Here is a 144,179-nt window from a genome sequence, read left to right as displayed (position 1 = left end):
GTTTGGAGTTCTTCCTTGTTCTCTACGTACTTATGTAGGAGGCGTGATGATGTCACACGAAACTCCGCCCCACGGCCATCTCCAACTCAACTCCATTACATTATATGGAGAAAAATAGCTTCCAGTTATGACCCTTACGCGTAGAATTTCGAAATGAAACCTGCCCAACTTTTGTAAGTAAGCTGTAAGGAATAAGCCTGCCAAATTTCAGCCTTCTACCTACACGGGAAGTTGGAGAATTAGTGATGAGTGAGTGAGTGAGTGAGGTCTTTGCCTTTTATTAGTATAGATTATACTTTTTCTGAAAACAAGTGTGTTTCAGTTATCTTCATATAAATCCAAGAGTTGGGTGCTTTGCTGAATTAATTACTGCCATTACCAAAAGCAAAAGTAATAATTAATGAACTGATTAAGATTAATCAATTGATTTCTCTCACTCACAGTATTCCTACAAGTATAATGGCATGTTATCATTTGTGGTATATTGAAATATTAATCAATCTTTCATGTTGTCATGCAATTATGCCTCCTGGGTAAAGTTCTTAACCAATGAATGTAAGGACCTAGACACTTGAGATTATGTTTTTGAACCATTTTGGTATATTTTTCTTTTTTCAAACTTCTTTTGAACGCTGAACGTATTTTGTTTTTTGTCATTTTCAGATTAAATATTATCCAAATGCACTTGCAGATACTGCAAAAACCCTGCAGTGATGGGAATGTATCACATTACTTTTTTCCCAGGAATGCCACCGTTATGCAAAACTAATTCAAATATAACTCACATGAAACTCATTACAGAGAGTTCAAAATAAAGTTAACATAAAATTTGTCAGAGGTCTCTATCCTGAGTTTATTGGGTTTATTCACAGTTTATTGGGTGAGTCAAATTTCTTTTTATATGTCTATCTTAAATACATTTTACAAATTGTGAAAAATATATACTATATTTATAAACAGAGGAGTAATCTAACCAATATAATAGACATACTGTATGTTCTAATATTTTTGATAATTTAATCTAGGTGAGGACAGGTATAGATTTTATACAGAACTTTATATAGTTTATGTATAAGGCTGATGATTTTTCTACCCCATAATAAGAGTCATTTTCAAGCCAGTTGTACTGAGGTTAATTTAAATCAGAAAAATCACTATCTGATGTAGCAAATTGTTACATTTTTCCTACATTAATAAAATAATGTAAATGTATACTGCTTCAATGCCAAATCTTATAATATACTGAAAAGACTATACAAGTATTCCTATTATTATTTTTCTCTCCCTTTCCTACAAACATAAGAAAAAGCAAAATAAAAAAAAATCTAAGATCTTAAATTATTCTGGGAACAAAGATGATTTATTCAAGAAAGTTTGCCATTGTTTGAAAAAGCACTTAGTTGATATATTCCAATTTTATATTAAATAATAATAATCTCCCAACAAAGGTGGCACGGTGGCGCAGTGGTAGCGCTGCTGCCTTGCAGTTGGGAGACCCGGGTTCGCTTCCCGGGTCCTCCCTGCGTGGAGTTTGCATGTTCTCCCTGTGTCTGCGTGGGTTTCCTCCGGGCACTCCAGTTTCATCCCACAATCCAAAGACATGCAGGTTAGGTGGATTGGTGATTCTAAATTGTCCCTAGTTTGTGTGTGCCCTGCGCAGGGTTGGCACCCTGCCCAGGATTGGTTCCTGCCTTTTGCCCTGTGTTGGCTGGGGTTGGCTCCAGAAGACCCCTGTGACCCTGTATTCAGATTCAGCGGGTTAGTAAATGGATGGATGGTTGGATCTCCCAACAATAATAAAAGAGAATGTTATAGAGCTATTTCCATATCAGGAAAACTATGTAATAAACTAGCGATAAAATAAAAGCAATTCTATTGTATTTTGTGATTGAGCTTTCTATACAGAATTCTGAAGATTCTTAATGGGATATTAAAAGTGCAGATAGCTGTACTAAGTAGTTTTATGATGAGGCAGTGCCAACACTTATAATTAACTGCGGTTTTAGTTTCTGGGTATATTTTACATTATTGGGTATATTTTTCTCTAAACCAATCCAATTGTTGGCATCCAGAGTGTTGGCTTTAAACTGTTTCAGGGTACATCTGAGTCTACAGTTGGAGTGAAGACTCACTGTAGGCAATAGTCTAGGATCATATCACAGAACACAAGACACAATAATAGGTTTAGAAAGAGAGTGATTTGTGAGAGTTGGTGGGGGGTGGGGAGGCAGTGGGGGAGCCATTGCACCACAAACACAAAGATTCAGACAAACGATAGTTGTTTTTTTTGTTTGCCTAACCTTCATTATTCTTGATTTTCTCCCATTTTACACCTCCTTTGAATGTGTATATGCATGTTATGTATTTTATTCCTTCAACCAACATATAATTTATTATCATTGACTAATTGGTATTGTTCACAACCTGACAGATGTGCTCTCCTCTTAATATATTCTGCATTGTTTTAAAAGTAAACTATAATGTCTATAGATACTGTGGATTTTACCTGGCTGTAAAGGAGTTGCTACAAGGCAAAGGAGGCACTGGCCTTGTACTCATTAAAACACAGAAAGAGAGACACTAACACCCTGAGGAGAGGAGAACGTGTAAGTGATAGAAGGATGCTAACTACTAGGACCTGCAACAGACAACATTTAAAAAAAAGGACATTAGAGAGCAGATATTCGACAGAACACAATGTCAGCCTGTCCTTCTGATAGGACTACAGGATCAATGAATCAATCATTTTTCTTTATCGTATACACAGGGTTACATTATAAAATAAGCATAGAAAAGGGGGTTGCACTGTATAAAAAAATTCTTACTTTGAGGCTCTTTCTTGATGCCAAAACACATAACAAAGGTATGGACAGTCAGTCAGTCAGTCATTCTCCAATCCATTATATCTGAACACAGGGTCACGGGGGTCTGACGGAGCCAATCCCAGCCATTACAGGGTGCAAGACAGAAACCAGTCTCGAGCAGGTTGCCATCCAACCACAGGGCACACACACCCACACACCAAGCATACACTAGGGACAATTTAGAATCGCCAATGCACACCTAACCTAAGCACTTTGACTTACATTATTTGTATGAAAATGTGCTCTATAAAAAAATGTTGTTGTTGTTGTTGTAACCTGCATGTCTTTGGACTGTGGAAGGAAACCAGAGCACCCGGAGGTAACCAATGCAGACACGGGGAGAACATGCAAACTCCACGCAGGAAGGACCTGGAAAGCAAACCCCTGTGCCGTCCCGGTATAGACAGTAATATTGTAAAGTACAACCTAGTTATTATTACACACATTACATTATTCTAGAAGACGTGTGCAATGAGTTAAATAGTAGTAGCAAAAAAACACTTGTAATGAATCCAAAGATTGGACTAGGAGACCTACAGTAGGTGATGTCATCTTTTAAAGTGTTGTGTCATCACATATAATGACAAGACAATCGCATAATTAGCAAGAGGTGCCATTTCTACAAACAAAATGGCTACTCCCTTACTGGGAACAGACAAAATGGTAACAATGATAATGACAACAAAACCATAAGATGGCACTGCAATGATAAAAAATAATCACATTCAAAAAATAAAACAGTGGAAGTAAATTGATTCTACAGTTTGGCTCCTATATTATTGCTAATGGAACATATACCTCTGAAATGTATGTCCTGGGGGGATATGAAAGGAGACAAGGTCGTCACAGTTCACTCCACCTTTCCATGAAAAGTGGGCTAAGAATGCTGCCTGCTTCAGAGCCTGGTGGAGGGAGTGGATCTGCAGTAAACGGGAAACCAGGCCAAGAAAGTAAGAAAACAAGAAAGAGCCTAATAAGGAACCAAGAAGGAGGAAGGACAGCTGTCCTCCTTGTGTCTTAAATTGACTAAAATGTAAAATGTAAAGAAGCAAAGTATGACTTAAAAATGTACATACAAATGTAGCTTTAAATTATTGACAGGTATGATGTGGCTAAAATTTTTGTTTTTGTTTTTTTTACTGTTTAAGTTTCTGATATGGAGAAAGACATTTTAGTGATACTTCTGCTAACAGGTAAGTTGTTAATAAGAAGTAAATTTTCATTCATGAAATATACATGTTTTCATGATAAGTTCTGTTTGTTTCTGAGCAATTGTTGGTTTTACAGCAGCTATATAATCCAGGTGTCAAGTATGCGTTTAAAAGGCTTTCTACCACAGACTTTATTTTCTCTGTTGCTGATCTACAATGGGGGTTGTGATGCTGATGGAACTAGTTTTATCTGGTGCTGGGTTTGACAACATGTGTGTTTAGCTCTTTTGACCAGCTCAGTCACTACAACTGTACTTTCTGTGCATGTCCATTCTCTGCCTTCTGACTTGCTTTTACCCATAATATTTAATATTTAATATTGGATACTCTGTGTGTGTGTGTCCTGTCCTTTAGTGTCTATGATCCAGATATGTCTTAGCAGGGTGCAGATGAGATTTAAAAGACACACACCTCAAAGTCCAGTAATGTAGTCTCTTGATCTATGTCTTTTTAATTGTGTGACATCCACATTTTGCAGCGGCTTGGGTTTTACAAAACGGAATATTCCCTTTTTTTCCATTTCACCAATGACATGCAGGTTAGGTTATTTTGTACTATGGTCCAAAGTGCAAGCAACAGCAAATTAAAACAAGTGGTGCTCAGAAAATAAGAGGGGATATCTGTCAAGTTTATGCATGGATAAGTGCTATGATATATTATTATAATGTTATGATAATTATGTGAGTAAAATCTGATTAGATTAAAAAAAACACATACAAATGCTCCTTGTATATGAAAAAACTGAATAACTAAGTAAGTCAAAAAGTGAGACTAGCGTTTCAGCAGGCAGCATTAGAAACAAGGTATATTCATGTTCACAAAATTGTGTTACAGTTTGTAGAAACACTGCATAGTCTGGCTTCTCTAAAAGACATGCTCATTGACTTTAAATTATCTGGAATAGGTCAGCATGGTTATGTATTTGCAGTAGAATTCAATCCAAGGCTTGTTTATGTCTTCATCTGACTCCTTCCTCCCACACAAAATAGTGGAATGCTACAGACACATAAATCTACATTTTCTGTATGTTAATTTATCTTCATTGTTTAAACTGGAACTGAAATTGTAACGTACACAATGCCCTGGTGTTCTTGCACACAACTTTATAAAAAGGACTAATTTTATAGTTTTACTTTTATTAAACTAAAATGGCACAATCTAAACTAAATTCAGATTTGAAAGTTGTTCTGTCCTGTTTTCACCTACGCCCCAATAACTATATACACTGCTAAAAAAAATAAGGGAACACTTAATCTTCACAGTCCATCACCAAGTCAGTTAAGCTTCAGATATATCAGTCTTTCCAGTTAGGAAGCATAATGATTGTGAATCAACTTCACCTGCTCTGGGGCAAATGAAAGTGACAACAGGTTCACTGGATAGGCAACTGCAAGATGATCCTCAAAAAAAGAATGGTTTTGCTGGTGGTGACCACAGACAATTGCTCTCTCCTTATTCCTTCTCTAGTTTTGCATTTTACTAGTGTCCTTGTCCTCACATATAAATGGTGCGGACACCTGTTTCCACACTCACTTGTATAAAAACTAAACTTGGCGTAAAGCCTTGCACATTTCCACAGCAGCCCCGCAAATTGCATACATACTGTTCTGCTTGGTTTTGCAAACTGGTGGCACCCACTGTCAAAGCAGTGCTACTGTTTCTATGTTGTCTTCTTTTATTCAGATTTGCATCAGTTCAATTCAATTCAATTCAATAGAAGAAAGCGTATATTTACCAATGATGACAACTGGCTTCTAAGTCAAATTAAATTTCCAAGAGCTATCCCGAAGCTGTGCGCTGTTAGACTACTAGGATGTGTACTTGATATCATTTTTATTATGAAATTCATTAAATATGTATATTCCATTTTATAGATAAATTGTTAACTTTATTTAAATAATGTATACTTTTAATAATTAAGTGGGATCACAGCAGCGCAGTGGTAGCAATAAGCTAGTGCCATGTCCAAGGATTTTGTACCTCCCTTGCGCTGTATGCTTGCTGAGACTGGTATGACCCTGGATGGATAGATGGATGAAATAATTAAATGTGTATTAAGAAGATTTGTCAATGTTCCTTAAAAGTTTTGAAGAATTGGTATTCTGACCTTACAGCTGGTTTTACATTTACTACAGAGCTTATGCTGAGGTGATAGGTTATGTAGAGAAAGGAACTGGGGGCTGGTACATTTGACACACATAGTATTGCTGCAGTAAATTATTTCATCCAGGATCTTGCATCTTGTGGGAGGCCAGCTCATCGCTACCTCTGCACCACTGTGTCCTCATGTTTAACACAAGCTTTAATACATTTCATCATGAAAATTATATCATGTATGTATATATATGTAGTATACATCTTAGTATTCTAAAATGTTCAGAGAGCCGCAATATAATGTATGTAATGTATGATGATCACTGCCTGCACACTGCTGTCAAAAAGTATGTTTTTCTTTGCCTCCACTTCACTAAGTAGGACCTCCACTTCTCATTCGGTGAAATCCTTCTTTTTTATATGTGCTTTTACCATTGTCTTTTAACAGAACATGGAACAGAAGGGGCTATTTATATTGATTTTCATATTCAAATATGCAAAATTCTGGGAGGAGTCAGTGTGGGGCTGTAGACGCGTACACATGTGTTGAATTTTACATTCATTTGGATTTATGAAGGGGAAGTGTGTGGAACTTGGCATACGCACAGTTTTATGCGTTTGGATTATTTCATGCATACGCACACTTCTGTTTTTATCTGTGCACCATGTTTTAGTGTGAATTCTACACACACTGTTATACATGAGGCTCCTGGTCACTTTCTTCATCACATTGATGCCATTGATTGGCCTACACATCTATTGGTATCTCCTCCATGCTCTTGAGACCCCCTTGCAACACACATATGGCTGTGCCATCCTGGAGAAACAACCTGAATCAGCTGCAGATACTACATCATGCTACCAGTAGTTACAAGGACACTAGAAAAAAACAAAACTAGAGGAGAATCATTCAGGAAAGATAAGGAGGGAGCAATTGTCTGTTTCAGCCACCTGCAAAACCATTCCCTTTTGGGAGTGTGTTGCTGTTGTCTCTCCACTGCAGCTGTTGTAACTTATTGGACCAAAGCAGGTGAAATTGATAATTCATAATAACTTTTGCTTTTTAACTGGACAGATTGATATCCCTAAAGTTGAATCGACTTGGTGGAGATTGTGATGATTAAGTGTTGTCTTAATCTTTTTTGAGAAGTATATAAATGAGTTAAGAAATCCGTATCTATATATCTCAAAATAAAAATAATGCTCTTTTCCAGCCTGCGCTCTTAAACCGTCATAAAGCTTTCACTCAGAAGCGATGCAGTTTTTTTCTATAAAATAGTATTCTTGCTTCATTTTGAATTTGTAATTACCTTTTCTATACATTCAACTGTCTTTGTGTGAGCCACCTGTTAATGCTGCCACCTCACTGATTTTGCATGTACCAGCTTTATTCCATCCATCCATTTTCCAACCTGCTGAATCCAAACACAGGGTCACGGGAGTCATCTGGAGCCAATTCCAGCTATCACAGGGCGCTGGGCAGGAACCAATCCCAGGCAGGTTGCCAACCCACCGTAGGACACACACACACACACAGACCCCCACCAAGCACACACTAGGGACAATTTAGAATCGCCAATACACTTAACCTGCATGTCTTTGGACTGTGGGAGGAAACCAGAGCACCCAGAGGAAACCCATGCAGACATGGAGAGAACATCCAAACTCCACACAGGAAGGACCCGGGAAGCTAACCCGGGCAATAACAACATAACAGACAGATAGATAGATAGATAGATAGATAGATAGATCTTTATTTGTCCTGAGGGGGAAATTTTGCTTTTTACGGAAGCTCTTCAAATAAATAAATAAATACATTTATTTCATACTGCTTAAATAAGTAGGTAAGTAAGTAAGTAAATAAATAAATATACACATTAACTTTGATCTGAATACACACCAGAATGACTATAAAGCAAAAAAATGTAAAAAGTAAACAAAGAAAACTTCTGACTTGGCTGTCATAGTCACAGTTAGGCATTATGCAAGCGTTTTGCTCTTTCATCTATTTACTTCAAAATCAGTACAGGGAAAACAAAAGGAAAATATAAATAAAGAAAACAAATTTGTCAAAATGGAACAAGTTTATAAAATGGAACAATGGAGATCTGTCATATATATACAGTGGTGCTCAAAAGTTTGCAGACCCTTTAGAATTTTCTATATTTCTGCATAAATATGATCTAAAACATCATCAGATTTTCACTCGAGTCCTAAAAGCAGATAAAGAGAAACCAGTTAAACAAATGACACAAACATATTATACTTGGTCATTTATTTATTAAGGAAAATGATCAAATGTTACATATTTGTGTGTGGCAAAAGTATGTGAACCTCTAGGATTAGCAGTTAGTTTAAAGGTAAAATTAGAGTCAGGTGTTTTCAATCAATGGGATGACAATCAGGTGTGAGTGGGCACCCTGTGTTATCTAAAAAAAAGGGATCTATCAAAGTCTGCTCTTCACAACACATGTTTGTGGAAGTGTATCATGGTACGAACAAAGGAGATTTCTGGCGTCTGGCACAATATACAATATACACAATGTGTATATATATATATATATATATATATATATATAGTGATTGAAATAATTGCTTTAGACAAAAATAAAGGTTTGGGGATCGTCCCCATATTTTGTCGGCGAGACAATAAGCAAAAAAAAGATGTTGATTCAAAGTCTTGAATTACAGTGAATACATAATTTAGACAAAATGGCATTTATATGTAAAAGAAAAAACATGTGACAGGAAATGGTTGGCAGTCTGGAAGCTTTACAGGAAGTGACGTCATCAGAGTTGGCCGGAAGTGACGTCATCAGGGATGGCCGGAAGTGACGTCATCGCGGCCATCTTGAAAACACGAAAGTTGATTTATAATTTCCCGTCTTGGTTTCTGTTGGCAAAAAGAGTTCAGGTAAGCACCACGTGACAACCCCTTATCTTGCGATGTTTCAATCACCTTTAGGCTCTCTGACTGCCTCCTAATCGCACATGTGTGACATGACCTCAGCCCAGACCCCTCAGGTCGGGCGACCTGCACCGCGAGGTTAGTGGACACGAGAGAGAGCATCTGCGTTGGCTTGCAAGGAACCCCTACGATAAATGACACTAAAACGATAAGGTTGTAACTCCACAAACCACCTAGTGATGCGTGGGTTTGACTCACGATGAAGGGACATCCACTGCAAAGTGGCATGATCCGTCACCAGAGTAAACTCACGTCCCAACAGATAGTATCTCAGAAAGATTGAAACCACCTTAAGCAGCTGTTAGATAGACCAACATATTGACTAAGGCGGTTACTAAGAGTCCTGTGTTCTATCCTATCACACGCTGTGCTCAAGTCTAAAAGAACAAAAGTGGTAAGTTTTAGCTGATTAATTATTCTGCAAAGTTCAGGTAAACTTACTGTAGTATTGGAGTTAATTCACCTTATTTGGCATGTTAATACCACCTCAGAGTTCTTGCTTGTACATTTTTAGTATAGAATATAATATATGATGTTGCTGAATAGGAGGAAATTGTTTGGGACAATTTTGAATCAAGTATAATTAATGAAGCAGAGGAATACAGACTAAGACCTTCTCATACAATAAACAAAAATCAATAAACCACATAAATAAATAATCAACATTACAGATTTTTTGATTCTGGAAAACTATCATGGTGGCTGATAATGGTCATATTACAATAGTTAGAATATGGAATGAGGGCATATATGCAGTGTTCTCGTCAGCTTGTGAATATGAACCCATATTGTGTGTGACTAATGAGAATATCTTGCCATGAAAGAGCGAACCATTGAATACATTTTTTGATATGCCAAGTAATAAAAAGTCATACAATATACACGAAAACATGAGGACATAAAAAATAAGGTTAATCGAAAGGGAAAATATTCATAGCAGTAAACACAAAGAATCATAGTAATGAGAGCCTTTATTTCCGAATCTTACATTCTTTTATTAAAACCTTTAATTTTTTTGAAAAGTGACAGCATTTCTTTTATAGCAAAGTTAAGATAAAAACCTAATCGCTCATAATATGGTAAACAGAACATCATTAATTGAGGAACATGCAACAACAAAAATAATATGAAAACATAAAAATTAATTTCAACTAAAAAAATCAAGAAAATTGACAGAAGCATTCCAAAACAATTATAAAAAGCCACAGATTATAATAGTACAACAGATTTTGGTGGCGATCTGGGTAATGTGATTCACCGCAAACTACTCATGAACCAGTGACAGAAGCCGTGACCCACTAGCAGTGTAAAAGAGTTGAGTAACGCTGCCTTTAATGGATCAAGGGTCAAAGATTGTTTTGTGTTACTCCGTACTGGCATTTAAAGCCGGCCTATTGGTGACCAAGTTCATTATAGTCAATGAAAACTAAAATCAAAACTGAAACTATTATTAAAAAAACATTTTTGTAAACTGAAATAAAATAATTAATAAAACCAAAATGAAAAACTAAACAAAACTATTAAAGTAGCTTGAAAGACTAACTGAAATAAATAATAATTTACCAAAAATAATTTTATGAATGCTTGGCCCACTCAGTGTGCATGCTCCTGTCAGGCCAGATTATTTAGAAATACAAAGTGAACTACAACGGTCAAATCTGCAAACAACACATAACTGTGTATTGAACTGGAAGTAGTGTCAATCAATCAATCAATCAACATTTATTTATATAGCACATATTCATACAAAAAATGTAGCTCAAAGTGCTTTACAAAATGAATAGAAAAATAGAAGACACAATAAAAAATAAACATGTCAACATTAATTAACATAGAATAAGTAAGGTCAGATGGCCAGGGTGGACAGTAAAAACAAAAAAAACTCCAAAAGCTGGAGAAAAAAATAAAATCTGTAGGGGTTCCAGACCACGAGACCGCCCAGTCCCCTCTGGTCAATCTACCTAACATAAGTCAAACAGTCCTCTTTGTATTTAGGGTTTTCATGGAAGGACCTGATGATGATGGTCACGTAGACTTCTGGCTTTCAGTCCATCAATGTTGGTGCATCATGATGCTTTGAGTAGGTGGTGGTGGCGCAGGCTGCCACCACAAAGAAACCGAAAAAAGAAACAGAAGAGAGAGTAGGGGTCAGTACGGATTTTAGAGCCACTATGAATAGTTATTGTGATGAATTGAACATACAGAGTATCAGTATTAAGTTAAAGTGAAGTTATAAAAAGGCCATGTTAAAGTAATGTGTTTTCAGCAGTGTTTTAAAGTGCTCTACTGTATTTGCCTGGCGAATTCCTATTGGTAGGCTATTCCAGATTTTAGGTGCATAACAGCAGAAGGCCGCCTCACCACTTCTTTTAAGTTTAGCTTTTGGAATTATAAGGAGACACTCATTTGAAGATCTAAGGTTACGATTTGGAATATAACGTGTCAGGCATTCCGATATATAAGATGGAACGCGATTATTTAAGGCTTTATAAACCATAAGCAGTATTTTAAAGTCAATCCTGAATGACACAGGCAACCAGTGTAGTGACATCAAAACTGGAGAAATGTGTTTGGATTTTCTTTTCCCAGTTAGGATTCTAGCAGCTGCATTCTGCACTTGTTGCAAGTGATTTATGTCTTTTTTAGGTAGTCCTGAGAGGAGTGCGTTACAGTAATCTAGTCGACTGAAAACAAAAGCGTGAATTAATTTCTCAGCATCTTTCAATGATATAAGAGGTCTAACTTTTGCTATGTTTCTTAAGTGAAAAAATGCTGTCCTAGTGGTCTGATGAATATGCGATTTAAAATTCAGATTACAGTCAACGGTTACCCCTAAGTTTTTTACTTCCGTTTTAACCTCTAATCCCAGTGCATCAAGTTTATTTCTGATAACCTCATTGAATCCATTATTGCCAATTACTACGATTTCAGTTTTCTCTTTATTTAGTTTGAGAAAATTACTATTCATCCATTGAGAAATACCAATAAGACATTGTGTTAGTGTATCAAAAGAGTCAGAGTCATCAGGTGCTATTGATAAGTACAGCTGTGTGTCATCAGCATAGCTGTGGTAACTCACGCAGTAACCTGAGATAATCTGACCTAACGGAAGCATGTAGATTGAGAAAAGCAGCGGACCCAGGATAGAGCCTTGTGGAACACCATATCGGATATCATGTGTCTTTGAGATGTGATTACCACAACTCACAAAGAATTTTCTCCCTGCCAGGTAGGATTCAAACCAATTTAAGACACTGCCAGAGATGCCCACCCATTGACTAAGGCGATTTCTAAGAATATTGTGATCAATGGTGTCAAATGCAGCACTCAGATCTAAGAGGATGAGAACAGATAAATGGCCTCTGTCTGCATTTACTCGCAAGCCATTTACTACTTTAACGAGTGCAGTTTCTGTGCTGTGATTTGTTCTAAAACCTGACTGAAATTTATCAAGATGTGTCACTATTTATGCATATTTCATGTTTTGTTGTTTTTTTTTTATTTTTCATACTTTTATTTATACTTATGGTAATATTTATAACAGTGTATTGTTCACCATTTAATTGTGCCTCTTTTTCTTGTGGGCGGGGCCTCGGGAGGTGGAGTCACACTGATATTATTCTGAGCTCTCTCTGGCTATTTAAGGCAAGAGTTTAGAACAGGAAATCAGTGTTTTTGTGTTAGGAATATTGGTAAAATTTGTCATATTTGTTGGATTAACTAGTTTTTGTGACTTTCTTATTTCTGTTTAAGAATGACTTCTGGATTTTGACTTGTTTGCCTTTGGATAGCTTTTAGGCAACTCCTTTGAACAATTTTTTTTCCTTGTACTTTTATATTTTTTTCTAATAAAGATTTTTTGTTTGCCTTTCTGTTGTTAAGCCAAGGTTTACAGTCATTCTTCCTTTTTGTGGGGCTTTTTTTTATATTTTTGGGATGTTACCAATTGCACTGGCCTTTTAAAGAATTGCCTTTTTAATGGTTCTTTCAAAAAAAAGTAGGTGTTTTTTTTATAAATTTGAAGGTGTTGAATTGAAATTTGAGAGCAAAATTTCCCTATCCCGTAGAGTTTTTTAAGATGAAGGTTTCAGATATAATCATTTTACATAAAATGTATTATTAAATTTACACAATGGAATGACCAAAAGAAGTCTACTTAGACTCGCTCCATTTTCCACTATGACACCTCTACATTTGAAAGGTGTCCTAGTGGAACTTTGCTCCATCTTCAAACCATTTAAAAATCAGCTTTCTCTTTACTAGACAATAAAAGGCGTCCTTCTAAATATAAAGTTTTGCCTATTTTTATGGAAAAAGAAGAGGGAAAGAAATAGTGATTGAGAGCTAAAAATTACCTCAACCAATGTTAAGAACAAGGAAAGACAGATAGATAGATAGATAGATAGATAGATAGATAATTAATCCCCAAGGGGAAATTCACATAATCCAGCAGCAGTATACTGATACAAAAAACAATATTAAATTAAAGAGTAATAAAAATGCAGGTAAAAACCAGACAATAACTTTGAATAATTTTATCATTTACCCCCCTGGGTGGAATTGAAGAGTTGCATAGTGTGGGAGAGAAGCGATCTTCTCAGTCTGTCAGTGGAGCAGGACAATAACAGCAGTCTGTCACTGAAGCTGCTCCTCTGCCTGGAGATGACACTGTTCAGTGGATGCAGTGGATTCTCCATGATTGACAGGAGCCTGTTCAGCGCCCGTCACTCTGCCACGGATGTTAAACTGTCCAGCTTCATTCCTACAATACAGCATGCCTTCCTCACAAGTTTGTCCAGGTATGAGCCGTCCTTCTTCTTTATGCTGCCTCCCCAGCACACCACCACATAGAAGAGGGCACTCGCCACAACCGTCTGATAGAACATCTGCAGCATCTTATTGCAGATGTTGAAGGACGCCAGCCTTCTAAGGAAGTATAGTCGGGTCTGACCTTTCTTACACAGATCATCAGTATTGGTAGTCCAGTCCAATTCATTATCCAGCTGCACTCCCAGGTATTTATAGGTCTGTTGCCTCTGCACACAGTCTCCTCTGATGATCACGGGGTCCATGAGGGGCCTGGGTCTCCTAAAATCCAACACCAGTTCCTTGATTTTGCTGGTGTTCAGGTGTAAGTGGTTTGAGTCGCACCATTTAACAAAGTCCTTGATTATTTTCCTATACTCCTCCTCCTGTTCACTCCTGTGCAGCCCACGATAGCAGTGTCATCAGCGAACTTTTACATGTGGGAGGACTCCGAGTTGTATTGGAAGTCTGATGTATATAGGCTGAACAGGGCTGGAGAAAGAACATTCCCCTGTGGCGCTCCTGTGTTGCTGACCAGTTCCCAAGATGCACATACTGAGGTCTGTCTGTAAGATAGTCCACGATCCATGCCACCAGGTATGAATCTACTCCCATCTCTGTCAGCTCGTCCCTAAGGAGCAGAGGTTGGATGGTGTTGAAGGCACTAGAGAAGTCCAAAAACATAATTCTTACTGCACCACTGCCTCTGTCCAAGTGGGAGAGGGATCGGTGTAGCATATAGATGATGGTATCCTCCGCTGCCACCTTCTCCTGGTATGCGAACTGCAGAGGGTCGAGGTTCGCTGCGGACCTGTGGCCTCAGGTGGTGTAGCAGTAGCCTCTCCATGGTCTTCATCACATGTGACGTCAGAGCGACGGGCCAGAAGTCATTCAACTCACTAGGACGTGATACCTTTGCGACTGGGGTGATACAAGATGTTTTCCAAAGCCTCGGGACTCTCCCCTGTTCCAGGCTCAGGTTGAAGATGCGCTGTAGAGGACTCCCCAGCTCCGGCACACAGGCCTTCAGCAGTCGTGGCGATACTCCATCTGGACCCACTGCTTTGCTGGCACGAAGTCTCTTCAGCTCTCTGCCCACCTGAACTGCTGTAATTGTGGGTGGGGATGTCTCTCCTATGCTGGTATCAGCAGAAGGATAGTTGGAGTATGCAGTACTCCGAGGTGAGCGTGGGTTAGGGTGGTCAAACCTGTTAAAGAAGTTGTTCATCTGGTTTGCTCTCTCCAGGTCTCTCTCGATGGTGGCACCCCGCTTCGAGATACAGCCAGTGATGATCTTCATTCCATTCCAAACTTCCTTCATGCTGTTATTCTGCAGCTTCTGCTCAAGCTTTCTCCTGTACTGCTCCTTCGCTGCCCTGAGCTGGACTCGGAGTTCCTTCTGCATGTGCTTCAGCTCATGCTGATCACCGCCTTTAAAAGCCCTTTTCTTCTGGTTAAAAACGCCCTTGATGTTACTTGTAATCCATGGCTTGTTGTTAGCATAGCAGCGTACTGTTCTTACTGGAACTACAATGTCCATACAGACGTTGATGTAGTCAGTAGTGCAGTAAACAACCCCATCAATTTTCTCACTATGTGATCCCTGCAGGATATCCCAGTCCATAGTTCCAAAACAGTCTCTCAGAGCCGGCTCTGCCTCAGGGGACCACTTCCTGAATGAGCGTGTGGTTGTAGGTAGCTCCCTCACTCTTGGTTTGTAGTGAGGCTGAAGCAGAACCAGGCTATGATCTGCTTTCGCAAGCGCAGGCAGCAGGGTGGCGCTGTATGCTTCTTTCACATTTGCATACCGTAGGTCAGTAGTCCTATTTCCTCGGGTGTTACAATCCACATACTGGGAGAAGGCAGGTAATATTTTGTCCAGTGTTACATGGTTAAAGTCTTCAGCGATTAGCACAAACGCCTCAGGGTGCTGCGTTTGTAATTTAGCAACTGCGGAATGGATGACGTCACTCACTATCTCCACGTTCACTCGAGGAGGCATGTAAACAATAACAACAATGACGTGTCCAAACTCTCTGAGCAAGCAATAGGGACGCAAACTTATGGCCAACAATTCGATGTCCCTGCAGCAAGTGGAGATTTTAACGTTTACATGTCCAGAGTTACACTATTTTGTATTGACATAGAATGCAAGACCTCCTTTCTGCTTCCCACACCGGTGTGGGCATTTGTTCTCAGATGCCATTTTCCAGTCAAAAGTATAAATCAAATAATATTCTGAGCATGGAAAATACATATGCCATAAAACAAACACAACTTAATCTAATATCTTTTGAAAACGGTTTCTTATAGGGAAACTCAAATTGCAGAAATGGATCTAACACACCTCATTGTATAAAGTGCACTGATTTTGTTTTTATTTATTTGGGAGGATTTTGGTGTTATTTTGTCAGCTTGACTTTGTTTAAGAATTCAATTAGTAGTTTTGAGCTAGTTGGAGTTAGGGTGAGTATTTTAGGAGGTCTCAGACCCAGTCTTGTTATGTTTGAGATTAATCATGGCACTAACAAACATGACTCTGGACGTGAAACAGTAATCATAGTCGTGACATGGAGTAAGAGGATCAGAAAACAAAAGTTAACATAACCATATAACATTGTTTTATACGTTTATTGTTGCCTATTTCAGGGTTTTCAAGTCTACATTTTCAATCACTGGTGTTATTTTAACATGTTGACCTGAAATTAAAAAGTTGGTTTTTCCTTAATATTTTACTTTTATTTATAGACGCCATTTTGAAGGTCACATGACCTTGATCGTTATGAAGATGACATAACAGAAGTTACAATATAAATATGGAAGTGATTGCACTATGTATTATGCCTACATAGTAACAGTTTCGGGGCACCTCTGTTACGATTCTGTACCGATTTCTCGGGTGATTGACAAGCAGCCCTGTCTTCTAATTGGTTGTACTAATTTGTTCTGTAAGATTTAATTGGCTGAAACGAGAAGCATTACGATTTCTATTCCGAAAGACCTAAAAGCGGCAATGTCATGCTTCAAGTTTTATTTTAAAGTGGGCCCGCTGGTACTATTAATATGGTACTGTTGCTGTTTCTATTAGTACACAAAGATTATAGTGAAGTGAAATAAAACGGATGTAGTTTAATCTAATGAGAATTTATTTGTTTTGTACATATTAACGAAAGCATTGTTTTTTTTTCTTTTTAGCAAACTGGTTTCAGTAATATAAATATCTGTAAATAGTCTGGACAGAATTGCATTATAATTATGTTTGTTATTAATAAATAATAATAATGCTAACAGTGGAAAATTGCAGTGTAACAAGGTAGTTGTAATATTATTAAAGGCCTTAAAAAAGTCAGTATTAGTATTACTAACCATTATATTTATTTATTTTTATGTGTGTCCCTTTACTCTTTCAGAATTCAGAAATAACTGTTTCTGGTATCTCTTACCATGGCTGCCACTAGTGTTCCTATGTGAGTCTTTGTTTGTAGTAGCAATGTTCCTCTCAAAACAAAGGTTTCTTTCTTTAATTGACGTACTGGTTGACTGCGTTGTTTTAATAGACCCAACATCACCTGCAGTGTTGACATGTAAGTATTCATAGGTTAAATAACACAAAGGTTAATTCGAAAAAAACAAACTTTTTGGAATACAGCAATCCCTCCTCGATCGCGGGGGTTGCGTTCCAGAACCCCCTGCGATAGGTGAAAATCCGCGAAGTAGAAACCATATGTTTGTATGATTATTTTTATATATTTTAAGCCCTTAGAAACTCTCCCACACTGTTTATAAATATTCTCCGCACAGTTATACAGTAAACCCTTGTTTATCGCGGTTAATCCGCTCCAGACAGATAAATGAATTTCCACGAAGTAGGAGTCTTTATTTATAAATCTAATATTTTCACAGTTAGAGCATAGAAAACCTGTTTACGACCTTCTAAATACGTTTTTTAACATTATTAGAGCCCTCTAGACATGAAATAACACCCTTTAGTCTAAAGTTTAAACTGTGCTCCATGACAAGACAGAGATGACAGTTCTTTCTCACAATTAAAAGAATGCAAACATATCTTCCTCTTCAAAGTGCGCGTAAGGAGCGGAGAATGTCAGCGAGAAAGTAAACAATGAAAAATCAATAGGGCTGTTGCGCTTTTAAGTATGCAAGCACCGCGATAAAGCAGCGGCAATGAAGGGATCAATGCGAAGGTAGCCTGTCAGCATTTTTACAGGAGCGTCCGTATCTTCTAAGTAAACAGCCTCTGTGCAAAAATCCCCTCTGCTCACATCTCCTCCATCAAGTGCAGAGAACGTCAGAGAGAGAGAAAGAGAGCTTGAGATTAAAGCAAACAATCAAAAAATCAATAAATGTGCTTTTGGACGCACCTCGATAAAGCGGCATTTCTTAGAGGAGCGTCCGTATCCACTAGGCAAATAGCTTCTGTACAAACAGCACCTCTGCTCACAGCCCCTCCGTCAGGCGCAGAGAATGTCAGAGAGGTGAGATAGAGGCAGAGACAAGCAAACAATCGAGCACCGCGCAGGAGGCATATCTTATAGCATTGAGGAGTTTTAGTTAATATGTAATACGTGCTCTGATTGGGTAGCTTCTAAGCCATCCGCCAATAGCGTCCCTTGTATGAAATCAACTGGGCAAACAAACTGAGGAAGCATGTACCATAAATTAAAAGACCCATTGTCCAGAAATCCATGAATCAGCGAAAAATCCAATATACATTTACATATGCTTACATATAAAATCCGCGATAGAGCAAAACCGCGAAAGTCAAAGCGCGATACAGCAAGGGATCACTGTATTGGGCTTGGTGTCTATAGAATTTGTTAAAAAATAGCAGTTTATCATCCTGTTGTTACCTTGTTCTTTTTTTCCTTTTTTCTTTTTGCATGCTCAGTTACTCTTTATTTTATCTCTGTTGGAGGCAACGTCTCTTGGTGCAGACTATATGGAGGTTGTAACCTATTAGTTGTTCTCTGAAGGCCAATTTGTAATATTCTGAAATTTATTTTAATTTCAGTTTTTGGTAACCTAAACTTTAAATGTAGATGTCTGCCAGTTTCCTGCGGATCTGTTTCAGGTTGCTTGTTGCATTCCAGATGGTTAAATTTGAAGAAAAACAGAGGTGTTGTAAAACTTTGGAGTGGAACTGTAACTTTCTCTTGGTTTATCTAATTTATCCAGCTCGAACCCTGTGCCACAGTTGCGCCCACTGGCGAGCAATAAGAACGCCCTGGAGTCCTACGCCTGGCTCTTTCCTGACGTGAAGAAGGCCATCTGTCGCCGACAGGAGAGAGAGACGGGTCTGCCAGGACTCTGGACAAGGACAAGAAGCTCGTCGGCTTTGGCCAATGCGGACACCTGACGTTTGAGGCCCTTTACAATACAGAAGATCGGGAGGCCAAGAAATGAGAAAAAGACTTTTGGGTGGGGTCTGAGGGGAAGGGCACAGCAAGGTACTGGGACCCTGCTTCCATTTGTTCACCTGTTACCGTTCCCGCTGTTGTACCCCAACGCAGTTACATCAAATGACTTCATCGCCAGACCACCAAAGTTGGGACCAAGATGCATGCACTCCAGCTGTATGTGCGGCGGAGAGACGAGGTGAAGGCAGCAGCAACCTCATCCCTTCCCAAAACCACCACTGTTACCCCACCGCCTCTCTCTCTGCAGCAGCCTCCGTCGTTGAGATTCCCGATGATGTGCTGCTGTCGGCCAGCATGGAGTTGGAGGCTGGTAAGTGTCAGCCACCCCTGGAAACTGGTGGTGGCTCCTTTACTTTTTCTGTTTAACCTGTTATTTGTTTGAATTTGTTAACAACCTTCCCCAGCATCCACCTCCCGGTCTGCAACCAGTGGAGGGCCCGTGCCATCACAGCGCTCCCAACCGACGGCTGATCTGGGAAAGCAGCCTTTGCAAATGCTGTCCATAGCCAGGAGAGAGGTGAGTTAAAAGGATGTGTTTCTTTGAATTGCATTGCCGGGAAAGGAACAGGCCTTGTCTGATTCTTTTTGTTTCTTTTTCTTTTGCTCATGTTCTCTGTCTCTGTCTCTTTCACTCTCTCTCTCTCTCTCTCTCACACACACACACACAGCTACTTTTGCCCGAGGGCTGGAGGACTTCACTACCTAAGAAACAGCACGTGTGGTTAAGTCGGGTCCATTTCACCAGGGGCAAGGACGGAAAGCCTGTGCTGACTTCCAACCTTCGCCTTTGGTGGCATCCTCCCGGCCCCTGCAACGTGCACCTCCAGCCCCCGACATTGCCCGACACCTTTTTTCAGCTCCCGTTCTTCCTGTGGATGCCGTACCGCATGTGGGGCTACAAGCTGTCCTGCACAGTGTGCAGCTACAGGTTGTCGGGAGCCAGACTCTACAGGACTGTCCGGAGGGTCTTGAACACAGACGGATGGTACTTTATGGCCACAGAGTACCTGAAGTGCCGGCACTGTAGGAAGAAGGTGGCGGGCTGGTCGCAGGTTATCTTGGATCAGCTGTACCACACCCACCGGGATGAGTTTCCAGCTATCCTGACTTACAGGTCAGACAAGGAGTCCCTGATGGCTGGGTCAACTCTTCACAGGTAGACGGGCACACACGGGCAGTCCTAACGTCTCTGTTCTGTCTAACACAGGTTATCCTGTGACAAAAAGCTCATCTGGCAGATGCATGAGTGCACGCTGGGCAACGGGGCCAACCGGCTCCGCAGATATCTGCTCAAGGAGCACACTAGGTCCTGGATGTTGTGGTCCAACAAGTTCATGTTCACGGTCGCCAAGTTCATCACATTGGGTGCCGAGCCATCTGCGAACTCCGCCTCTGCCACCACGGATGACTCCGGTGCCCGGTGCAAAGTGGTTGCTGTCCATCTATGCCAGGGAGGTGGCTTCGAGGCTAGAAGAGACCAAGGCCCGGATCACCTCCATCTTTGGCTCAATGTTAAAGATGGACTCAACCAAGAAGGTGAGCGATATCACCATCCCCTCCATCCTTCCTTCCAGTTTACCGTCACTCTCCCTTTCATCATTCAGGTGACCAAGAAACTCACTGGTGTCACGGCAGGAACGGCAGCCTGGGTGACCAACGTGAGGAACAAGCAAGGCCAGATCTGGACATCATGGACTGCACCCCATGGCCACCGGGCTGATGCAGCGATACCATGATGCCAGTGTGTCCCCGCCTCTGGTCCTCTATGTTGATAGAGATTGCTGTTCCCACGGGGGACCATGCAAGATGTCCCTCTTATTCAACCAGTGGGATCAGCTAGTGGTGCGGCTCGATGTGTGGCACCTGATGCGATGCTTCACAGCGGGTGTCACCACAGAGACCCACCCACTATACAGCCTCTTCATGGCGTGTCTCTCATTTTGCATTTTTGAGTGGGACCAGGGAGATGTCACCTAGCTGCGACAGGCCAAGGCTGGTGAGGGGGGTAAGGGTCCCCAAGACTCTGGCTACGGATGCATCCCATTGAAGGAGCTGGCCTGACAGCTCGGCCTTTGCTTTGGAGCCCACCCCTGCCGTATGCCCATGGCCCATGGGCCCCAAGCAGTCTGCTGCAGAACAGTTTCAATACCTGGACCCACCTGACCTATCCGTTCAGGCGATGCAGCGACCTCAGGGCCCTGTGGATGTGGCATCGCCAATTGTTGGGCACCCCACCGTGCCACAAGTAGCACCCGCCACCCAGCCACTCCCCCTGCCGGCTGACACTGCCGCTCCTTCGCTTCCACCGCCACTGGCGGGACCTTCAGTACCCTGCACCACTGCCTGGCGGCGGAAGAAAAAGCAGGAGGCGGACAAGCTGGCACAACAACAAGGAATCCTCCCAAACTAAGGACAAAAGTAGAGGCCTATGTTTGCCAGCGCTGTGGCCATCCAAAAACAAAGGAGTTCGACCACAGCAGCTGGAGGAAAAGAGAAGGGAGAAGAAAAACTGTGCCGGGTGGGGTGACCATTAAAGAATTTTTTAAAATTTATTTATTCATTTATTTATTTATTTATTGTTTGTATACAGTTCCTTGGATTGTTGTTTGATTTTTATTTATTGTATGTATATAGTTATTTCATGTTATATTTATTGTATATAGTTATTTCATGTTTTTTCTTTGATTATTGTTTGATTTCTATTTATTATATGTATATATTTCATTTTATAAACCTTGTTGATTGAATCGTTGTGTCTGCCTTGCTTCTGTACCGCCACCGCTTTAAGGGCTCTCTGTTTACCTTCCCGCGACCACATGGCTAATCGGCTATGCGTACACCCCTTTCACCTTTTATAGACCCGGCTCTTCCGCCACGAAGATTGCTCACATTTTTTGCACCAAGTAGGTCCTAATGTTTGGATTTTGTGTTCCACTTATGACCCTTTTCTGATTCATGTCATCGATGTAATCCTTTGAATGGGTTTACTTGTTCTTATTTAGCTCTTACAGTATTCTGATCCTCACATTATTTGATCATGTTTTCTTTTTTATCAGTCATTTCCTTTTTTATTTTTGGGTTCTCTCAATAATTCCTGGCACTCTGTCGCAACAAACCAGAGCCAAAAAATAACACAAAATCATACTCGGAATAAAGAAAATAAATTTTTACCCAGAGATCATTTTTACCAACAATAATTTTGATACAGGTTTTAAGCTAAATCCATAAACTTGGACAACCTGGTGGTGTTTGACACTGACCTCTAATCTGGTAAAGTCACATGCTACAAACCTATGACTTACTTACCTAGCAAAGGCATATCAACTACAGTATCAATTAAGTCCCAAAATGTCAGTGATGATAAAAAAAAAGATGGTTCATACATAAATAGAACTGCAGTGAAACAAAAATAAATGAAGGCACTGGATTCCAGAATCTCAAGAAATACCAAAATAATATACACATTATTTTTAGAACTTCAGAAACCTGTTATATTACAGCCAGGGTTCACTCCCTGACTTGTATTTATTTCTTGCATTTCTGCTTTTTATAACTAAAAATCATAATTTTTCATTTTCTTTGTTACTAATGTTGGTTCAGTTTTTTATTAATTGTAGAAAATTTTTAAATGTGAGTTTGTTCATTGTGGTTTGTGGGCACTATCTCAAAAAGTGGGGAAACCCTAATGTCACCACTTCTGAGACCCCTTCTGGTTATTAAGGCCAGATTTTACTACATGCTCAGAACGTGTACACACACGCATTATGGCTGCTACGTGTTCCCAGTATTCATTTGATTCATCCTCTGAGCATGTCCTCAGAAATTTACATTAAGTGTAAGTGAGTTGCAGTACTAGCAAAAAGTCGGTGGGTACTGCGTTATCACATTGGAACGTGATGTCAGACTCTCTGTTTACGATCTACATGTGACAGAAAGCTGCTTTGAGGATCTCAACGGATCGATGTGCATGCTTCAGTGTTTGATGAATGGTTTGATGTGGTGAAGCAAAATGCCAACATACAAATACATTTGTTATATTCAAGCGTCACATATTCCACAGCGTAATGACACGATACATTTTAAAAGTCTCACATACCATGTGTCATTTTTTTGCACCTTCACAACAGCATCAGCATGACTTCTCACACTATACAACTCTAAGCAACTGACACGCAGGTAAACAGACTTGAGCTGAGAAAACTGTGTGGGTGGGGGGATGTGATAGTAGGCTGCTTGCTGTTTGCTGCTTATCCACACATTTACAGGACAAAAGAATCTGACGGAGAGGTGCGAAGCGTTTTAAGGTGGGATGGATCTACAAGTTTTTTTGTAGGCTCTGGTAATTCTATTGTTAAATAATGAATACTGTTAATAATTACACATGTGGGGGCAACACAGTGGCACATCAGTTGTGTTCCCTGTCTGGAGTTTGCATGTTTTCTGGTGGGTTTCCACAGTGTGCTCTGGTTTTCTTCCAAAGACATGAAGGTTAGGGGATTTGGTGACGCAAAAATGACGCTAGTGTATGTGAGTGCTTGTATTCACCTTGCGATGAGCTGATGACCTGTCCAGGGATTGTTTCTGTCTCGCGCCCGAAGCTTGCTGGAATGGGAGTATCCCTGGATTGATGGATTTAATTAATAAACATCCATCCTTTTCAGAGATATTATGGCAAGGTGTTCTCGGAATTTAATGGATGATTCAGGCAAACAACACAGTGAAGCCAAATGTTTTCTCACCATGATGATATCTTGCACTTTCACCTAGTGGAATCTTCCAGATTTACATAAAGTAAGTGCACAAGTATAAACAGTACAACACTTGCAAAGCAAAGCATTGTGTTGTATGAAGTATAAGCCCAGCCTAAGCATCTAGAAGAAAGGATCTCAGGAGTGGAGTCATTGTTGAAGTATTGTTTTTGGGTCGGATTTACTTATTTGTTTGATCTCTTATTTGTCAAGGATTTCCTTTTAGGCAACTCATTTTTGCCCCTTTTAAGTTTTTATTTTTGCTTTATTCTTTTTCGATTTTTTTAATAAATATGGTAATTCATAAAGATCATTTGACCCACACCATAAATATCAAAGATATTTTGGAACTTAAAGGCATTTTAAACTTTAAAAGCCTGTTTCCTCATTTTTGAACCTGGTTAATGCATAGCCTTGGGTAGCAGTATTGGGGGCTGACTGGGGTGGGGTGGGGTGGGGTTATATTTTGGCTGTCTTGGCTTGTTGTGAAGGAGTGTTAAATCAATGATATACTCACTTATGGCAGCCAAAGGCCCTGAGCCTTTAAGTCCTCTCATTCAGCATCTTACTAGCATTACAGACTGGATGAGTATTAATTTCCTCAAACCAAACAAAGAAGAAATTTTTAGTTATTGGCATCAATACAAAAGAGAAAATATTAGAAATATACTTGATCATTAGGCTTTGTGTTTCAAGCCAAAAATAAAGAATGTAGGAATTATTATGAGCTCCGGTTTTAAATTGGCCTTTTCATAATCCCTTCTTTGTACCATTTATAATAAATTATAGCAAGTACTGAAATATTGTATACTTAAAAATGTTGTACTAGTCACTAGCTATTTACTGTACATTTCTCTGTTTTCATTTTCTGGTTTTCTGCAGTGTCATATTGTGCTGCAGCCATTTCACCAAAACACTCTTCACCTGCCTTTGATGGTGAGAGGGATATGGATGGCTGGAGTTTATATATTCCTCTTCTTGGCAATCTGATTTTTACCATTACAACTAATGGGGACTAAAAACTGTGAGTGTAATAACAGTATTTAAAGTTAACATTAAGTTGTTCATTAATTTTACGTATTGCATTATATTTAGACTTCATTTAATGACATTATTAAAAGCAGTAAGGTGGTGGTGTGATTGCTTTCATCACTTTTCTTCCTTTGACCTTTAACTTCTTTAAGTGTTGTATTTTTACTTATTGCTTCTTCTTCAGCTTAATGGGTTCATTTGTCTGTTCTTATCAAAAGTTTTCTTAAATCTTTTCTTTGTGGATCTAAAAAAATATTAAGCTAAATGAAGTGGGTGCTGCCATATTTCCTGATGAGCTATTAAAATGATTAATATGTTAGAGATAAATTATAATGATTAGGTAGTTGATCAGTAAACTCTACGTAGGATTGTGTCGCAGAGGATTATCGGGATACAGCATCTAGTCCTGAAGTACAGCACACACTGCCTCAGCCATGTGCACAGCCTATTTGAACTGTAATCCACGTAATTATGATGGATAGATGGATGGAATAATTAAACAACTACAAAGATACTTCAGTGGTCCTTAAAGGTTTTGAAGAATCAGCGTTCTAGGCTTACAGATGGTTTGACATTTATTACAAAGCTTATTGTGTGGCGATTGGTTACGTGGAGAAAGAAAAGGAAGGATAGGAATTGGGGGTTAGTACGTTTGACAGACACAGTACTGTTGCAATAAATTATTTCATCGAGGGTCATGCACGTCCCAGCAAGCATTTTGCGGGAGGCAGGAACAATCTCTAGATGGGGCACAGCTCATCGGTACCACTGCGCTACCATGCCCCCATGTTTAATAAATGCTTTAATTCATTTAATCTTGAAAATGATATCAAGTATACACATCAGTATTTAAATTGTTCAGAAAGCTGTAATGTCATGAATATAATGTATTTTGTGTCCTGTCGGTGTAAGTTCATTTAAGAAGCACGTAGTGATTCACACACACAGAGCACATAGAAGAACACATACTATACGCAGCATTTAACATGCTACTTTAGTTACGATGGGATCTGATAAACTCTAGTAATTAAACATTAATTTTAAGGTTAAGTTTACGATGTTCACTCTAATGACAAAGAGATTAAAGTGAACATTTCAACCTTTTTTTGAGTGTCCCTATTATTTATTTTTTCTCTGTACTCTAATATACTTCGATATGACACACCGGCAGTGGGCTATGACTCGCCTTTTCACAGCAACTTATCTGACCATTTCTTTTATATTTCGGGCAGTGTGCAACTTTCTGAACTTGAATTTTCGAGTTTCTCCACCACTCTGTATCACTCGATCAACTTCCTTTTGTTGTTTATGCCACTGCTTAAGCCAACAAATAGTACTTTTTCATTGCCTTCACTTTGCATTCCTGAAAATTTTTTTCATGTGCTTCTACCATTGTCTTTTAACCAAATATTGAACGGAAGGTGAGGTATATGCAAACTTATGGGAGGAGTTGGGGTGGGATGGCAGGCATGTACATGTGATATAGCGGGTCTGCAGCTCAGAATAACAGGCCAGTTTTAAAATAAATAATAGCTGCACTCGTGGCTTAAAGAGAGGGCATAGTAGTGTGGCCAGAGTGGTTCTCAGACATGATGTTGTGGGAGGATGTTGTGCTTTCACCAGGAGGAGCCTGGATGGATAATGGATGTCTGCGTCTGTTGGCGTAAGGCTCTCCATTCTGCAAAGCCTATGAAGGATAAGCTAGAGAGGCATCACTTTGAAGAGGTAAGCACCTGGCAATAAAAGATTTTTAACGCTCTTGGCGATATTTTAACCTTGGTTTTATTGGATTATTTTAACCTCCACATTTTCACTGTTTTTTAATGGATTATTTATTTAATGACACTTTGATTGCGCTGCACTACTTATTTGAACACTTTTTGGTTTTGACTATTTTAAAATAAATGTACTTCTTTACTTTGCAACTTCCCCCTGGCTTTGTTTGGTGTCCTCATTGTCCAGCTCATCCAGTTACATTACCAACGGTGTTAGGTTCAAGGGCTCCCAAAAGGGCAGTGGGAGCATGGAGCAAGAACCCACATCGCCACAGTGCATTACTTTACACGCTGACCGGGATTTATGCAGTTGAAGTATGTCAAAGTTGGCTTACTCACAGTTTTGTGTATCTGATTTTTTTGTTCATACACACATTTCCAGTTTTGTCCTTACATCATGTTTTAGTGTTAGTTTTGCACTATTTGCCTCTCCTACTGCCATAAATGCTTCTGTGTGACTAGGGTGGATGAGTTATCTCATCGATATCAATAAAGACAAGTGGAATATTTTTTGAAAATATAAATAAATAAACAGTTTCCATACATTATGTTTAATTTAGGTGGCCCTGCAGCAATTTCAGTGGCCCCAGACAACCATCAAACTAACAGAGGTGCAAAGAAGTTTTACATTAACACTATTTTAAACTGGTTCAAAAAAGCATGATCTACTGCAGGTGCAAAGGGTGTATTTGTTGGATCACTAAGAAAGTAGGCTTGGCATCTGGGAGCCATTTAGCCAAAAATAATACTAATAACTAAATAGATGAATTATCTTAAATAACTTAATGTGAGAAGTTAACAATAGGGCATTGTGTTTACTAGACTCATTCCTTGTGCAACATGTGGATGGAATGTGGGACAAAAAACACTCCTCAGTCTCTCTGAACTGGACTTTATTCAGCAGTAGCGTTTATCATAACCCGGCATAGAAAACAGACCATTGTTAGAATGGTTTGTGTCACAGATATTGCGAAGGAGTGAGGATTCAGACTAGACGCAGTCTCAAGGTAACAGAAAAGATCACTAGTAAATTAGGTGTGCACCAGGGATCTTCATTAAGTCCATGCCTCTTGAGCTGGTTATACATATGTTAACTCATAGAATAAAAGACCAATCCCCCTAATGCAAGCTTTTTGCTGATGACATTGTGTTGTGTAGCACAAGAAAGGAAGAAGTGGGGATGAAGTTGGAAGCATTAAAGGCTTTGAAAGATGGAGGATTGAAGATAAATAGGAAGAAACCAGAAAATGTGAGATTTAACGATGATCAGGATTCAGAAGTTAGCCTGCAGGGAGAGCCATTAAAAATAGTGGATACATTTGAACATCTAGGATCAGTGGAATTCCAAGATAGAGAAGTAGATGCAGAGCTAACCCACAGTGTACAGTGTGGACAATGCAATTGGAAGAAGGTACCAGGAGGATTGTGTAATCAAAGCATTAAGGTGAAGGTTAAAAGTAATGTTTCTAAGACCAGCAATTATGAATGGAGCTGGAACATGGGCAGTAAAGGAAGTACAGAGGAATAATTTAGATGTGGCAGAAATGACGTTTAGATGGAGTATGAAGAGTCATAAAAGGTCAGAAAAAGAAATGAGATAATCAGAGGTATAAAAAAAGTGAGAGAGAAATCTAAGAAATTACAGGAGAGTAGGTTGAAGTGGTATGGACATGTGATGAGGAACATGAATATGTAGGCAACAGAGTGATGGTAATAGAAGTATAGCAGAAATGAAAGCGAGAGAGGCTGTGGGAGACGTGGATTAATAAAGTATAACATGATTTAAAGGAAAAGGGTTTGACTGGCGAAGAACAACAGCAACGATATGTATTTATATAGCACATTTTTATACAAATGATGTAGCTCAAAGTGCTTTACAGGATGGAGAAAGAGAAAAAAAGACAAAATATAAAAATAAAATTAGGCAATACTAATTAACATAGAATAAAAGTAACGTCTGATTGCCAGGGAGGACAGAAAAAACAAAAAAAACTCGAGATGGCTGGAGAAAAAAAAAACAAAATCTGCAGGGGTTCCAGGCCATGAGACGGCCCAGCCTCCTCTAGGCATTCTACCTAACATAAATGATCTCAATCAGTACTCATGGTTTTTAGGCTTCACATGGAGGTGCTGGCAGGCTGGCACATGGAATAATGCCACCTGAAGCAAAATGCATTTTTGCCTCCCATTAAAGCCAACATTTGCATCCCCACCCAACGGGGCCGGCTCTACGCTGGGGCAAGAGGGGGCAATACCCCCTTAAACAAACGTCCTGCCCCCTTAAATCAAACTTTTAGAAGTCGAGAAAGAAAATAATAGATTATATATATATATATATATATATATATATATATATATATATATATATATATAATTGGATTATGTGAATTTCTATCTATCTATCTATCTATCAAACTGAATATGGACAAGATTTACTACAGTAGCTGATAATCCACTGGAAAAGGCACAAATGAGATGATAGATTTCACCTTTTGTTCACTCTTTCCCTTTGTGCTTTGTTTGTGCTCAGCTCACACAACACTCGGCAGAGATCCCCCTCCCTCCCCCAGCTAAACATCCAATCACTGTTAGTATGCAAATGACCCGGTGTCAGGTTTCTCAGTAGGCAGGGCAGAGCGAAATGAGCTTGTCAACAGCGGGAGGTTTTGAGGAAGCAGCAAATCTCTGTCGTCAAAATCATAGGGACTCCTGTGATAATTAACGACTACTAAAAATAGATCTATATTTGTACTGTCAATGGCGGACTAGTCCGTCGTTCTTCTCACCGTTTCAGTCTGGTAGAGAAGTGTTTCTTTCTCGATCTCACAAGCACCACTGTGAGCCTGTCTGCTGCATAGAGCCGACTTGAGGACCTGTGTCTGTCTGTCAGACCCCGACACAAAGCCCCGCTCCAGCTTTCAACTTTGTACTCAACAGTTTCCTCGTTTCAATTACTGATGTAATTATAGCGATTTTAGTAAAGCTTATTCACTTTCCACCCCAGCTTCCAGCAGCTCACAAAGGGAAAATTAATGCTGTGAGATGCATCCTTTTTTCCAAGCTTTTAAAAAGTGTGGCGCTGCTGCTGCCTGTACCAATAACAGCAACAATGATGCTGCTGCTGGTACATCAGAGACAGCAGCTGGCATGTTTACTCCTGTGGCATCAACAGGCACTGCTTCTCCTGTACCTCTGCCAACAATTGCTCCCTCAAAGCAACCCGCTCAGCTACTCAGTGACTTAAATGGCAATACACCAACCCAGCCAATACTGGCTAATTACCCTAAATGTGTATTAGGTGGTACAACATTAAGATCATTCAATCCTGCCTGGTACCGCACACAACCATGGCTGGAGTACTCTGTTGTGTGGGACGCATGCTTCTGTTCCCCTGTTGGAAATATGACAGCACTGTTAATGAGAGGGATGTAGTTTTACTTTAACTGTTTTTTTTTAATTATTTATATTAATTTTATTGCAATCCATACAAAGCAATGAAGTTTTTACAAAAAGAAAAATTAAGTTAAGAACAGATCGATCCCCACCCCTGAGAGAGAGAGCAAGCCAAACAGCGTGAAATTTAAGGCTTGTAAACATACCTAAATTAATAAATTCTCTGTGCTTTATGAGCTTAGTTTAAAATATTACTGATTAGATCCTGCCATGTTTTGAAAAAAGTCTGTACGGATCCTCTAACTGAGTATTTGATTTTTTCCAATTTCAAATAGTATATTTCATCGGTTTCCCACTGACTTAAAAGAGGAAAGTTTGGGTTCTTCCAGTTTATCAGAATCAGTCTGCGTGCCAAAAGTGTAGTGAATGCAATCGCAATTTGTTTGTCTTTCTCCACTTTAAGCCCCTCTGGAAGAACCCCAAACACAGCTGTTAATGGGTTAGGAGGGATTGTGAGACCAAGGCTGTCTGAAAGGTAATTAAAAATTTTTGTCCAGAATAATGTTAATTTGGTGCAGGCCCAGAACATGTGACCCAGTGAGGCTGGGACTTGGTTGCAGCGTTTGCAGGTTGGATCCTGCCCTGGAAACATTTTGGAGAGTTTTAGTCGAGACAGATGTGCTCGATGTATAAGTTTAAGTTTTATAATTGTATGCTTGTGTGCTCGATGTATAAGTTTAAGTTTTATAATTGTATGCTTTGCACATATGGAGCTCGAGTGAATTCTCTGCATTGCTACTTTCCACTCCTTTTCTGATATATTAATTGAGAGATCTTTTTCCCAGTGTCCTCTTGGATCTTTGAAAGGGAGGGATTGTAAAATGATTTTATATATTGTAGAGATGGAGTCTAAGTCCTTGAGATTGAGCAATATTTTTCCAGCATGGATGAGGGTGCAAGATGAGGAAAATCTGGAAGGTTCTGTTTAACAAAGTTCCTGATTTGAAGATAGTGAAAGAAATGTGTAGCTGGAATGTTAAATTTGGAATGTAATTGTTCATAGGATGCAAAGACGTTGTCTATATAAAGATCTCTAAGCAAGTTAATTCCAAATTTTTCCAGATATTAAAAACTGCATATGTTTGTGAAGGTTGAAAGAGGTGGTTCTCTTGCAGAGGTGCCACAGATAGAAGCTTCTCCGTCTTAAAATGCTTTCTACATTGGTTCCAGATTCTAAGTGAGTGGAGCACAATTGGGTTATTAGTGTATTGCAAGATATACAAAGAAGTACTGCAGGATTTTACTTCTATTGCGGTCCAAGCCTGTGTATGTTCTTCTATTTGTGTCCAGGTTCTTATCGCCTGTATATTTGCTGCCCAGTAATAAAACTGGAAGTTAGGTAGAGCCATGCCGCCTTCTGCCTTTTGTCTTTGTAGGGTCGCTCTTTTGATGCGTGGATGTTTTGAATTCCAAATAAATGAGGTTATTGTTGAATCTAATTGCTTAAAGAATGATTTATTAATGTATATTGGATGTTTTGAAATAAAAAGGAGCTTAGGAAGAATATTCATCTTAACAGTGTTAATTCTTCCAGCTAGTGTGAGATGAAGGGTTGACCATCTATGCAAGTCTTGTTTAATTTTTTCCATGCAGACAGCGAAATTTTGTTGATAAAGAGCTTTATGTTTACTTGTGATGTTTACCCTAGGTATTTAAACTGTTCTGCAATGATAAAAGGTAGGGTATCTAATCTAATATTATATGCTTGAGAATTCACTGGAAAGAGTACACTTTTATTCAGATTAATTCTGAGACCAGAGATCTTTTGAAATTCTGTGAGTGCTGCTAAGACTGCAGGCACAGAATTTTCTGGGTCCGATATATACAGTACCATATCATCTGCATATAATGAGATTTTCTGTTCCAGTCCTTCTCTGCTAATCCCCTTTATCTGATCAGTATTTCGACAATGTATTGCCAGTGGTTCAATGGCAATCGCAAACAGCAGCGTGACAAGGGCATCCTTGTCTAGTGCCACGCTCTAGTTTAAAGTAGTCTGAGCAAATGTTATTGATGCAAACTGAAGCTTCTGGGTTAGTATACAGTAATTTAATCCATGCACAAATGTTCGGGCCAAACCCAAACTTCTTCAATGTAGTAAAAAGGTATTTCCATTCAATCATGTCAAATGGTTTTTCTGCATCCAATGATAATAATATTTCTGGGGTGTTTGATTTAGTTGGTGAGTATATTACATTAAACAGGCTCGAAGATTTGAAGATAAGTGTCGCCCCTAATAAATCCAGTTTGGTCTTGTGATATTACCGAGGGAGCACTTTCTCCATCCTTCTAGCTATGATTTTAGAGAGTATTTTAAGTCGTTATTCAGAAGTGAAATTGGTCTGTATGATGCACATTGTAATAAGTCCTTATTTTGTTTTGGAAAAACAGTGATTAGTGCTTGGCAAAGGTTTGAGGAAGAGATTGGTTATCTCTGGCTTCTGTAAATGTTGCTAATTGGAGGGGAGCTAGCTGAGCGGAGAATTTCTTGTAAAATGGGCCTGCTGCTTTCCCACCTTGAAATGACTTTATAGCATCTAGTAATTCTGATAACACCAGAGGTTTATCAAGTTCCTCCGCACTAAAAGTGTCTATTTGTGGTATCTGTAATGTATCCAGAAATGCATTAGATTGTGTATTGTCTTCTTTAAACTCAGTAGTATATAGGATTTATAGTAGTCTCTGAAAGTGTGCATTATATTTTTGTGTTCGATGATTTTATCTCCGTTCGTGTTAGTGATTACCGAGATTGTGTTACGCACTTCTTGCTTGTGAATTTGTTGAGCTTAAAGCTGATTAGCTTTCTCTCTATGTTCATAGTAATGATGTCTGGATTTTAGATTAGTTGTTCAGTTTCTTTAGTTGTCAAGAGGTTTAATTCTGAATGTAGAGCCTGCCTCTCCTATGTAGAGTCTCGCTTGGTAGTCTGGCATGTTCTTCATCTATTTTAGTAATTTCGCTTTTTATCTCTGCTACTTTCTTGGCTTCGGATTTATTTCTGTGGGAAAGATATGAGATAATCTGTCCTCTTAAGAAGGCCTTAAGAGTTTCCCAGAGTATTCCTGCAGAGATCTCGGGGGATGTATTTGTCTCTAGAAAGAATTTGATTTGTTTGGATATAAATTCCATACAATTCTCGTCAGCTAATAGAAGCGGGTTGAGGCGCTATTTGCGGGGTGAGTGTATGGGGCTTAGGGATTTTAGGTCCAAGATCATAGGTGCATGGTCAGAAATAACAGTAGCATCGTATTATAGCAATGATGTACTTGTGAGTAGAAAGAATATGTTCTTGAATTTGGGTTTAAAAACCTCCAGGGGTCTGATAAGTTGTGATCAATTATAAACTTTTAAATTATCTTTGCGGTGTTAGATGTGGAGGAAGTCCTATCTAAAAGTGGACTTAGAACACAATTTAAGTCCCCAGTCATTATAACTTTATGAGTGTTCAGATTGGGAATGGATGCAAAAAAATCTTGTATAAATTCCTTATCATCAACATTAGGTGCATAAACATTTATCAAGATCATTTTTCTCATTTGCCTTTACCTTTGCTTTCTCATTAGCATTCTCGCTTTTCTTTATATCTTGCATGAGCTCAGCGAGCATCACCTGCAGTTTAGACAATTCAATTGTGCTTTCTTGTACCGTAGATGAAGCAGCAGACTCTACTGTAGCCGGTGCTCCCGCTGCTCCTGGCTCGCGTGGAGTGATTGAAGCCGCGGACTTCAAGGCCTTTTCCAGTTTCAGGTGATCTTCTTCGATCGGCGAGCTATCGAGATCTGCACTCACGATCGTACCTTCGCTCCCATTTTCGCTCTCAGCCGGTGACGATGTAGCGGAACGTGGTCCCGAGGAGTCTGTACTTTCGCCCGTCTAATCCAGGTCTGTCTCTGAAAGGCCGTATCTTGAACTGGGGCTTGCTGATCGTAGCTTGGGTGTAGCTTTAGTTTTTGATTCTTTCGGACCCCCCTTCTTGTTGGCCATGTTTATATGTGTTTACATATACTGTAGCAGTCCCTCTCGGGTTGAATAAGTACAGGATATCTCGGGATAATAAGCAAATAATATGAAAAATAACACCGCTGCTAGCGTAGCTCCACTTCAGACGTCCATCTCTCGCATCGGACGAGACCAAAAACCCTTTAACTGGTTTTAACAACTGGAAAGCAGCACTTGATCGAGACAAGGGGCTACAGAGGCATGTTTCCAGCCACAACCATGTGCATGCTTCAACCATCTGGACTGAGCATAAAAGCAGAGAGGACACAGGGGGGACTATGGATTCAATGTTGGTTGGTAAAACACAACTTGAAAAAAAACATTACTATGTCAAGAGTATCTGTAGTGCTATAAGGTTTCTCTGTATAAATGAGTTGGGGGTCCGTGGGACTGCAGAAACCTTGAGACATGATGCAGCGGGTAATGTTGATGACATTGCTTTAGGTATTTTTTCTAAAACTGATTAAATATACCTTAGAGAATGATTAGAAGCTAGCAAGCATTGCTAAGGGTATCCCAAAAAATGCAAAATGCACATCTAAGGATATCCAAAATGAAATTATCCAAACACTGGCTGACATGGTGCTTGGAGAGGTCAGGAAAAAATATGAAAGTGCTGATTCTGCATGGCTTTGCCTCAGAAGTGATGGGACCAGAGATAGGTGCAATGTGGAAAATGTGTCTGTGATAATACGGTTTGTCAGAAATTCCATGCCAGTGGAGCATCTTATTGGGTTGCTTAACTTGTAACAACTTGATGCAGAGTACATCACCTCTGAGATCCTGTTACACCTTTGTGATGCTGGCTACAGTGCTGACAGTATACTTAACCAGTGTTATGATGGGGCTTCTGTGATGAGTGGGGTTAGAGGTGGGGTACAAGTTCTGCTCCAAAAGAGGCTTGACAGATATGTCCCATACATCCACTGCTACAACCACCAACTGCACTTAGTGGCTGTGCATGCCAAACAGAGTGAGCCTATCTAGTTCACTCTACAACTTTTTTCACCACCACTATGTGCTCAATAAACATGATGCACCTTGTCTAAAATGGCTGCTTGAGATCAGATGGACAAGCCACTATGAGGTGACAAGGTGCACTGTGGACAATCAAGAACAAATCCTTAGTATCCTATCTGAGATGGCAGAGGATGATGATGCTGCAGTTGACCTGTGCACCGAGGAATCAGGGCTGCTATGCCAAATTAAGAAGCATCACTTCTTTGAGATTGGAAAGTTCCCAGTACGGGTGCTTGGTGTCTTGAAACCAGCAAATGCTATTCTACAGTCTCAGTTATTTGATCTGTGCAGTGCTTCTGAGGTTGTTAGTGCAGCACTGGACTCCTTAAAAAACTTCTGTGAGGATGACTGTTGGGGAGTGTCATCTCCTGCTGAGGTTGAGTCACATCCAACAAAGAGAAGGAGAACTATGAGCAAACACCTGGATCAAAGTGTTGTGTTCTCAACTTTGGGCCATACGGACTCTGGTGACCCTACCATTTCCCCCCATCAGTCTCTGAAAAGATCCCTGCTCAACATCCTTGACAGGGCCATTTCAGAAATGGAAACTAGATTTTCACACAAGAAGATTGACCTGATGAGAGCCATATCTAGTCTTGCACCCAAATCTAGTGCATTTCTAGATCCCACCCTGTTGCACCCTCTGGCTGTGATGGCTGGCACTGTAGCAGATGTTGTAAGTCTGAAAAATGAAGTTCTTGTGGCAAAACAGATGCTGCTCAAAAAATGTTCAAAGGAAACAGACCTGTCCACTGTGTGTAAACTCCTGCAGGAGTACAAGGAAGCCTTTCCTGAGTTGCATAAATTGTATTTAACAGCCATGTTAATTGGTGTGTCTTCAGCATCATGTGAAAGTTCCTTCTCCACTTTGTCACGGGTCCTAACCCCCTATCGTCGCACCATGTTACATAAAAGAAAGAGGAATTTGGTGATCTTGGCCCATGAGAAGTCAATAACACATAACTTGGATATGGATGAATTTGGAAGAGTGTTTGCAAAGGGAGATAGGAGACTGTTGTTGTAGAGTGGATTAAGGAGAAAGGAGAGTGGAGCTGTTTAGTTCAAACAGGGAGTTCAGTTGCTTGCAAAACAAACAAGCTTAAAACAAGATAAAAAAAGAAGAAAAAAGATAAAATGTACTGTTCTAAATCTTTTGTGTTCTACAAATTAGTTTGAGAATTGTAGGAAAAGACATGGTGAATTTTTTTTTAAATTACTATACCAACCCTTTTTAGTTTTGCAAATATTGGCTATATTGAGAGGTCTTATTTTATTGTAACTTTATTTTGCAAATTTATTTGAGAATTAGGCCATCAAATTAAAAATAATTTTATGTTGTTGGTTGCAAATATCTGGAATGATATTTTATTCTTTATTTTATTTATTTTTTTATTCTATTTTTCAGTTTTATTTTTCAAGACTTGGTGAATTGATTTTTTTTAATAACTTGGCCTACCCTTTTTAGGTTTGTTAATATTGGCAATAGTGAGAAGTGTTATTGTTGGGTTTGAATATATACTGTATTGATATAGGGAATCCAATTAAGGTAAATGTCATGTTTTTAGTTGTTATAATCTGATGAGGAATATTTTGTTTTTTGTTGTTTTATTTTTCAGTTTTCCTCCTGAGGGATTGCCACCTTATCGTGGTCAAGGGGTTTGAGTGCCTCAGTGACCCTAAGAGCTACACCAGCAGAAGCTTAGCCTTGAGGTGGGACACCCAAGTTGGACAGGTTTTAGGGTAGAGGCCTGACAAAGTGCAATCCAATTACATGACTAAAACAGTTATCCAGAGCACCACACCCCTTTCCCGCCTCCGTCGTCACCATGTGCCCCCTTCACATTTCTGTCTGCCCCCTTAAATATGCCTGTCTAGAACCAGCCCAGCCACCCAACCACAACATATACACATACGCAGAGATTTATTCTTACTAGGCATGAGAAAATACTCTTAATTCACATACTGTATGCTTCACAGTAGTACCTGTATATATTCTCTGAACAACGGATAAAAAATAAAAAAAATGTTTTACTTTTGGAAAAAACATTGAAAGAAGATTAGCTTTAAAACAATTACACACAAAATATGTATTAAAAGCAATTCAAATGTTTAATATGAAACTCGTTATATGCTCCTGTCTGTTAACGTTTGCTTGTTTCTAACTCCATCCTGCAATCCAAAATGAACAGAGCACACTTCAGAGACTTTTCAAAGCATCAGTTAGGACTGAAACCTTAAACAAATTGCAGAAAGTAATACAATTTTACAAAATAGCATGCTCTAAATATATACAATGTGATATGAATGTGGACTGAACTATCATAAACATTGGGGCAAAAATTATAGGCTACAACATGTATATAATAATCCAGCAATGATCATAAAAATAGTAAACAATGTATAACGATGTACATATGATCATGGACTTATCTGAAACTTTACTTTCAAAATCAGTGTTTATGCCAGTCCTTGAAAAAATGTGTTTACCACTAGACAAGGAGAAACCTTACATTTTGTACAATAGATTGCTGTTTTGTGTGCTGCAGTTCACACATCTTCTCCTGCCGTCTATTGCAGTTGCCCTACTGAACTTCAGTGTATTTTTACTTATTATTTATGTTGTTGTTACTTTTGTCTTGCATTTCATGTCTGAAATAAACTAAGTACATACTGTACGTTGTAACAGATAGCCCGGCCACAGACAGACACAACACCAATGTCCACAACATACTTTATTTTACACTATTTACAACAGTGGTTCCAGCGACTCATACACGACTCCTCAGTACTTTGTCTCTCTACTGTCGGCTTCACTCCTCTCTCGCAAGCTCCGTCTTCCCCCTCCCGACTCCGGCTCCTCGAAGGGAGTGAAGCAACCCCTTTTATAACGCCCTGGATGTGCTCCTGGTGTGGCGGAAGTGCTACCCTTGCACCCGGAAGCACTCCAGGCATACACAGTTTCTGGAGCGGCAGCAAATCCTGGTGTGGCAGAAGTGCTGTCCTCCAGGGCTCAGGAACTATCCAGGTGCCCCCTTGGTTTGGCCATGGACCCCCACAGGGTTGATTTTCCCAGCTCTGTATCAGTGGTCCTTGGTGGAAATAAGGAGGGCTGCCCTCTTGTGCCCAAGGAAGATATTACCCCTTTCCCGGTCCTTCTCTGGGGCAAGGTCCCTGGTCATCTGCCACAACATACATTTTCATACCACTTTTTTCTAGTGCTGGGTTATAGGGGTGGCGACATTGCCTTTGGTGGGAGTCTAGAACTAGTCATAAAGACACATGCACCTAAACTAGTGTTTCTCATCTTTTTGGTTGCAGGTTGCATTTACGAGTGCATAAGACTTGTTCATGGTATAATCCTCCACACCCCTGCCACCACAACCACCACTAAATAGAGCAACAAAGCTGTGTGTGATTTTTCTATCCTGTTTCTAATTGTGCTTGCTTCCGGGTATGGTAGTTGAACCCATGACACTTTAACTGTAAAACTGTGTGCCACAGCGCTTCAAAGTTATACTAAAAGGAGTACAAGTCATGTATAGCATCAAGTCTTTCATCAAACACATTACTCTCAACAGAATCAAACCTGTGATCAGAATCTGACCATGTCTACTTTGTGTGTAATGATATGTAAAGAGGAGCTGTTACAGAAGTCAATTATTTGCTGTATTTTACGTACAGCAGTGACATGTAATAAGAATCTCCAATCATAGACAACTATGCATCATTAGAATGGTCTGAAAATTCAGCTATCCAGTGTTAATGATCCTTTCAGTGTATGTGTCCTGAAGTAGGTGAAATCTTTGCTAAAAGCAGATGCTTGTGCAAATAACAAAATTTTAATAAAGAAAGACAGTAGACAAAATGGAAACATGATTTATTTGAGAGAAGACACCCTTGTGTATGTAAAAATACAATTATTGCTATTGATTGACTTGTGAGTTTACTGCATGCATAAGTGGTTAAACACAACTGCAACTGTAGACATTACAGTACACACACTGCTAAAGACTGATTTATTTCAAAGTACCAGCATCCTTCAAAAAGGCTTACATTAAAACTTACGTTACAACTACGCAAATCCCATCCTCTTGCCACGCTACAAATTTCTCTATACTGTAGTTAGAACAACTGATGCTGTTCATTCATTGAATAATAATATTTTGTTATTTGCATATTGTAAAAATGATCAGACTCGACACACTTAAAAAGGTTTGGGGCACCCCACCCGTATAATATCCCTGGCTGCAATGGGTTAAGTTTTCCAGAGAAGTTACTGGGTTGGAGTCCAGACATGAACTGCCTGAGGTTTGGAAAGATGGCAATTTTAAGTAATTGACCCGGACATGACGTAGGGAAACTGGAAGTGACCTTCCTGTGACGTCATCTTAGGGGCCGGAACAAGAAGTGATGTCTCCGGAAGTGACATCTTTCAGGGCGCCGGAACCGAAAGTGACGTCTCCAGTGTTGAGTCAGATAGGTTTTCCCACGGCTGGTCTGCAGAGACAACAGGAGAAGGTTTAGTGTACCCCGGCCACCCCCTCGCCTGGCGTGAAATTACCTTCGCTTGGTCAATACAACATGCTTCTACTTGCACATGCATGACAATATATTAGCCACAATAAGGTAAAAAGGAATCATGTTTAAATTTTACAGATTATTATTATACTTCAGTTTCATGGAATTTTTAATGGTATTAGTCAGTTTGGTTCAAGGGCCTAACATATAATTTACATGTTTATGATTTATGGGTCAACAAAGTAAAAAAAAAACAATAAAATAAAATGTATATATATATATTGTGGAGCCGACCCGGACACAGACAGGCAGACATGTTGTTACTCACCACCACACGTTTATTATGTACAATTATTTACAATAATAATGGTCACTCAGACCCAATCCAAACCCCAACACACAGTCCTGGCCTCACAATGCCTTTCTTCAGGCCGCCTCCACACACCTCTCGTGCCTTGTCCTTCTTCCACCCGACTCTAGCTATCGACTGAAGGGAGGCGGCCCCTTAAATAGGAACCCGGATGGGCTCCAGCTGCTTCCCGGCACTCCTCCATAGACCCGCCCCAGTGTGGCAGAAGTGCCGGCTGCGCACCCGGAAGCCGTCCGGGTGTCCCCTGTCATCTTCCCCCCAGCACTTCCTGGTGTGGCGGAAGTGCTGGGCTCCAGGGATTTTCTGGCACCTGTGCGCCGCCTGGCGGTGGCCATGGGTCCCTACAGGGCTGGGCTGCCAAGCCCTTTACCCAAGGCCCCCAACATAACCAGGGAGGACGCCCCCTCGCGGTCTGGAGGAGGTACAAGCCCTCTTCCGGTCCTCCTGGGCGTCCCGGCCGGGCTCCAGCTTGTTGGTCCGAGCGGTACTTCCCGAAAGGGCAACACGTCCCCAGAGAGGGTCCAACTATGTCCCCAGGGTCCAACACGGCACCCTGGGACATCGTCCTTTGGCACCCCCTCCAACACCAACTCGCCCCTCTGGTCTGCGCCGCTCTCGCCTCCACCGTCCCCGCCAGCTGAGGCACGATCGGCCTCCCAGCGGGGAGTCCTCCCGTGTAGCTGCCCGTTCCAGGAGGGCAGGTTCCAAACGGTGTTGGTCCCAGAGCTCGTCTGGGGCTTTGCTCCTGTGGAAAGACAAAAGGGAGGGCCAGAAGCACTGTTGGGACACTCGCACCGAGCGTCCCACCAGTTTCCATACCGGCAGCACTCTCCCCCCCCACCGACAGCCCGTGACTTGCCTGTTTGGCTGTTTGTTAGCGGGACCGCTCTCACAGGCGGCTCGTCCAGCCGCCCAGGGGTTTCCCTCTGCCTCCGCAGAAGACAGCCCTTCACCAGACGCGATGCACCCAGCGCCGTGTCCCCTCCTATCGAAGGAACCGGCATTCACCCCTCGGTTCCTCCCTCTTCTCTTGGACGCCCTGACAGTCTGGGTCTGAGCATGGTGACAGCTCACATCCAGCCCCGTCTGCGTCCCTGCAGAGCGACAGGAGACTGCCGCGGGCTTAGAGCGCATGGCGCTAGGACCCAGGACACTCAACAGCCCCTGTCCTACCAGCAACTGCGTATTCGATCTCCTCGCTCCGCCGGCTGTTCTGCACCGCCGCATCCGCTGTTGGGGAATTGCCTACTTGATGCCGGCCCTCCTTAACAAAGTCACGGCCGTTTTCGGCGAATCCCCCCTCATGCTTTACGGGGACGGCAAAACCTACTTTCCCCGCGGTGTTCTGTCGGCCAAAGGCTCCAGCGTCGCGCCGATCCTCCGTCTCACACGGCGTCTCTCCCACCGCGACCGCCTTCCCCTTCAGCTGCTCCAGCCGAACGATGAGAGCACCCAGCATCTGTAATAAAGGTGACTCTGCGGGCCGAAGGCACTCCTCTGGCTCGCTCAGAGCTGCCGCCAGAACCAGGAAGACAGACGTCGGTGGGCTTACCTGTCCATCAGCCGCACGCGTCGTCTTCCTGCTGTGGAACACTCCCTCTGGTCCAATCGAGTCTCCTCGTGGCACAAGACTGGTGTTCCTTGGTCCTGCCTCTGTACCGTCATTGGCGGGCACACAAGACACACCGGCCAATCCCGTGCCTCTCAGCGGGCGGGACATCCGGCCCGCGGCCATCTTGTCTCCCCTTCTCAGGGTGCGGTGGCATGCCTCCTGGCAGCCTCGCAGCTGCTGCGATTCTTCGAGCTGCAGCGACTCCGATTTCGCAGCCTCCTCTGTTGCCGCCGTCGTGCTGCTCCTGCCACCGACGCGGATCCGGGTTGTCCCTCCCTGTGGAAAGCAAGGTATGTCTGACCCCGAAGGGCCGATTACTGTAGGGCAGGGCACTCACCTCCCGGTTTCCGTCACTCCGAGGCCCTTTGCCTCAGTGTGGCCTTCTCTGTCGCCACGCCGGCCTGGCCGTCTGTCCAGACAGCGCGACTCTCGGAGCCTCTGCACTCTGGCGACGCCCGTTCTTCTTCCTCCGCACCCGGGGATGGCCATTCTGCGGTCCGGCAGTGGTCTTTGGGGTTAACCGCTCCTGCCGGGTTGTGCATGGGCCGCACCAGAGGCGAGTGTGTGGGGTCCACTGCTGCGCCGGGCCATCCACAAAATATTTATTTGGGGGTCGCCGTCTTGCACCAGACGGATTGCCCCACGTTGGGCGCCATTATGGACTTGAACCTGGACACAGACAGACGGACATTGTTGGCTCCACCACACACTGTTTATTATCTACAATATTTACAATTTACGTGCACCACAAACCCCAGTGCCTCCAGCACTTTCCCCAATGTCCAGGCTTCACAGTCTCAATGCCTCTGTCCTGGCCGCCACCAGTCCTCTCTCCAGCTCTCTCTTCCACCCGACTTCCGCTTTGAATGAAGGGAGATGGCCCCTTTTATATACTCCCGGACGAGCTCCAGGTGGTTCCTGGCATTCCCCTCTTGATCATGCCCCAGCGTGGCGGAAGTGCCGGCTGTTCTCCTGGCAGCTCTCCGGGTGTCCGTCTAATTTTTCCCCCAGCACCTCCTGGTGTGGAGGAAGTGCTGAGGTCACAAGTCCCCAAGGCATTGGGGCGCCTCCTGGCGGTGACCACGGGCCCCTACAGGGTGGGGCTTCCATGCCCTGAACCCGTGGCCCCCAAATCAACCAGGAAGGCGGCCCCCATGTGATCCCAGATTGGCACACGCCCACTTCCGGTCCTTCAAGGCGTACCGGCCGGGTCATGGCCCCTGGCATCCTCGACTATATATATATATATATATATATATATATATATATATATATATATAAATATATATATATAGATATATATATATATATAGATATAGATATACAGTAGATATATATAGATATATATATATATATAGATACAGTAGATATACAGTAGATATATATATATATATATATATATATATATATATATATATATATATATATATTTATACATGAGGCCCCTGGAGACTTCGGCGAATTAGCTGATTACCTCTTCCTTGGAATTCTATAGTTGAGTCTGTACTGGGCCATGCAATCTGATGATTCCAATTTTCCCAGTATCTGAGAAAACTTTTCCATTGCAGGAGAGCAACTTGACAGTAGAGTAGTGGCACCAAATGCACATCAAGATGCCTAGAAGAGAAACAGAATAGGGGAGGGTTAGTGACAGTTTATAAATATTGTATTACTTATATTCCTGTACAAATGACTAACAAATAGAGATGCATTATAAACCTTAAGTAGTGAGTCTTCAGCCTGGATTTAAAAGCTCAGACTGGAGGGACATTTCTTATATTAGTAAGCAGATCATTCTACAGTTTGGGGGCCCTGTAAGTAAAAACTAAACCTCCCAAAGTTATTTTATTATTTTTTAGAATCTTAAGTAGATCTGCATGATGAGATATTAATGTGTCTCAGGATTATTAGTAGTAATAAGATCAGATAACTAAGCAAGGCATTGGCCGTTTAATACTTTATATGTTAAAAGGAAGAAATCAGCCATAAGCTTAACTGGGAGCCAGTACAACAACTTGTGAACCTGAGGTATGTGTTTCTATTTTGTAGTTCTTGTAATGGTTCTTGCAGCAGCATTTTGAATTAACTGAATGCTGTCTAGAGAATAATTACAATGGCCAGTAGTTCTGCAGTAGACAATCCTACCAGAAATTAATATTCATGATTCCATATGGGTTGGCTAGTGCCCTTTACATAATTAATGAGTGATGCTTTTCATGATTTATTTTGCAAATCAGTCCTAAGTTACATTGATGATATTTTGCTTTTTTGTAAGGATTTGGAAACACATATTGATCACAACAAAGAGTGCTATTTTTCATTCTCAGGGTTAACAAATTTTATGTTATGTTGGAGAAATGTGTGTTTCATCTAAACTTGGTGTTATTTTTTTGGGTACTGTATAACTCCATTGGAGTTTCAGTTGGACATTGAGAATGTCTTTTAATTATAAATTAGAAACTTCCAGATTCAGTTCAGTGCTTTTTGGGATTGTCAAATTTTGCCATTGGTTCATAAGAGATTTCAGTTCTCTGATTGTACCTATTATTTCTCTTACTAAGACTGGACTGCAGAGGCTTACCAGGGTTTTGAATCCTTAAAGGGTAAGTTCACTTTGGCACCTATTTTGCACTACCACAACAGTTTGCTATTTTTTTTTTAAGTTGAAGTAGACAATTCTAGTGTTAGTGTCAGAAGGGGACCTTGTTTTTCAATTTCCTGGATAATCCAGTTACTGATTGTGTCATGGCTGTCTGCAGGATGTAAGTATTTGCTGTCTTGCAAAGAAGTTGCCATTTTGAAGTTTATGGCTGGTTGAGATTTACAAACAATACCACGTGTGATAACAGAACTGCTGCTTCCTTGGAGGGGCCTGGATAATCCAGTTACTGATTGTGTCAGGATTGTTTGTGTAAGTATTAGCTGTCTTGCAAAGGAGTCGCCACTTTGAAGTCTTGCCTTGGAGGATTTCTGTATTTACCTGACTTGGCAATTAACATTTTTGACAATATTGGTTTCTAAACAGCAGATCTGTACTCATTAATGGTTGGTAACAATACATTTTGTTAACTCGTGTTTTCATTATTTGTTAAACCCAGGAAATTTAGCTCGCCACTTGTTTAATCTGGTTGTCCAGAACTGATAATTGCAGGGACTGAAGGAGATTTAAGCTCTGGCCAGGAGAAGGCAAGAGGAGGGGACGGTCCACTGAGAACACTGCCAAGACAGCCGGACAGAGCAAAGGGGCTCGCAGGCTGACAAGGATACATGGCTGGCACGACGTGAGGCACAAGGACGGCAATACTTCCAGGGAGGAAGAGACAGCTCCACAAGGAGACGCCGGTTGTGGGCCCAGCGAGAGAGGGAAGCTGCATGGAAGGACCGAGCCAAGCTGGCAGACAAGAAATAAGGTATGCCTAGGTCACAGCAATACAAGAAGCCTAGAGTGGAAAAAAAGGAACAACGAAGAGACGCCGACAGGGATTCCACGATTCTCTTGGAAACGAGTGTCCGGTGAACAGAGTGCATCCGTGGACAGTTGAACAATTAAGTGTTGGGGTAACACTGAGAACAAACAGGACTTTGCACCACTACAAGTTGTATCATCCAATTCATGTTTTTAATGGACTTTTAGAGTGTGGACTGTGGGCTTTCCTTTCTAAGATAAGAAATTTTCTTCATGATACTGTTAGATTTGGTTTATGTTCATTTATCTTTTTCATGTACTTATTATTGTCTAGTGTAATAGAAGTTACTGTTACTTCCTGAAATTGCTGTTGTGTCTTTCATTGTGTGTTTACTCACCGCCCAATTTAAAGAAACCTGTGTGCTATCATTGGTAAATTTCAGGAGTTCCCAGTCTCTTAATAAAACTGGGTGGCCTAGTCGGATATTTGGATGGTGTCTAGTTAGATTACCTGTTAAGTGTGACCAGACACCTGTTACATTAGGGTTGTGCTGTCCTGTTCCAACTTTTTCCTGACACAGATAAATTGTATCCTGGTGCATATTCTCTAAGAAATAGTCTACCTTGACACGGAATTTTGACTTGGGTATCAGGGAGATGTCCAAGTAACTATGTGAAAGTTACATTCTATTCACATTAAGCAAACACTTGTGTGAATTTCAGTCTTTCTAAGACTAGCTCGAACAGACACATTTCATCTAGGTGACTCTATGGCAAGTTCTACAGTACAGTATACAGAGTACAATTTCAATTAGACAGTATAAGTATTGGGTGAATTTAATTTCACTGTTATGTATTTATACTCCAGTTGCTTCAACATCACATCTATTTAGGCTAAATCACATGTCCATTGTCTGTTTAAGACTGTAAATATTTGTTAAAAATGTTCACTTGGGAATTAATTCACCTAGAATCAATCACCAGAAGTGTGATGACATTGAGGGGGTGCTCACCTGTGTGTGTCGCTCTTGCAGTAAAAGATTGGGGGTTTGATTGTTGCTCATGAAGGACATTCATTTCTTAGATCTGCAGTATCTGATCACAAGGTAATCTGCACCTTTTTATAATGTGGTACATTGCTATCTGATCTGATTGTGAATTAGGTGCTAGGACTGAACTGATTAATTGATACTTGTGCAGGTTTGTTATGAGAACTTATATGTGTGTGTAGATTTAGTTTTATATTGAGACTGCCTATTTACCAGTGGAAATGTTTTACATAATGTATAGTATTTCCTCTGGTTAGATCAGTCTCACGTCTGATCACATTCATACTTCATGCAAAGCACTCCACATTTGGCTTGGTACTGCACAGGGCCATCATTTCCAGATGATCTTAGTGTGGTTGTTATGGCCCACACCAGGCATGTGCATATCTAGCTCTATTTTATTAACTGCATGGTAGAGAGACCCATTACGGCAGAAAGCTTAGTCTGAGTTAGTTTAATTTGAATTTTCACTGCCATTTTAATAAATGTAGTTGAATTAATATTCAAATAATATTAGATTTCATTACCAATAAAGCAGGTTTAGTGTCAGTATTTTTATCAAACTGATGAAATAGAGATAGTGGTACAAATATTTCTTCATGTTTGTGTGTCACAGCTTACATAATATCCAAATTATCTTAAATAAATAAATAAAAGGATATACTGTACAAGCAGGCACAGATTTGTGTCAGTGGAACTTTACTGTCATGTATAAAAGTCTTCCCTGGAAAGTGTATTTTTCCACATTTGAGTCCCTGCACACCAACAATCTCTGTATGTCACAGCATGTTATTTCAGGCTAACCGGTACATTCAAATCGTTGGACTCTTACAGAATTATTAAGCATATTTCATCATTGTGTGTACATACTTAATAATGTGATGTAGTTTTGTATAAGCATATTTAAGTTATTTAGCTCCCAGATGCCATCTGCTGGTGAAAGAGGTGTAGATATATGAAAACAGCTTGCATCTAGTACTCTATATCTATGGCACACCAGCCTATACTAGAAATGTCTAAAAGTCCTAAATGTTTCATAACACATTTTATGTACTTGAGCCTTGGCCATCTTGCACTTCATTCTCTGATGTGATGTGAGATGATTTGTTTAAGTGTGTGACTTCTGATAGTAGTGTAACCTGAACTAGTCTGTGTGTCAATGAGGGCTTCAAATCTTCTTCTTCTTTCGGCCGCTCCTGTTAAGGGTTGCCACAGCGGATCATCTTCTTCCATATCTTTCTGTCTTCTGCATCTTGTTCTGTTACATTCATCTTGTTCTGTTACATTCATCACCTGCATGTCCTCTCTCACCACATTCATAAACCTTTGCTTAGGCCTTCCTCTTTTTCTCTTGCCTGGCAGCTCTGTCCTTAGCATCCTTCTCCCAATACACTCAGCATCTCTCCTCTGCACATGTCCAAACCAGCGCAATCTTGCCTCTCTGACTTTGTCTCCCAACCGTCCAACTTGAGCTGACCCTCTAATGTATTTATATCTAATCCTATCCATCCTTGTCACACACAGTGCAATTCTTGGAATCTTTAATTCTGCTACCTCCAGCTCTGTCTCCTGCTTTCTGGTCAGTGCCATCGTCTCCAACCCATATTACATAGCTGGTCTTACTACCATCCTGTAGACCTTCCCTTTTACTCTTGCTGATATCCGTTGTCACAGATGAGCGGGGACACTGCCCGGCCGGGACACCTGGATAGTTCCCGAATTGGACAATGTTACTCCTCGGCCACGAGAGGGCAGCCACCCGGGGCTATTTGGGGGCCACAGGGACGTAGCTGGGATGCTCTTTATGAGAGGACGTGGCCACCGCCAGGGGGCGCCCGGACAGGTGGGAAATCCTGGATGGCAGCACTTCCGCCACACCAGGAAGTGCTGCCGGAAGTAATTCCAAGAAGACCTGGAGTGCTTCCAGGTGCTTTCCTGACACTTCCGGCACACCAGGAAGTGATGTCAGGGGGAGCACCTGGGGCTCATCCGGGTCATAATAAAAGGGGCCGCATCCTTCCAGTAGACGAGCCAGAGGAGGCCAAGAAAGATAGAAAAAAGTAGAAGAAAAAGAAAGGAGAGGGTTGGTCATTGAAGGCATTGTGGTGCAGTGAAAAGAAAATAACGAAGTGTTTTTTGGACATCCTGGTGTCGGTCTGTCTGTGTCTGGAGGTATGCTTTCCACACCGTCTATCACAAATCACTCCTGGCACTCTTCTCCACCCATTCCACCCTGTCTGCATTCTCTTTTTCACCTCTCTTCCACAATCCCCATTACTCTGTACTGTTGATCCCAAGTATTTAAACTCATCCACATTCGCCAACTATACTCCTTGCATCCTCACCATTCCACTGACCTGCCTCTCATTTACACACATGTATTCTGTCTTGTTCATACTAACCTTCATTCCTCTCCTCTCTAGAGCATATCTCCACCTCTCCAGGGTCTCCTCAACCTGCTCCCTACTATCGCTACAGATCACAATGTCAGCAGCAAACATCATAGTCCACAGCGACTCCTGTCTAATCTCATCTGTCAACCTGTCCAACACCACTGCAAATAAGAAAGGGTTCAGAGCCGATCCCTGATGTAATCCCACCTCCACCTTGAATGCATTCGTCACTCCTAGTGCAGACCTCACCACGGTCACACTTCCCTCATACATATCCTGTACAACTCTTATATACTTCTCTGCCACTCCCAACTTCCTTATACAATACCACAGCTCCTCTTGAGCCACCCTGTCATATGCTTTCTTCAGATCCACAAAGACGCAATGCAACTCCTTCTGGCCTTTTTTATACTTCTCCATCATCACCCTCAGAGCAAACAATGCATCTGTGGTACTTTTTCTTGGCATGAAACCATACTGCTGCTCACTAATCATTACCTCACTTCTTACCCTAGCTTCCACTACTCTTTGTCATAACTTCATACTGTGGCTCATCAATTTTATCGCCCTATAGTTACTACAGTCCTACACATGCCCCTTATTCTTAAATATCGGCACCAGTACACTTCTTCTCCACTCCTCAGGCATCTTCTCACTTTCCAAGATTCCATTAAACAATCTGGTTAAAAACTCCACTTCCATCTCTCCTAAACACCTCCATGCTTCCACAGGTATGTCATCTGGACCAACGGCTTTTCCATTCTTCATCCTCTTCATAGGTGCCCTTACTTCCTCCTTGCTAATCCGTTGCACTTCCTGATTCATTATCTCCACATCATCCAACCTCTTCTCTCTCTCATTCTCTTCATTCATCAGCCTCTCAAAGTACTCTTTCCATCTGCTCAACACACTCTCCTCGCTTGTGAGTACGTTTCCATGTTTATCCTTTATCCCTAACCTGTTGCACATCTTTCCCAGCTTGGTCCCTCTGTTTAGCCAATCGGTACAGGTCCTTTTCTCCCCCCTAGAGTCCAACCTCTCATACAACTCATCATACACCTTTTCTTTAGCCTTCTCCACCTCTCTTTTCACCTTGTGCTTTATCTCTTTGTACTCTTGTCTGCTTTCTACATCTCTCTGACTATCCCACTTCTTCTTTGCCATCCTCTTCCTCTGTATACTCTCCTGCATTTCCTCATTCCACCACCAGGTTTCCTTTTCCTCCTTCCTCTTTCCAGATGTCACACCAAACACCCTTCTTGCTGTCACCCTTACTACATCTGCTGTAGTTTACCAGCTGTCTGGTAACTCTCCACTGCCACCCAGTGCCTGTCTCACCTCCTCCCTAAACTCAACCTTGCAGTCTTCCTTTTTCAACTTCCACCATTTGATCCTTGGCTCTGCCCTCACTCTCTTCCTCTTCTCATCTCCATCATCATCCTACAGACCACCATCCTATGCTGCTTAACTACACTTTTCCCTGCCACCACTTTGCAGTCTTCAATCTCCTTCAGATTGACACTTGTGCATAGGATGTAATCTACCTGTGTGAATCTTCCTGCACTCTTGTATGTAACCCTATGTTACTCCCTCTTTTTTAAAATACATATTCACCACAGCCATATCCATCCTTTTGGCAAAATCCACTATCCTCTGACCATCTTCATTCCTCTCCTTGACACCATACCTACCCATCACCTCCTCGTCTCCTCTGTTCTCTTCACCAAAATGTCCAATGAAATCCATGCCAATCACCACTTTCGGTCCCTTGGGTACACTTTTCATCACTTCATCCAACTCACTCCAAAAATCTTCTTTCTCATCAGTGCACACCCAACCTGCGGAGCATATGCACTAATAACATTCATCATCACACCTCCAATTTCCAACTTCATAATCATTACTCTGTATGACACTCTTTTCACCTCCAAAACACTCTTGACATACTGTTCCTTCAGAATAACCCCTGCTCCATTTCTCCTCCTATCCACACCATGATAGAAAATTTTGAATCTACCTCCAATCCACCTGGCCTTACTCCCCTTCCATTTAGTCTTTTGCACGCACAATAGATTCCTTCCTTCTCTCCATCATATCTGCTAACTCTTTCCCTTTACCAATCATACTGCCAACATTCAAAGTTCCTACCCTCAGTTCCAAATTCTTTAACTTCCTCCCCTCTTCGTGCCTCCAGACACGTCTCCCCCCTCTTCTTCTCCTTCATCTTCTTCTTCTTTGGCCAACAGTAGCCCAATTTCCACCAGATCCTTGTTGGCCAACAGTACTGGTGGTGCTCGTTGTTAACCAGGGGCTCGACCAATCTGGTATGGAAATTTGTATTGTTGTCCGGGTATTGATTTGGCAAAATTTACACCAGATGCTCTTCCTGACGTATTAAAACTCTAAGAAATGGAACTACTCAATTGAGTACACATGAAAGCTGTGTTTAAGTAAGAGCTAATAACAAAACGCAAGTTATGTTGCACGATTCAACAAAATATTTTCAAAAGAGTAGTGATTTGTGTATTTGTAGAATGAGAGTGACAAATGCATTCGAGGTAGAGGTGGGATTATATCAGGGATCGGCTCTGAACCCTTTCTTATTTGCAATGGTGTTGGACAGGTTGACAGATGAGATTAGACAGGAGTCGCTGTGGACTATGATGTTTGCTGCTGACATTGTGATCTGTAGCGATAGTAGGGAGCAGGTTGAGGAGACCCTGGAGAGGTGGAGATATGCTCTAGAGAGGAGAGGAATGAAGGTCAGTATGAACAAGACTGGATACATGTGTGTAAATGAAAGGCAGGTCAGTGGAATGGTGAGGATGCAAGGAGTATAGTTGGCAAAGGTGGATGAGTTTAAATACTTGGGATCAACAGTACAGAGTAATGGGGATTGTGGAAGAGAGGTGAAAAAGAGAGTGCAGACAGGGTGGAATGGGTGGAGAAGAGTGTCAGGAGTGATTTGTGATAGATGGTGTGGAAAGTGTACCTCCAGACACAGACAGACCGACACCAGGATGTCCAAAACACACTTCTTTATTTTCTTTTCACACAATGCCTTCAATGACCAACCCTCTCCTTTCTTTTTCTTCTTCTTTTTTTTCTTTATTTCTTTCTCTCTTTCTTGACCTTCTTCCTCCTCCTCACAAGCTTTGTCTCCTTCCTCCCAACTCTGGCTCGTCTACTGGAAGGAGGCGGCCCCTTTTATTATGACCCAGATGAGCCCCAGGTGCTCCCCCTGACGTCACTTCCTGGTGTGGCGCAAGTGTCAGGAAAGCACCTGGAAGCACTCTGGGTCTTCTTGGAATTACTTCCGGCAGCACTTCCTGGTGTGGCGGAAGTGCTGCCATCCAGGATTCCCCAACTGTCCGAGCGCCCCTGACGGTGGCCACGTCCTCTCATAAAGAGCATCCCAGCTCCGTCCCTGTGGCCCCCAAATAGCCCCGGGCGGCTGCCAAGTCCAAGTCGGGGACTATCCAGGCGTCCCGGCCGTGCAGTGTCCCTGCTCATCTGTGACACTGCCCCCTCACCAGCTGAAGCCCATCCGGCAAAGCAGCCTGTCCCGCGAGGGGTAGACGGCTCCCAAGGCGGGGTCCCGGCATACCATCTGCCATGGTCTGGACCTGCAAAATAAGAAACAGGTGCGGAGACGTCGTCCCGACGCTGCCTAATGGCAACCTTGCTCAGGGCATATGGACAACATCTCCACAAATGCCCAACTCCATGGCACCTGTAACATCGGCGCACCCCTTGCCTTTCTCTCACTGCACGTGAGCTCTCGTAATCTCGTTTCCACCTGTCGGGAGACCCCTCCGTTTTTCTCCGGGACCTCCTGTTACTCTGGAGTTCTGTAGCAGCTTGGATCCCCTTATGAATTAAAGAGGTACCCCGTGCTGTTTGCACACCTCTCGACCGGGTTACGAGAGCCGCAGTTTCCTGGCACGGGGCGGTCTGGGTGCCGACACATACAAGCCGGCACCGTCCCCCCATCTCCGCTTGTACTGCGGGCTCAGTACTCGTCCCCCGATCTACTGTTGGAACCCCTGCTACTTGGATCCCTTCCGTTACATCCGGGTTCTTTTCGCTAGGGATTCCATAATCATATTCGGTACCGGTATCACTTACCTGTACCGAAGCATCGGACTGGCTGGAGAATCCCACGTCGCGCCGCGTTAACCACCCCAGTACGGCTCTCAGGGGGCGTCCGCAGTCTCCTCCAGCGTCTTGATTACACCCTTCAAATCGCGCAGTACCTATAAGAGAGGCTGTACAGGATGAAAGACTTTCTCCAACTCCTGTACAGCCAACAACAAGTCACTTAAGCCAGCCGGTGGTGAAGTCATATTTTTTCCATACTCATCTGCCGGCTGGGAGCCAAGGAGCTCCTGCGCATGCTCCGTTGGGTCTCTGAGCGTCCCAGGATTGACGTTCGTAGGTCCCGCCTTCAAGTACTCATCGGCGGGTACACAACACACTCCGTCCAATCCTGTGCTTGTTTTTGGGAGGAACTTCCGGTCTTCCGACGCTCCCTCCACCCAATGCGTGGACTCATTCTGCAGTCATCATGAATGCTTCTCATTAATGAAATACTAATATTACATTGCTTTGCCTAAGTCAAAAGTAAAAACATACAAATATTTTCAACTTGTATGCAAAATTTCACACCACAACAACAGTAAAACTAGGAATAACATATACTGTACATTAAAAAAATAGTTCATAGTATTAGTTGTAGATCTTCTGAAACTAAGAGCTCACTCTTATGTACAGAATAATTATTGAATTCAACAGTTCATTTATGGTCCTGTGGGCTAAATTTTTCTTTTTAATATTTTTAATTTTAGGTTTATCATCAAATGTTTCCTACAGTAGTACACTTTTTCATTTTGTGCCAATCAGCAAGACATGGTTTGAAGTGCAGATGTTCTGCAGAAGTGTTTACTAAGACCTGGTAACTGTTATAAATCCAGGAATCAGTCAGCTGCTGTTAAATATGTCAGGAAATCAAAATGCTTGGATTGGACTGACTAGTGACAGTGAAAACTGGCAGTAGTCAAGTGGGCAAGATGTTACATATCCAAATTGGAACAGAGATTTTTGTGTGTACTGAAGTGACTTTAGCTGCAGCTCCTGTCACACTCTACGCCAGGGGTCCCCAACTCTAGTCCTGGAGGGCCCCAGTGGCTGCAGGTTTTCATTCTAACCCTTTTCTTAATTATTTCACTGTTTTTGCTTCTAATTACCTTATTTTGAATCAATTTCAATTGACTTATTTTTTTAAGATTTTTTCCCCTGAATTTCTTCATTGTTCTTCTGAATTGATTCATGTCTTTCCTTAAACAGAAATGAAATGTGAAGTGAATGAGCCAACTAAGACTAACTAAGTCAGGGCCTCAAACACCAACCAATTTCACGCCAACCGGTTGCTTAATTAGGTGCAGATTCTTGTTGTTAATTAAACCCGTTCTTTTATTCCATGGCTTGTTGCTGCTCTCATTATGCAATGTCATACATTTCTGAAATTGTTGGTTTTCTTTTTTCTAAGAGCACTGTTAAAATGTTTTGGGGACCTGAGCAGATCAACATCGTTGAAACTTTCATCTTTCTTTATTTTCAGATATTGCATGATGGACACACATTGTTGGTCATGTTTTGGCTCATTTTGTATCTCATTATAGTTTGGCAACTAATTAAGGGAATAGAAACAATTAAGGGGTCTAATTCTTCGAGAACAAGTTGATTTAAATAAATTAATTAGGAGCAAAAACAGGTCACTAATTAAGAAAAAGGGTTAGAATGAAACCTGCAGACACTGGGGCCCTCCAGGACCGGAGTTGGGGACCCCTGCTCTATGCAAATGTAAATAAGTACTATTTTCCAAATTAAGTACATGTGCAATGCCACTCCAGTACATGTGCAATACTACTCCTTATTTAGGAAAAGATCCCAGTCGTTCCACAGGAGAAAGACTTTCCGAGACTAAGTTCATAAGTGCAGCTAAAGTCACACATGTACTTTATGAGCATGGCCGTGTTGATCAAAAACAGGAAGCTCTGCAGTCTACTTGTGACTTTAAACTGTAGGTAAGTAAGATAAGTAAATAAATTAAGATACAGTAAATAACATTCAATCTGGCTTTTATATAAGTAACATATACATGTTTTTTATATGAAGACCATCACAAAATATAATCACAAACAGGACAATTCCTTGGCGAGCTCTGTATGCCTTGCTTTTTCTTTGAAGGACACATGTGGGGTACACTGACTGCCAGGATGACGCACGACACGCAGATAAAGAAGACTTGAGCTGGGAGAACTTTTTGCCCGAGTGGTGCAGGGGATGGGACGGCAGGCTGCTTGTGCTGATCAACACATTTATGAAACAAAAGACGCTGACGGAGAGGTGCAAAGAAATTTAAGGTGGACCAGGATTATGAGTTTTTTCTTAGGCTTCAGGGATTCTAGTGTTAGTACGAAACTTTGTTCCCCTTCTCTGATTCCAAGAAGCACACTGCACCTGTACCTAGGGCCTTGTGTATAATGCTATGCATAGAATTCACACTAATACAGCAATATAAATAGCCCCCTCTTTTCATTGTTTTGTTAAAAGACAATGGTAAAAGCACATATAAAAAAGAAGAATTTCACCAAATGTGATCTGGAGGTTCTACTCAGTGAAGTGGAGGCAAGGAAAAACTTACTTTTTTGTGGCTTGGGGAGTGGTATGAGCAACAAAAGGAAACTGATGGAATGACACTCATATGTTCAAGTTCAGAAAGTTGGACAGTGCCTGACATGTCAAAGTTGACGTGAAAAGGCGAGTCATAACCCATCGTCTGGGTGTCATACATATGCATATTAGGGCACAGAGAATATAAAAAAATATTTTGATACAGTGGAAAAAAAAGGTGGAAATATCAACTTTAATCTCAAATTTAAAATCAATGTGTAATTTACTTGTGGTATTTAACTTCCATTGTAACTAAAGTAGGATGTTAAATGCCTTGTATTCCATGTATTCTATGTGTGTGAATCACTACATGCTTTTTAAATGAGCTTTATTTTTCACAAAGTGCAGGCAGTGATCGTCACACAGAATACATTACATATATGATATTACAACTCTTTGAACATTTTAGAATACTAATGTATAATTGATATCATTTTCATGATGAAATGCATTAAAGCATGTATTAAGCATGGGGGCACGGTGGTGCAGTAGTAGTGATGAGCTGGCGCTCTGTCCAGGGATTGTTCTCGCTTCCCCTGTACAGGGATTGTTCCTGCCTCCCTCAAGATGCTTGCTGGAATGCGCGCAACCCTGGATGAAATGATTTATTGCAGCAGTACTGTCTGTCAAATGTTCCAACCCACAATTCCTGTACTTCTGTTTCTTTCTCCAATCTCCATAATATAAGATCTGCAAAAAATGCAGAACCAGCTATAAGCTTAGAACACAGATTCTTCAAAACTTTTAAGGAACATTGAAAAATCTTCATAATACATGTTTAATTATTCTATCCATCTATCCATGCAGGGTCGTGCCCCAACAAGTATATAGCATGAGGCAGGACCAATCCCTGGATGGGGCGCCAGCTCACTGCTACTGCTGTGCCACCATATACATTATTTAAATTACATTATTTAAATGAAGTTAACTATTTATCTGTAAAATGTAATATATACTGCTCAAAAAATTAAAGGAAAACGTTTTAATCAGAGTATAGCATGAAGTCAGTGAAACTTTTGGGCTATTGATCTGGTCAGTTAAGTAGCAGAGGGGGTTGTTAATCAGTTTCAGCTGCTTTGATGTTAATGAAATTGCACTAGAGCGGCAACAATGAGACAACTCCAAAAACAGGAATGGTTTAACAGGTGGAGGCCACTGACATTTTTCCCTCCTCATCTTTTCTGACTGTTTTTTCAATAGTTTTGCATTTGGCTACGGTCAGTGTCACTACTGGTAACAAGAGGTGATACCTGAACCCTGAACAGAAATAGACTTCATGAGGGTGGCCTGAGGGCCTGAAGTCCTCTAGTGAGCCCTGTGCTCACTACCTGGCACCGTGGAGCTCGATTGATATTTGCCATAGAATACCAGAATTGGCAGGTCCAAAACTGGCGCCCTGTGCATTTCACAGATGAGAGCAAGCCTGCCACATCATTTTTTCACTGTGATTTCTAGGGTGTCTTTGAATTCAGCTCTCTGTAGGTTGATGATTTTCATTTCCATCAAGCAATGTGGCATCCTTTCCTTCCTAACACATTACCCAGTCTAAACCAGTATAGACATCCAGCAGGATTTTTTTCAAATTAAGATCTGATGTATTTTCAAAGTGGTCCTTTAATTTTTTTGAGCAGTGTACATACTTTAATGCATTTCATCATAAAAATTATATCAAGTATACATCCTAGTATTCTAACAGAACAAAGCGCTGAAAGGATGGCTCTTGGAAATCTAAATCAACTTAGGTGCCAGTCATCATCATCTGTAAATATGCTCTCTCTTCTATTGAATGGAATTGAATTCCTTTATTGTCATTGTATGGTACAATGAGATGCAATATGCAGCTCTTCCATAAACCTATTTTCCTGTAAAATCATAAAATAACAATAATAATAATACAATGAAAATATACAATATAAAAGCATAAGTACAATATACATGTATATATAGTCATATGAAAAAATTTGGGACCCCTCTCAGCCTGCATAATAATTTACTCTACAGTACTTTCAACAAAAAAAGATAACAGTGGTATGTCTTTCATTTACTAGGAACATCTAAGTACTGGGGTGTTTTCCGAACAAAGATTTTTAGTGAAGCAGTATTTAGTTGTATGACATAAAATCAAATGTAAAAAACTGGCTGTGCATAAATTTGGGTCCTCTTGTAATTTTGCTGATTTGAATGCATGTAACTGCTCAATACTGATTACTTGCAACATCAAATTGGATCGATTAGCTTGTTAAGCCTTGAACTTCATAGACAGGTGTGTCCAATAATGAGAAAAGTTACTTAAGGTGGTCAATTGCAAGTTGTGCTTCCCTTTCACTCTCCTCTGAAGAGTGACAGCATGGGATCCTCAAAGCAACTCTCAAAAGATCTGGAAACAAAGATTGTTCAGTATCATGGTTTAGGGGAAGGCTACAAAAAGCTATCTCAGAGGTTTAAACTGTCAGTTTCAACTGTAAGGAATGCAATCAGGAAATGGAAGGCCACAGGCACAGTTGCAGCAAATAAAATACAGGAGCAGTATATGCGCAGGATTGTGAGAATGGTTATAGACAACTCACATATCACCTCCAAAGACCTGCAAGAACATTTTGCTGTAGATGGTGTATCTGTACATCATTCTACAATTCAGTGCAATTTGCACAAGCAACATCTGTATGGCAGGGTGATGAGAAAGAAGCCCTTTCTGCACTCAAGCCACAAACAGAGTCGCTTGTTGTATGTAAATGCTCATTTAGACAAGCCAGATTAATTTTGGAACAAAGTGCTTTGGACTGATGAGACAAAAATTGAGTTATTTGGTCATAACAAAAAGCACTTTGCATGGCGGAAGAAGAACATCACATTCCAAGAAAACACCTGCTACCTACTGTCAAATTTGGTGGACGTTCCATCATGCCGTGGGGCTGTGTGTCTAGTTCAGGGACTGGGGCCCTTTTAAAGTCGAGGGTTGGATGACAAATCAACAAATTCTTCAGGATAATGCATCAGTCACAAAGTTGAAATTACGCAGGGGTTGGATATTCCAACAAGACAATTCTGATATGTTTAAGTAATTCCAACCGGGGTAACTGGAGTCAGAATTCACAGAATTCACAAGGAATTTTCTTTATCACTGAACAATTAAAAATGTCACCTTTTCCATGTGTCCTGTCTTCTGTATTTTTATTCAGTCTCGTTCTAAGTGCTCTATGTTACCGAGTTCTTTAATCCTTTGAAAAATACAGAGTGGCTAGATAGGACGACCCTGAAGAAAGCTGGTGTAATAGCCAAACAATTTCCAGACCGCAGAAGGAGACCGGCCACCATGTATAAGATTGTTGAAAAATTTTACTTGATGCTCATAACACCCATTTGAAAATTTTGTTCCGTAGGACCAGTGTTGTACAGTTTAGCTTTGCCAGATAACTTTAGTGAGGAGTCAAGTAATATGACACCTTTTATTGGCTAACTGAAAAAGATTACAATATTCAAGCTTTCGAGGCAACTCAGGCCCCTTCTTCAGGCAAGATGTAATACAGAAACTGGAGTTCCTTGTATTTATAGAGACACCAAGACAGATACAATATTGGAAAACCTTTAAGTCAGACATCTTAAATGTAAAAAATTAATAGACCTCTTCAGGCCGAGATTCACTAAGCAAGAGAGGAGAAGAATGTATGGTCAAGATCTTTGGATAAGATAATTGTTCAACAAAATCTTTTGAATTTTCCGATGAGTTTTTCAATACAATGTGGGTCTGTAGACAGGTTGCCTGTGTCAGTCCGAGAGATACAAACAATCCTCATATCTGGCCATAAAACTCTTGTCTCTGTTTAAACCATGTTGTAGTGTGTTAAATTTTGGCATGAGTTTGACTTCCCATTCTTTTTTTTTTTGCTGTGTTCTGAAGTTGCCCATAAGCACTGTGACTTTAAAGTCTCTCTCACAGTGTCCATGGCTGTTGAAGTGAGCTGCTACAGGAACATCTGTGTTGCCATGCTTGATGTGGAACCTGTGTAAATTCATTCTCTGACGGAGTGTTTGTCCAGTTTCTCCCACAAAGAATGCAGTGTCAGGACATTTCGTGCAGAGAATGAGGTAGACCAAATGATCTTCAGGAAAATGATTCCTTTATGCAATGTTCTAGTCAGTAGTGTGGTATGACAACACGGTCTGTATTATAAATATGAGCACATGTTTTACATCATTTCTGTAGGCAGGGAGTTGTGCCATTTTCTTTTGGTTCACTTAGGGAGCTTCAGACAATTAGTTGTTGTAGGTTTGGCGGTTGTCTGTATACCAGGAGGGGAGGGTTTGGAAATACATTTTTCGGTGTTTCGTCATTGTGTAGCATTGGCTGAAGTTCTCTTATAGTTTTTCGAAGTGCTTCAAGATGTGGGTTATAGGTGACAACAAGGGGGATGCGGTTCTTGTTGTCTTTGTTTTTATATTCTAGAAGGTTGCCTCTGGGTATGGCAGTAGCTCTTCTTATTTTATGTATCACGATTAAAACCTGTACGTTACAGTCCTTATTTTAGCAGAGCTCCTCCTTCCCCAATAAAGGTGGAGGACTTTTAAGAGCTTAAGATTAAATCTGTTTTTAACTCTTGGTGTTGTGGTAGAGGTGTTGAATACCTTGTCCACTGGAAAGAGTATGACCAAGACGATGACTCTTGGGTACACTTGAGTGATATTCATGCAGCTGATTTACTGTCTAGATTTCATAAATGATCTCCTAATAAATCCAATGGGTGTTTTCCGAGACCACGCCCTAGATGGAGGTCTGTATTATGATTGGTATTTTTTATTAATGAGTATTTATGGATAGACTTTGGATCTTTGGAAAAAATTATCTTGATGTTTCTAGAATTTTTATATTCAGAGAATCAATTCCTTTTATATGTTTTGTGATAGGAGCTTCACTTTAAAAGTGAAAATCTATTTCATGTCTTTTCTGATGCTATTTTTGTTATGACTATGCTGTTGCCATTTTGGTTGATTTGCATTGTCCATCTTCTTGATGATATCCCACATGCATTGTCCATCTCCATGATGATATCCCACAATGCACTGGGACCATGTGGCAGTGACATCATAGGTGCAACCATTGTCACACACATGCGCATAGGAGGCTGACAAAGGGCTTCACTGAATGTAAGATGTCAGCTTGTGGGTTGATGTAGTGCACTAACCTCTTTTTCTCTCTTCTACAAATCATAAAGGGAAACCCAGCTAAACCAGCATCAACTTCCAGACCAGACCACACCTTCCTACTGACCTCACTTTCTGTACTTTCTCCACAGACCTGCCTCTTCTGGACCAGTTACTTTCTCTCATTTTATTTGCCTACCAGGAAGTACCACAGGCCTCCATGGATTTTTCCCATTTGAACTGTTGTACGGATGTCAGCCCCATGGGATACTGACATCCTAAAGGAAGTCGGGGTGGAGGAAGTGCCTACAAATATTGCGAAGTTATGCGGTTGATTGGAAAAGATCCGGCCAGTACTAAAAGAGCACATGGAGAAAGCTCAAGTAGCACAGACCCATTCCTACAACCATCTGCTGAGCAAATGGATACACCAAATCAATCTGCTGAAGCTGTGGAAGGATAGGGAAACTGATCCCATCTCTGGTCGACACCTCTTCGCTCAGAAAATCAGCCTTAACTCCGGAACCAATCAGACATCACCTTGGGGGTTAATGTATTGCTCTAATCTCTTTTTCCCTCTTCTACAGATCATCATATGGGAAACTCAGCTAAACCGGCATAAACTTCCTGTCCAGACCACACCCTCCTACTGACTTCACTTCTGGCACTTTCCCCACGGACCTGCCTTTTCCTGCACACCACCTATAAAGCCCCGCACCTTTCCTCCTAATTCAGTTCTATTTTGGACTCAGTCTTTTGTGATAACTCACTAACTTTGCTTGTTTTTCCTTACAATATATGCGGTGGACCCCCAAATCTTTCTCTCTGTCTTTTCTTGTTATTACTCCTTTTAAAAGTCACCCAAACAGTCCTAATTTGACTGGATAGACTTCACTACTTTTTTCTTTATTATTTTTGATTACAGGTTCTTGAAGTTAGCTGTCCCTCTTGACTTTAATTTCTGATTTGGTTTTGATGATTCCCTTTTTGACTAAAGATTTAAATTTTTATTTGCTTTTGATTCCATTCTTTCTCCTGATCTTCACTCAACTGCTTTTCTGGTCTAACAGCCTTTTCTTAATCAGAAAAGCTAGAAAACATGTAAAAAAAGATGGCCAAAAAATGAAAGGTGCAAGAAAAGGCAAGAATCTCAAGAGTCACTTTTTTAGAAATTAATCCAAAAACTCAGACTCTGGCATAGCAACACTACAATGTTTTATACTAGCGGAATCATTAGGTTAAATATTGCGAACAACAAAGATGAGATGACTAGGAACTGGCAATTGCATGGCAGCACGAATACTGAAAACAAGAATATGTCAACATACAAACTTTAAAGACATCTCATAACAATAGTAAATAACAATAAAGATGAATAAATGAATAGTAAATAATGCAAAATTAATTTAAAAATGCACAGAGAGTCACAACAGGAAAAATATTTGCATGGCTGCAAATCTGACTGTTGCTTTTCCTGACTAATGCTTAGCAAAAATGTACTTTAAGATTGACTTTTTTGATCAAGTAATATAGCATGCTACCATATTAAATATTTTCCCCACTATACCGTCAGATGTGGCCAATACAAATCACATGACTAATGATCATACCTGCAATTGGTAAACAACACAATTCTCAAAATGATGACATGGGGACAGAATCAAGGAAAAGGTAAAAAATAACTATTGTGAAACAACCAGTGCCTGCATAGAATTTAACAGTAGTTCCTACCTTGCCAATTCCTTTTTAATTTGTTTAGATACATTAAAAGCAATGAAGGAGATATGTTAGTGAAATCAATTGACAAAAGATGCAGTTTAAAACAATAAAACACTTGAAAAGGGCAATTCTGAAAAAGGCAACTAGAAAATAATTCCTTCAAAATTCTGCAAGGGTAATAAATTAATACCAGTCTGATTGTGATTGTAAGTTGTCAGTAGTATACCTGAAATGTGAGTTTATCCATGTGCAAGGCAGTTGATGCACAGTTTTCACACTGCTTTTTAGGCTGAGAGCATCAGTGCTACCAGAGCATCACTGTCTCTTCTCTACCAGCCGGGTTGAGTTTCGGCAGGCGTGAGTTTTCACCATGTGTAAATCTTCCTACTACATTTTATTTTTATGAACGCACAAACAATGCTGACAGATGCAAAGCCCTTCCTTTATTTGGCATTTTAGTAATATATTTCCATTTTAAATGTGTGAGCATTTTACTTATGATCAAGTATGATGTATTGTCCCACTACTGATTGTGCAGTCAAATTCAAAAAATGTGAACTCATATCACAAAAAATGAATAATATAGTTAAAATAATATAATTAATTATTAAAATTGGCTTTAGTCATTGCTCCAATTTACTCCTAGAACATCCTAATTGCAAATGATAAATAAATAAATGATATAAGGATAAACAAGGTTATCTCAATTATAACATACAATGTTTCCATTTTCAAATGTTAAATATTTAGTGGAAAAGTACTCTAAATGGACTGATACAATTCCTTGTTTTAATGTTACTGAAATTATTTTAATGTTTTATTTGGCAGGAAGTACAACAGAAATGCTAAAAGTTGCTGGTAAAATCCTTCTTTCTGATTTGCAATGTGACACCAGGTTATTAACATATTTCTTTTATAACTGCAAATACCCCATTCACAATTATAAAAGGAACAAATCTAAATTATTTTACTGAACTTTTGTTTTAAATAATTCTGTATATATTCTATATTTATAGAAACTAATGTGAAGCCTGGGGCACATACAGCCCAACACAGACAGACAGGACACAGGTTCACCACACAATATACACGTTTAATGCTTTCTCACAATAAACAAATAAGGGCAAAAAACAGTCCTTCCACCTCCAGTCCTCCACATAGGCTTTGTCCTTTCTCCTCACTCTGGCTATTGAATACTGGCAACTGTCCCCTTTCTATAGAAGACCCAGAAGGAATCCAGTTCTCCAACAACTTTCTTCCAGCAAATATCCAGGCACAAACTGGTGGTGGCAATGGGCCCCAGCAGGATTGAGCTTCCATGCTCCAAACCCATGGTCCCGCTGCCCTCTATCAGTCTGTGTTGGGGGGGATGTCCCAAAAAAGCCCTATCCCCCAGTCCTTCCATTGTTGTGGCATCCTAGCCAGGTAATGGCCACACTAATAATATCAGAGAAAGAGTTGTCTAGATAATGAGAGTATGACTTGGAGCAGAGCTCAGAACTACTGTCAAGTGAACTACACAGACCTGGTCAGTATAAGAAATGAGTGTAAATAAGTAGATAATGGAAAAAAGTCTCTTCTGGATTGGCCCATTCAATTGTCCTTGGAAATGGTCTGATAGAGGGAATTCAACATTTCAATATTGTAGTGTAAATAAGCCACAACCAGACAAATGGTATTATAATGGAAAGTATATAAACATTAATTATACTGGTGGATCTTGGAATGATCTTTACTGTAGAACTATATTGCCCTTCATCTGCTTAGATTGCAAGAACTTTATTTTGCTTCCTGTTTTATCACACTTAAAGTACCGTCCTGGAAAAGTATGCTTATAGAAAATTGGTCATTCTTGACCAGGACAACAAATACATTGAGCAACAAGGACCCTTACATCTCACAGGCTTACACATTGTCAGTTATGCCATGGCTGGAGAAGAACTTTACAAAATGCCAAGACAGAAACCCTACCAGTCAATCTGCTCCTCAGTACTCATTAAATGCTCCACTTTGGACCATTTCAAAAATATTTTTATAGCTTTTAGGGGCAGTGGCAAGACATCACAAATTTGCAATGCCAATTTCTTCTGACTCAAAACATACAAGCAATCAGTATATTCATATGTCATAAATATACGAAGGACGGTCCTTGGGTGTGTGGGAACTGTTAATATTTGAATGTGATGATTTTATATAGCACGGAACGGAAATCAGCAGTTCTTAGCATTGCACCACGCAAGCTGTCGTATCAACCGCCTACTGTAACTTGCTTTCTTTTTTCTTCGGTTATAGTCTTGAATAAATGTGCACTTGTTTAGTTATACTTGTACATCAGCATTTATGTGTTACTTACATAAAAGCCAGATAGAATGTTATTTATTTGGATTTAGTTACTTACTTCCTACAGCGTAAAGCCACTAATACACTGCAGAGCTATAGCGCATCTTTATGTGAAAACAGCAGTGTCAGATAGGGGGAGTAGTGGTGGATGCGGCAATGTGCTGTCAGCACATGTTCCTAACCTTTTATACAGAAATAAAAGGACTTTATACACGGTGCCCTACTACAGAGTCATTGCTTGCATAAAATGAACAATGCATGTTTAATTTAAAATAATGCAGAATGCTTGAATGCTTCCTATAGAAAACATATTCCAATGTAAAACACACCACAGTGTATTTTAATAGTTAAAACAAGAATAAAGATATACTTGCTGTGCTTGATACACCTTAAGAAACTAAAGAAAATATCTTACTTTAAATTACATCTACTACATGTTTATGGACAGAATTTACTACACTGGTCACTTGAATGCCAAATAAAGCTAAAAAACATTGCACCTTACTTTACTTCATTACCACAAGAAGTTTAGTTTGAATTTAATTGTGTGACACTCAAACAAAAAAGCATCAATACAAATGAAAACTGCAAGAAAAACAATAATAATTGCTATAGCCGAATGCCAGTAGTAAAAAACTCTACGTTCAAATGCTAAGTTAATGCATCTAACGGCCTGTGGGTAAACACAATTCTGAAACTTATTACTCTTGATAGATCTAAGCCATTTAATAGATGGAAGGGCAGTGAAAAGTGAATAGATGAGGTACAACAGGTTGGATATATAATAATGGAAAGAAAGTGAGATTTTCTACACTGTATTGTGTTGGGCTGTAACATCACACCAAAAGAGGCTGACCAAGTCAACAAGCTAATTAAGAAAGCAGGCAAAGCTATGGGACAAACTCTCAACTTCCTGGAGAGGAGGAGAGAATGACAACAAAACTGAGCGAGAGCCATTATGGGCAATGCTGCACATCTCCACTCTCTGACACACTAACAGTTTCAGCCAACTAATTATTCATGAGAATCGTGCCAGGAAACACTTACAATTTGCAATTTGTTTTTATAATGTTATGTGTGTTGCTTGCTGAAGTTCTGTATAAATCTATCTAAAATGAGCTCAAACCTTGAATATTACATGAGATGAATAAAAGGTTAGCTATTACCTTGATCAGTAGATGTTAGAAATGTTTAAAACAAAAAATGTATCTAAATCAGTGAATCATTGTTTCTCATGTTCAAGTGTGCTTACATCATACCAACTTGTGTCACAGTTACTGTCTTGAGATGATGGTCATATGAAGTGAAGAATGAACTACACAGACCTGAGGCTAGCTGAGAAATAAACAGTGAACCAGCACCTGCTACAAAATAAAGCTGGACCAGATTAAGTCCCCCACAGGCCCTTGGGTGACTTAATACAATACAATACAATACAGTTTATTTTTGTATAGCCCAAAATCACACAGGAAGTGCTGCAATGGGCTTTAACAGGCCCTGCCTTTTGACAGCCCCCCAGCCTTGACTCTCTGAGAAGACAAGGAAAAACTCCCAAAAAAAAACCTTGTAGGGAAAAATGGAAGAAACCTCGGGAAAGGGAGTTCAAAGAGAGACCCCTTTCCAGGTAGGTTGGCGTGCAGTGGGTGTCAAAAGTAGGGGGTCAATACAATACAATACACAGAACAGAACAATTCCTTAATACAGCATAATACTAAAAATTTTAGAAGTACGGTTTAACAGTAGATGATATGACATAATTAGGTTTGGATATTTTTAGAGTCCTGGAGACCTCATCCATCTAGCTGCCTCCCCATTTGGCCATGCCACGACTGAAACGTTGCTCCGATGAAAGGACCCTCTTTCCCATGATTCCTGTGATCCTCCATCAGGGATGACTTTACCATAGGCAGGCAAACAACTTGGCAGGTGGGCGTGGCACCAATGCCACATTTGGGTACCGAGAAAAGAAACAGAATAGGTGAGGGTTAGTATTCAAATATAATTATCATGTTACTTATGTTATAGTGCTAATGACTAACAACAGAGATGCAGTATGTACAGTTAATCAGCAGCTCTAGTCAGGATATGCTAAACTGAAGTAGTGAGTCTTCAGCCGGGATTTAAAGGCTGAGACTGAAGGGGCATCTCTTATGGAAGCAGGAAGACCATTCCACAGTTTAGGGGCCCTGTAACTAAAAGCTCGACCTCCCACTGTTATTTTATTAATCCTTGGAATCCTAAGCAGACCGGCATCTTGAGATCTTAATGTGCTCAGGTTTGTAAGTCATGATAAGTTCAGACAAGTAAGCGGACCTTGGCCATTTAATGCTTTATATGTTAAAAGGAGGATTTTGAAATCTGCCCTAAACTTAACTGGGAGCCAGTGTAAAGATTTAAGAACTGGGGTTATGTGTTCATATTTTCTTGTTCTTGTAATAATTCTTGCAGCGCATTTTGGATTAACTGGAGGCTGTATAGAGAACAGTTTGAACAGCCAGTGAACACCGCATTGCAGTAGTCAATCCTACTAGAGATAAATGCATGAATTAATTTCTCACAATCCTGTTTATTTAGAAAGCGCCTTAATTTCCTAACATTTTTAAGATGGAAAAAACATGTTTTGGACGACTTTGTAATATGCGCTTTAAATGACATGCTAGAGTCAAAGATAACTCCTAGATTGCGGGCTGATTCAGTAAAATTAATTGGGATTCCAACTGAGTTAAATGACGACAAAATATTGCTGTGATCAGCGTCATTCCCTCCAACAATTAACATCTCTGTTTTATCTGTATTTAAAGACAAGTAGTTCTCATTCATCCATTCCTTTAATTCACTAACACAACTAATTAAAGACAACATCGGAGAAACTTCATTTGATTTAAATGAAAGGTATAACTGGGTGTCATCTGCATACAGTGAAAATTAACATTATGTTTCCTAATGAGAGATCCCAGTGGAAGCATGTAAAGTGAAAACAGTAAAGGTCCCAGTACTGAGCCCTGCGGGACACCATATTGAACTTCTGTGTATAATGATGGAGTACTGTCTGCACATTTCTGTACATACTGGAATCGATTTGATAAATAAGAACTGAACCAAGCGAGCACGGGGCCTGTAAGCCCAACATCGTTTTCTAGCCTGTGCAGTAAAATAGAATGGTCAATGGTGTCAAATGCTGCACTTAAGTCCAACAACATAATTACAGTGGAGTTTCCTTCATCAGAGGATATCAGAATGTCATTTACAACCCGTGTTAGTGCCGTTTCTGTACTATGACCAGTGCGAAAGCCAGACTGGAATTTCTCAAATAAATTGTAATGCGTAAGGTGTGACTGAAGCTGACTGGCGACTACTTTCTCTAGTATTTTAGAGAGAAATGGTAAATTTGAAATAGGCCTATAGTTATTTAGTATGTGTGGGTCTAGGTCTGACTTTTTAAGTAAAGGTTTAATGACTGACACTTTTAGTGCATCAGGTATGTGCCATGCAGTAATGAACTATTGATAACGGTTAGAATAGGCTGCAAGAACATCCATTGCACTTTTTACTAGTTTTGTTGGCACTGGATCTAGGGAACAAGTAGTGGGCTTCATTTTAGTAATTAAAGTTAAGACTTCCTGGTGAGTTACAGGATTAAAATTATTAAAGTGCTGAATGCAATGTGATGCAGAGTCTGCTAAGCTAGTATTTGGTTTGTAGTGTGATGCTGAGATCTGGGATCTTATATTTTTAATTTTCTCATTGAAGAAGTTCATAAAGTCTGTACTGCTAATATCTGTTGGTATTTTGCACTGTTGATCTGAATTCCCATTTGTTAATTTAGCCACTGCTCTAAAAAGTACCCTAGGATTTTTATTATTGCTATCTATTAATGTAGAATAGTATTCTGAATGAGCTTTAAAGAGGGCTTTTTTATATTTATTTACACTCTCTGTCCATGCAATTTGAAAGACATGTAGCTTTGTTGTTCTCCATCTGCGCTCCAGTTTTCAACACTCTAATTTAAGAGCTTGAGTGTTTTCATTAAACCAGGGAGAGTTTCTATGTGCTTTGATCACTTTTGTTTTTAGGGGAGCCACTGTGTCCAGAGCATCTCTCAAGGTCACATTATAATGTGATATTAGCTGATCTAAATTGTTTTCCATGTTTACATTTGATGTTAACTGATCTAAATGGTGACCCTGTATTCGGATTCAGCGGGTTAGAAAATGGATGGATGGATGATCTAAATGGTTTTCCACAATTACACTCGACTTACTCAAGGTATCTATAAATTTTGAAGCAGAATTACAATCTAGATGTCGCACTGTCTTTGGTTTAATCTGCGAGTGCGTTGGCATGGGCAGAACTAAATCAAACGTAATTAAGAAGTGATCGGAAATAACTACATTTAATGGAGTAATATTTAAATTTTGAATTTCAACTTTGTAAGTTATAATTAAATCTAATGTGTGGTTATGATTATGAGTTGGACCTTTAACAATCTGACAAAATCCTACTGAATTTAACAAATAAGTAAAACATTTGCTAAAAGTGTCAGTTTCCACATCAATGTGTACATTAAAATCCCCATCAGAACTACGTGATCATAATTTATAGCCAAATCAGACAGAAGGTTGCTAAATTCAGTCATGAACAATGAATATGGCCCTGGTGGTCTGTACACTAGCACTATAATTGTGTTGGAATCTGTTTTAATATTTAAAATGAATGCCTCAAAGGATGTAAAGTTGCCTAAATTTTTAGGAGTGATTTGCATTTTGTTACAATGAATTATTCCAAGGCCTCCTCCTCGACCAGAATCTCTAGACTTATGAAGGAACGAGTATCCATCTGGTGACGCCTCTGTTAGGGGAACAGTGTCACATTTACTAAGCCAGGTTTCAGTAAGAAGACACAGATCAGATTTTGTACTTAATATAATATCATTTACCAAAACAGCTTTAGTGCCAAGAGAGCGAATGTTCAATAAACAGCATTTAAAACTGCATGGTTCTTTCTGAACTGCTGATATATTTTTTGTTTTAATTTGAATTAAATTTCTATTACAGATGCCCCTGGTGGAGTGTCTGGTTTTATCCCTTGGTCTAATTATACACCTTATTTTTTGGTTATCAATTAATTTATGGTTTGTATCAAGACTAAATTTACTGGATGCCCCACAACAGGGATTATGGGTAACAGCTTCAGGAAAATAACAGGTGGGATAAACAACAGCCTGTGATTTAAGATCACATGGCTGCGGCCTGGATGGTGCTCTAATCAGTCAACCAGGCAGTTTTGCTGCCATATTAATGAATAAAGCTCCTTTATTAAAGCTTTCCTTTATTAGTTGATCATACTTAAAGCAATTCAGCATGTGGCCACCCTGCCATTTAATGTGCATGGAGATTCGAGTGGTGAAGTGGGGTATGAGGGTCTCCCAATGTGATAGTTTCATTGAGCGGGATGTGGTTGGGAGGGCATCACCCTTGCTGATTTCAATGTGTAGTCACCCAGTTGTTTCATTGAGCTATGGTGATATCTGTACTAGGACACCCGAAATTTTCATTGAGGTAGGGATGAGTGGGGTTTTCCCTTGGTAATTTTCTCATGCAGGGGGAAGATGTGTGGTGGAAAGGCAATTATCTTCAATGCAATTACCATATCTGAAAATCAGTCTGTGATATGTTCAAACACTGGTTTTAAAGATATCTAAATCATTTTAAAGGACACTCGATAGTTTCATTGAGGTAGGGATGGCAGGGTTTCCCTTAGTAATTTTGTCATGCAGGGGGAAGATGTGTGGTGGAAATAAATGTGGGAAACCAATGTATTTATGAGATTTTGCAGTATAAAACATTAATTTTTTTTGTTTGCTATATGTTTTTATTCAATTTTTTAATTTCTCTTTATTGAAAATATATGTGTTATGCTACATTCACACCTATCCTTAGGCTGTCCATTGAACAATATGGTGAAGCGTGAAAATTCTCTTTAATTTTGCTACAGTAATATTTGAATAGTTAAACTACTTGTAAATTCATCATTTTTAAAAGTTGGCACTGTGGGAAAGGGAAATCTTCTTTTAACAAAGATAACAAGAAAAAAACAAAGAGCTATGTTGATGGAGTTGTGGTGGTACTGAAAAAGTATAGAAGACCAAACATATTCACAAAAAAATGTATTTTGATCAAGCATAGAATACAAGCATAAAGCATCAAAGAGAATAAGGAACTCCAACCTAGACTATGAAGAAAGCATCTGATAGCCAGTGTGCATATTTAATAAGAATGGGCAGTCAAAGTGTAAAGTATATAAATCATATTTAGAGGTCTAGAATAATCAGCATTTTTATATATAATATAGTAGTGGTGATGTACATTTTAATACATACTATATATTTTAGGGGATCAAAATAAAATATTAAATACACAGTAAATTGTATAATGTAAATGTTTATAATGTTCATTTAAGGGGATCACAAGATCATGCTTATGTGTACTATCTAAGAAGCAGCATTGCCTAATTTTTCTTATTTTTCTCGGTAAAGATGATGAGAAGGTAACAATGAAGAAGGGAAAGTACAGTTTGTCTTGAAAGTACATACATTTTAATGTTAAAAGACCATATTTATAAATATTGGATTCTGCCAAATACATGATATCTATGCATAAATAAAGCTGTATTAAAGATATAGTTGATAAGCTACCATTAGATTACTTAGCACACAGCAGAGCACATAATAACTGCTTTCCTCAAGAAGTCCACTCTTGACCCACCTCAGGTAGATAATTACAGACCAGTGTCATTCCTCTTCTTTCTATCCAGAACATTGCAATGCACTGTCTCTAACCAAGTCTCTTTCTTTCTTGTATAGAATAGACTGATTGATGCTAATCATTTAGGCTTCAAGAAGGGCCATTCCACAAAGACAGCTCTACTTACTTGTACTATCATCAACACATTACGACAAGCAACATTCAATTTGTCCTGTGCTGCCTTTGATGCTACCTACCACCAGATCCTTCTTACCACCCTCTTTGACCATGGCATCACTGGGATGTGGTTTGAGTTCTACATCTTGGGCAGATCCTACCATGTATCCTGGCATGGAGAGATATCTAGGATACACTAGGCAAACACAGAGTTGCCATTAGAAATCGTGATAACCCCTCTCTGCTTCTCTCTATACAACTCATCTCTGAGCACTATCATTCAGTCCCATGGGTTTTTAATCAATCTGGTGTTAATGATATACACTTGTACCTGAAGTTCCCTCCAGAAGACTACATGGTATCAGCTTCATTTTTGGTTGAATGAACACCATCTCAAGCTTAACCTGGCAAAGACAGACCTTCTTGTTATCCCTGCCCATCAGTCTAATCAGCAGCCCATCTCTGTTTGTCCTGGCTTATTATTGCTAACACCCACAAAGTTGATACGCAACCTTCATGGTGTGATTGATGACTAGCTGTTTTTCAGACACCATGTTGTGGTGGCTTCTCTGTGATGCAGATTCATTCTCTACAATATAACAACATTTTGTTTTTCATGCATAACCCAGAATCACACAAGGAATGCATCAGGCCCTGGTTTTTAACAGCCCTCAGTTTTGATATGTAAGATCAGACTATTTCTGACAAAGTACACAGAACAAATTCTGGCCCAGGCTTTGGCCCTGTCACATCTGGACTACTGCAACTGTCTGCTGATAGGAGTACCGACAAGTGTCACCAAGCTGCTGCAGATGAGTCAAAATGCAGTGGCACATCTGGTGTTCAACCAGCCGAGGCTGACACATCACTTCTTTTTTCAGATCACTACATGTGTTCCTGTAACAGTAAGTATCAAGTTCAAATCCTTGATGCTTGTCTACAGAGTAGTGAGTGAGTCAGCGCCTGTTATAAATTGAGACACTTGTGAGGTCCTATGCTTGTTCTCAACCACTCTGGTCTGTTGATGAACAATGTCTGGTGATGTCTGTGTTTATGTGTACTGTTTGTATACAGTATATGTTGCACCATGGTCCTAGGAAATGTTATTTCATGCCAGTTTGTGCTGCAATACTGTGTATGGAGGGTATGACAAGAAAGACACTTTACTTGACTTGACATCATTACTGATATTAGTTTTATGTTCAGCAATATGTTGTCTAACTGAATGAAAAAATTTACCAACATGCTATTATGATTTGACAGAAACAATCACATGCCAAAGAACTAATATGAGCAACTATTTGAAATAATGTTTGCCATCTGGTATGGAGTATCATCATGCTGAAAGCAGTCATTAGATGATGGGTAAATTGTGGTCATAATGGGATGCACATGGACAGAAACAATACTCAGATAGGCCACTGCATTCATGCGATGATTGATTGGTTTTAACGGACCCAAAGTGTGCAAAGAAAACATTTCCCATGCCATTACACCACTACCACCAGCATGGACTGTTGACGCTGGACAGGTTGGGTACAATGTTACACACTGATGGCACCAAATTCTGACCCAAACCATCTGTGTGTCTCAGCAGAAACCTTTCTACAGCTGTCCACTTTTGGTGAACTTATGCCCACTGCAGCCTTTGCTTTCTGTTCTTGGCTGGCAGGAGTGGAAACTGATGTGGTGTTCTGCTATTTGTATCCCATCTAACTCAGGTTTCAACACGTTTGTGCTTTCTATGATGCTTTTTTTTCTGCTTGACATAGTCATACAGAGTGGTTATCTGATGTACTTTAGCCTTACTGGCACCAAATTGGCTATTCTGCTCTGACCTCTCATCACCATGGTGTTTCTTTCTCCTGAAATGCTGCACAGTGGTTTTTTTTTTTTGCTTGTTTTTTGTACCTTTCTGAATAAAGCCTAGAGACTGTTGTGTGTGCAAATCCCGGGAGATCACCTGTTACAGAAATACTCAGACCAGCCTATCTGGTACCAACAAATATGTTACAGTCAAAATCACTAAAGATTACATTTCTTCCCAATCTGCTGTTTGATGTGAACATTAACCGAAGCTCCTGATCTGTATCTGCATGCTTTTATGCATCGTGTTACTGCCAAATGATTGGCTGATTAGAGAATTGTGTGGATAAGCAGGTGTACAAAGGATTCTAATAATTAACTCAGTGACTGTAAATTTGCAATGTGTGTACAGAAGGTGGTTCCCATAGCCTAATCTTTAATGCTGATGGATTCTTATTTTGACATAAACTATCACATTTTTGTACAGTTTGTGAAGCTTTTTTTAAATTTTATTCTAACTCATCCTTACACTCCCTTGTCCTCAAAATTTTAGTCAATGCAGATCTGTTTAGTCTAGCCATTTTCTTTACTAATTTATATTTTTATGGTTTGTTCTACTGCATATGAATCTCTTAGACAGAGTTAGATTATTTAATTCTCAACATAATATTCTAGAGTTTATAAACTACGGCTTAGCATTAAGAATGAAACGCCTATATTCAAACCATATTTTTTCAACAAGTGTGCATAAAATATTTAAGCAAATTACATGCAAATGAAAAAGATGACAAATATTTTTTTCCTCATTTGAGTTCCTTATTTATAGATGTTGGGAAGAAAAAGGTTGTACAAAAGCAATTAAAGCTGACATGCCTGAGTTACACAGTGCAAAATAAAGGTAGGAACTAAACACATACAAATGTAGCTTTAAATTAGTGACAGTTAGGTATAATATGGCTAAAATTTTTGTTTTGTTTTTTTACTGTTTAGGCTTCTGATATGGAGAAAGACATTTTAGTGATACTTCTGCTAACAGGTAAGTTGTTAATAAGAAGTAAATTTTCATTCATGAAATATACATGTTTTCATGATAAGTTCTGTTTGTTTCTGAGCAATATTTGGTTTTATAGCAGCTATATAATCCCAGTGTCAAATATGCATTTGAAAGACTTTCTACCACAGACTTTTTTTTCTCTGTTGCTAATCTACAATGGAGGTTGTGATGCTGATGGAACTAGTTTTATCTGGTGTTGGGTTTGATAACATGTGTGTTTAGCTCTTTTGACCAGCTCAGTCACTACAACTGTACTTACTGTACATGTCCATTCTCTGCCTTCTGACTTGCTCTTACCCATAGTATTTAATATTTAATATTGGATACTCTGTGTGTGTGCCTCATGTCCTTTAGTGTCTGTGATCCAGATATGTCTTAGCAGGGTGCAGATGAGATTTAAAAGACATACACCTCAAAGCCCAGTAATGTAGTTTCTTAATCTATGTCTTTTTAATTGTGTGACATCCACATTTTGCAGCTGCTTGGGTTTTCCAAAACGGAATATTCCCTTTTTTCCATTTCACCAATGACATGCAGGTTAGGTTATTTTGTACTATGGTCCAAAGTGCAAGCAACAGCAAATTAAAACAAGTGGTGCTCAGAAAATAAGAGGGGATATCTGTCAAGTTTATGCATGGATAACTGTTATGACATGTTATTATAATGTTATGATAATTATGTGACTAAAATCTGATTAGATTAAAAAAAACATATACAAATGCTTCTTGTATATGAAATAACTGAATAACTAAGTAAGTCAAAAAGTGAGACTAGCGTTTCAGCAGGCAGCATTAGAAACAAGGTATATTCATGTTCACAAAATTGTGTTACAGTTTGTAGAAACACTGCATAGTCTGGCTCCTCTAAAAGACATGCTCATTGACTTTAAATTAGCTGGAATAGGTCAGCATGGTTATGTATTTGCAGTAGAATTCAATTCAAAGCTTGTTTATGCCTTCATCTGACTCCTTCCTCCCACATAAAATAGTGGAATGCTACAGACACATATACCTACATTTTCTGTATGTTAATGTATCTTTATTGTTTAAACTGGAACTGAAATTGTAATGTACACAATGCCCTGATGTTCTTGCACACACCTTTATAAAAAGGACTAATTTTATAGTTTTACTTTTATTAAACAAAATGGCACACTCTAAGCTAAATTCAGATTTGAATGTGGTTCTGTCCTGTTTTCACCTACGCCCCAATAACTATATACACTTCTAAAAAAAATAAGGGAACACTTAATCTTCACAGTCTAACACCAAGTCAGTTAAGCTTCAGATATATCAGCCTGTCCAGTTAGGAAACATAATGATTGTGAATCAACTTCACCTACTTTGGGGCAAATGAAAGTGACAACAGGTTCACTGGAGAGGCAACTGCAAGATGGCCCTCAAAAAAAGAATGGTTTTGCTGGTGGTGACCACAATTGCTCTCTCCTTATTCCTTCTCCAGTTTTGCATTTTGCTAGTGTCCTTGGTCCTCATGTATAAATGGTGTGTACACCTGTTTCCACGCTCACTTGTATAAAAACTAAACTTGGCATAAAGCCATGCACATTTCCACAGCAGCCTGGCACATTGCATACGCACTTTTCTGCTTGGTTTTGCAAACTGGTGGCACCCACTGTCAAAGCAGTGCTACTGTTTCTATGTTGTCTCCTTTTATTTAGATTTGCATCAGTTCAATTCAATTCCATAGAAGAGAGTGCATATTTACAGATGATGACAACTGGCTTCTAAGTCAAATTAAATTTCCAAGAGCTATCCCGAAGCTGTGCACTGATAGAATACTAGGATGTGTCCTTGATATAATTTTTATGATGAAATTCATTAAATATGTATATTCCATTTTACAGATAAATTGTTAACTTCATTTAAATAATGTATACTTTTAATAATTAAACAAGTGGGGTCACAGCAGTGCACTGGTAGCAATAAGCTGGTGCCCTGTCCAAGGATTGTACCTCCCTTGCGCTGTAAGCTTGTTGAGACTGGTATGACACTGGATGGATAGATGGGTGAAACAATTAAATGTGAATTAAGAAGATTTTTCAATGTTTCTTAAAAGTTTTGAAGAATTGGTATTCTGAGCTTTCAGCTGGTTTTACATTTACTACAGAGCTTATACTAAGGTGATAGGTTATGTGGAGAAAGGAACTTGGGGTTGGTACATTTGACACACATAGTATTGCATCTTGTGGGAGGCCAGCTCATCGCTACCTCTGCGCCACTGTGTCCTCATGTTTAACACAAGCTTTAATGCATTTCATCATGAAAATTATATCAAGTATACATCTTAGTATTCTAAAATGTTCAGCAATATAATGTATGTAATGTTTGATGATCATCATCAAATTTTCATTCAAGTCCTAAACGTAGATAAAGAGAAACCAGTTAAACAAATGAGACAAAAATATTATCAATCAATCAATCAATCAACATTTATTTATATAGCACATATTCATACAAAAAAATGTAGCTCAAAGTGCTTTACAAAATGAATAGAGAAATAGAAGACACAATAAAAGATAAACATAAGTCAACCTTAATTAACATAGAATAAGAGTAAGGTCCGATGGCCAGGGTGGACAGAAAAACAAAAAACTCCAAAGGCTGGAGAAAAAATAAAATCTGTAGGGTTCCAGACCAAGAGACCGCCCAGTCCCCTCTGGGCATCTACCTAACATAAATCAAACAGTCCTCTTTGTATTTAGCGTTTTCATCGAAGGACCTGATGATGATGGTCACGTAGACTTCTGGCTTTCAGTCCATCAATGTTGGTGCATCATGATGCTTTGAGTAGGTGGTGGTGGCAGGCCGCCACCACAAAGAAACCGGAAAAAGAAACAGAAGAGAGAGTAGGGGTCAGTACGGATTTTAGAGCCACCATGAATAGTTATTATGAAGAATTGAACATACAGAGTATCAGGATTAAGTTAAAGTGAAGTTATAAAAGGCCATGTTAAAGTAATGTGTTTTCAGCAGTGTTTTAAAGTGCTCTACTGTATTTGCCTGGCGAATTCCTATTGGCAGGCTATTCCAGATTTTAGGTGCATAACAGCAGAAGGCCGCCTCACCACTTCTTTTAAGTTTAGCTTTTGGAATTATAAGGAGACACTCATTTGAAGATCTAAGGTTACGATTTGGAATATAACGTGTCAGGCATTCCGATATATAAGATGGAGGAGATTATTTAAGGCTTTATAAACCATAAGCAGTATTTTAAAGTCAATCCTGAATGACACAGGCAACCAGTGTAGTGACATCAAAACTGGAGAAATGTGTTCGGATTTTCTTTTCCCAGTTAGGATTCTAGCAGCTGCATTCTGCACTCGTTGCAAATGATTTATGTCTTTTTGGGTAGTCCTGAGAGGAGTGCGTTACACTAATCTAGTCTACTGAAAACAAAAGCGTGAATTAATTTCTCAGCATCTTTCAATGATATAAGAGGTCTAACTTTAGCTATGTTTCTTAAGTGAAAAATGCTGTCCTAGTGGTCTGATGAATATGCGATTTAAAATTCAGATTACAGTCAACGGTTACCCCTAAATTTTTACTTCCGTCTTAACTTTTAATCCTAGTGCATTAAGTTTATTTCTGATAACCTCGCTGAATCCATTATTGCCAATTACAAAATTTCAGTTTTCTCTTTATTTAGTTTGAGAAAATTACTATTCATCCATTCAGAAATACCAGTAAGACATTGTGTTAGTGTATCGAAAGAGTCGGAGTCATCAGGTGCTATAGATAAGTACAGCTGTGTGTCATCAGCATAGCTGTGGTAGCTCACGTTGTAACCTGAGATAATCTGACCTAACGGAAGCATGTAGATTGAGAATAACAGCGGACCCAGGATAGAGCCTTGTGGAACACCATATCGGATATCATGTGTCTTTGAGATTTGATTACCACAACTCACAAAGAATTTTCTCCCTGCCAGGTAGGATTCAAACCAATTTAAGACACTGCCAGAGAGGCCCACCCATTGACTAAGGCGATTTCTAAGAATATTATGATCAATGGTGTCAAATGCAGCACTCAGATCTAAGAGGATGAGAACAGATAAAGGGCCTCTGTCTGCATTTACCCCAAGTCATTTACTACTTTAACAAGTGCAGTTTCTGTACTGTGATTTGTTCTGAAGCCTGACTGAAAGTATCAAGAATAGCATGTTTATTTAGGTGGTCATTTAACTGCATAATGACTGCCTTCTCTAGAATTTTACTTAAGAAGGGCAGGTTAGAAATGGGTCTAAAATTTTCAAAGGCAGAGGGGTCAAGATTATGTTTCTTAAGAAGGGGTTTAACTACAGCAGTCTTAAGACAGTCTGGAAAGACCCCGTATCTAATGAGAATTTACTATGTCCAGAATATTGTCAATTAGACGCCTGATATTTCTTTGAAAAACCTGGTTGGTATTGGGTCAAGGACGCAGGTGGAGGGTTTCAGTTGAGAGATTATACTATGTAATTCAGGTAAATCTATCCTGGTGAAAGCATTTAATTTGTTTATAACGGAGTACCGGGCTTTGGAGGTTCTGCAGTGTTGGGGAGATATACTATGTTATCTCTAATATCATTAATTTTTGAGTGAAAAATACAGCAATGTTCTCACAGGTTTCACTGGAAGTATTCTGGGGGCATTCCTTTGTGTTACCTGGGTTTAACAGACGATCAATTGTTGAAAATAAGACTCTGGGATTACTAGCATTGTTATTTATAATATTAGAGAAATAGCAGCCTCTCAAGACGGACAGTGTTATTGTATTCTGTTATTTTAACTTTTAATATTTCATAGTGGATAGTTAGTTTAGTTTTCCTCCATTTACGCTCAGCTCTACCACATGTTCTTTTAAATCAGACACTCTTTGGGTCTTCCATGGAATAACAGTACTAGAGGATTTTTAACTGTCTTTTCAGGTGCAACTATGTCAACAGCAGTTCTTACTTTAGAATTAAAGTTTTCCACTTTACTATTTACATTATCCTCGCTATTATAGCTGGCATTATAAACGGACTGATTGCTTAGAATAGTTGTAAGTTTTAAAGCTGCTGATGAGTCAAAGAAGCGTTTTTAACAAAATGCTTCTCATGAGCGTTTTCTATCTTTATTTCTATATTAAATAGTAGAAGGAAATGGTCTGATAGACCGATATCAGTGACCTGCTTTATATCAACTTTAAGTCCTTTAGTAATCACTAAGTCTAACGTATGACCTGCTTTATGTGTAGGCTGATTTACGAGCTGCCTCAAATCAAAAGAGTCCAGGAGGTTCATGAATTCCTTTACCTTTTGGTCACACTGATTGTCGACATGAAAGTTAAAGTCGCCGACTATTAAGAGTGTCATAGTTTGTAACTAAAATTGACATTAAGTCAGAGAATTCCTCAAGGAAAGACGCGTTATATTTAGGAGGTCTATACACGGATAATATAGAACGTGAGAATCTCCATGAATAACAACGGCGAGATACTCAAAGGACTTAAATTTACCAAAACTAACATCTTTACATTTTAATCGCTCGAGTAAATGTTTGCCAAACCCCTTTTCCCTGGCGGTCGCACGAGTAAAACTGTAATCCGGGCGCAGATTCGATTAAAACTGCCGCCCATTGAATTAAGCCATGTTTCATTTAGCAATAAAATCAATGTTTCTATCACTAATAAGATCGTTTATAAAAATGTCTTGTTAGTTAAAGCTCTAACATTTAATAGTGCCATATTTAATGTTTCTGAAGGGCAGAGCTGAATTTTATGCGTGTTATGGTAATCGGAACAAAAATTAAGTTATTTTTGTTAACGCCGCTCTGTGTGTACTTTTTATGTAATCTACAATCCGTTTTTATAGTCTTAATGCAGTGTTGATCTGAAGTAGTAATTTCAATTAAATTATTGGTGTTTTGCCGCACTGCCTAGATTTTTACGTGCATTAAGATTTGTTATTAGATTATTAATGATGTGCACTTTAACGGAAGACTCTGTTGCCATTATGTCCTATCAAACCAGTAGCATTACGTAAGGGGTTAGCAGTAGAAGTAGACAGTCAAGATAGACGAATTACCTTAGCGATGTTTTCGGAGAGGACCCGGCGCCAAATCTATTCGGATGCAGTCCATCCCGCTTGAAGAAGCGGCCTTTCCCAAAAAGATCCCAGTTGTCTATAAACCCGATGTCTTGATTCTCGCAGAAGCCTCTCAGCCAGTTGTTTAAACCCAGCAGACGACTGTAGTATTCATGCGATCGCCTGACGAGAGGTAGTGGACCCGAGATGAAGATTTTTGCGGATGGGGTCCTCTCCTTCGTGTCTTCAACTAGTGCTGCGAAGTCAGCCTTGAGAACCTCTGACTCTCGGTGCCTTATGTCGTTTACGCCGGCATGTAGAATGATGGATCCAATTGCCCTCTTGTGCTTCTGGTAGAAGGTCGGCGCCCGCCTCATCACATCTCGAACTCGAGCACCGGGAAAACAAGAAACAAAGGATTTTTGATTAGGGCACGTGATATTCAGGTTTCGTACAATGGAATCACCTACCACGATTACATCACCCGGGGTTGAAGGCAGACTGGGGACGCGGAGAGGGTCGAATCGATTTTGGATTTGAATGCTCGCCTGTGCCGCTGGAGGTGTTCTAGCCTTGAACCCCCGCCTGCAAAGCTGAAACCCGTCGAGGTCTTCATCAGCGTTGTCGTTGTTCCTACGAGGCGCGGGGGTGAAGCTTACTTGCCCTTGGACTTGAGCGGCACGAGGTGGGGTTGATGTTACGCCGACTTCAGTTGTTTGGTGTGGTTTGTCCAGCAGCCGAGTCTTCAAGTCTCTGAGGTACCTTCGTCTAGACAGGAGTTTCTGAATCTGTTTGTCGAGTGCCTGGAGTTCCTCGACAACGATGGCAACGCGATTCATCTCACTGTCGGCCATTGTCTGCTTCTACTTCCGCTTCCGCTTCGTCACCTAGGAAAGAAAGAGAGAAAGTTAGTTCAATGCCAATCTGTAGGGGTTCCAGACCAAGAGACCGTCATTTATTTATTAAGGAAAATGATCAAATATTACATATTTGTGAGTGGCAAAAGTATGTGAACCTTTACTTTCAGTATCAGGTGTGACCCCACTTTGCAGCAATAACTGCAACTAAATGTTTCCTGTAACTTTTGATCATTCCTGCACACTGGCTTGGAGGAATTTTAGCCCATTCCTCCGTACAGAACAGCTTCAAATCTGGGATGTTGGTGGATTTCCTCACATTAACTGCTTGCTTCAGGTCCTTCCACAACATTTCGATTGGATTAAGGTCAGGACTTTGACTTGGCCATTCAAAAACATTAACTTTATTCTTCTTTAACCATTCTTTGGTGGAACGACTTGTGTGCTTAGGATCGTTGTCTTGCTGCGTGACCCACCTTCTCTTGAGATTCAGTTTATGGACAGATGTTCTGACATTTTCCTTTAGAATTCTCTGATATAATTCAGAATTCATTGTTCCATCAATGAAGGCAAGTCGTCCTGGCCCAGATGCAGCAAAACAGGCCAAAATCATGATACTACCACCACCATGTTTCACAGATGGGATAAGGTTCTTATGCTAGAATGCAGTGTTTTCCTTTCTCCAAACATAACGCTTTTCATTTAAACCAAAAAGTTCTATTTTGGTCTCATCTGTCCACAAAACATTCTTCCAATAGCCTTCTGGTTTGTCCATGTGATCTTTAGCAAACTGCAGACGAGCAGAAATGTTTTTTTGGAGAGCAGTGGCTTTCTCCTTGCAACCCTGCCATGCACACTATTGTTGTTCAGTTTTCTCCTGATGGTGGACTCATGAACATGAATATTAGCCAATGTCAGAGAGGCTTTCAGCTTAGAATTTACCCTGGGGTCCTTTGTGACCTCGCCGACTATTAAACGCCTTGCTCTTGGAGTGATCTTTGTTGGTCGACCACTCCTGGGGAGGGTAACAGTGGTCTTGAATTTCCTCCATTTGTACACAATCTGTCTGACTGTGGATTGGTGGAGTCCAAACTCTTTAGAGATGGTTTTGCAACCTTTTCCAGCCTGATGAGCATCAACAACTCTTTTTCTGAGGTCCTCAGAAATCTTCTTTGTTTGTGCCATGATACACTTCCACAAACATGTGTTGTGAAGAGCAGACTTTGATAGATCCCTGTTCTTCAAATAACACAGGGTGCCCACTCACACCTGATTGTCATCCCATTTATTGAAAACACCTGACTCTAATTTCACCTTCAAACTAACTGCTAATCCTAGAGGTTCACATACTTTTGCCACTCACAAATATGTAATATTCAATCATTTTCCTCAATAAATAAATGATCAAGTATAATATTTTTGTCTCATTTGTTTAACTGGTTTCTCCTTATCTACGTTTAGGACTTGAGTCAAAATCTGATAATGTTTTAGGTCATATTTATGCAGAAATATAGAAAATTCTAAAGGGTTCGCAAACGTTCAAGCACAACTGTGTATATATATATATATATATATATATATATATATATATATATATATATATATATATTGTGGAAAGACAGCCCCTGGACACAGACACAAGAATGTATAAAATACGTTTATTTCCGTTATAGCACCACAATGCCTTATCCCAACAACACTTTTGTCTCTCTTTCTCTTTCTCTTCCGCTCTCTCTCTTTCTCTTCCTTGGACCTCCACTCCCATCCTCAAAAGCTCCGTCTCCTTCCTCCCAACTCCGGCTCATCTACTGCGGGGAGGCGGCCCCTTTTATAATGACCCGAATGGGCTCCAGGTTCTAGGTCTGACAACACTTCCTAGTGTGGCAGAAGTGTCAGGAGAGCACCCAGAAGCACTCCGGGTGCCCCTGGGATTTCTTCTGGCAGTACTACCTGGTGTGGCATAAGTGCTGCCATCCAGGGTTCCATAACCATCCGGGCACCCCCTGGCGGTGGCCACGTCCTCCAATAGGGATGAGCTTCTCAGCTCCATTCCACTGGCCCCAAAGCAGACATGGGTGGCTGCCCTCTTGTGGCCCAGGGGAGGTGTCGTCTCTCTCGTGGACCGTCCAGGCATCCTGGCTGGGTAGGGTCCCCAGCTGTCTGGCACAATATACAATATACACAATGTCAATATATATATATATATATATATATATATATATATTGTCGCAAAAACAAGACATATGAGTCATTAAAAGGTTTGGGGCAGCCACCTGTATAATTGATTTCCTGGCTGCAAAGTCGATCAAATAAATACAGCACTGCTGTGCACAAAACCGAGTCCAAAGCGGAACTGAGGGAATAGGGAAAAGGTGGAGGCTTTTAAAGGGGAAGACAGGAAGTGAAGTCAAAGGGGTCGGGTTAATGAAGGTCTTCTGCCTTTGGTTTTAGCCCGGATGTGACATCACAGGGGCCGGAGCCGGCAAGGTCTCCTTCCATTGGCTCGGTCCCGGAAGTGACGTCAAGAGGACCAGGTGGGATTTCCCGTGAATGGTGTGCAGGCAAGGGAGTAAAATGAGTCTATGCACTCTGCTACATCCCGGTTTGTCTCGGAACTGTCCTTACTCAAGACCTTTAGCTGCCTCCCATGCACATGTGTGTGACAATATATATACACACACACACATACCGTATATATATATATATATATATATATATATATATATATATATATATATATATATATATATATATATATATATACAGTATATTGAAGAAACAGGAAGTGGTAGACATAAGGGCCTGCTTATGTTATGAAATGCAGCATCTGCTTTGTCATTCCATACCACATGGTTCACAGCCTATTTCTTTATTAACAGTAGAATTACCAGAGCCTACGAAAAAACTTGTAGATCCGTCCCACCTTAAATCGCTTCTTAAATCCGTTCACACATCTCTGCCAGCGTCTTTTGTCATCTAAATGTGCTGATAAAGACAAGCTACAAGCAGCCAGTTATTCCATCCCCCCCAGCTAATGCCTTGATTGATTATCTGGGAGTGAAGTGGAGTTTTAGAGTGGAAATAATAGATTGTTATTTGGAACACACGCATTTCATGTATGTTCCGTTTCTACAGTAATCTGTGTAAGCACATTGTTAAAACAAAAACTTTTTCATATTTTAGTAATAAATGTTACAAAATGTAGGCATAGACTATAAAATGTGTGAAGCCTGAAGTCCAAACATCAAATAAACACTTTCACAAAAGGTTCAAGAATGACACAACAGCTTCTGTGGCATACAGTTAAGATTTGCTGACTCTGAATGCAATTGGCCTGCTGTGCCTCAAAGACCCGAGTTTGATTCCCTGCTGGGGAGAAAATGTTTTTTTTTACTTTTTAACCTTCGTTGCTCTGCCTGCCTGCCTAAACTCCCTGTATATCTATATAGTAATAACAGTAATTTTATTATTATATAGCAGCTTCCCTGTCTGCCTATTATATAGTGCCTTTCCTTCCTATCTACTGTATCTATATATCTATCCCCTTAGCTGTTTTTTTTATATATCTATTATACAGTGCCCATGGGGGGCCAAACAGGCAATTACAATGATTTTCAGAATATATAAAGTCATTCCAGAATATATAAAGTCAGAGTTAGAATATATAAAGTCATTACCGAATATACAGTATAAAGTCAGCGTCGGAATATATAACCTCATTCCTGAATATATAAATTTAAAATCAGATTATATTGATATTGATTGAAATGACTCAATGATTTCTTAATACAACGTAATGAAATAAGTTAATAAAAACACCTTTAGAAAAATATTTTTAAAAAACCCACTGTTCAGTTAATTCATTCAAATTTATCCCAAATTTATTTATTCTTTTTGTATGAGCACATTTTTGGACGAATCTCACAAGCCCGATCGACTCTGAGTGGCTTCTGTCGAAGTTTACCTTTCACTAGTATGAGTGAAATGACAAGCACGGAAATTTTATATATTCGTGAATATTTTTATATATTCCAATGCCGACTTTATATATTCAAAAATGACTTTAAATATTCCAACGCTGACTTTATATAATCAGGCTTTGACTTGTTCATGTTAATTTCAGTACTCAATTGTTAAAAAAAATTTAAAAGGAGCATCCCACATGAAATATAACGATCTCATTAATTGACAGCGCATACCAATTTATAAATTTTATGTCCGTTTGAGGTTAAAAAGAAAAAAAAATTGCACTTTTTCCCCAAAAGGGAATTGAACCCGGGTCTTCAAGGCATGGCAAGCCTACTGCCTTCTGAGTCACCAAATCTTACCGCTAAGGCACAGAAGCTGTTGTATCATTCTTGAACCTTTAAGTGTTTATTTGATGTTTGGACTTCATGCTTCACACATTTTATTGTTTATGCCTACATTTTGTAACAATTATTACTAAACTATGAAAAAGTTTCTGTTTTAACAATGTGTTTACACAGATTACTGTAGAAACGGAACACACATGAAATGCGTGTGTTCAAAATAAGGATCTATTATTTCCACTCTAAAACTCCACTTCATTCCCAAATAATCAATCAAGGCATGACCTGGGAGAAATTTGTGTACATTCTAAGTCGGTGGAGGGATGGAATAGCTGGCTGCTTGCAGCTTGTCTTTATCAGCACATTTAGATGACAAAAGACGCTGGTGGAGAGGTGTGATGGGATTTAGAGGTGGACCGGATCTACGAGTTATTTCGTAGGCTCTGGTAATTCTAGTGTTAAATCTGTCAAGGGTGCTGCTCTCTCGGGGAATTGGGGAACAAACAGGTGGTAGTACCTGGCCAATCCAGGACGGGGCCATTTCAATATGGCATCTACTTTAGAACATTGTTGTTTGACCTTGCCCACACCCACTAGGTAGCCTAAATATTTGGCTTTGAGTAATCCAAAGAAAGATTTGTTCACATTAATTCAGAGTCCAGATTTATCCAGAGTCAGCAGCACCAACCGAACCTGCTCAATGTGTTTCTTACATGTGTCAGAATAGTTGATGACGTCATTCAGATAGGCGGCACTATAGTTGCAAGATTTCCTATTGCAATATAATGTATGCCAAGCTCATAGGTCTTGCCCAAAGTTTGAAGATGATGAGTTCTAGGTGTATATCACAGGATGGATCTCATAACAAGCATCTTCCATTTTCTTATCCACACAACTATCTCTAAAGACTTGGACCTAAATCCTTTTTTATAGATATACAGTGACCTGAGACGAATACTGGAGACCTTTGGTAATGCTGGTTTGACTTGTATCGAATAAGCGGTTGCTCATGGAGTCCTGAATGAGGCACATTACCTGCACTATGAGGGAGCATCAGTGACGGCACTATGTCCATGTGACGTGATTCCCCGAGTGTGATCCAGCTCGCAGGATCCTCATTGTTAAGGCCCCGAGTGGCTGGACCAGGCCAAGAGGACACCCACGTAACACCTGGCTGCAGCAGATAGAGGGTCATTTCCAGAGGATGGGATGGACCACGAGTTTGCTTGGGTGGTTGCCAACCAGGATTCTGAGCTGTTTTGTCATGTGGTGGTTGCAGCAATGTGCTGTACCAGTGCATATTCCCCAACCTGACCCTTTGCTACACTGACAACTATCTGGCGTAATGGAAATATACTTGCATAATATAAAACAATATAATAAATATTAATTTATCCATTCTTCCGAATCTTGACTACATACTCTTTATACAAAGCAGGATATGAAGAATTGGAAGGAAGGAAAAAAAGAGGCACAATGTACTTGTCAAATGAATAAATGAATTTGGTATTTGCTTAACAAATGAGACATAAGCTAATCATACTTAATGATTGTATTAATCTTAACAATTGAACTTAAAAAGCATACAAGGTAGAAGACGAAACTTGGTGTCATAAATGAGGCAATGTAGAAAAAAAGTACAGTACAAAATACATTTATAGTGCATTTACTTGTTTAAATAAAGGCTTGTCATGGCCCTTTCTAATAATTTTTCTAAAAAATTCTTTACTACAGGGTCATATTCAATGATGTCTTGCAATGTCACCCAATTTACCTTTGTGTCAAACAAAATGACAGGGGATGCTGCACGGAATTTCTGCAGAACTACTTTCACAGATTTGGCTACAGTTGAAAATGAAGACATAAATCAGCAACTGGTAAACATTGCCCAAGGAAATTCATCCTGGATTGGACTGCTACGTAACAGAGACAACTGGCAGTGGTCAAGGGGGGAAAACGTTAATTATACCAACTGGAGTAGATACTTCTACTGTGCATTTCTTCAAACAGATGGCTCCTGGAATGATGATATATGCAGCAGAGAAATGCCTTTCATGTGTTACAATGGTAGGCAATTTAATATTTAATGATTTGTGCACATTAATATTGCCAAAAAACTGAATGGAATAGGTAAGTTTATAGTTTATTTGAAAAAATATCTTGGTTAAAAAAAATGTGATGGCTGATAACTGAGTCTGTCAAAATACAAAATTAATGTTCTTTCTCAATATGTAATTGAGTCACCTGAGCTCCTCTTGTATGTTATTTTACTTTACTGACCAAGTTGGATTTGCTTCTAATATATAATTTTACAGCTTATGACCAGCAGGGAGCTGTGTAGCTCCCCAACACAAAGGCTGAGACAGAAGTTCTCCAATGAGCAAGGTGTTTTATTGCACAAAACTGTTACACCACAAAGCATTTCCTGCACCAAAACTATAATTCTCACTCTCTACAATTCCATTGTCTCTCCTCCACTCCTCCAGGCAAGCTTTGTCTTCCTCCTCCTGACTCTGGCTCATTGATGTTGAAGCAGGAGGCTCCTTTTATGGAGGACCCAGTAGTACTTCCATTGTACTGAAACTGTGGCTCGAGAGCACCCCGCAAGCCCCCACAAAACCAACAGGACTGAACCAACAGAACTACCATTCCCATGAAGCCCTGTAGGTATCTGCAAGGGTACTATAACCCAGGGATGCTGCCACCTACCGTGTGAGCGAGGACAATGACCTGAATACACTGCCATCACCTGTCCATCCATTATACTATTGTCCTGGCTGGGTAAAGATCCTGGCACAGCTCTGGCTAGGACACAAGTCCCTGCATGCCATTTCTCACAAGCTTTAATTTCATCATTTATTATTGTGGGCTGTAGGGAGCATCTCACACCCAAAATCCCAGACACAACTGACTACAACTCAGGCTTTGGTTCAGAAAGACTCTTTATTATGGGAAAGTATCTTCCACACCAATAAGATAGTGCTTAAACGATGCCCTCTCTCAATACACAGGAAGCACAATAGTCTATTATTTCCTTCCTTTTTTCCACCAGGTGAGCTTTGTTTTCCTTTCTCCTGACACCTTTTTAAGACACCCAGAAATACTTCTGGTATCATAGTATTGTCTCTAGGGGAGCCTCCTCCTGGTAGCTTCCTTCAACAGCATCTAAGGAGCCCAACAGGACAGCCAGTTGGCAGATGCATGCTGCCATCCAGTGCAATGGAGGAATACATGACCCCAGGAGTCATTCTCCCACTGTACTTTCCTTTTTTGTCTCCACAGTCAGGTTAAAACAACACTTACCCTGTCGGGATTCCCTTATATCCATACTGTCCAGCCATGACTGCTTCCTGGATGGAAGAGGGAACAACAACTTTTTTTTTAGAATGCTTTCCAGCACAATATTCATTATAATAGTTTTCTTACTCTAGACTTGCATAGAGCTGAAAGTAGGTAGGCTGAGAGAGGATGTATATTTATAGCATCCCTTACAAAAATTAAGTACATGTAAAATATATTTTTAAATATATTACTAAAAAGAGGTTTTTTGTGATCATTCATTTACTACTTGTGTAAAAACAAATACAGATACACAATGTACATTATATATATATATATATATATATATATATATATATATATATATATATATATATATATATACAGGGGTCCTCGGGTTACGACACAGTTCTGTTCCTACAACAGTGATGTAACCTGAATTTTGGTGCAAGTTGAAACACACCCTAGCTTAAGTCACTTACTTATCCTAACACATTTGCAAAATCATAAGTCATTCATCAAGTAGGTATAATAAAATATGCATCTATGATATATCATTAATAAAAAAAGAATAAATTGTTATTAGTGGGTTCCTTTCAAAAAAACCTTAGGGGGCGCGATTAAAACTGTTCTGAAAACTCGGGTCGCAAATACTTAAAGGTTGAGAAATGCTGATCTAGAACTCAAAAACACAACTAAGCCACAGAAAAAGGAAAAGGAGATAAATATACTGTACTGTACACTGTACTGTAGTAACAGAAAAATTGAGTGTAAAAAAAAATACTATCTTTATTCCTTCTCACGTCTCAATTTTTTAAAGTTTTTATGGGAGTGAGCGTTGTAAACTCGAAATGTTGTATGTCGAGACATTGTAACCCGAGGACCCCCTGTATATATTGTGGACTAAGCCCCGGACACAGACAGGCAGACATGTTGTTAAGCACCACCACACGTTTATTTACACTACTATATACAAGAATTAAAGTGCACCACGAACCCCAAACTCCCCCAAAGCCCAGGCCTCACACTGCCTCCTTGCTTCAGGCTGCTTTCCTTGTCTCCTCCAGAGACCTTGTCCTTCATTCTCTCCCGACTCCACCCATCATATGAAGGGAAGCGGCCCCTTTTATAATCACCCGGATGTGCTCCAGGTGTTTCCTGGCACTCTTCCACCGACACGCCCCAGTGTGGCGGAAGTGCCGGCTGCATCCCCAGAAGCACTCCGGGTATCCCTGCCCTTCTTCCCCCTAGTACTTCCGGGTGTGGCGGAAGTGCTGAGGTCCAGGGTCTCCAAGGCACTGGGGCGCCTCCTGGCGGTGACCACGGGCCCCTACAAGATTGAGCTTCAACCAGGGTGGTCGCCCCCACATGGTCTGAGGTGGGTGTACGCCCTTTTCTGCTCCTCCAAGGCATAAAGGCTGGGTCACATCCTCAGGCATCTGCCACCATATATATATATATATATATATATATATATATATATATTACTGTATATATATATATATATATATATATACAGTAATCCTCGCTATATCGCGACTTTCAGCGGCTTCACTCTATCGGATTTTAAATGTAAGCACATCTAAATATATATCACAGATTTTTCGCTGGTTACGCTTTCTGGACAATGGGTCTTTTAATTTAGGTTACATGCTTCCTCAGTTTGATTGCCCAGTTGATTTCATACAAAGGATGCTATTGGCGGTTGGCTTAGAAGCTACCCAATCAGAGCATGTATTACATATTAACTAAAACTCCTCAAAGCTATAAGATATGCTTCCCGCGCGGTGCTTGTTTGCTTCTCTCTATCTTTCTCACTCTCTCTGCCTGACGGAGGGGGTGTGAGCGGAGGGGCTGTTTGCACAGAGGACACGGACGCTCCTCTACAAAATGCTGCTATCGCGGTGCTTCTGTATACTTAAAAGCACGTATTGATTTTTTGATTGTTTGCTTTTCTTAGCGAGCGCTCTATCTGACATTCTCTGCTCTGACGGCTCCTTTATGACGCGCTCCTTTGAAGATAAGATATGCTTGCTTTCTTTTAATTGTGAGAAAGAACTGTCATCTCTGTCTTGTAATGGAGCACAGTTTAAACGTTTGACTAAAGGGTGTTATTTCATGGCTAGAGGGCTCTAATAATGTTAACAGGGTGGGAGAGTTTATAAGGGCTTAAAATATATAAAAACAACCATACAAACATATGGTTTCTACTTCGCGGATTTTCACCTAACGCGGGGGGGTCTGGAACGCAACCCCCGCGATCGAGGAGGGATTACTGTATATATATATATATTTACTAGCAAAATACCCGTGCTTCGCAGCGGAGAAGTAGTGTGTTAAAGAATTAATGAAACAGAAAAGGAAGCATTTTAAAAATAACGTAACATGATTGTCAATGTAGTTGTTTTGTCACTGTTATGAGTGTTGCTGTCATATATATATATATATATATATATATATATATATATATATATATATATACATACATATATATACACACACATATATAAACATATCTATACTAATAAAAGGCAAAGCCCTCACTGACTGACTCACTCATCACTAATTCTCCAACATCCCGTGTAGGTAGAAGGCTGAAATTTGGCAGGCTCATTCCTTACGGCTTACTTATAAAAGTTAAGCAGGTTTCATTTTGAAATTCTACACGTAACGGTCATAACGGTCGACAACGTCTGCCATGTTGAACTTTCTTATTTATGGCCCCATCTTCACGAAATTTGGTAGGCGACTTCCCTACGCTAACCGAAACTGATGTACATACTTATTTAGATGGTATGACGCCACTGTCGGCCGCCATATTGAACTTTCCAATGTGACTAATTTTCCAACTTCCCGTGTAGGTAGAAGGCTGACCCCATCTTCATGAAATTTGGTAGGTGGCTTCCCTGCACTAACCGAAACCAATGTACGTACTTATTTCGGAGGTATGACGCCACTGTCAGCCACCATATTGAACTTTCCAACATCACTAATTCTCCAACTTCCCGTGTAGGTAGAAGGCTGAAATTTGGCAGGCTCATTCCTTACAGCTTACTTGCAAAAGTTAAGCAGGTTTCATTTTGAAATTTTACGCGTAACGGTCATAGCGATCAACAACGTTCGCCATGTTGAACTTTCTTATTTATGGTCCCATCTTCACAAAATTTGGTAGGTTGCTTCCCTGCACTAACCAAAACCAATGTATGTACTTATTTCAGTGGTATGATGCCACTGTCGGCCGCCATATTGAAGATTCCAATGTCACTAATTCTCCCACTTCCCGTATAGGTAGAAGGCTGAAATTTGGCAGGCTCATTCCTTACAGATACTTACAAAAGTTAAGCAGGTTTCATTTCAAAATTCTACACGTAACGGTCATAATGGTCAACAACGTCCGCCATGTTGAACTTTCTTATTTATGGTCCCATCTTCACAAAATTTGGCAAGCGGCTTCTCTGTACTAACCAAAACCAATGTACGTACTTATTTTGGTGGTATGACGCCACTGTCGGACGCCATATTGATTTTTCCAACATCACTAATTTTCCAAATTCCCGTGTAGGTAGATGGCTGAAATTTGGCAGGCTCATTTCTTACAGCTTACTTACAAAAGTTAAGCAGGTTGCATTTCGAAATTCTACGCATAACGGTCATAACGATCAACAGCGTCCGCCATGTTAAACTTTCTTATTTATGGCCCCATCTTCATGAAATTTGGTAGGCGGCTTCCTTGCGCTAACCAAAACCGATGTACGTACTTATTTCAGTGGTATGATGCCACTGTCGGCCACCATATTGAACTTTCCAACGAAAACGGCGCAACGTGTCATGGTTGAGGGAGAGAGCTATCCTGACACCAAGAAATGACATGACTACGACTATAAACCACATTTTACTTCAAGAACTTCCTTCACAATCGAAAACATATCAGTCTGTGGATTCAGTTGTAGAAGTGGAAGACGCAGTGCACTATCCGGTAGAGTTTCTCCACACTCTGAATCCTCCAGGCACTCATGAGCATAATCTAATTTTGAAGGTTGGGGCACCAATAATGTTACTGAGAAACTTACAGCCACCGAAACTTTGTAACAGCATGAGACTTCAGGTCACGTGTCTGCAAAAGAACCTAATTGAGGCAACTATTTTTACTGGCGGTGGCTCAGGGGAGAGAGTTTTTATTCCTCGCATCCCCGTTATACCCTCTGATCTCCCATTTCAATTCAAACACCTCCAATTTCCAGTAAGGCTCTGCTTCGCAATGATAATAAGTATCAGGGACAGACCGTACAAAAGGTTGGCATTGATTTGAGGCAAGATTGCTTTTCACATGGCCAACTGTACATTGCATGCTCAAGAGTAAGCTCAGTGCACAGCTTGGTCATATTACAACCGAAGGGCCAAACTGACAATGTGGTATACAAAGAGATCCTTAACAAATAATTATTGGTATATTTTCCCTCAGTTTAAAAAGGTTTACTTTTCTTCTTAATAAAAATTTTAAGACAGTAGTTCGCCGCTGCGAAGCGCGGGTATTTTGCTAGTATATGTAACTTACAGTTGGCCATGTGAACAGTAATCTTGTCTCAAATCTCACAGCTTGGATTGCTGCTGTCATAATCGGTTTGAGTTTCATGGTTTGTTTCAATTACGACAGTATTTGTAGGACTTGTGTTGAAGAGACATTCGGCATCTGTCAAGCATTGTAAGCACACAAACGGTTTCATCGATAAAATCACATCCAGCTTTTGAGAGTTGAAACATTCATAAACATGAAAGTGTCCACTACTGAAATCGTCACCTGTCAATCTAAGATGTTTAAGAGGCATTGGCGGTTTTGAAACGTGTAAAATATTTGGCCATTTCGGTACACTTGAAAGCGACAACCGAACAATTCAGCGGCAGCCATCAACTCACATGCAGAACCATAGGTGAAGGGCTTAAGCATTTCACTCTTATAGTGCTCCTGTGTAGTATAATTATCTCCTGCACCGTCATCAATCCACATCTTGAACCTGTCCCAGTCACATGTGATTGGTTAAATGCTTTAATATGAAACTGCGCCTCCCACGGCTATCGAGCTGCAGTCTATTACAGTATATGGACGAAAATAGGTTCCAGTTATGACCATCACGCGTAGAATTTCGAAATGAAACCTGCTCAACTTTTGTAAGTAAGCTGTAAGGAATGAGCCTGCCAAATTTCAGCCTTCTACCTACACGGGAAGTTGGAGAATTAGTGATCAGTCAGTCAGTCAGTGAGGGCTTTGCCTTTTAGTAGTATATATATATATATATATATATATATATATATATATATATATATATATATATATATATATATATATATATATATATATATATACTGTATATAATGAACCACCTGCCTTTGTCATCCACCCCCCCAGCCTTTTTCCCTAGCCCTTCAAAGCAACATATATAGTGAAAGAAGCCCAAACTAGCAAGCGGGAGAGGCAGCCATGCCAACAGGTCCCCAATCAAAACCTGGCCATGAATGATTTTCACCCAATGCTGCCACTTTCTACTGTTGTGAAACAATAATTTTTGCTCCTGAAAGCTGTAACTAGGTTATATTAAGAAAAGAGGCTTTGAAAACTGAGAATGATGTAGTCTGTGGATTTAAAAAGACATTCTTAAAATAGATTTAGAAGAAGAATACCATCTTTTGGAGAAAATCCAGTGTGAGGGAGGAAAGATCAAGCAGAATAAAATAATGTGGCAAGAGTGGAATGTCTACATCAAGACTGGGAGACAGAAACAAGGCAACATTAGATAAAAAAGAGCTATGATGGGACATTCGAAAAATGTGTGAAGAAAAGTGCCTACTGCCCCAGATGGCATGACAGGTTTGTGGCAAAGCACATGACAAATCATTTACTATCAGAATATAATCTATGCACAAACTAAAATTGAGTATTTTGAAGATTAGGGTTTCTAGCTGATATCGATATGTTTTTGCAGATAAGGTCCAAGAATAGATTGTGTCGTCAGATACTTGAAAAGGCGAAGCACATTGTAAAGCATTTCGCAAATGTGCACATAGGGCCGATACCGGATTTTGCAAACTGGGATATTGATGTGTATAATTTGATTAATGGATGAGGGAGGGGGTGGATAAGATATAGACATTTTACTTGGATTAAGGATTGATCTAAACTGTAGATAAACTGGATCTAAACTGGAGATAAACAAAGAAAGACAAAGAAGGAATGCCATAGATTGACCGCAAGGACAGAAATGCAAAGACAAGAGTCATCAAAAAGTATCTAAGTGTGGAGATGCCTCACTTGGACCAGTGTGGGAAGAAAACTAGGTTATCTCCAATAAATATACTCAGCAAAAAAGAAACGTTCCTTTTTCAGGACTGTGTATTTCAACAATAATGTTTTAAAAATCCAAATAACTTTACAGATCTTCATTGTAAAGGGTTTAAACAATGTTTTCCATGCATTTTCAATTAACCATAATCAATTAATTAACATGCACCTGTGGAATGGTCGTTAAGACCTTAACAGCTTACAGAAAGTAGGCATTTAAGGTCACAGTTCTAAAAACGCAGGACACTAAAGAGACTTGTCTACCGACTGTGAAAAACACCCAAAGAAAGATGCCCAGGGTCCCTGCTCATCTGCGTGAACGTGCATTAGGCATGCTGCAGGGAGGCATGAGGACTGCTGATGTGGCTAGGGCAATAAATTGCCATGTCCTCACTGTGAGACGCCTAAGACAGCGCTACAGGGAGACAGGAAGGACAGCTGATCATCCTCGCAGTGGAAGACCACGTGTAACAACACCTGCACAGGATCGGTACATCCGAATATCACACCTGCGTGACAGGTACAGGATGGCCACAACAACTGCCCGAGTCACACCAGGAACACACAATCCCTCCATCAGTGCTCAGACTGTCCGCAATAGGCTGAGAGAGGCTGGACTGAGGGCTTGTAGGCCTGTTGTAAGGCAGGTCCTTACCAGACATCACCAGCAACAACGCCGCCTATGGGCACAAACCCACCTTCGCTGGACCAGACAGGAGTGGCAAAAAGTGCTCTTTCTGCATGACAGCAATGTCAGTGTTCTGCCATGGCCAGCGAAGAGCCCGGATCTCAATCCCATTGAGCACGTTTGGGACCTGTTGGATCGCAGGGTGAGGGCTAGGGCCATTCCCCCAGAAATGTCCAGGAACTTGCAGGTGCCTTGGTTGAAGAGTGGGGTAACATCTCACAGCAAGAACTGACAAATCTGGTCCAGTCCATGAGGAGGAGATGCACTGCAGTACTTCAAGCAGCTGGTGGCCACACCAGATACTGACTGGTACTTTTGATTTTGAGCCTCCCTTCATTCAGGGACACATTGTGAAACATTTTTAGTTTATGTCTTATGGTGTTGACTCTTTTAGTGTTCATACAAATATTTACACATTAAGTTTACTGAAAGTAAAAACAGTTGAAAGTCAGAGGACGTTTCTCTTTTTGCTGAGTATAGTTCTGAAAAATGATAGTTGTGAAAAATAAGTTTGAAGATGCCAAGATAGGCATTAATCCAGCCGTTTCTTCACCTTATGCCACTTTTACACTGGTCCTAAAACAGCTATGAACCCTGGTTTTCAATATTTGTTGATTTTTCCAGTGCCTAACACCATTCTGCCTCATTGACTAGGAAAAAAGCTCAAGACATTGCATCTTAATGCCCCCACAATCTCCTGGATAATAGGCTACCTAACCAACAGAGAACAGTTTGTATGTCTGAGGTGACTGTGTGTCAGAAATGGCGGTGTGTAATACTGGAGGACTTTTGGGAACAGTCCTGTCTCCCTTTCTGTTTACCCTCTACCCAAAAGATGTCCAGTACAGTACCAGTGATTGCAATCTACATAAATTATAGATGATACCTCCATCATAGGCTGCATTAATAACGGAAAAGAGCCAGTGAACAGGAAAGTTATGGAGGACTTGTCTTGTGGTGCAGTGACAACAACCTGCAACTCAACATCAGCAAGACAAAAGAGCTGGTGTTGGACTTGTGCCAAGAAGCCTATGAGACCTGTCACCTTTCGGGGAGGACATGGAAGTGGTACAGTGCTATGTGTAACTGGGGATTCACATAAACAACAAACTGGACTGGTCTGACAACACAGTAGTTCTTTACAAGAAGGGTATGAGCAGACTGTGCGTCTTAAGGAGATTCAGGTCTTTTGATATATGCATCAAGCTGTTGGAAATGTTCTATCACCCCATTGTAGCTAGTGTGCTGTACTAAGTTGCAGTCTCCTGGGGAAGCAACTTGAGCTCAAAAGAAGCACAATGCCTGAACAAATGTATTGGGAAAGGCTGCCCCATCACAGGGCAAATGATGGATACACTGGAAGCCGTTGTGGAAAAGAGGATGGTGGGAAAATTGGATGCAATCAGGAAAAAATTCCCTCCATCCCCTCCAGGATGCACTCTTTTGGAGCATTTTTAGCCACAGGCTCATTCTACCAAGGTGTGCTAAGAAGCGTCTCTGGGGGTCTTTTCTGTCCATTGCTATAAGGCAATTCAATACTTCCTCCCAATGTACATGTTAAGTTAATTTTGAAATATCTGCAGCAATATACATTTATTTTATTGATTGATTGATTGATTGATTGATCGGCTGTATCATTTGTCCTGTGAGTCTGTATCCTTGTTTTTATGTTTCTGTTCCCATGCATCAGAATTTCCCCATGGAATTAATACAGTTTATTTAATCTAATATTATAAAGAAAGTGTTTCTCAGTGAGCAGTCTTTATCATCATAGACTGCTGAGTCAGGAAGTTGAACCCACAGCAGATCCAGGCAAAGACAAAGAGACATGAGATGTCTTTCAGAATAACCACTTTATTTTATATGCCACGCAGTTAACACTAAATTGTAACTGGCAAAGGAATCTTTTTCTCCTTTATATGCATACAGACTTAATACAGGTATTGTGTCTTTTTAATGAACGACAGGAAATGACATTACTGTAATTGCTTGAAAGAAATTGCACTTTTTTAATATTTAGAACAATAACACATTGATCTAGAAATTAACCACTGTCTTTCCACATTAACATGGTTAAATGTAACGAGAATCAAGTTCAATTGAGATAATAACATTAACAAAAGGTCAAATATCGAACACATAAACAATATTCAGTAGTTTCTCTTAAACAGTAACTTGGGTGTTGCTGTCTTAGCATCGATACACAAGTAGCCTTCAAAGTAATAGGTCTTCATACAGTAAAATTAGCCTTAAATACACATTCCAACACTGATACCATCCCAGAATATGGTATTCTCTAATATGTTTAAGTGAAATCATTCATTTATATTTACACACACGACAAAAGAAACAGACTATAAACGCATCAGTTGTTAATGCTTGCTGTATTGCGAGACAGCATCCTTGTCACCTCGTAAACAGGTGAAATTAGACAGCATCAGTTTCCAGAAGGAGGAGCATGATGCTGTCCATCCTTATTTTTACTGAATTGGAAAGATAGGCAAACTTTAAGGTAATTATGTAATGTTTAATATATAAACATTTTGGGTGCATAACAGCAGAAGGCCGCCTCACCACTTCTTTTAAGTTTAGCTTTTGGAATTATAAGGAGACACTCATTTGAAGATCTAAGGTTACGATTTGGAATATAACGCGTCAGGCATTCCGATATATAAGATGGAGCGAGATTATTTAAGGCTTTATAAACCATAAGCAGTATTTTAAAGTCAATCCTGAATGACACAAGCAACCAGTGTAGTGACATCAAAACTGGAGAAATGTGTTCGGATTTTCTTTTCCCAGTTAGGATTCTAGCAGCTGCATTCTGCACTCGTTGCAAATGATTTATGTCTTTTTTGGGTAGTCCTGAGAGGAGTGCGTTACAGTAATCTAGTCTACTGAAAACAAAAGCGTGAATTAATTTCTCCGCATCTTTCAATGATATAAGAGGTCTAACTTTAGCTATGTTTCTTAAGTGAAAAAATGCTGTCCTAGTGGTCTGATGAATATGCGATTTAAAATTCAAATTACAGTCAACGGTTACCCCTAAATTTTTTACTTCCGTCTTAACTTTTAATCCTAGTGCATCAAGTTTATTTCTGATAACCTCGCTGAATCCATTATTGCCAATTACTAAAATTTCAGTTTTCTCTTTATTTAGTTTGAGAAAATTACTATTCATCCATTCAGAAATACCAGTAAGACATTGTGTTAGTGTATCGAAAGAGTCGGAGTCATCAGGTGCTATAGATAAGTACAGCTGTGTGTCATAGCTGTGGTAGCTCACGTTGTAACCTGAGATAATCTGACCTAACGGAAGCATGTAGATTGAGAATAACAGCGGACCCAGGATAGAGCCTTGTGGAACACCATATCGGATATCATGTGTCTTTGAGATTTGATTACCACAACTCACAAAGAATTTTCTCCCTGCCAGGTAGGATTCAAACCAATTTAAGACACTGCCAGAGAGGCCCACCCATTGACTAAGGCGATTTCTAAGAATATTATGATCAATGGTGTCAAATGCAGCACTCAGATCTAAGAGGATGAGAACAGATAAATGGCCTCTGTCTACATTTACCCGCAAGTCATTTACTACTTTAACGAGTGCAGTTTCTGTACTGTGATTTGTTCTGAAGCCTGACTGAAAAGTATCAAGAATAGCATGTTTATTTAGGTGGTCATTTAACTGCATAATGACTGCCTTCTCTAGAATTTTACTTAAGAAGGGTAGGTTAGAAATGGGTCTAAAATTTTCAAAGGCAGAGGGGTCAAGATTATTTTTCTTGAGCAGGGGTTTAACTACAGCAGTCTTAAGACAGTCTGGAAAGACCCCCTAAATTTTGTTAAAGTTTGCTAAATCAAACTCCTCCCTGGGACATTCATCATTCATCCTTGTCATCTCTACCTTTTTCCGTAAGCTTTTTCTAAAGACTATATACTGTATATTCAGACTTTCCTATCAGTACCTATTTTCTAGTATTCTTTGTTCCAGTGGTATTATTATTATTCTTGTAATAAATACCATGCTGCTTTTAACTTTCTATGCTTTGTCTTAATGTCTAGAGTGATTGAAGTAATAAGTTAGATTTCTTTGAGCACCTAGTGACAGCCGGATTTTGCCATTATATCTGTGCTGCGAGGTTTATTAGGCTGAGAGTGAGGGCACTACTCAATAGAAGGGACAGTACGAGAGAAGAATGTATTTTTGGCTGACAAATGGCCTATAGTCAAGAGTGCTGAGTCTTTGTATGTTTAAATGTATTCTTGTAGACCAAAAGTAATATTTAGGTCTGAGATATCACTAAAATATCGTATGTTGTTCGTGCCGATAATAAGTAAGTCCCTTGAAGTGTTGAGTGACAGGCTGTGTTATTCCTAACGCACTTGCGTGGTTTAAAGTGCTAGAGGTTAATCAGCGTGTGTGTGTCATTCATGGGGCACTGTTGTGGATAGGGTCTGTGTGTATGCGTATAGCTACGTATGTGTGTGTTCATCTTAAAGTGCAACAGTAGACCAACCCGATAACGAACTTGACGAGAACACTTACCCTTCAGAAAACAGGTAAAGGGTAAGTAGAGGGAAATACCACGATGATACACTCATTCATCCATATAAACAGTATTCGCAAGAAGAGCGCTAGGAAGAGGGGTTTTATGTGAAGCAACTCGTAGCCTAGCTTGTAATTCTGCTTGCTTACCTCTCTTTTGCTTCCTCTCTCTGTGCTGTCTTTCATTGCCTTCTTCCAAGGGTAGGAGTCAATGTAAGTCCCAGTGATCTGAGAATCTCCTGCGGTATTGCTTCTGTGTTATAATAATTATCTGTGCTGTTTGAACCAATCTGTCAAATCTTTTGGGTATTGTAGTGGATGCTCGCTTTTGTTTGAAAAATGATGAAAGTCAATATTATGAACATTTTTAACACAAAAGAGCACCTAATTAGAGAGCACGAAGCGTCTGTGTGTACCACCATTGTAAAAAACAAAACAAAACACATATATAAAGAAATATAGTAAATATGTGAACAATGAAAAAATATTTAAAACGGCTCCATTCAAGCAACCCTCTAGTTTTTTGCTGATTATTTGCAGCTACTTTGGTGCACCTGATGCTAATGTTTCAGCAGATGACTACTATCCTTTAGGGTATATCTTTAGATCTTTGTTGACTAAATAAAAGCAATACACAGTGCTTCAATGTTTGTTTGTATCTCAGGCCATCTTACTCATTGGATTGCATTGAAATGAAATTAAGATTTCCCTCTTTTTTCATGTTTTAAAACAATTTTTAACACTAAAACCGGCACCCATGTTATCAGAACTACAGTATGACTGCCATGACTATGCCAGGTGGCTTCTGAAGCCGTTTGTTCTCTCTAATGGCCTATCATTATGGCATCCTGATGGTACATCCCTACTGCTTTACCAAAACAAACCATAGATAGCCTACTATTGCTTGAATGAATGTAAAAGTAAATAATTGCTTGCCAAACAAAGAAATAATGATAATCAAATCCTTGATGACAGCAACAGTCATAACAGTGACAAAATAATTACATTGACAATCATGTTACATTATTTTTAAAATGTTTCCTTTTCTTTTTCATAAATTCTTTAACACACTACTTCTCCACTGTGAAGCGCGGGTATTTTGCTAGTAGTTTATAAAAATAACAGCCATACTTTCAGATTTCACAAAATAGATAGGTAAACAGCAAATGCCATGATAAACTAATTACAAAACTGTCCACAGCAGCAGAATGAGTGACTCCTGCATTAAAAATGGAGGCATTTCATTGACTTTTGCATTTTAGCTTGTGCACTGACACTGTCTTTGATCTTCATTGGTGTCTGTCTCCTTCACAATCTCTTTTGTTACCTATCATGAGGGAAGGGGGTTAAATTCAATCTCATTTTGTTTCCACTTTGGTACAGAGAAGGGTTGTCTTTTAGGCAAGTACTTTACTTGCCATGGAAAGTGGTGTGAAAATATTGTTAGCACTGACATTCTTTCCATTGCCTATAAAAATCTCAACAAGTTACATCATCACAGTCACAGACTGTCTTTTCCTTGCAATCGAGTGTAATTTTTTGTCCAAATAGGGAACATCATTTAGTATGTATTTGTTATTTACATCAGCAGCTGTTCAAAATTTGAGGCCATGCTTATCAGTTTTGCTTGACTTGCACAGTGTGAAAGGACATCAACTTTTTAATTTGAATAATTGCTTATCAGTGGTTCTGTTCTCTCCCTATTTACCGCAAGATGCAGTTAAGGCATAAAATGTGCCAAATGTCTGATAGAGCAGCAGAAATGTTAGGATATGAAGAATAAAGCCAGCATCAACTTGATATGTGGAAAAGAGAACAAACAAGATGACACATTTAATAAGTCCAAATTGATACTGGGTGTGTACTTATTCAAATTTCTGTGAAAACATTGCAATATTCAGACACTGCATATTCAACAATGTATACAAATGCAAAAATAAACAGTAATCATTCTTTGTATCTGTACACATCAGAAGTAGAATCATTATGTGTGCATTATATTGTACAAACATGTGAAATTGTGTTTGTATGCTATTCAATATGTGCACTGGCATTTTCATATAGCTATACAGAAACATTTTTTTTGAAAAGACACTTTATTCAAAGCCAAGTACCATAATCCATCAGTCCTTCAATCTTCACAAAGAAAGCCCACCTTTTATTTTCGCACTAGGCTGACCCGCCTTTTAAGGCGACCGACTTTTAAGTTGACCACTTCTTAAGGCAATTCAATATGTAGATCAATTTGATATTTTATACAAACTCATTAATTTGGTTATATTGCATTTGAGCGGTATTACTTTAATACTCGTAGTTTCTGTTATTTTTGTGATGAAATTTAAACATTTTTTCTATATTGAGGTCGCCCTTTTGAACCCCCCTGATATTTACTACGCGGTGAGGCATTTGTACTCCATCAACATTAATTATTTCCAGAGACATAATTTTGTCTATTTTTCCAGCGCATCGCGCACAAAAGCAAGGGAACGATGGGAGCACCAGAACTCTGCTCACATCATGTCGCTTCGTACCACAAGCTGCAAGTAGGTAGTCTGTGATAAGCAGAATACCGCTACGCTTTCCACTCACGGGACGGAAGGACAATCCCGACCGCTTTTATATAGCAAGAAAAAAGAAGAAGATATCGCACAATCTGGAGTAGAAAATCATCATTTACCTGGAAAAACAAAACTACAAATCCCATCGTGCATTGCAAAATGGACGGGGCGTGTGTGAAACTCCGCGCCTGAGTAGCACTCACGGGACGGAAGGACACCCGACCGCTTTTATATAGAAGGATTTGCATATATAGTCAGGCCTGCCTTATTTTGGAAACATTGTAAGTAAGACACCTTTCAGCACAATGCTTTTCTCTCATGTCCAAGTGCCTTAGCCCCCCATCTCCACAAAGAAAGCCTACGTTCTTGCATTGCGTACATTGCTGGGTCTGCTGTGTCTTTGGAAACATTAAGTGAGATGGCTTTCAGTTTGAAAAATTCAATCTAGCCACCGTTATTGAGGGTACTGCATTTTTGCTGCGTAAATATGAATTGGTGTCTCTCTTCCAGATGTCTACACAATACTCACAGAAAAAAATATCACTTACAATCACTGACATTGTTTCAGTATGTGAAATAAATAAATCTGAAAAAACTTTCCAAAAGAGAGAGGCAGCGACCTGGGTAAAAATGATCAGTGGTGTTGCTTGTGGCATTAATAGCAAGGTCTTTGGTTTAAAAATAACAAAATCAGATTTTTTACATCGAATTTTAGACTTATGACAACAGAGGCAGTAATTTAGGAAATATCAAAGAGTGACGGGAACATAACAGGAATACTGGTGAAATAATTAAGCATTTAAAAATACGAAATGCCATATGGTGTCAACTGTAACACTTCTTGTGTTACAGGCAGTATTAACATATGAATACTTAAGCATCACGTAGTACTTTTTATAATGTACCGTGAGTATCGTGGGGGACAGACGAGCATCCCAGCCAGGATGGAAATTGGCTTTCAGCCAGAAAAGGAAACCAGAAATGAAAGGACAACAGACACCTGTCACATAAAGTTATATTCTTCTCCTATACACAAGGTAGCAGCGTCCCACTGTTGGGACACCCATAGGAATATCCATAGGGCAGACTGGGAATTGTAATCCTTAGGAGACAGTCCTGTTGGAGAACTTGAGTGCCACCAGGGGGAGCGTCAAGGGATCAGTATGACTTCTTTAAAAGAATTCCACCTGGCCTGGATGTCCTACCCGTGTGCAATGCTGGTCTGGCATGAAAGAAGCCAAGTTTCCAGTAAGTGCAGTCAGAGTGTGGGTGAGGCTTCAGGGAGATGTGGAAGGAGGTAAATGAGTTGGTTTTGATAATCGTATTATTAAGGAAGAGAACTGGGAGAATGTTGGAAGTAAAGATAATAAAGAAGATCTTATATTTGAACCCAGGACTGTATTGTGTAATTGTGTCTGGGGGTTTAGGTTCACCTACTGGTTACAACTACATAACTTGTCTTTCTGTTTTGGCTTCCTTCTCTGGCTGGAAGCCAACCACCATCCTGGCCGGGATGCCTGTCCATCCCCCATGACCCTCAAAGTACATACTGTATTTTTTTAATACAAGAAGGTGGATAAATTGCAAATGACTGGCTTTCTTAGGGGAATGTGTTTAGGGGACTGACTCAGTGTCCACAGGCCGAAAGTGACCAGGTTTTAAAACTAATACAGTAAAAATAAAGAAGTGGTAGAGCTTTACGTTAAAGCCAAGTCCATTTTCAATTATTCTTCATGAAGAAACTAACAAAACTACATTTTTATTATGATGAAAAACATTACTTGCTAATGCCTGTACACAGTGCCTAGAAATAAATTCATGGCAGATAGACTTAGGTTACAGAATTTAGCAGTATGGCCCAGGAAACATTCCTTGATGCCAAATATTTTTTTCTATGAAGATGAAAAAAAGAGAGAGGAGAGGAGACAGAGATGTGTTTGGAGACTGAGAGTAAAGTATTCACATGTTGATGTCATCCTTGCAAGTTCAAGTGAAAGAAGTGATAGGGGTTGTGCATTACTGCTGAATGAGAGTTAATCAAAGCATAACTTTTGCTCCTGAAAAATATGTATTCTTGGTTGCATTAGGTAGCATTAACATTAGTAGAGAATTAAGGCATATGTGCTCATTTAAGGATGAAGGAAACTATTTTAACTATTGTATGCAACGGGCAAGAAAGTAAAGAAGTATAAGAGAGGGGCTTTGTGGTAGGCAAACAATCATTCTAGTGAAGGTAAGCAGTGGTAGACACTGGTATGTGAATAGGATGGCTTGTTGGTAAGGTAACTGGTTAATCCCTCAGTGTTTCATGTGTTCCATAATATTCATTGTAACAGAAATCAGGTCATAACATGTGCCAGGTGATAGTGGCTACCTGTTCAGTTGCTGGCACCTTATGCCTTTCCCAAAATCCCAGAGCGCTAATGAGCAACATTACAATGCTATGGAGACCATATTACTTCTCAAATGCAATTGGCCGTGGCTGGTTTTTTAGCTGGGAGGTTGCTCTATCAGCCAATAAAGATCTACAGCATCGTGACTGCATATGTATGAGTTTCATTAGCATAGACCATGTATGGTTGTTCCAGGTTGGCAACCACACAATGCTCCAGGTGTGTTCATGTGCATACATTTACAAGATGATTAAGATTTAAAAAGGTAAATTGCATAAAAATTTGTGCACACCAGGTTTTAGAAATCTGACTGTTTTTGGCATAAGCATTTTCCGATTGTTTATTTTTGGTGTGAACATATTTTCATGGTTGAATCTACACAAAGTTTAATAAATGAGATCCCTGGCCTAATTTAAGTGCAAGGTAAAGGGTGCAAACCATTCAGGGGCATCAACCCCAGAACTGGAATTGTCAAACCATTTTTGAAAGACCTTTTCAGAGCTGCACAGCAACTCTAAAAACTCTGAGGTGGTAAGCAGGCATGAGGAGCCTCAGTGACCCATGTTAAAACCAGTCCCCAGGAGGAGAAAGGTTGTGAGAGTGGAAGACTAAATCTTTATTTGGTGTGAGATGCAGTTTTGGGGTATTAGGGAGGCTAAAAGGCATTTCAAGAGGAACATAGTAGATAAGGCAAAAAATGACCCAAATGGATTCTTTGAATATTTTAGTAATAAAAGAACAGTCAGAGAGGAGATGAAGAAATAGTAAGAAGAAATTAAAATATTTAGACAATGAAATGGCAAATGCTCTAAACTTGTTTTTTGAAGTTTTCACATATGAGAAAGTGGACAACCTGCTAGCAGTAACAGAGGGAAGGAGAAGTACTGCTTACATTAAATAGGCTGAGATCTAACAGCACCAGGTAACATTTATCCTCAAGTGCTTAAGAAGGTTAGTTAGTGCATATATAAACCCTTGATGCATATTTTTCAAAAGTCACTGCACACTCAAGAAATTTCTCAAGACTAGAAAATAGCCAATATTATTCCATTATATAAAAAAGGGTGACTGGGTAGATCCAAGTAAGCCAGTAAGCTTAACATTCATCACAAGTAAATCAATTGCATTTTGCTATCAGAAAAAAAACGAAAAGACAGGTTGAAGGGGTGTGGAATATAAAGAAAAAAGCAGCTCCACAAAAACAAAGTTTTTGGGACCATCCCTGTATATTGTCCAATGGACAAAAATAAAGCAGCAAAAATGGTTGAAATGATCAAAAGTATTGTAATGGTAGCAATTGACAAGGTACATGAAACAAAATGGCGTTTATATACAGTATGGGAATGAAAACAGGAAGTGGTTGGCAGGAAATTACGTCGAATTCAGGAGCTGGAAGTGACGTCATTCTGAACAGAACCGGAAGTCACTCATAGTAGCTGGAGGTGATATCAGGGCTGGCGCTGGAAGTGACTTCTTGGCAGCCATTTTGGAACCCAGGAAATGGAAGGACTTATTTTTCCTTAGTTCCTTGTGACAACCCCTTGTCTTGTGATGTTTCACTCACCTTTAGGCTTTTTGACTGTCTCATAAACGCTAAAGTAACTAGGCTGGCAAAGATCTAAAACAGGAAGACAAGAGATCTGGAAGCTAAACCGAAGGGTAAGGAAAATGTGTTGTTCAAAATAGAAAACAAAGCAGGGTCAAAACAAGAAAATAAATGCAAGAAAGGTTTTTGTTCATATTTTTCTATAGCTATCCACTAAGTGTGATAGTGAATGTTTCACTCAGAAATGATTTATATTACTTATACTATCATGTAACTGACATGGGAGCCACACCTTTCGCAGAGATGTAACCCTTGCAACCACTTGCACTCCCACTGCCTGGCATGGAAAAGTAATAATAATATTAATATATTTTCAGATAGAGGAGCACTGGAATCACAGGGTAGAAGAGTCCTTTCATCAGATTGGCCAGCTCAGCACTGACTCAGCTTTAGAATGGCCAGTCTCTAGAATTCTGACTGTGTCTGGCTTTTCTGACTCCTAGGTTCTATAATTGAATGATGGACAGATATAGTAGTTTTTCATTTATGTTAATTAGTTTCTACTTTGTTTTTGATGTATTCACACAGTCTGTCTCCTCATATGTGGTAGTTCTGTCTTTAGTAAGTGGTATAATCTATTCCTGCATTTTACCTTGTGGTTTGTACTATTGTATTATATTTCTGAGGTGGCAATGATAGATTAGCCATTTTTTGGCACCCATTGCATGTCCAACCAACCTGGAAGGAGGTCTCCCTCTGAATTGCTTTTCTCAAGATTTCTTCGATTTTTTCCTTACAAGGGTTTTTTTGTGCATTCCTTTTGTGACTTTGGGCTATGCAAGACATACATTGTTGTTGTTGATTGAGTGACACTGCTATATACATTAGAATTCCTAACCAAAAGAATTCTGACAACAAATAACATTATTACAGGGCAAATCTTGTTTAAGGAAAAATGTATCCTTCCCAGGAAAAGTTGAAAAAAATGTGGTTTGTGACAATGGAATTAATTATTATGGAGAAGATTGAGCAGAATATGGAAAGAACAGGAGTTAGTAGGTTAGGTTCCAACAGGAGGGGTTATGTTTTACTAACATAGTGGATTTCCACAGGGAAGCAACAAAACGACATGACCAGAGTGGTACATATATTATTTATATTGATTTTCAGAAAGTATTTAATAAGGTACCTCACAGGAAGCTGGGCATTGTCAAATTCCAAGGTTCTCCAACAAAGGTATTTCAGGACCTAGGAGCATTTGTTAGGGACCAAGCACCAGCAGGACAATAAAGGAGGTAGATAAAAGAGTAGCTAATACAAATAATGTGTGCTTTTATTGTTTAATAAATAATTAAAAACTATTTCAAAGGTTCAGCCTCTAAAATAATTAGATTAATAATAAATACATGTTACTAAAATGGTGAAACAGTGTTCTTTTAAAACTTTTGCAATAAATACATAAAGAAAATATATATAAAAAAAAACCTTTAAGGGCTCTATGCAAATCATCAACCCTAATCACAAACCTTTGGAGCTCTTTCTCTCTCTTATAACTATTTAAAGAGGGCAACTGTCCCACAGAACACTGGCTCCCAGCCTCTCCTTTCACTCTCTACCTTCACAAACTAACCTTTCTCAGGCACACACCAGCCTTTTAACAGGTTTCCTGGTGCATCAAATGATGCTGGACTAAACTCCAGTACCCCGTCACATGCATGGACATGACATAAATTATGCTATTTCCGTGCAAAAAAGCATTTGGAGCCACACGCACCAAGAAAAATAAAAATTATCTAACAGTTCTCTGGTGGGCATGGTGGCACAGTGGTAGTGCTGATACCTCGCAGTAGGGAGATCTGTGCTCGCTTCCCGGGTACTCCCTACGTGGAGTTTGCATCTTCTCCCAGGTTTTCTTCGCGTGCTCTAGTTTCTTCCCACAGTCCAAAGACATGCAGGTTAGGTGCATTGGCGATCCTAAATTGGCCCTAGTGTGTGCTTGATGAGTGTGTGTGTGTGCCCAGTGGTGGACTGGTGCCCTGTCTTTGATTTGTTTCTGCCTTGTGCCCTGTGATAGCTGGGATTGGCTTTTTTCTTCACAAAGAGAACTATAAGTGCATTAAATAAGTTACCATGTAGTTTGGTAGAGAGTAGAACTCTAGGTACATTCAAAACTCAATTTGATGTTGATGTTTGATTTTGCTGGAATTATGTGGCTAGGACTGGCAAGTTTTTTTTGACTGAATGGCCTGTTCTCGTCAATTTTTTTCTAATGTTGTGAATGTTTCACTTTAAAAAAATCAACACATTCAAATTAAATGTATTTCTCATAAATGTTTAGTCGTAGTTGCATAGTGACTAGTTGGTATATGCTAGTATATCACCTAGTGACTTCAAAAATGAATACAAACAATAAAAGCATAACCTCCTCAAAAGAATTCAGGCAAATCATATTATAATTGATTCTATTTTTTGAATATAAAGTTGAAATACTGTGTTACGGACTGCATGTATTAAGTAAAGAAACTAACATACAGTATATATGTAAATTTTGCTGTTTTTTAAAAAAATTTGAATTATTTAACCCAATGCAAAATTTTCCATTTTTCTAAGCTAATATATTCTGTTTTTGCAGAAACCAATAACATTAGTGAGAGGTATTTCTGGGTAAATGTGAACTTGACCTGGAGCAGAGCTCAGAACTACTGTCACGTGAACTACACAGACCTGGTCAGTATAAGGAATGAGGCAGAAAATCAGGAAATATTGAAGAATGCTAAAAGCTTCCCCTTTTGGATTGGTTTATTCGATAACCCATGGAAATGGTCCGATGGTGGGAATTCAACATTTCAAAACTGGGAAAAAGGCCAGCCCAATAATGTGTTTAAAGACCAAAAGTGTGTGGAACTTAGAACTTCTGCTTGGAATGATTATGCATGTAGTAAACGGAACCCCTTTTTGTGCTACAAGAGTAAGTTATTTAAATTATGTATGTGACCTAAAAAGAACATTTCTAATTCAAATTAAAAGGTACTCAAGAGGTGTTCGTAATAAATTTAAGGCTTATAAATTTAGTTATTTCTAAAATTAAAAGACTCATTCATGAGACCTTTACAATATGCTTTACAGACTAGTTGATATCATTGTAAATATTTGAATTTGTGCACCCTGTTTTTCAGAGTCCTGCACTCCACTCTCCTGCACCAGCACATACATTTTTGTGTCAAAATTATTGTCCTGGGATGATGCTCAGAACTACTGCAGAGCAAACTACACAGACTTGGCGACTATTGAGAACCAAACAATGAATGACCAACTGTTAATAAAGACCAGAAATAATGACTCTTGGATTGGACTCCACCATGAACGTGACAACTGGCAGTGGTCCAATGGAGAGCCTCTAGCATACACAAACTGGGAAAGGTTGTATTTCTGTGCTGTGCTCCAGTCAGATGGCTCTTGGAATGACTCATTCTGTGGTGAGGAAAAGCCTTTCATGTGTTATAAAGGCAAGTTAAATTAATTGTAAATGTTTTATAAAGCACACTTCCATTGACAGGTTCAGAGAGCTGTAGACCTTTACAAATTTAAGACATTTAAAATAAGGCATAAAGCAACATGTAACAACACACAAAAATGTGATAACAAGCACAAAAACTCCATACAATGCTGTATACACATCAAATTGCAAGCAGCTAACAATTTGGTAGTTTAAATAAATTAATGAAACATATACATTCATATATCATATAACATATATCAATAAATACAAGAATAAAAATGTATGACTATTTTAAGCAATTGCCAACTGCTAATGAAATACAGAAATAGGAACTTTCAGGTTAGGAAAATGTGATCTTCCCTTGGATAACAGGTAGTTCTGCGCCACCATTTCAATGAGGATCTGGATTTAATTGAGACATACTCAGAACCTCAAATGACACTGTCTGTTTCATTATGTACGGATAGCAACTGTTATCTCTCATGCCAGCATGCAGAGTTCTAGTCTTCTACCATTGGATGAAGTAGAAGCACCTGGACTGATGCCTGCTAAGCTGTACAAAGATGACAGAAACAAGTCAGTGGCTGAATAGGTCATAAACATCTTGCAAAAGCATAACTGTCTGGTTGTCGCTTGCTAAACAGCTGGTGCTTTATACAACTGGAGACTGAACAAGATTAAGACTGTCATTATCCTAGAGACCCAGCTTAACAGTGACATTGACAGCTTCTCAGGCTACCAGCTGGTAAGAGAGATGGTCATCTTAATTATGGAATATGATTTGTGCCAAAATGAAATAAATAAAATGGCCTTTATGAAATAATTACATGCAAAAGCACAGTGATATATATATATTAATATATCTTAAAAAATTGTGTAATAAATTAAAGTCAATTATTATAAAAAGTCATCTATTATGACATTAAAAAATCATTATTTTATTATTATAGGTTGTTTTTCACAATGGCCTTATCTTTATTTTTAAAGATCACTTTTATTTCACAATCAACTTTTCCAAACAGCACATTTCCGAATGGTTCTTTTACTTCCATCGCTATTTATTTCACAATGCCTCTTTTCATGATAGTTTTGTCATTGTCAATCAAGGCCAACTGGCCGAACCTTTTTCCAACCCATATAACATAGGTGGTCTTACTACCATCCTGTAGACCTTCCCTTTCACTCTTGCTGATACCCATCTGTCACAAATCACGTCTGACACTCTTCTTCATCCACTCCAACATGCCTGCCTTCTCTTCTTCACCTCTCTTCCACGTTCCCTGTTACTCTATATTGTTGATCCCAAGTATTTAATCTCATCCACCTTGCCAACTCTACTCCCTGTATCCTCACCATTCCACCAGCCTCTCTCTATCATTTACAAACATGTATTCTGTCTTGTTCCTGCTGACCTTCATTCCTCTCATCTCCAGAGTCTCCTCAACCTGCTCCCTACTCTCGCTATAGATCACAATGTCATCTGCAAACGTCATAATCCTGTCTAATCTCGTCTGTCTACATGTCCATCACCATTGCAAATAAGAAAGGGCTCAAAGCTGCTCCCTGATGTAATCCCACCTCTACGTTGAATGTATCTGTCACTCCTACTGCAGACCTCACCACTTGCATACTTACCGGCCACTCCTGACTTCCTCATACAATACCACAGCTCCTCTCATCTCCAGGTCCATAAAAACACAATGAAACTCCTTCTTGCCTTCTCCATACTTCTCCATCAACATCCTCAGAGTAAACATCACATCTGTGGTGCTTTTTCCTGGCATGAAACCATACTGCCTCACTAATCATCACCTTCTTAACCTAGCTTCAATTACTCTTTCCCATAACTTCATGCTGTGGCTCATGAATTTTATCCCCTTATATTTACTACAGTTCTGCACATCTCCCTTATTCTTAAAAATCAGTGCCAGTACATACAGTATCTTCTCCACTCCTCAAGGCATCCTCTCACTTTCCAAGATTGCATTAAACAATCTGGTTTAAAACACTGCCATCTCTCCTAAACACCTCCATGCTTCCACAGGTATGTTATCTGGACCAACGGCTTTTCCATTCTTCATCCTCTTCATAGCTGTCCTTACTTCCTCCTTGCTAATCTGTTTCATTTCCTGATTCACTATCTCCACATCATCCAACCTTCTCTCTCTCTCACTCTCTTCATTTATCAGCCTCTCAAAGTACTATTTCAATCTACTCAACACACTCTCCTCGCTTGTGAGTATATTTCCATCTTAATCCTTTATCACCCTAACCTGCTGCACATTCTTCCTTCTCAGTCCCTCTGTCTAGCCAATCAGTACAGGTCCTATTCTCCCACCTTAGTGACCAATCTCTCATACAGCTCATCATAGACCTTTACTTTAGCCTTCGCCACCTCTCTCTTCACTTTATGCCTTATTTCCTTGTACTCCTGTCTACTTTCTGCATCTCACTGAATATTCCACTTCTTATTCGCCAACCTTTTCCTTTGTATACTCTCCTGTACTTCCCCATTCCAACACCAGGTTTCTTTTTCCTCCTTCCTCTGTCCAGATGTCACACCAAACACCCTTCTTGCTGTCACCCTTACTACTTCTGCTTTAGTTGCCCAGCTATCTGGTAACTTTTCACTGCCACTCAGTGCCAGTCTTACCTCCTCCCTAAACTCAACCTTGCAGTCTTCCTTTTTCAACTTCCACCATTTGATCCTTGGCTCTGCCCTCACTCTTTTCCTTTTCTTGATCTCCAGCGTCATCCTACAGACCACCATCCTATGCTGCTTAACTACACTTTCCCCTGCCACCACTTTGCAGTCTTAAATCTCCTTCAGACCAACTTTTCTGTATAGGATGTCATCTACCTGTATGCATCTTCCTCCACTCTTGTACGTAACCCTATGTTCCTCCCTCTTATTAAAATACGTATTCACCACAGCCATGTCCATCATTTTGGCAAAATCCACTATTCTCTGACCTTCTTCATTCCTCTCCTTGACACCATACCTACCCATCACCTACTCGTCTTTACTGTTCCCTTCACCAACATGCCTATTGAATCCGCTGCAATCACCACTTTCTGTCCCTTGGGTACACTGATCATCACTTCATCCAACTCACCCCAAAAATCTTCTTTCTCACCCATTGCACACCCAACTTGTGGTGCATATGCACTAACAACATTCATCATCAACTGGTGGCAGTTGTTAACCCGGGGCTCGACCGATCTGGTATGGAAACTTGTGCCTTTCCTGACGTAACCCTCCCCATTTATCCGGGCTTGGGACCGGCACAAAGAAACACACTGGTTTGTGCATCCCCTGTGGCTGGGTTTGTGAAATAAAATCTGTAATAATAATAAAATAATGATTTCTGTATTTCATAATAGTTATATGACTTTTATTTAATTATGCACTTTTTAACAATTTATTGTTAAGTTATACATGTATCGTACTTTGAATGCAATTATTTATTTTATAATTGCCATTTCATTTATTTCATTTTGGCATAAATGTTATTACAGTACATACTTAATTAAAACAAAACAAAGACAAAAAAGTAGTCACCCTTTGCAAGTTTCACAATTTAATTTGTTTTTTTTTGGCATTAATCAACAGAAAAAGACTCTTTAATGTCAAATTGAAAACAAATCTCTTCAGAGTTGTCTACATTAATTACAAATATAAAAGACAACATAATTGATGGTATAGGTATCCACCCCTTGAAGTCAGTATTTAGTAGGTGCCCATTTGGCAGCCATAGCAGCTTTAAATCTGTGTGCACAGGTCTCTGTCAGCTTGGCACATCTGCACATTTTTCCCCAATCTTCTTTGCAAAACTGCTCAAACTCTGCCCAATTGCATGAGGATCCTGACTAAACAATCTATTTTTAACTTAGCCCCAAATTTGCAATGAGATTGAGAGCTGGACTCTGACTCGGTTACACCAGGACATTAACATGGTTGGAAGCCATTTCTGTGTAGCTTTGGCTTTATATTTATAGTTGTTGTCTTGGTTGCAAAACAAATCTTCACCCAAAAATGAAGTGCAGACTTCATCTGGTTTTCCATCAGAATTCTCCTGTATTTCGCGTCATTCTTTGACATTTTCAGATAAAGCTGCAACTGGTGAAGTACAGTCGCTGCAGTCTCGTCCAATGTAGCTTGAAACTCCTTCTGATTTCACAAGTCTTTTGGTGGCTTTCCTCACTAGTTTTCTTCTTGAACGATCACACAGTTTTTGTGGACGGCCTGCTCCATGTGCTGTAGATTATACAGCTGTGCCATTCTCTTTCCATTTCTAATGATTAATTTAACTGTACTCCAAAATGGACCAGTACTCACTGACTTCAGGACAGCCTACATTTCATCACACCAGTACCAGTTTTTAGCATATCAGCAACTCCACATGAATCTACATTAGTCTCCTAAACCAACAATGACAGCTCTTTAATCCCATATTACTTAAATGTTACTAAAAAAGTTATCACCAGTAGCTTTTTAATCACTTTTCATGGAGTTATTTGCAGTGTTTTTTTGTATTCATTGTGTAGGCTAGGCCTCCATACTGACTCATCAAAAGTTGGACCTTCCAGATAAGATGCAGCTACACTACATTCAATTGACACCCCAGACAGTTGATTTCAATTTAGATAATTATGTTATTTCTAAAATCATTTGGCTTCTCCAGTGATGATTTAGGTGTGACATATTACAACAACGATAACAATGTATTTCTTGTTGTCATGGAAACCCGGGTGGTGTCAGCAAGCCCAAACCCCGACACGAGCACACAAGTACAGTCCTGGCTTCAATTAAAGGTTGGTTTATTAACCAGATCCCGTTAAATATGCCACAACAAAAGCACAAAACACAGGTTTTCTCTCCTTGCAATAATTCTCTCACCACCGCACTGCCCTCCTCCAGTCAAGTGTTGCCTGTCTACCTGGATAAGGGATTGCGGAGTACTTCCGGTGCCACAGCGTTTGCCTGATGGAAGCACTTCCGGGTCACACAGAAGTCCACTATAACAGGGAGCTTGTCTCCCTGCAGCTCCCTCTCTAGGCACCCAGTGACCCCAGCAGGACTGCCTTACTGGACTACATTTTCTGGCATGCCCTGCTGGCTTCCCACTTAGCACAGATATCCAGTACTGCTGCCATCTAGCAGGCTGTGGAAATAAAAACTCCCCAGCAATATTTTTTCTTTACAGGGGCTGTCCATCCACCTTTTCCTATCCTTCTTTCCGGGTCTACTTCTTTTTTCTTCTTCAGCCAGGATGCATGTCCAGCCCATGTGGCATCTACATTGTATAGCCCATTGCAACACTTCTGGTGTGATTTAAAGCCATGTAAAAATAAATTGTATTGCATTGTATTGTATAGTCCAAAATGACACAAGGAAGATGATAATTATGTGGTTAAGTATTCTGTGTTTTTATATTTGTAATTAATTCAGATGTTTGCAAAGAACTGCTTTCACTTTCACATTAAAGAGTATTTCTGTTAATCAGGGTCAAAAAAGACAAACCCACCATGATTGATTTTTGCACAGGAATAAAACATGAAAGCTTCCAGTTGGTGAATATTTTTTCTTGGCACTGTATATAACATTGACTGTTCCAATATGATACAATATGGTAACCCATTCACACAACATTTTTGATGACCTTACTCCACAGACATAACCACACTAACTCAACATGAAACAGAAACAAAACAAATCCCCAAAACAAACAATACCTAGAACTCTCAAAATATTGCCAAGGCTACCCTTTTTAGCAAAACACAACCACATTTATGTATTTACATATTTTATAAAAAAATAAACTAACTCTATAATTTTTTTTTTTAATTCTTACAATGTTTTATTTACCGTATTTAGTATATTTTGCTAAACTAATTTGGATTTTTAAGACAAGCCATTGGGGTTAAGTAATCTCTCTGGTAGTCAAAAAGTAGTTTGTTTTTTTTAAAGACACACACTGTTTGCAATTAAACAGCCACACTGTCATGTTTTTAATCCCTTAAGAAACCAGTAACATCAGTGAGAGATACTCTTGGATAAATCTCTACATGACATGGAACAAAGCCCAGCAGTACTGTCGCGTCAACTACACAGACCTGGTCAGTATAAGAAATGAAAGTGAAAATGTGGAAATAATGAAGAAAGCACAAGGCAGTCCCTTCTGGATCGGTCTGTTCAAAGACCCATGGAAGTGGTCGGATGGTGCACAGTCAAAATTTGAAAAATGGAACAATCAGGAACCAAATAATTTGAATCTTAATGAAAAATGTGTGGAGATTTGGCCAAATGGAACTTGGAATGATGCTGATTGCAGTTTACAAAAACCATTTATTTGTTCACAAAGTAAGTGAATCTTTTTTATTATCAGAGTGTTCATTTTTTATGGCATAAAAAATTGCGCAGAAATAATGGAATATGCAAAATTGTTCAAATTTGTAATTCATTTTTCCTATTCCAAAACATATGCAAAACAAAAATATTAAAATAGTGGTAAAGATTTTTTTCCTATATTGGTCTCTGTTCATCGGTGCATATGTACAGATGACAGTAAGACCCCTTTCCCCCACTCAAAGTAGCAAGGAAGCAACCCACACATCCACTAGAGTAAACTCCAATGTAAATGTGCAGAGGTGGGAGGCTATGAATGAGCCCACACCCACCCTGATGCCTCTTACACTGGGCAACTGCAGGGTGGAAGAAAGTTCAGTTTCTGTCCAGATGTTTGGTCTCAAAGCCAATACTATGTGTTGAGGTGAGCCTAACTATATATAGATTTTACCTCTTCACCTCTCACACAACCTTGGGTACCTTCCCTACCAGAGAGGTGACATTCCATGTCCTTAAAATCAGTTTTGGCATCCAGTGATTTCTCTGCAAAGACACTTGCAGAGTGCCACCCAAACCATAATGCAGTGAACCCTTCTGACACCTGTTAAAGATGATGGGCTCACTGGAGGATTGCCATATTTGGGCTGTGCCCTGCTGGGACAAACAGGTAAATGCCCAACCACCAGGTGCTCTGTGATGAGCCCCTCCATGACATGGCTTCGGGGAATGGGCAGGTACCTGATTTGCCTTTACTGGGGGAGGTTGCTGAGTCCTTAATGAAAGTTTTCTTAAGGGATAGTTGAACCACACTTAGTCTGGTCCCTCACCGAGGACAAATTTGCCTTGGGAAACCCTAGATTAGGTCAGACCCTGCAGGGAGTGCTGGAAGGTGCTCCCTCTGTTCTGCTGGGGGACTTTAACAATCACAGGGGCAGCGACAGTGGAATCTGGAAGAGTGGTGTTGGGAGAAACAGAATATCTAATCCAAACCCAAATGGTGTTTTGTAGTTGGTCTTCTGTGCTAGTCACAATTTGGCCATAACAAACAATATGTTCATCCATAATGGTGTTCATTGGTGCACTTGGAACTAGAACACCCAAGGCTGTAGGTTGATGATATATGTTAAAGTTGTATCATCTGGGGCCTCATGCATAACGCCGTGCGTAGAATTCACACAAAAACATGGCGTACAGACAAAAGTGGAAATGTTTGTATGCACAAAAAAAATCCACATGCATAAATCTGTGTGTTCTCCAATGTCCACGTTCTTCCACTCCATAAATCCCGGTCAGCGTGAGAAGTAATGCACGTACACGTGCATGCTGCTACTCCAAACTCCTCCCAGAATAACGTCAATTTGAATATGCACTTCAATATAAATATACCTTAAGCTCTGCATTCTGTGAAAAGGCAATGGCAAATCAGGGGAGGAAATAGAAGAATTTCAGCAAATACCAAGTGGAGGCAAGGAAAACATTACTATTTGTTGGTTTAAACAATGGTATAAACAACAAAAGGAAGTTGATTGAGTGACACAGAGTGTCGGAGAAACTCGAAAGCTCAAGTTTACAAAGTCACACAGTGCCCAAAATAAAAAAGAAGTTGTCAGATATCAAAGTGCTCTAAGTGCAAAGTGTATGAATCACTACGTGCTTCTTAAACAGGCTTTCTCTTCCTCCGACAGGACACAGAATCCATTACATTCATGATATGACAGCTCTCTGAATAATTTAAATACTGTGATGTATACTTGATATAATTTTCATGATGATAGGAATTAAAGCATGTATTAAACATGGGAACACGATGGCGCAGTGATTGTTCATGCCTCATGCAAGATGCTTGCTGCGCCGTGCACGAACTTCGATGAAATAATTTATTGCAGCAGTCTCTTCATAGTACATGTTTAATTACTCTATTCATCTATCCTTCCAGTGTCACGCCAGCCCCAGCAAGAATACAGCATGGGGAAGGAACAATCCATGAACGGAGTGCCAGCTCCTTGCTAGCGCTGCAACACTGTGTCCTCACAAGTTTAATTATTAACAATATAACAACAACAACAACACCATTTATTTATATAGCACATTTTCAGACGAACTATGTAGCTCAAACTGCTTTACATGATGAAGAAAGAGAAAAAAAGACAAAATAAATAAGAATCAAGGAGGGAGGACAGAAAAAACAAAAAAAACTCCAGACGGCTGGAGAAATAAAATAGATTATTTTAATGAAATTAAAGTTTTATCTGTATAATATAATAAACATATTTTGCTGTATTTCATCTTAAAAATGATATCGTCATCATATGTAAATACGTGCTTTATAAAGTGGCTCAGGTTGTGCAATATTATAACTGTATTGCAAGTTTACAGTTAAGTAATTGTACTTACAAGTACAAACAGTTCTACACTTGATGGACTGATTGATTGCATTTATAGTTCTTGGGATGAAACTGCTTCTGAACCGTGAGGTTCATACAGGAAAGGCTCTGAAGCGTTTGTCCCATGAGAGCAGTTCAAATAGGCAGCATAGCTGAGGCAGCGTGTGCTTGATGCTGTATACCGATAATTCTCTTTCTGATCAGCTGCTGTAGAGCTGTGATTCCACACTCAGATACAGTGATATAAATACTGTATAATATAATATAAATGCAGTGAGAGTAATATGGAAAAAGATGAGCAGCTGAAAGAAGAAGAAGAAGGAGCAGTGAGAGTAACAATACTAAAGCTGCTATGGTATTTGGAATAGTTTGGCTATTCCATGGACTATTATATTGTTACAGTTTAATTACAATCAGATGCCTTAAACTAAAAAACCATATGTGGTTAATTTCAGGGTATATGATAAAGCCGCATCAGGGATGTGTATTTAAAAAAGTAAGGTAAACCACACTGGAATAAAAACACTGCTTTGACGCTGGGTACCGCCAGTTTGCAAAACTGAGAACTTGTGTATGTCAGGGTTTCAGCCACCGTGAAAATGTGCGTGACTTTAGACCAAATTTAGGTTTTATACATCAGGATTACACAACATTTTTGTGTGTACGCACTATTAATACATGATGCCCCAGATCTATGACAGTGTGTCTTGGACTCTTGGGTGGAGAAAAGGGCTGGGGCCTCATGCATAAACGGTGCGTACGCACAGAAATGTTGCGTAAGAACGTTTCCACGTTCAAATTGCAATGTATAAAACCTACACTTTGCATAAAGCCACCCACATTTCCACGGTACCTCGTACCCTGTCGTACACAAGTTCTCCACTCGGTTTTGCAGACTGGCGGCACCCAGCGTTAAAGCAGTGCTACTGTTCCTGTGTGAGTTACTCTTTATTTTCCTGATGCGGCTTTATAAATACACTGAAACTAACCGCATATTGTTTATTAGTGAAATGTATCTGATTGTAATTAACTTGTAACAATATAATGGTCCAGGGAATAGCCATAGTATTCCAAATCCACAACTGCTTTAGCGTTGTTACTCTCACTGCACCTTTTTTTCTTCTTTCAGCTGCTCCCGTTAGGTGTTGCCACAGCGGATCGTCTTTTTCCATATTACTCTCACTGCACCACTTGGGTATTTATATCACTGTATCTGAGTGGGGAGTCACAGCAGCAGCTGATCGGAAGAGAATTATCGCTATACAGCATCAAGCACATGCTGCCGCAGCCATGGTAAAACGCTTCAGAGACTTTCCTGTACGGACCTCACGGCTCAAAAACAGAACTTTAAACAATCAATCAATCCATCAAGTGCTCCTTGTATAACTGTTTGTACTTATAAGTACAATCACCTCACTGTAAACTTGCATTACAGTTATAATATTGCACAACCTGTGCCACTTTATAAAGCACATATTTACATATGATGACGATATAATTTTTAAGATGAATATTTTGATATATAAAAAATATGATGATTATATTATATAAATAAAACTTTAACTTCATTTAAATAATCTGTATGGTTAATAATTATACATGTGAGGACACGGTTCCGCAGCACTAGCTAGTTCACAGATTGAACCTACCTTGTGCTGTATTCTTTCTGGGGCTGACACGACACTGGAAGGACAGATGGATAGAATAATTAAACATGTACTACAAAGTTATTTCAATGTTCCTTAAAAGTTTTGAAGAATTGTCGTTGTAAGCTTACAGATAGCTTAACTTCTATTACAGAGATGATTCTGTGGCGATTGGGTATTTGGAGAAAGAAAAGTAAGAACAGGAATTGGAGATTAGTACGTTTGAAAGAGACAGTACTGCTACAATAATTTCATCGAAGGTCGCACACAATCACGCACCGTGTTCCCCTGTTTAATGACATGCTTTAACTCCTATTATCATGAAAAAGATATCACGTATACATCTCAGTATTTTAATTATTCGGAGAGCTGTAATATCATGAATGTAATGGATTCTGTGTCAAGTCAGAGAAAGAAATAGTGGAAGCACGTAGTGATTCACACACACAGAGCAAAAGATCAAATACAAAACAAAGCATTTAACGTGCTGCTTTAGTTACGATGGAATTTGAGAAACTAGTAAATTAAACGATTTTAAGATAAAGTTTATGATGTTCTACTTTAATGACAAAATAAACTATGTGATTAAAGTGGAAATTTCAAGATTGAAGTTAACATTTCGTGCTTTTTTTCCTACTGTGTGCCTTTTTTTCTCTGTACCCTAATAAGTTTTCATATGACATTCAGATGGTGGGCTACATCTCGCCTTTTCACGGCGACTTTGGTATGTGACAACTTCTTTTTTATGTCGGGCACTGTGCGACTTTGTGAACTTGAGCTTTCAAGTTTCTCCAACACGCTATGTCACTCAATCAACTTCCTTTTGTTGATTATACCACTGTTTAAACCAACAAATAGTAAGTTTTTCTTTGCCTCCACTTGGTATTCGCTGAAATTCTTATATTTTCCTTCTTGCCTTTGCCATTGCCTTTTCACAGAACGCTGAGCTTAAGGGCTATTTATATTGATTTGCATATTCAAAGAGGCGTAATTCTGGGAGGAGATGGGGTGGGAGAGAAGGCGCGTGCATGTGCGTTACTTTTCACGCTGATCAGGATTTATGGAGCGGAAAAACGTGGAAGTGGGCGAATGCACAGATTTATGCATCTGGATTTTTCTGTGCGTGAGCACATTTCGGCTTTTGTGCTTACGTCATGTTATAGTGCGAATTCTACTCACGGCGTTATGCATGAGCCCCTTGAGCTGTCAATTGCTCACTACCTGGTTGTGAGATGGATCAGATTGTGAGGAAGATGCTGGACAGACCAGACAGACCCAAATGTATTATGAGGGTGTGTTGAGAATGCTTGGCAGAAGCCCCCATCTGGGAGATCTTCAGCTCGCACCTCAGGGTAAACTTTTCTTGTATTCTGAGGGTGGAAGGGGACACTAAACCTAAATGGGCCATGGTCCGTGCCTCTGTTGCTGAGGCAGGTCAATGGTGCCTGCCACTGTGGCAATCTCCAAACCCAGTGGTGGACACCAGTGGTAAAAGGATCCATCAGGCTGAAGACAGACACCTTCCAAGCTTGATTAGGTTGTGGAACATCTGAGGCAGTTGACAGGTACTGACAGACCAAAAAGAGTATGGTGATGGCAGTTGTGAAAGTAGGAGTTTGATGAGAAAATGGAAAATTACTTTTGGTCGGCCTCAAATTGATTCTGGCAAAATGTCAGATGATACAGTAAGGTGGAAGCAGTGCTTCGCACAAGCTGTTTATAGCTGGGATAGAGTGCTCCTGTCCTCACCTGGGGATATAGTTTGGGTTGTGGAAGGAGCGCTTCAATGACTTTTAAGGAAAAAGAGTCAGGGGATTCAGAGAAGGAGTCACCTGTCACTGGAGCTGAGGTCGCTAAGGTAGGTAAAAAATCCTTGGTTGCAGGGCCCTGGGATGGAGGATATTCTTCCTATGTTCATGAAGAGTCTTGATTTTGTTGGGCTGTCTTGGTTTACATGGCTCTTCAACGTTGCATGGAAGTCGGGGATAGCATTTTTGAATTGGGAAACTGGGCGATAGTCCCCATCTTCAAGGAAGGGACTGTGTTCCAGTTTTAGCACGATCACACTCCTCACCTTCTCTTGGAAGACTATGCCAGGATTGCGGAAAGAAGGGTCCAACTTTTGGTCGAACCTCAAATTCAGGAGTAACAATGCATATTTTGTCTTGTGAGATGTGCTTTGGGAGTATGGGGTACCAGGCCTGTTGTTGTGGTTTATTTAGTCTTTGTATAACCTTAGCTTAGTTCCCACTGCTGGCAGTAAGTCAAACTCATTCCTGGTGCTTGTGGGACTGCCAGGGCTGCCCTCTGTCACCGATTCTGTTCACAATTTTTATAGACAGAATTTCTAGGTGCAGCCAAGAGGTGGAAGGTGTCCAGCTTGATAATGTCAAGATCACATCTCTCCTTTAGCAGATGATGCGGTCATGTCGGGTGCATGAGGGCTGTGACCTAAGACATGCCAAGTGTGAAGAGGCCAGGATTAGCAACTCCAAGTTTGAGATCATGGTTCTCAGACAAAAAATGGTGGTGTGCCATCTGTAGGTTGGCGATAAAGTGCTGCATCAAGTAGAGGAGTTTAAGTATGTCAGGCTGTTGTTCATAAGTGAAGGAGGAAGGGAGCTGAAAACCAGCAGGCAGATCAAAACTGTGTCTGCAGTTATGCAGATGTTGTACCAGTCAGCTGTGTTGAGGATAGAGTTGAATTGAAAAGCTCTTGATTGACTGGTCAATCTGTGTTCCTGCCCTCACCAGTGTTAATTTTGTTGATAAAAACAAAGAAGAAAAATAGACGTCAAAAGCATTTTTTCAGTGACAAAAAAAAAAGAAAGCTAAATACAAATGTGCCTTTAATGATGAAAACTAAGGCAAATGGTTTTAAAATCATTGCTAACGAAAACAGAACAAAATGAAAATTTTACAGACAGATGACTGGTCCTTGAGTGATGTCATGTGTAGCAAAGATATGCAAAGAGGTTCACATGACATTACAAAACAAATAGTTAGGATGAATGCAGTGGTGGAATTTTAAAAATTTGTAAGCACGCTTGTAATTGGATAACACTAAGTTTGGACGCCATCAGAAAATCATCATGTCAGCCAGTCAGCTCCACTCCGGTCTGCTATGTCGGCCAATGTGATTCTTGGGCGAAAAAAATGGTCAGACATATGGACCAACTTTAATTAAAACACTAATAAAAATATATAAGCCATGAAGAATGAAGCTCATGGGAAAGAACAACACAAACCTGAAGAGACATCTAGAGGCGCACCATCCTAAGATTAATGCCAAGGTATGTAACGTTATCTAGGTGGCAACTTGCCTGACGCCAAAGCTGTTACTTCTAGCTCTTGTTCACCTTGCTAATACAAATACATTTATATAGCACATTTTCATACAAATGGTGTAGCTCAAAGTGCTTTACAAAATGAAGAAAGAAAAGTTTATATGAAACAAAAATAAGATTAGGTAATACTAACAACGAATAAAGTAAGGTCAGAATGTCGGGAGGAAAGAAAAAAACATTAAAAAATTCCAGATGGGCCAGAGGAAAAAAAAAAAATCTGCAGGGGTTTCCAAGGCCAAGAGACTGCCCAACCCCCACTGGGCATTCAACCTAACATAAATGATTTAAATCAGTCCTTATGGCTTTCAGGCTTCACATGAAAGAATTTGATGATGATGGTCATTTGGACTGGGGTACTACTTTCAATCCATCAATGTAAGGACTGCATGTTGACTTGATCAGGTGGTGGTGGTGCAGAAAGACACCACAGAAAACCAGAATAAGAACAGCAGAGAATAGGAGAGATTAGTCCAGATTGTGGTGCCTTGATTAAAATAATGGGTTTTTAACAGTTTAACAGAACTAACTAAGAGAGTGCTTCTGGGGTCTTAAATATTGCTGAAACAGGAAGGGGATAGATCAGGGCGGCCAGAACAGGAAATGAGGTCTTCTGTAGGTGGGTTCTGGAATGGATAAGACGTCATCAGTGACAGCCAGAAAAGACATCATCAGTGGGTGGGCTGGTGGTGACATCATGGGGAGGCATGTTCTTTGGCTGGTTTGTGGGACAAAACGAGAAAGGATCATATGATAGCACCAACCCCTGGTCCAACTAAGAAATAATACCACTTGTCCCCATCAACCATCTCCCAGGCATACATGTGTGACACCACATTAAAGAAACACAGACTTCTAGGAAAAAACAGCCTACTCTGCCCTTTCTTATATAGTTCCACTTTGTTAAGAGACCAGTCCAACCTGTCATTGACATGGTCCTCCGAGTACTTGTAGGAGTGGATGACCTCTACATCCACTCCTTGAATACTGACCAGACAGAGAGGCTCTTCGGTGTGGCAAAAGTCAATAACTGGTTCCTTGGTTTTGGTGATGTTAAGTTGTAGACAAATCCCTCTGCACAAAGAAACAATGTTTTCCACCTGACTCCTAAGCTCTGTTACATCACACCCCATAAGTGCATGACCTGGTGTTATATAGTCTGAGATGTACATAATGGAGAGAAAAGGGGACTGGTCTTTGAGACCTACAAACTGCAGTCTGCCCAAGAGACAGTCCATTATACTGGAGCTTGTATTGTAGGCACCGGAGAAATAAAAAACCGTAATACCTATAGTTCTACCATATTTGTCCAGGTGTGAATAAGAGGAGCCATATACTCTAGGACCAGTCTCCCAAAGGTCTCCATGATATGAGCAGTAAGGGCCACTGGACTGTAGTCATTAGGTGAAGAGATGCCTTCCTTCTTTGAAACGGGAACAATGCAGGTGGTTTCCAAAGCAAAGGCATTTTTTGGAGCCTTAGAAAAGACTGAATAGGTGACAGAGGTTACTACAAACTTACGCAGCTACTGTAAATGACAACTTTTCATTGGTTTATTTTATTTATTTAGCACACAGACAGGTAGAGGACAAACATATTTTTTATAATATGTGCTATAATCAAAAATACAAACATGTGCATTAATAAATGTTGCTGTGTATTCTTTCTCCAAAATGCCTTCCATGTAATGGAGCAGCTCTATATATACCAGGGATCAAAATTTACATCTTGCCTGAAGAAGGGGCCTGAGTTGCCTCGAAAGCTTGCATATTGTAATCTTTTTAGTTAGCCAATAAAAGGTGTCATTTTGCTTGGCTTTTCTCTAGATCAATTTATGAAAAATTGTGTCTTTCAAATATTTGTGTCTGCCGCTGCTCAAAATTTAAAGTCACAGTAACTGTAGATATGATTAATGTTCTACTAGAATGTTTCAAAAAATGACCTGTGAAAAGAAGTGGAAGTCCAGAACAGCCTTCCCTGCTTATGCATTCATTGAATTAATGAATCATACAACGGACAAAATCGCAGTGCATGAATGACTTTATATAGAAAGACTGACAGGAAATTGAACACAGAGAAATGCTGGGAAGAAGGTTGAGCGGACATGACGTGGAATGGAAAAGCCGCAAATACAGTTGTCAGGTAAGGTCGGACATGGAGGGTTAAACGGATGAATGGAATCATCTGCCAGTCTTCTTATTGCACTTTTTATTCTTCTCCTTTTCTGCTGAACAAGAGAGAGAGAGACGTTAGTGCCTTGTACAAAATCCACTTTATTTGTGTTGTCCTGCATTGTTGAGCCTGTCAGCTACTCCCCAAGGGTGTGGGTGTGACAAACCAAAACAAAAAAGGTCATTCAAGAAAAAACATTTCATTTTGGACAGCTACAGTGGTCAAAATTAGAGAACTGTTACAACTGTATAGAAAAAAAGTCTACAAATTAATTTTGTCAATGCATTTTGATGATTACAACTTTCAAAATGCATTAGAAAGTGTAAAGGCCCTTTGCCTTCAATGACTTTGGCATGTATATGCCCATAGGACATTACCCATGTCTTGCACTGTTCTGGCTAGATTCTGTTCCACTCATCTTCCAGCTTCATACACAATTTGGTAACTGTAGCAAGTTTATTTGCCTTAACTTTTCTCACCAGTTATCTACCAGAGATTCTTAATTGGGTTCAGATCAGATCTCTGGGTTGGGTCATTTCATCACTTCAATATTCTCTATTTTTAAGAATTGCTTCACCCTTTTTTGTAGTGTGGGAAAAGGCATTATCATGCATAAAAATGGCAGGTTGATTGAATGATACCCACAGGGATGGAACCACATTTTACTGTTGGAGGTTCTGATACACATTAGAATTCACCTCTGCCACCTGCAGAGAAAATCTCCCACACCATGATGTGTTCTCCTCCAAACTTTACTGACTTCTTCAAACACTCTGGGTTCAGACTTTCCTCAATTCAATGCAAAAATGAATGTTTCCCATCTGAACCAAATAAAATTTGCGTTCATCATTGAAATGAACTTTGGACCTGTTCTCCTCAGTCTACACAACATGCTCCTCTGCAAAGGCTAGTCTAGTTTTGCAATTCTTCTTGCTGATGAGAGGCTGCTCTGTTCAGCACTGAATTGGTAAGCAATTCTAGCTGTGGTGTTGAACCAGTCCCTCACTGTAGTCTCAGTATTATCCTGTTTTCTCATCCACTCTTCTTACAAGGGTGACCTGCCTTTTTTACGGGACTTGAATGACTTTGTTTCTTTTTAAAACTTCAGTATTTGAGAAATTACACTCTTGGAACGACCACCTTTTCTACCAATGGCTGAGAGGGTCATTTCATCAGCCTTCATCTGATCAACCTGACATTACACTTTTTCAGTAACCCTAAAGTGATTCACCACCTTACAAAATGCCTACCAATGTTGACTATTCAGTTGGTGATGCATGGTATTTCAAAATATTGCCAAGTTAGAACAAACTATTACCTAGTACAACTTGTTCTCTAAGTTTGATCTCTAACATTCTTCAATTATCTTGTTTAAATCTTTTATATTATGATGTAGGATGGTTTTCACCAATGAAACCTGATTATACAGTAGTATGTCTCTTGCGTTCATGTTGAGATATACTTTGATTTGGATAAGCAGTGACTTTGTAAATTACAAAATTGTTATTTGCTCTTTAATTTTGAATGCTAGTGTATATTGTATCAGTTTGCTTATTTTTACACTGCAATCGTTCTGAAGAAACCCTTAGGCCTTTCTGTTTATACAGTAATTCATTCAGACATTTGTATCATCTGTAAATCAAAGGCTAATACAGTTCAGTTTCTTCAAGCATAGTCTGTTTGTATGATTGTGACTGGATGAATCGGTGGGTCTTGTGATGAGCTGGTGCCTCTTGCAGATCCGTTTCCTGTCCTGCTCCTAATACACCAGAATATGCTCTTGCCCATCATGTATGTAAATGAAATTTAGATGACTTAGAAATACTATATTATTATTTACTTAATAGATGGCTTTATTGAAAATATGGTTCAAAAATGTAATAAGCATAATATGAGTTTAGTAAAATAAAACAAAGTTAACAAGCAATAAGGAACACAATTTAAAATAGGTTAGGATACGTCTTCTAGAATGTAAATACAATAAATAATATGATCTACAAGGACTCATTTCATATTACTCATATATTAAAGTTGAGAATTTCACTTTAAATTTAAATTAATCATTTCGCATGCTAACAAGGTAATGCTAAAGATCCTACAAGCAAGACTACAGTAATATATGAACCAAGAAATGACAGATGTATAAGATGGATTTAGAAAAGGAAGATGCATCAAAGATCAAGTTACTAACATACACTGGATATTGAAGAAATCAAGGGAGTTCCAGAAAAACATCTATTGCTGTTGTATTGACTATACTAAAGTCACTGAATATGTGGACCATAACAAACTATGGCACATCCTTGAAGGAACAGGGTATTTCAGGTCATCTCATCTGCCTCATGAGGAACTTATATGCAGATCAAAAAACAACTTTTAGAACCGATCATTGAACAACAAACTGGTTCAAGATAGAGAAAAGAATATGACAAGGCTATATATTGTAACCTTACTTATTAAACCTGTATGCTGCACATATCATGCCAAATGCTGGTCTAGTGGACTCAAATGCTGGAAAAAATTGCCAAAAGAAATATCAATAACCTTAGACATGAGGATGACATTACTCTAATAACAGAAAGCAAGGAGGATTTAAATTGTCTTTTCATGAACATGAAAGAAGAGGACAAAAGCTGGCTTGCTGCTCAATAGGAAGAAAACCAAGACCTGTCAATTATTTCCTAATAGATGAAGAAGAAGTGAAAGCAGTAACAGATTTTCCTTGGTTCCAGGATTTCTGTAGATGGAGACTGCAACTATGAAAATAAAAGAAACTTGCTTCTGGGAAGGACAGTTACGACAAAGTTAGACAAGACCCTAAAGAGCACAGAAATCATATTTTCGACAAAGGTTTACATTGTTAGAGCTATGGTGTTTCCATTCGTGATGTGTGGCTATTAGAGTTGGATTATCACTAAAGCAGAATGGAAAAGAATCAATGCTTTTAAGCTTTGGTGAAGGGAAAACAACTGCTGAAAATTCCTTGGGACAACATGAAGATCCAACAAATTAATACTTGAAGAAACATAGTGGAAGGCTTAATTGTCAAAGAAAAGCTCATATAATTTGATCACACAATGAGAAGTCAGTATTCATTGAAGAAGAAACTAGGTTTGTGCAAAATTGAAGGCAAAACTAGTAGAGAATGACAGAGACTAAGATGCATAGACAAGACTACCAAGACTATGCATATGACCTTGAAGGAACTCAGAGAAGCAGTTTCAGATAGAAAAGCTTGGTATACTAAAGTCTATAAGGTCACAAAGAGTTGAATACAGCTAAATGATTAAATAACATGAAGGACTACCAAAGACAAGTCTTGCAGGTCTGGACATATTCTTGAATGAGAACATATGTCTGGGGAAAACTTGCTAAAAGGTTTGTAATGAACAGTGGGGAAATTCACCACTGAAAAGGCTCTGCCCACAGGGTTTCTTCCTAAAAACCCACATCCAGTCTCCTCCAGTCTATGCACTTTAACCCTTCTACACATTTACAGAACAAAATACACTGGCAGAGAGGTGTGAAGGGATTTAAGGTGGGACGGATCTATGAGTTTTTTCATAGGCTTTGGTAATTCTAGTGTCAAGGGTTAAATGTTCAGAGTTGCAGTGTTGCATTTCCTCTTATTTATTAGAAAAAATTGTAAAATAACTATGGAAAAACAGGGGGAGAGAGAAAGAACCTGAACAAAAGAGAATTTAAAAATCTAAAATCACTGTTATCAATTCAACACCTCAGTAGCACAAGGTAACTGAAGTCTAATGATTCATTTGAACATTATAATGAGCAAGACAGCAGGAAAGAGAGACACAAACACAATCTCAGACCACTGCAAGTATTTGGCACCACGTGTTTGAGAGCTGCTTTTGTTTTGTTTGATATCTTTCTGTCATTTTCACTATTGCATCACAAAAACAACAGAGTTTTGATAAGAAATGTGTTCAATTTATTTATGATTTAACATGCTGTGGCCATATTCAGATATGGCAGGTCTACAGTTCCAATTAAACAGTTTATCTTACTTTAGTTATTCATTTAGATGTGCAGTCACAAGTTCGATGTTGTGCAACCTTGTATTTGGTTCTGCTAGAGTCGTGTCAGTGTTGTTAGGCACATTTACTGATTTGTGTGTTTTGAGTCCTTAAATCTGCATCTCTTGTGGCTCTTCATTACCTACTCTCTTGATAACACTAGAACCACTATAGGTTTTTTAAGTACTAAACAACAAAGGCTATGCCAAGTGACGTCTGAATCCGTATGTCCTCAATAATGGCCCGACTCATCATTCTGATAATACAAAGGCCACAGAAAACCTACAGCTTGAGTGAACGTAAAAATAAATAATTTCTTGGCACACAGAATATATTGTTTATATATATTTTCACTTTAAATATTAGAAAACTTTAATTTCACTTTGAATGTTAGACTTGGGGCAGAAAACTATTTTCAGTATTTATTTCTGAAAAGCAAAACAACATAATTCAATTACCTGCTCACATAAAATAGTACATGAAGTAGAAACTAATTTTCATGGTGGCACTTTACTTTTTTCTTTTTGTTTTATTGTGTGTGCATTCTCCAGCCTTGCACTACTTCCTTCTAACGGGAACAAGAATTACCCAAAAGGGTGTTGTGGTTTTCTGAGCTTACTCTCCGATTCGCATAAAACCACTTCAGTATTTAATTGTAAAAAGCAAAACCACACTTTTCAATCAGCTGGAAGCATAAAATATTATACTAAATCTAAATTATATTTTCTATATAAAGAATATAGTTTATAAATTAACAGCATTACTTGCATTTTCATGAATTATGTAGGTAAATGAAAGGCAGCTTGATGGGCTGAATGTATTACTGTGCACATCACCAGTATGCTGTCATTTTTTGCATAACAAAAATGGGTGTAATGGATTCTTGTGTGTTTTGCTGCTGTGCCTCTGCATGTTATCACTGTCTTTCTGTCTCCTGTCTTTTAGGCAGGTAGCTTATTTGCCTTGTGGTCAGTGCTTGAATTTGAATAATATAATAGTCTGTACTTTCTATTGTGTTGATTCTTTATCTTTCTTGTTAATATGTAGTGGGTGTTCAATCAAGGATGTGCTGTTATATAAACTAACTACTTCTAATACTGGGTGAGGGGGAAGGGTGCTTGGAGGTCAAAGCACTCACTCATGCTGATATATATACAGTATAAGCAGCTCAACTGCAATGTTCTCATAGACATGGCAGACTCAACAAGTGTGCACTCTTCTGCCTTTACATGTATGTGACTTAATGTGAAACTGTATGTGCATGAAATTTAGAATGTGCACCAGCATTTCTCTATAGCTTGAGCTTCTAATTTTTTAGAAGTGACAAACCAGCTTGCATTACACATATCCAAGCTACCTCACCCCGTTCCCCATTGTTCCATTGCTCCATCCACCGTGTTCCACTTTGTATTGTATCAGGTGACTCAGGAGCCTGCCTAGCCGGGACACCTGGAAGGACCGGGAGAGGGACAATACCTCCCCTGGACCACGAGAGGGCAGCCGCCCTGGTCTGCATTGGGGCCACAGGACCAGGTAGCACCTGGAGGATTGTGGAAGAGTCACCAGAAGATCATCGTGAAGCACCTGAAGCACATCCGGGGCAGTATAAAAGGGGCTACCTCATTCCATTAGATGAGCTGGAGTCGAGAGGAAGAAGACAGAGCTTGTGAGAGGAGCAATGATGGTGACAGACTTGTGAAAATAAGGGAATATGAACATTTGTGGCTATTAAGGCATTGTGTGGTGGTATTAAGGAAAAGAAAAGAAATAAAACATGTGTTTTGAACATTTGGGCTGTCAACGTCTGTCTGTGTTCAGGGGCTGGAACTTCCAGAGCATGCTCTCCCTTCCCCAAGTATAATTCACGTTGGTTTTGTACCTCATATTCCAGGGCATGTAAAAACATTGCAATGCCATTTCAAGGGGGTTTATAGATGCTTTACCTAACTGAGATAACGGGAGCACCAACAATTTTCTGGTTGGTTTTGTTTTTTCTTCATCGCACGTAATGAGTGATTATAACTGTAAAATTCTCTAATTAATTATTTCATAATTGTCTCGAGAAACAACATTTAGTAATGTTCATAACAGTGGCAGGAGAGAATTTATTGAAATAAAAAGGATGTGGAAAAGCTATCAAATGCATTCTGGAGGAGAATTACAGAGATTCATACCTGGTATTCTTTTGGCAGAATAGGGGTGTGTTGAGTAAACAAATTAAGAAAAATATAATTACCAATTGTTTTCTGAATAAAATTTCAGAGTTTCAGCAACATAGACATTTGAAGTACAGCAAATTAGGAAAAGTCAAGGAAGAACAGGAGCATGATTGCACAATGATGAAAAAATTAAAGATTTAAAAATACAATGCAAATTGGCGTGGACTGTGGTCCTTCTAGTCTTAACTGTAGTCTTCTTCATCTCCTTTTAATGGGATGTGACACACCATTTCCTTCAAATGTATAGTTTCATGAATGCAGTTGCCAATTTTTTCAACTTTACACTGACTCTGACACTATTGTCATAGTTGTGAACAAAAGAGAGCAAGTACAGTACAGCACCTATAACAATGTATCATTCACTTTTATCACTAATCGTTTAGTGTCTTCAAAATGCAAATATATAATCTAATGTTTAATCTTATGTTTATTTTTTCAATTGCAATGTGGTCTGTACACACACAATATACATTTATATGTTTAAAAGGGGTCTTTTAAAGAGACTTTTTATCTGAAGACAGTTCATTGTAATGAGAAGCTTACTGTCTGTTGGGCCACATTATTTAGAGTACCATTGCTCTTTGCAGTTCAAAATTACCAACCCCACTTGGTGTGTTTCTTTTATGAGAGGATGGATTGGTTTAGAAATGAGACACTAAGTGAGTCATCTAATTGTCCCCTCCCACCCACTTTTAAGCAAAATTCATTAATGATTGTCTCCATGCCACAATACCAGTCGAAGACAGGTAATAGAATAATTTAAATATATTTTATATCTCTTGCCCTATATGTACAGTGCCTTTCTCCTGTAGTTGTGTTTGTCTGAACCTCCATCTTTGAAGACAACTGTCTCAGCATGCGTCTTTACTCTTCTTCCGTATGTGTCTCACACTCACATTCCATTTTTCTTTGCATCACCAAAGCAAACTGACCAATTGATTTCTCTAATGGACTGGACACACAGACCTTAATGTTTTACTACACAGTAGACAGATACATCTGGTTCATGGATTATGTAGGTAAATGGAAGGCAGCATAATGGGCTGAGTGTATTTTTCAGGGAAAAAAAACATGTGGTCACTGATTACAACCGCAAGAAGTTATGCGAATGAATATGAATAATATGAATAATGTTGCATCTGCGCCGCAGTGTTTTCCCAATTGTACTATACAGGTTATAAAACAAATAATTCCAAATATGATATATACGTATGTCTCTGTGTTTATTTTTGTCAGTGCTGCTTTGACATTATGGACCATAAGGTGCAAACTAATTCAGCGTGAGCAGGAATACTCAATAAAACTGAATAAAAGAAAAAATCAAGTGACGGTGAGATACAAAGAAGTCAGATTCATCAGCTTTTGTGTGTCAGCTGTATCCCTCCAGATCAGAGAATGTCTAGTTCCATTGCCTTAAAACACCACTCATATCTACAGTTATTCCCAGTTTCAAATAAACACTAACAGTGTCAGATCCCTGGGTGAGAAGCAGGAGGTAGTCAGGATCGAACCAGAGAACATCCTGTTCAGAGATATTGTGGCAAGGTGTCCTAGGAATTTAATGGATGTTTTGGGCACACGCGTCACATTGCGTGAAATATAAACCTGGCCTTAGGTGCCTTACTTTTCAGCTGACGATCTTGACTAGGGCTTATTTTTGGGGTAGGGCTTATATTACTGAGCATCCTGAAAATCATGCTAGGGCTTATTTTTAGAGTATGTCTTATTTTCGGGGAAACACAGCAGTGGGACAATTGGAGAGAAGGTTGTAAACATTTGTGGTGGGTAATGTTGAGTAGGTGGAGACAAATGATAGAAATGGTGTTACTGCAGGGTCTATGCCAACATTCACTTATATACCATATACCATTATTGTGACAGATACTTGTGTATGCTTTATGTCTTTAGTAATACATTTTGTGCAATTTCTCAGAATGTAGCACCAAACTTAGAGGAAGAAGATGAACCTGGGAGACATCAGTGTACATCTACAAAAGTAAAATAAGCACAGCTGGAAGCACAAAATTTTATTTTTAAGACTTCATCAGGCTTAAGACAAATCTGTCTCAGAGGATAACGTAGTAAATACAGATAGATTTACAATTAGTTAATAGGTACTTATGATGGTATTTATTTTTCAGTACTAGAAATATGTTAACTATCAAAATTACACATTTTTTCTCCAAGTATATGTTTAACTTGGACTGAATTTCTTAACTATATAGTTAACACAATAGTGACATTTTGAAAAATCCATTTTGCATTTAGAATCTACAGCTATCTATTATTGTATATTGTGCTTTAATAAATGATACCACAAAGGTGTCAAACTCATAATCTGGACAGATGCAGTGGCTGCAGATTTTCATTTCAGCCACTTACTTAATTAGCAACCAGTTACTGCTGCTAATGGAACACTTACTTTGTCTTAATTTTAGCTGATTTGCTTTTTAAGATTCAGAACTCTTGTTTTTTTTTCCTAAATCAGATAAAAAATGAGCCAACATTTGATCAGCTAAAGTGATCCTGTTTTCACACGTGTCTGACATATAATATCAGTTTTGATAAAATAAATATATCAGCAATTGTCCATTAAAAAAACAGTTTTGGAATGACAGCACTAATAATCCATTAATTTTAAGTAACAGGTTTAATGAAAAGCAAGAATTGCCCTCTAATTAGGAATTTAGTTAAATGGTGGCTGTCCAGGGAATGAGTTTGAGACCGTTAAATTAGTCAAGTACTTCAGAAGAAGAAACTTGAAACAGGGTTATAATTATTATAGAATTATTATTATTATTATAGAAATTTCATTATATAAAATTAAAGTGCTATAAAGCAGCAAATAAGAAGAAATGTGCTAAAGATTTTCTTTTTCATTACTAGGAAGAAAAAGATTCACTTTTAGTTGCTCCCTCTCAAAACATATTTACTCAATCTCTGTCTGTTGTGAAAGGTGCAAGGAATGAGCACTTAATGTCGAAACATTGTATAATGAATGATAAGAGTAATAATGCCTTATTTTTATGAGCATTGCTTTTTCCTCTAGAAATGCCAATCATTAGCGCACACAATTTGGATTTGTGCATCGCCTGTATTTCAATCCCCGTAAAAAGTTTTCTGTGGGCCTTGCTAATGATCCTCTTGGTTTTCTTTGGTCTTTAAACCCCCAGGTACTTTTTTACGTATGTACTGGTAACGTCCTAAACTTTCAGCATTTAGACAAAGTGTGTCGCAGTTTCTTTCTTCTTCTATAATATCCCATTTACTTTTCAAACTTTTTTTCACTTGGATCTATCTGTTCTTTTTCTTTCCTCTTTCCAGCAAAGATTGTTTAAGTTGGAAATCCTTTAATTTCTGAAAACCTTTTTCTACAGCCTTACACTTCATGAGATATCTGCAGCTTGAATTAATGGTGCAACAGGCTCAAATATTTCCAAGTACCAATCATTTATATAGCTTGTTCAGACTCACCTGGATATAAGCTTTACTTAATGATCATTTAAGTTTTTTTCTGTGTGCAGCTACACCTTCCCTCCTTCATGATTAACTTGCGCCATTTGGGGCTGTGAGGTGGGTGTTTTATTTTGTTTTGATGTTTTCATGGTTAGATTTCACTGAAACTTTTATTTGCTATTTGCCAAATAAAAATGTGATAACAAAATAATGGGTAATTATTGCTTATAATAGTGTGCACCTGTGCTTCAGCTTTGGTGGTCTTTGGTGTGAATGTTAGCTTAGCTTTTTCCAACAACAACATTTATTTATATAGCACATTTTCATACAAACAGTAGCTCAAAGTGCTTTACATATTAAACAATAGAAAAATGAAAGACACAATTATAAAACAAAATAAATCAACATTAACATCGAATAAGAGTAAGGTTCAATGGCCAGGGGACAGAAAAACAAAAACTCCAGGCGGCTGGAGAAAAATAAAATCTGTAGGGATTCCAGACCATGAGACCGCCCAGTCCCCTCTGGGCATTCTACCTAAAATAAATGAAACAGTCCTCTTTGGATTTAAGGTTCTCACGGAAGGGCTTGATGATGATGATGGTCACGTAGACTTCTGCCTTTTAATCCGTCCATCATTGTTGGTGCATCATGAAGCTTTGAGTAGGTGGAGGTTGCGCAGGCCACCACCACAAAGAAACCGGAAAAAGAAACAGAAAAGAGAGTAGGGGTCAGTACAGATTTTAGAGCCAACATGAATAGTTATTATGATGAATTGAACATACAGAGTATCAGGATTAAGTTAAATTACGATTAAAATGAAGTTATAAAAAGGCCATGTTAAAGTAATGTGTTTTCAGCAGTGTTTTAAAGTGCTCTACTGTATCAGCCTGGCGAATTCCTATTGGCAGGCTATTCCAGATTTTAGGTGCATAGCAGCAGAAGGCCGCCTCACCACTTCTTTTAAGTTTTGTTCTTGGAATTCTAAGGAGACACTCATTTGAGGATCTGAGGTTACGATTTGGAATATAAGGTGTCAGACATTCCGATATATAAGATGGGGCGAGATTATTTAAGGCTTTATAAACCATAAGCAGAATTTTAAAGTCAATCCTGAATGACACAGGTAACCAGTGTAGTGACATTAAAACTGGAGAAATGTGTTCGGATTTTCTTTTCCTAGTTAGGATTCTAGCAGCTGCATTCTGCACTAGTTGCAAATGATTTATATCTTTTTTGGGTAGTCCTGAGAGGAGTGCATTACAGTAAACGCGTGAACTAATTTCTCAGCATCTTTCAGTGATATAAGCGGTCTAACTTTACTTATGTTTCTTAAGTGAAAAATGCTGTCCTAATGATCTGATTAATATGTGATTTAAAATTCAGATTACAGTCAACAATCACCCCTAAGCTTTTTACCTCCGTCTTGACTTTTAATCCTAATGTATCCAGTTTATTTCTAATAGCCTCATTGTATCCATTATTGCTGATCACTAAAATTTCAGTTTTCTCTTTATTTAACTTGAGAAAATTACTATTCATCCATTCTGAGATACTAGTCAGACATTCTGTTAGTGAATCAATAGAATCAGGGTCATCAGGAGCTATTGATAAGTACAGCTGTGTGTCATCAGCATAGCTGTGGTAGCTCACGTTGTGCCCTGAGATAATCTGACCTAACGGAAGCATGTAGATTGAGAATAACAGCGGACCCAGGATAGAACCTTGTGGAACACCATATTGGATATCATGTGTCTTCGAGTTGTAATTCCCACAACTAACAAAAAATTTTCTCCCTGTCAGGTAGGATTCAAACCAATTTAAGACTGTGCCAGAGAGGCCCACCCATTGACGCGATTTCTAAGAATGTTGAGATCAATGGTGTCAAATGCAGCACTCAGATCTAAGAGGATGAGAACAGATAAATGGCCTCTGTCTGCATTCACTCGCAAATCATTTACTAATTTAACGAGTGCAGTTTCTGTGCTGTGATTTGTTCTAAAACCCGACTGAAATTTATCAAGAATAGCATGTTTATTTAGGTGGTCATTTAACTGCATAATGACTGCCTTCTCCAGAACTTTACTTAAGAAAGGCAGGTTAGAGATGGGTCTAAAATTTTCAAGAGCTGAGGGGTCGAGATTATGTTTAGTAATCTCTAAGTCTAACGTATGACCTGCTTTATGTGTAGGCTGATTTATGAGTTGTCTCAAATCAAAAGAATCCAGGAGGTTCATAAATTCTTTTACTTTTAGATCACACTGATTATCTATATGAAAATTAAAGTCGCCAACTATTAGGAGTGTGTCATAGTTAGTAATTAAAATTGACATTAAATCAGAGAATTCCTCAAAAAACGACGCATTATATTTAGGAGGTCTATACACGGATTGTACTAGAACTTGAGAATCTCCATGGATAACAACGGCGAGATACTCAAAGGACTTGAACTTACCAAAACTGACATCTTTACATTTTAATCGGCTCGAGTAAATGTTAGCCAATCCGCCCCTTTTTCCCTGGCGGTCTGCACGAGTAAAACTGTAATCCGGAGGCGCAGATTCGATTAAAACTGCCGCGCTATCTGAACTAAGCTATGTTTCATTTAGTGCAATAAGATCTATTTTTTATCACTAATAAGATTGTTGATAAAAAACGTTTTGTTAGTTAAAGCTCTAACATTCAATAGTGCCATATTTAATGTTTCGGAGGTGCAGAGATGAGTACTATGTGCGTTATTGATATTTGGAATAGGATATTTGGAATATTTTCCATAGTAGAAATTGTAGAAGGGTCATTATATCGTCAATTTTAATTGTATAAATGTGATTTTCATAACAGCTGCAGCCATCTCTGTGTGCTACTGATGTGATGAAGTAGCCTAGTTAACTTTGGTTGTTGATTTGAATAATACAGACCAGCTTTTAACTTAAAAAAAAGAGTGGTGGATCTGAGGCTAAGGATCTGTGCTGGTATCCCAAAGGTTGCTGGTTCGAATCCCCATCACTGCCAAAAGAGATCCTACTCTGCTGGGCCCTTGAGCAAGACCCTTAACCTGTAATTGCTCCAGGGGTGCTGTACAATGGCTGACCGCCACTCCAACCCCAAGGGGTATGTGAAAAGTAACAAATTTCTAATACAAGAAATTGTATAAGGTGAAATAAAGAACAAAATAAATAAAAATTGAAACATCTTATGGTTATAGTTCAACAACAATTAAAAGTTATTATTTGTATCATTCTGACTTAAACATGGTGCCGTGGCTATGTATCAAGTGCAGTATATCATAAATGCTGACCTGCTGTAATGTTAACATGGCCCAGAAGTTAATTATATTTTCCCCCTCATTTCTTAACACCAAACTCTGTTGATCGCAAATTGTGATCACACCAGATCAGAGTTATGCAGCTACTAACAGAGAACCTAAAATGAGCACCTCATTTATTAACTAGAAGCATGTAGTCATAGTTCTACAGAACATTATTTGTAAGACCTACAAAGTTGATTTAAATTATTTGGAAGTTTAATCCTAAGATAAATTTAGTTTCAGTACAAACATCTAGTGTAATATTAAAAAGTATATAGTTTAGGCAAGAGTTGTTACCATTGAGTTTCTATTTTTTATATAAAATATTCTGAAAATATGGTATGGTACCAAAACCTTACAAGTTCTCAGGAGAGAAGCACATTAAAAAAAACCATATGAATAAATTTGTCAGTTTGACAACAAAATTGTATATTAAAATTACAATCACTTTTATTCTTATTTAGCGTTGGTGGATAAAAGGATTAAGATGAGAGTCCGTATTGATGTGCAGAATGGGCTGAATCCTGAGGATCCAAAAATCAGTGAAGCCATCTTGAATCAGGTCTGGAATCTTGTATCTGACTGAGCAGTGTATATAAAGATTTGAATTTTCACCTTTAATTTAGTGATTCAGTTTGCATGATGGATAAATTAAAGGAACTATTTTCACACCGTAATGCATTGCCACAGAGATTCTGAATAATGGAAAGAGAATATAATGAAAATGTTTGGTAATTTGGTTTAAAGTACTTCTGACACACAGTTCCTGGTAACTCTGTTCAGATGCTAACCCGGTCAGTGTGGGAAGTTTGTAAAGTATCTGCATGTCTAATTGATTAGTTTTTTTGTTTATTTCATATGTTTCTTGCCACATACTGAAGGCATGCAGTTTGATTCAGTGTGAATAAACGCAGGAGTGAGGTTTGGTTCCTGACTTGTTTTTAATTGGTGTGCAAATAAGTTCACTATAACCCTATATTTTAATTAATTAGGCAGGTTCATTTAATGTGTGGATAGATGTAAAATGGCAAGACCTTCGAAATTAGTATGGTTTTCTTTTCCAGATCAAGGGGAGTCTATCAAAACAACATTTTACAGGAAATCTTCAGTGGGAAAAGTCAAATGGAAATATTTTCAATGTGCTAAATACTGATGAAGACAATAACACTGGATAGAAATCGGTGCGCAAGTTCATATGGTCTACATGCTGCTTCTACTGCTACAGCGGCACTGCTCCAATAAGTCGTATCTCAGACAGCAGTATACTTTAAATAGTGTACAGTAAATGCTTGTTGTGGGGTTTTTGAATTGACTTTATATGATAATTATATCTGGTAAATGAAATAATTATAATCTATGGCCAGATAAGCTTTATATTTATTGTTGTGGGCTTTTCTGAAAAAAATCAAAGTATAATAAACACATTTATTACATTATTTATTTATGGGGTTGTTGTTAATCATTTAGTTTCTTTGTGTTCATGTATTTTTTTTTTACTTTCCTTGTATTTTGTGGGTGGTTCCCCAAGAGGTTGGGTCACCGGTCAATCACTGTCAAAGGGCTGCCCTCAGCCCTGAAAAGGCTGAGAGATTCCCACAGTCCCTTGCTGTTCATTGTATGTCATTATATATGACTTTTATGTTCATATTTATGGTTTTCTAGATGTTTTGACCTGCTTTGCCCATTGCATGACTATTCTTGAGGATTTGTGTTACTGTTTTTTTTTTTTTTTGCCTTTTGCGCTCAGTAAAGCTATGTCTGTTAATGAAATGCATTTTCTGATGGATTAAACCTTTCATTTTTAATAATATGTTTACAGTTTTTTTTAGAACTATCCAGGGTATGTAGGCTTCCCTCTTGAGTGGGCAATTTACAGGACTTTGGTGCTTGGGAACTCACTAAGTCATAACACATCGGTATAGTCTAAAACAACCAGACTCCTGAGACAGTTCAAAAAACTGAGCCAAAACTAAACAAGTACAAGGCACTCAAAAGAACAAGACATTAGTTATTTAGTGTGACATAGGAGGCCTGATAGAGACTCTACTGTCAAGAACAGCAACCATGTAAAAATGCTAGAAAAATAAAATATTTAAGTGCTCAATACTTGTCACTCAGTCAATAACAAGTAGACAACATGCAGAAAACAGCACATAGTGTAAAAACATTAACACATGCAAACACAACCCTGAAATACTGCTTTCTAGTTAAAAAGAATTTAAATAACAAATACTACATACATAGTTAAATTTATAAATAAAATAACATAAATAATATAGAAGAATATAAAATATATAAATAAAATAACCTGAAAATGTGCATACAATAAGTAAGAAAATAAAAATTAAAATAAAATTAAATTAAATTAAAGTTAATGGAATACAGTAAACAACAAATTTAGAAGAAGAGGGTTTTAGCTATTAAAATGAGATTAAAAGTAACATATTAATGGACAAAAACCCTAGGCTTGGCCCTTGGCTTTCATAGATCTTTATCCCTTATATAGAATGTGGTCAAAAGTCATTTAACTAGTTATAAAGTTCCAACTGCCTGCACCATAATGTTAATTTAGCTAGTCTACATTGGTGTACCCAACACAGTGTATGTGTTCGTGAGATACTGCTCTGAACTTTCCTACTGGACTTTGGAAGAAACCTGTAACAGCTAAATTCTTATTGTTCACAAAGACAGATATTTCAGTTTCAGTGATGTCAACACCATAATACTGTACATCCATAATACTTTAACAGGCTTAATTCCAACTGCTTTGTTACTACTAATAGTACTCAGAATCAAAGTAGGTGTACTTATGGTATGATGTACACAATGCTTTGTTCCTTTTGGGTCAGTTTTTCTCCACACACATGGCAGGATGTAGATTGTGCTTTTCTTTCTTTGCTCAGAGGCTCTTCATCTCTACCATATTCTCAGTTTTCTCTTTAAGGCTTTTACATACAATGTCCTCTGTTGCTAGCAAAAGTATGCCTGCTGGGGCAGCTGGTGATCAGTCAACTCCCATCATCAGCAAGACAAATGTATGGCTTTTACATAGTGTTCTGTTTGTGCTCTTGCTATTCTTCAGTAAGGTTTTTATTAATAGCACCTTCATCCAATTCAAATAAAAACAAGGTTTCATTTCAGTAAGTGTCCCAGTCATAATTTAGCTCATATTAAGAGTGTTTGGCAATGGCATTTTAAGGTAAAGACTTGTGTTCAAACCACAGCAAAATTAATAACGTTAGTCTATCCTACAGCACACAACCAAACTCATTCATACAAAGATAGGTTAGAGTTGCCAATTAACCTAACATACATGTGTTTGTGACCCAGAGAAAAGCCCCCCCAAACACCACTTATACCGGGCTTAAACCCAGCACTCTCTAGCTGTGAGTCATTAGTCTTAAAGACCATGCCACCATACTGCCCCGCTTTCAGTCTATTTTAAATTTACTCTGCATTGTCCTTTATCACAGCACTTAATTCCCATCTTGTTACAGTATTTACATTATGATATTTTATTCCAAATATGTCATCAGACTGATTATTAATTTCTTTTTAATTTTATTGATTTTATTGTAATCATTCCATACAAATAGATCAATTTTTACAAAAAATAGTATTGAAAACAAATCAAAAAAGACAATGAGAGCATGGCCAAAGGACTAAAACAAAAATAGTGAAAACAAATAAATTGCGAGTTTATTAGGAGGATACAGATAAATGGAGAAGAAAAAGAAATAGGAAGAGAATCTATTTCCTCAGTGCTTTAAGAGCTTATTCTAAAATATTGATTAGATTCTGCCAGGTTTTGAAAAAGTTCTGCACAGATCCTCTAAGTGAGAATTAGAGTTTTTCTAATTTCAAATAATATAAAACATCACTTACCCACTGACTTAAAAGAGGAGAGTTAGGATTCTTCCAGTTTAGCAAAATAAGTCTGCGTGCCAATAGTGTAGTGAAGACAATCACAGTTTGTTATTGTACTTCTCCGCTTTAAGCCCATCTGGAAGAACACCAAACACAGCTGTTAATGGGTTAGGAGGGATTGTGACACAAAGGCACTAAAATATTTTTGTCCAAAATGATGTTTATTTGGTGCAGGCCCAAAACATGTGACCCAGTGAAGCTGGAGCTTGATTACAGCGTTCACAGGTTGGATCCTGCCCTGGAAACATTTTGGACAATTTCAAGCGGGACAGATGTGCTTGATATATAATTCTGAGTTGAATAATTGTATGCAGGGCGGCACGGTGGCGCAGTGGTAGCGCTGCTGCCTTGCAGTTAGGAGACCCGGGTTTGCTTCCCGGGTCCTCCCTGCGTGGAGTTTGCATGTTCTCCCCGTGTCTGTGTGGGTTTCCTCCAGGCGCTCCAGTTTCCTCCCACTGTCCAAAGACATGCCAGTTAGGTGGATTGGCAATTCTAAATTGGCCTTGGTGTGGGTGTGTTTGTGTGTGTCTTGCAGTGGGTTGGCACCCTGCCCAGGATTGGTTCCTGGGATTGGCTCCAGCAGACCCCCGTGACCCTGTGTTCGGATTCAGCGGGTTGGAAGATGGATGGATAATTGCATGCTTTGTGCATATGGAGCTTGAATGAATTCTCTGCATTGCTGCCTTCCACTCCTTTTCTAATATTTTGAGTGAAAGATGCTTTTCCCATTGTTCTCTTGGATCTTTAAAAGGGAGGGACTGTAAAATATTTTTAAATAATGCAGAAATGCTGT

General features: G+C 39.3%; 1 protein-coding gene across 1 annotated transcript; it reads left to right on the top strand.

Moving 5' to 3' along the window:
* The first annotated feature begins 25,089 nt into the window (after positions 1 to 25,089).
* Positions 25,090 to 141,194, top strand: LOC120539117 (C-type mannose receptor 2-like). Its single transcript, XM_039768890.1, has 9 exons — positions 25,090 to 25,150; positions 74,239 to 74,310; positions 74,403 to 74,448; positions 87,434 to 87,766; positions 109,682 to 110,017; positions 110,226 to 110,525; positions 116,574 to 116,912; positions 139,924 to 140,021; positions 140,524 to 141,194. The coding sequence occupies exons 3-9, from the start codon at positions 74,412 to 74,414 to the stop codon at positions 140,632 to 140,634; spliced, it is 1,554 nt and encodes a 517-aa protein (XP_039624824.1). The 5' UTR covers positions 25,090 to 25,150; positions 74,239 to 74,310; positions 74,403 to 74,411; the 3' UTR covers positions 140,635 to 141,194.
* Positions 141,195 to 144,179: the final 2,985 nt, after the last annotated feature.

This window comes from Polypterus senegalus, chromosome 11, assembly GCF_016835505.1.
Source record: "Polypterus senegalus isolate Bchr_013 chromosome 11, ASM1683550v1, whole genome shotgun sequence".
Lineage (NCBI taxonomy): Eukaryota > Metazoa > Chordata > Cladistia > Polypteriformes > Polypteridae > Polypterus > Polypterus senegalus.
The sequence above is the reverse complement of the archived record's forward strand: the minus strand, read 5'-3'. Positions and strand labels throughout refer to the sequence as shown.

Coding starts and splice junctions, on each gene's coding strand:
- LOC120539117 (XM_039768890.1), top strand. CDS start 74,412: ATGGAGAAAGACATTTTAGTGATACTTCTGCTAACAG. Junction 74,449..87,433: donor AGTGATACTTCTGCTAACAG/GTAAGTTGTTAA, acceptor TCTTTACTACAG/GGTCATATTCAATGATGTCT. Junction 140,022..140,523: donor GTGAAGCCATCTTGAATCAG/GTCTGGAATCTT, acceptor TTTCTTTTCCAG/ATCAAGGGGAGTCTATCAAA.